Below are 144,179 nucleotides of genomic sequence, written 5' to 3' on the forward strand. Positions count from 1 at the left end.
TGAACCAGTTTAGTAGCCCTTCTCTGAACTCTCTCTAAAGTATCAATATCCTTCTGAAGATACGGTCTCCAGTACTGCGTACAATACTCCAAGTGAGGTCTCACCAGTGTTCTGTACAATGGCATGAGCACTTCCCTCTTTCTTCTGCTAATACCTCTCCCTATAAAACCAGGCATTCTGCTAGCATTTCCTGCTGCTCTATTACATTGTCTGCTTACCTTTAAGTCATCAGCAATAATCACCCCTAAATCCCTTTCCTCAGTTGTTGAGGTTAGGACTCTATCAAATATTTTGTACTCTGCCCTTGGGTTTTTACATCCAAGATGCATTATCTTGCACTTATCCACATTAAATGTCAGTTGCCACAACTCTGACTATTTTTCTAGTTTACCTAAATCATTTACCATTTGGCTTATCCCTCCTGGAACATCCACCCTGTTACATATCTTAGTATCATCAGCAAAAAGACGTACCTTACCATCAAGACCTTCAGCAATATCACTAATAAAAACATTAAAGAGAATGGGTCCGAGTACAGATCAATGTAGTTCCCCACGGGTGACAAGCCGATGCTTTGAATATACTCCGTTGACTACAACCCTCTGTTGCCTGTCACTCAGCCACTGCCTTACCCATTCAACAATATTGGAATCCAAACTTAAATATTGCAGTTTATTGATAAGACTTGTATGTGCAACAGCAGGGCCGGACTGGCCCACCGGGATACCGGGAAATTTCCCGGTGGGCCGCAGCACCTGGGGGCTGGAGAGAGACAGGGAGCCCTGCTCTTTATATTTTAAAGAGCCAGTAGCCAGTAACCTGTGTTTATTATACATTATCCCCCCATAGCCAGTAACCTGTGTTTATTATACATTATCCCTCCATAGCCAGTAACCTCTGTTTATTATACATTATTCCCCCATAGCCAGTAACCTGTGTTTATTATACATTATCCCTCCACAGCCAGTAACCTGTGTTTATTATACATTATCCCCCCATAGCCAGTAACCTGTGTTTATTATACATTATCCTCCCATAGCCAGTAACCTGTGTTTATTATACATTATCCTCCCATAGCCAGTAACCTGTGTTTATTATACATTATCCTCCCATAGCCAGTAACCTGTGTTTATTATACATTATCCCCCATAGCCAGTAACCTGTGTTTATTATACATTATCCTCCCCATAGCCAGTAACCTGTGTTTATTATACATTATCCCCCCATAGCCAGTAACCTGTGTTTATTATACATTATCCTCCCATAGCCAGTAACCTGTGTTTATTATACATTATCCCTCCATAGCCAGTAACCTGTGTTTATTATACATTATCCCCCCATAGCCAGTAACCTGTGTTTATTATACATTATCCCTCCCATAGCCAGTAACCTGTGTTTATTATCATAGGCGTGCGCAGCCTATTGCATTAGGGTGTGCACCCTAAAGCACAAACACACGCCGCATGTGTATGTGTGTGTATATATATATATATATATATATATGTATATATACACACACTGCTGTGTGTGTGTGCTGTTAGTGTGCTGTGTGCAAGGGTGCTGCTGTGTGTGTGTATGTGTGAGGGTGCTGTTAGTGTGATGTGTGTGTGAGGGTGCTGGTAGTGTGCTATGTGGGTGAGGGTGTTTGTGTGTGTGTGTTTGTGAGGGTGCTGTTTGGGTGTGAGGGTGTGTGTGTTTGTTAGGGTCCTGTTAGTGTGCTGTGTGTGTGTGAGGGTGCTGTTTGTGTGATGTGTGTGTGAGGGTGCTGTTTGTGTGATGTGTGTGTGATGGTGCTGTTTGTGTGATGTGTGTGTGATGGTGCTGTTTGTGTGATGTGTGTGGGTGTCGTGTATTTGTGAGGGTGCTGTTAGTGTGCTGTGTGTGAGGGTGTTGTGTGTTTGTGAGAGTGTGGTTAGTGTACTGTGTGTGTGAGCGGGCTGTGTGTGTGAGCGTGCTGTGTGTGGGTGCTGTATGTGTACTGTATGTGTGTGGGTGCTGTGTGTGTGCTGTTTGTGTGAGGGTGCTGTATTTCTGTAGGTGCTGTTTGTGTGTGGGTGCTGTATGTGTGTGTGTTCTGTATGTTTGGAGGGATTGTGGAGGTGGGGGCAGATTAGTAAATATCCCCCCTCCCTTCGTACCTTATGTAGGGAGGGGGGATCCTTGCTGCCATGTGCCATCCCTGGTGGTCCAGTGGAGAGTTAACTCTAGCCTGCGGGGCTAGAGTTAACTCTCGCGAGATCTGAGCGTTGCCATGGCAACGCTAAGATATCGCGAGAGGAACCTGGCGGAGCTGCTGTCTGGAGTTCCCCGGGTCCTCTCCTGCCTCCCTCCATGCTGCTGTGGGCCGGTGAGGTAGATCTTTGATCTCCCCGCCGGCCCATGGAGGCTTAGAGCAGAGCCGGCACTCAGATAGCGCCGGTTCTGTGTGAGCCGACAGGGGAGAATAAAGTCCTGGGGAATAAAGTGTGGGAACTCTCCCAAGATTCCCCCCACCAAAAAAAATAATATACACTCCAATGTGTGTGTGTGTGTATATGTATATATATATATGTGCACACACACACACTGACACGCATACTCAGACACACACACATTCAGACACACACACTCATACATTCACAGACAAACATACACACACATTCACATACACTGACACACTCATACATTCACAGACACCCATACATACATTCACAGACACACATATACACACACATTCATATACACACACACACTCACAGACACATACACTGACACACACTCATACATTCACAGACACACATATACACACACATTCATATACACACACACACATTCACAGACACATACACTGACACACACTCATACATTCACAGACACCCATACATACATTCACAGACACACATATACACACACATTCAGTCAGACACACACATACACACAAATTATCATTTTTTTATTAAAAAATGTCCACCCAGCCTCCCTACCTGGAGTGCTGGCGTGGACTTGTCCCTGGGGTCCAGTGGGTCGGGCGCCTGTCTTTATCTCAGCCGCGGCGAGGGAGCTGTGTGCTCTCTGCTCCCTCTCACCGCGCGGGCTGTCTGCTGTAACTGGGAGCCGGAATATGACGTCATATTCCGGCTCCCAGCATCAGCAAACAGCACGCGGCGAGAGGAAGCAGAGAGCACACAGCTCCCTCGCCGCGGCTGAGATAAAGACAGGCGCCCGACCGGGGGAGGAGGGGGGTTTGGGGTCCATCACCTCTTGCCCCCCCCCCCCATGACAGGGGGAGGAAGGGGGGCATTTGGGGGCGCTAAATGCCTGCAGGAACGGTGTTCCTGCTCATAAAAAGTGCAGGAACTCCGTTCCTGCAGGACTTAATCCATAGGCGTGCCGCGGGGATTAGGGTGTGCCCAGGCACACCCGGCACACCCCGTGCGCACGCCTATGTTTATTATACATTATCCTCTCATAGCCAGTAACCTGTGCTTATTATACATTATCCCCCCCATAGCCAGTAACCTGTGTTTATTATACATTATCCTCCCCATAGCCAGTAACCTGTGTTTACTATACATTATCCCCCCATAGCCAGTAACCTGTGTTTATTATACATTATCCCCCATAGTCATTTATCGTTGGACCTAGGCAGCATGATGTCTTAGGCCGGCCCAGAGAGTGAGTGAGTGAGTGAATAATATAATATATATGTTCAGAAACATATTAGTAATATATGTAAAGAGGGTGAAAAGGTATTAAAGAAAAATACACTTATTGCATCAAATTTACAAAGCCAAACTTTTAAAAGCTTTCCTCATTTCTTTCTCGGGATGAGGAATATATCGGTTGTAGACTGAGGATTTCCATCTGCCCAATCTTTTAATAATATGCACTGGAGTGTCAGTGTTGAAGGAGACCGAAGCTGCCCCTATTCTAAATGAAGGACCCGAGACATGGATACAACCCAATCTTAGGAGTAGTGTTCTAATGTAGAAGATGAATTTAGCCGTAGTCAGAGGGATTCAGTGAGAGTAGTGGTGAAATGTGTGTGGCATGACTGAGTGTGGGTAAGTAAGAGTCAAGTATTTTAACTGGGCACTAGTTCTAGGTGGGATAAAGTGGTATAGTGGATGGATGAGTAGTTTGGTTCGTTTTAGAGGTTTGTAGAGAAAGTATATAGTGATCATGATTTTTAGCGATATCCAATATTTTTAAGGTGGTCCCAGTGCCACCACTCATATCAGGTGTCACAATAGCTTGCATTTAAAAAAAAAAAAATACTTTTTTGACTAATATAATAGCAGTCAGTTTCCTTCACACGTGTGCGTTTCAGGGCCTGCCAGGGCACATTGTCACACCAGTGCAACTCATATCTGGTGTAACAGTAGTGTACATTTAAAAAAAAGGGGGGGGCTTGTTGTCACCTTTCGGGGACCCTTGGTGTTGTACGTAGCTGGGTGGAGGAAGAGACCTTCAATTACATCAGTGAGGACAAGGAACGGGACATGGCTAGCTTGGTATCCAACCTTGTGCAAATGGACTGTTTGCGGTTGTTTGCGGTGCGTTAAACGGGGAGTTTGGTCTGTCACTGTGAAGCGGGCGTAACCCTTACACTATCTGATCGATACAACATCATACCTGATGTTTTAAAGCACGTTATTCCAAACAATTTAGGAATGTTAGGTGATTTATGCCCTTTATGGATTAAAACCAGACTCTGCATCAACTATGTAATTTTCCATGGGAGTTTTGCCATGGATCCCCCTCCAGCATGCCACAGTCCAGGTGTTAGTCCCCTTGAAACAACTTTGCCATCACTATTGTGGCCAGAAAGAGTCCCTGTGGGTTTTAAAATTCGCCTGGCTATTGAAGTCTATGGTGGTTCGCTGGGTTCTCCCGTTCGCGAACATTTGCGGAAGTTTTATGGTCGCGGCATCACTACCTATAATATTTACACATATAGTAATATACATTTATATATGCATAATACTCAAATAAATGTCATTAATATATATATATATATATATATATATATATATATGTAATGAGCACGTATTGGCCCTGTCTTGTTTCTAGTTGCATACTCATGCACAATAACATATTCAAAGTGAAGAGCGCACCCATAGAACTTCAAAATTAACCAGATCACTTCATTTTTTTAGTTGTGCAACTGCAGACATTCAGCATTTCAGTACCATTACTAAAATGTCCTTAATAGGCCAAAGTAGTTGTACTGAAACATTGATTACATGCAAATGTACATCTACTTAAAGGACCACTATAGGCACCAAGACCACTTCAGCTTAATGAAGTGGTCTCGGTGCCAGGTCCAGCTAGGATTAACCCTTTTTTTTATATAAACATAGCAGTTTCAGAGAAACTGCTATGTTTATAAATGGGTTAATCCAGCCTCTAGTGGCTGTCTCATTGACAGCCGCTAGAGGGCTTCCGCGCTTCTCACTGTGATTTTCACAGTGTGAAGATGCCAGCATCCATAGCAAAGCATTGATAATGCTTTTCTATGAGACTGGCTGAATGCGCGCGCGGCTCTTGCCGCGCATGCGCATTCAGCCGAAGAGGAGGAGAGGAGGAGGAGAGCTCCCCGCCCGGTGCTGGAATAAGAGGTAAGTTTAACCCCTTCCTCTCCATCCAGCACGGTGGGAGGGGGACCCTGAGGGTGGTGGCACCCTCAGGGCACTATAGTGCAAGGAAAACGAGTATGTTTTCCTGGCACTATAGTGGTCCTTTAAAATAAAGGTGCTCTTTTGTTTATTTTTAAGTCCTATATGCGTTTATTCGTTGGAGTTTTCAATTTCAAGTTATTTTTTCACCCTCTATATCAGCACACTATGCTGGCGCGACGCATTATTGGGCTGGTATAGAATTTTTTTCCAGGGCTGATTTTAGTTCACAGTCCGGCCCTGTGCAACAGTGTCAAAAGCCTTACTGAAATCGAGGTAAGCAATGTCCACTGCACCACCCTGATCTATAATTTTAGTTACCCAATCAAAAAAATCAATAAGATTAGTTTGGCATGATCTCCCTGAAGTAAACCCATGTTGTCTCTGATCTTAAAATCAATGTGTTTTTAGATGTTCAACAATCCGATCCTTTAACATGGTTTCCATTACTTTCCCCACTACTGAAGTAAGGCTTACTGGCCTATAGTTGCCTGACTCCTCCCTACTACCATTCTTGTGAATGGGCACAACATTTACTAACTTCCAATCTTCTAGGACTACTTCTGTTAACAATGATTGGTTAAATAAATCTGTTAATGGGTTTGCTAGTACACCACTAAGCTATCTTGATAACTTTAGGTGTATTCCATCAGGTCCCATTGACTTATTTGTCTTTACATTTGACAGTTGAAATATAACCTCTTCCTCTGTAAACTCACATGTCACAAATGACTTATTTGTCCTTTTTCCTAACTGAGGCCCCTTTCCTTCATTTTCATCTGTAAATACTGAACAAAAATATTAATTGAGGCAGTCAGCTAGACCTTTATCCTCTTCTACATACCTTCCTTCTTTTGTTTTTAATCTAACTAATCCTTGCTTTACTTTCCTTTTCTCATTTATGTATCTAAAAATGTTTTGTCCCCTTTTTTTTTACTGACTGTGCTATTTTCTCTTCTGTGTGTGATTTGGAAGCTCTTATAACTTACCTAGCCTCTTTCTGGCTAATCTTATAGATCATTCTGTCTTCCTCACTCTGTTTGTTTGTTTTATATAATGCTAACTTTTAGTTTTTTACTATTTTGGCCACATCTGCAGAATACCACAGTGGTTTCTTGCATTTTTTGCTTTTACTGACAAGCCTAATGAAATTTTCTGTTGCCTTCAGCAGTGCAACTTTTAAATAATCCCATTTTTCTTGGACTCCATTTAAATTGCTCCAGTCTGATAATGACTCCTTTACACATATTCTAATTTTAGAAAAGTCTGTTTTTTTAAAGTCTAAAACTTTTGTTTTTGTGTGGTGTGATTCAGTCACTGTTCTTATATTTAACCACACTGACTGATGATCACTGGATCCTTAACTTTCACCTACAGTAATATCTGATTTGTTAACACTAAATCTAGTATGGTTTCTTTACGAGTTGGCTCCTCAACGACTTGTTTTAGAGACAACCCCAGTTGGAAGTTTAGAATATGTGTGCTCCTGGCACAAGCAGTTATTTTGGTTTTCCAATTCACATCAGGAAGATTAAAGTCACCCATGATGATAACGTTCCCCTTTATTGTCATTTTAGCTATTTCCTCTACTAGAAGATTATCTAGCTCTTCTATTTTTCCCGGGGTCCCATTCTTTCCACCAGCCCCTCTAGGTGTCTCATCTTCCCCCAGCCTCTCCATGTGTCTCATCTTCCCCCAGCCCCTCCATGTGTCTCATTCACCCCCAGCCACTTCATGTGTCTCTCCTCATCCCCTCAATGTGTCTCCCCATCCCCTCCATGCATCTTTCTTCCACCTCCCCAGTCCCTCCATGTGTCTTTCCCTCATCTACCATCCCCTCCATGTGCCTTCCTCCACCAGCCTCGCCATATATCTCTCCCCCAGCCCCTCTATATGTCTCACTCCCCAGCCCCTCCATGTGTCTCTCCCTATCTCCTCCATGTGTTACCCCCCCAGCCTCTCCATATGTCTCATTCTTCCCACCAGCCCCTCTAGGTGTCTCATCTTCCCCCAGCCCCTCCATGTGTTTCATCTTCCCCCAGCCCCTCCATGTGTCTCATTCCCCCCAGCCACTTTATGTGTGTCATCCCCCCATACCCCATGTGTCTCTCTCCCCAGCCCATCCATGTGTCTAACTTCCACATCCCCAGCCCCTCCACATGTCTCTCCTCATCCTCCCATGTGTGTCCCCAATCCCATCCATGCATCTTTTTCCCAACCTCCCCATCCCCTCCATGTGTCTTCCTCCCCCAGCCTCGCCATATCTCTCTTCTCCCAGACCCTCCATGTGTCTCTCCGTATCTCCTCCATGTGTTCCCCCCAGCCTCTCAATGTGTCTCATTCCCCCAGCCCATCCATATGTCTCATTCTTCCCCTTAGCCTCACCATGTGTCTAATTTTTTCCCACTAGTCCCTCCATGTTTCTCATTCTTACCAGCCACTCCATGTGTCAGATCCCCCGCCAGCCCCACTATGTGTCTCATTCCCCATCTTCCCATACCCTCTGCCTCCACCCCATGTGTCTGCCCCATCCCCTCCTTGTGTCTGCCTCCATCCCCTACATGTATCTCATCCCATCCTCTCCATGTGTCTCTCCCCCATCTCCCCATCCCCTCCATATGTCTCCCCCAGCCCCTCCATGTGTCTCTTCCCTATCCCCTCCATGTGTTTCTACACCAGCCTCTCTATGTGTCTCTTCCCCCCAACCTCTCCATGTGTCTCTTCCCCCCAACCTCTCCATGTGTCTTTCCCCCCAGTCTATCCATGTATCTTTCCCCCATCCCCTTCATGTGTCTCTCTCCCACCCTCCCCAAGCCCTCTATGTTTTTCTTCTATCTCATCCATGGGTCACCCCCATACCTGCATGTGTCTGCCCCAATTCCCTCCATGTGTCTCCTTCCACCCCTCCATGTGTCTCCCCCAATCCCCTCCATGTGTCTCCTTCCATCCCTCCATGTGTCTCCTCCATCCCCTCCATGTGTCTCCACATCCTCTCCACTTGTCTCCTCCCAGCCCCTCCATGTGTCTCTCCCCCATTCCCACCATGCATCTCTCTCCCACCTCCCCAGCCCCTCCATGTGTCTTTCTCCCTCCAGCCCATCCATGTGTCTCCTCCATCCTCTCCATGCGTCTTTCTCTCACCTCCCCACCCCCTCCATGGGTCTCCCTCCCCCAGCCTCTCCATGTTTCTCTCCCCCCAGCCTCTCCATGTGTCTCTTCCCCCCAGCCTCTCCATGTTTCTCTCCCCCAGCCCCTCCATTTGTTTCTCCCCCAGCACCCCTATGTGTCTCTCCCCCAGACCCTCAATCTGTGTCAGAACTGACCTGTCAGATTGTCTTCAGCTCCGATTCTTCCACTTCCGGGTATACGGAATCAGTCTCCGCCCTCTTATCTGACGCGGCTTTCTCACTCCATGTGGGATTTAGGAGGCAGAAAAAGGTAAGGGAGCTATAAATGTAATAGAGGCTGGGTCAACGTACATGGTAAGGAGTAATGATGTACATGTACACATGGTTCTGTTAGCAATGTTATAATGACATTGAGGCGGGGTTGTGCCGATAAGGGGGCGGAGTTGTGACAGAGATGGAGTTATGATAAAGTAATTTAATTTTGGAGCGTTCTTTAAAAATTTCATATACCTAGAGTTGGTATGAATTTTATTACATGACAGGAGGCTTCCTATTTTGCATAAACTTTCTTTACTTTATGCCTCCAGCAGCACAAGTCAATCAATCAAAAGAAACGTTTTAACCAATCAGAGTCCAGCACATCTAGTATATCAGTCCCTGACAGGCTCTCCATTTCCTCTTTCTTTGCTGCTCCAGCCAAGGCACAGGTCAGAGTATTGATTTCTTCTGCTAGATTCTACTATTTATTCATTTCACATTGCTATTATTCATAATTTTTATTTAAACAATATAGCTTTCATTAGTTTGTCTTTATTAAGTGTTAAAAACTTAATTTCAGTTTCTTAAATATAGTTGTTTTCTCTATATAATTTTATTCCCCTGCTTTCCCTTTCTGCCTCTCCCCTCCCTGTTTTTCCTTCATTTCCCTGCTGGCTGCACGATCGCGGGTAGCTGCCGCGATCTCGCTTAACATTAGGTGCAGGGATTACCTCTGGGGGGGGATTCGTGTGGGGAGGTGGGAGCGGGGAGATCCGATTTTTTCTGTAGTTTATGGCTGACGGACGCGATCGCGGCTAACACCGCGACCGCGGACCGCTCAGCATTTTGGCGCGAACGACGGCCATCTTGGATCCCGCGGAAGACCGCGAGATCCAAGTCGGCCATCTTTGTTACTGGCAAACCGTCAATTCAAACGGTCGGCCATTTCATTCACAAATCATTTAATCACATACTTTTGCTTACCTCATGTCGCTCTACATTTAAAGAGACAGGCAACTGGATATTTCTGAACTGCAAACTTACACAAGTTGATCTGTGGAAATACAATTGAAACAATACAATAATAAATATATTTAAAGAGACACACTCTGATTCGATCAGTAGAAGTGTACTCTCCAGAGGTGACCCCTCTTAGCGGGGTGACCCCCCGCAAGCACACTGATTATTGTAATTAAAGGGGTGACCCCCCTGCACTGGGTGACCCCCAGACGTGTGCTGACACTGCACCAAGCTGTAACAATTATTGGGGTGACCCCCCTATTCATAAGCTGCAGATATTAATACCGGCACCCTCCACATTATGACTCGGGTGACCCGTAAAAATCCTCCAGACAACGGAGGCGAATTCTACGATAATAGATTTCCATTGGGCTATCATTATTGGGACACGTCCTAGAACTTTATCATCGGACGACACAGGCTGAACGAACTTCACCTGTTAATTTATGACCGCTCATCCCGGTCTCACAGAGGGTGACCCCCTCACCAGCCCATGATTACAGCCAGCAGTGCAACACATACAGGACCGGTCTACGAACCGTTTGGGTCCATTTTTATACACTGGGGAACCCCAGTCGTAAGTGGAAGGCCGCAATATTCATTACCGTTTACTTTCCAGTATTTCGGTAACTGACCCTGTCCTATCTCCCACAGGCCGACCGTGGCATTATGAGTGAATCCTCTCAACCCACACAACCAGACATTCAGTCTATGATTAACTCTGCGGTAGCGGCCTCCATGGAGAAGGCTATAGCCAAATTATGGGCCCATAATTCAGGCGAGGATCCTTGTAACGGATCGCCTGGCACCCCGACTTGGTACCTCCGTTGAAGGATGCTCCTAGCGCTTCCTGAGGACTCCAAGAACTCTGGCAGACACCACAATCACCGTATCAGAGAAGCATATGAATCCTCTACAGCCTCTGAATGCTGTAGACAGTCGAATAGGAACCATACGAATAGGTTTGCACTCCTAGCAGTCAAACTGGAACAGCATACAATAAATCCTCCCCAATAATGAGACGACACTTCACTTTGAGGGTTAAACAGGAACTCTGAACTGGCTCATCCAGCCTGGCTTTTATTTCCATCTCACACATACAGGCCACACCCAGGGGGAGGCATAAAATGACCAATAGTATCACGGGTGCAACCCACACATCCCCTCCCCTTAGTGTGACACATAATCCAATTATGCATACAGTTTAAAATATACTTTTTACACAACTTCCATAACTTTAAAACCATACACCACATTCACACAAAATTACATATCCACAATCAATCCATTCAGGGGAACAACATATTAAAAAATGGCATTACTAAAATGGCATTACTAAAGTATCTTTTAAAACCCCTGTCAGCATGGCTAAATCTGGCTCACACAGGTTTTACAGAGGCCTATATCCTGGAGACAATGGGGGGAAGTAATCCAATTATCCAGGGCTAGAAGCAGACTCCATTAACCACATGGTTACAGAAAGACATAAAACACTTTAAAATACAGAAAGTTACTTTTTACCCATAACACACAGACATTTCACATATCCCCAGATAGCTGGGATCTGAGCGCACAAAACTACCGAATAGCGCGCAGATCCTATTCACACAGTACAATTGCCATGGAGCTAAAGTCTTTCCCATAGTCTTTCATTATATGAATAGGCTCCATGGTATAGCTATCTGGGTTAACACATTCACATAATTCTGGTCCATAGTCCAAAGGCAAGAGGCGGGCAAGCAGCCCCCTCCAAGGACACGTGGCGAGGTCGGTTTCGCCACAATCCTGATGCCAAAGACCTGGAACAGTCTACAGGGGATCTGGTCTCATCCAAGAGACATTGGAAAGGTAATGGCCCAGCCCCACGAAAATCGAAGGGCAAGGCTCCACTGAAAAGGAGTCGCCAGGCAGAACACCAAGACCCTTCTAACCTCCCACTATCATGGGAGGATTCACCGTCCGAGGAGGAAGACTGGTTGGACACACGCCAAGATGACCCTGGGTCGGACCCAGATGAAGACAGAGACACCCGTCATGGACTGAGGAAACCCCGCATTCGGGCAGACGGATCGGAAGACGGTGCGTTCCTGGATCCCCAGGCACGCCGATGTTTGATCCGCGCACAATACGCCACCCAAGGTCATCGGAGTGGGGTCTCCCGGACCTCCTGGCCCAACTCATTCATTTTTGGCTACGACAGCCAATGGAAAGAGAAGTACGCGCAAGACTAAAGGCCGAATGTCCGAGACCCATACTTCCGGACAAGATTGCTCATACCCCAGAATTTGACGCAACGGTAGTCTTGTTCATGTCACGAGCAGGCCGTGACCCACGCAAAGGCATCGAGAAGGGCCTCAAAGCGTCACAAGATAAGCTTTTAGACATGCTAGGCCCACTAGCAAAGATGTTATATTTGGCCGATGACGTCCTCACTGGGGGCAGTACTCTAGACGCCCATGCAATCCGGGAATGGGCTCAACGGGCAATCTGCATGTTGGGCAATCCCAACGCAGCCCTATGTACAGAGAGACGCAAGGCCGCCCTGCTCAAAATGGACTCCAAACTGCTGGAGCTGGGGAAAAAGGAGCTGCGCACCGCAAGCCAACGGCCAATTGTTTGGGGAACCTTTCATTGGCGAATTGAAGAAGCACGTGAACCTCTTCACCACTTTGAGCAAAGCTCAAACTTCGATCAAACAAGTTTTCCGTAAACCCACAATATTCAGGGGGGTTTTTGGCAGGGCTGGTCGCCAACGGGGCTGAGCAACCAGCCGCTTCTGGCCGACAGGCCCCAGAACTCAAACGTTGCAAGCTTTCTTCCCATCAAGACCACCGTTCACTAGAGGCACCTTCCATCCCAGAGGGGCACGCACCCGCGGCGGCGGACGCATTAACTCAGGTGAGCACTCAAACACTAATACATTGCCATTCTCACTTAACTGCTGGCAGACTGTCTCTCTTTTCACAGAATTGGGAAAAGGTTTCTTCAGACGCCTGGATCCTAAGAACGATCAGGGGCTACGAGATAGATTTTACGGACACTCCAAGCACGCCATCCACAACCAATAAGAACATCAGCGGAACACACCAAGCTCATAGACGAAGAGATTCGAGCCTTATTCCTCAAAGGAGCGGTCGAATTCGCTCCGGACGACGCGGGATTCATCAGCAATATGTTTGTTGTCCAGAAAAAGACGGGAGACTACCGACCCGTCATCAACCTACGAGACCTCAATGCATTCGTAGCCTACAGACACTTCCTCAGGGATCTACTACTGGATCACGACTGGTTCACCCGCTTGGATTTAAAAGACGCCTATCTGTCAGTCCCGATGGCCCAGTCCAGCCGGCCATTCCTTCATTTCCACTGCAGAGGTCGCACATGTCAATTCACATGTCTCCCGTTCGGACTCAGTTCCGCTCCTTGGTGCTTCACAAAACTACTCAAGCCGGCAGTGGCGCATTTACGGACATTGGGTACTCGGTGTCTAATTTACCTAGACGACATTCTGATATTCTGCGAGAGCGAATCCAGACTTCGATCTCAAACGAAATCTGTAGTGCACTTTCTGGAATCTTTAGGCTTCATAGTGAACAAAGAGAAGTCGTCACTCTCCCCGTCAAGAACTGTCCAATTTCTCGGATTCGAGATAGACTCAGTGTCATGCACACTGCGCCTTCCCAAGTCGAAGATCGCGAACATTCGGAAGGAGATACGACGTTTTCTACGAAGAGACACGGTCCCTCTGAGGCTCCTGGCCAGAATAGTAGGTCTGCTGTCATCCTCCATACAAGCGATCTTCCCGGGACCCCTGCACTACCGGGCCATGCAGAGGTTGAAAGCTCTTCATCTCAGACGGGGACACTCGTACGATCAGGAAATCGAATTGACTGCGGAGGTACGGACGGAACTCCGTTGGTGGCTCCTACACATGGAAGCTTGGAACGGCAGAGCCATCTTCAGTCCGAACCCGGATTTTGTTGTGGAATCGGACGCCAGCCTATGGGGTTGGGGAGCATCCACGGGGGGACCATGGTTGGAAGAAGAAAAACAACTTCACATCAACTGCCTGGAACTGATAGCCGGTTCCTTTGCTATCCGCAGCCTGGCCAAGAACATGTCCGATTGTTGCATACTTCTACGTATGGACAACATATCGGCGGTTCAGTACGTGAATCACCTGGGGGGAGCCAGGTCACGGGCCTTGACAGAGGCTACCAAGGACATATATCGTTTCTGTCTTCCACGCAATATAACGCTCAGAGCAGAGTATTTACCGGGTCTCAACAATCTCACAGCGGACTGGTTTTCACGTCACTGGCGAGACAACAGCGATTGGCGGCTGAATACAACGATCTTCGACATGGTGAGAACACTCAGGGGACCGCTCCATGTAGACCTTTTCGCATCACGCACGAATGCACAACTGACAAGGTATTACAGCTGGCTACCGGATCCACAGAGCGAGGCGGTAGACGCGTTCCTACAATGCTGGCCATCGGTAGGAGCTTACGCCTTCCCACCTTTTTCGATGCTGGCAAGGGTCCTACACAAAATACGGATGTCCAGAACATCGTTGATACTAGTAACACCACTGTGGAGAAGCCAAGCGTGGTTCCCGGACCTACTGGCATTATCACGGGACCATCCACTGGTACTACCAACCTTTCCAACGATTCTCACAAACCCGGGTGCGGAACCTCGTCCATTAATAATGCAGGACCGTCTAGAATTAGTAGTCTGGACTCTTTCAGGGGATCCTGGGCAGTCCCAGATCTATCGCAAACAACTAAAGACCTCCTATGGGACTCATGGGCACCGGGTACAAGACGAAGCTACATGGCAGCATGGAATGTATGGGACCGCTGGTGTTTGGGACAGTGTCTTGATCCCTTTACAGCACCTGTCTCAGCCATATTAAATTTCCTTTCACACCTTTTCTCCAACGGAAAATCATACCGATCTATTAATGTTACTCACTCCGCTATCTCAGCAGCGCACATCACTATCAATGGTACCCCAGTGGGACAAGACGCATTAGTGTGCAGGCTGTTACGGGGCATAAAATTAGCCAGACCACCAGCTCCGAAATATCAACGTCTATGGGATGTAGACGTGGTTATTCGCTTCATTAGGGACTGGCCTGATAACACGGCCCTGTCGCTCAGACAATTGACAGCCAAGCTCACTTTGTTGTTATGTTTAGTATCATTTCGTCGGGTTTCGGATGTTCGGGCATTCAACGTAGATGGGTTCTCTATAACCCCCGTCGGTGTTACGTTTTTGATTTCACGCAGGACAAAGACGGACTTCAAATCCTGTGTCCTACCCCTTTTTTCCGACTGTTCCTCGTCTTTGTGTCGTCGATAGACTGCTCAGATATGTTGAGGTCACGACGCCCCTGCGGGCTTCGGGATCCGGACAATTATTAATTTCATACACCAAATCTCACAAACCAGTTACTACAACTACATTAGCCAGATGGATAAGATGGTTACTATCGTTAGCAGGAATTGACATTAGTTTTGGGGCCCATTCGGTCAGGGGGGCAGCGGCATCTAGGGCCTTTTTGACGGGAGCCTCTTTGACCGATATTCTACGTACTGCAGATTGGACATGAGAAAATACCTTCAGGGTATTTTATTTTCGCCAATCATCGCACGCGTCCTTTGCGTTTTTACCACAGCGTTAAAAATGCAAAATAGGAAGCCTCCTGTCATGTAATAAAATTGTAGATTATGCTAACGTAGTGTACAGATAATCTTAATTTTAATAATGACAGGAGGCGAGTATTTTCCCTCCACTCTTTCTCCCGCCCTATTCTTTTGGGTGGTTGTTAGGGTGTCCACTGGTAAGTATTACTCGAGGGACACATACTGTAGAATGACGGTAAAAACGGAACCAAAGGACACTTCACATGATGATAGCTTACCGACACAACACTCTCAGATTATAATTGTATCACACGATAGACTCAGGTTACATTATTCAACAATAATATGTTTACAGTATTTCATGTAGACAGTTTAAAGAAGATGTGGTGTATGGACAACAGTTGTTTTCCACAACCTTTCACTTGTTTTCTATGTTTTTCAGCTTGACATCACATGGTAAAAGGGAAAATCGGTTGCACAGTTACCCTGCAAGTTATCAAGTTTTTATGGTTCAAGTTTCTTCAATACATCATTGGAAGTTTTCTCCGGGCATGGATACATCAAAGAAAGTGGAAATGGAGAGCCTGTCAGGGACTGATATACTAGATGTGCTGGACTCTGATTGGTTAAAACTTTTCTTTTGATTGATTGACTTGTGCTGCTGGAGGCATAAAGTAAAGAAAGTTTATGCAAAATACTCGCCTCCTGTCATTATTAAAATTAAGATTATCTGTACACTATGTTAGCATAATCTACAATTTTTATATAATGCTGCTGACACACTCAATGTGTTATACTAATAACACATAAAACAGAATCAAAAGGAAGAAAAATAGAAAAGAGTGGAGCAGTATAAAATAGACGTTTAGGTGATAAACCCCAAACCAAATGTTAATCATAAAGGTATTGCAGTAATACTCAATGTTCAGTAGATGGCTCCCAGTTAACACAGCTCAACAGCACATGTAAAGGGAATACATAAAAACACATAATTGTGCAGATAGTTTAAAACAAAACAAAAAAGGCTTTCAACACCATCACTACTGTAGATAAAGATTCCCATAGGAAGAGTAAGGAGATCAGGTATCTGTCATACAGTGATGGAACTCTGATATTGGCAAAGTATAAACAAATGTATTAAAAAAACTCTGTGTTTAAAAATCAACAAACAAGCTGTCTCTTACAAGAGAAAGTGGTGAGTAGGCTCGGCATACGCCGTTTCTCACTGCCCAGCTTTGTAAAATATGGAGGAGTTGGAGACACTGGTTCTGCATTGCTGTTGTGTCCGGAGTTTAATGGTCCGGCTTCAGTGCAGCCCAAGTGGTACAAGCGTGGTGCTTCCGGGTATCCGTAGTCTCTGCCCCCTTAATGACGTCAACGCATTTCTCCGGTCTGTCCGGCTTTCTCAGGACAAGATGGAGTTATGTCGGTAAAGGGTTTAGACACTGTTTGCGGGTGGGGGCAGGCACTAGCAGCTTGCGGTCCACCCTTCCCGCGCAGTTGTAACTGCTTGATCTGAAAGCAAATGCCCGCCTCCTGCTCACTTCCTCTCAGCAGAGAAGAAGGGGAGAGGTCGTGCTAAAGCACTGCAGCGCATGAATGGGTCCCTCATGCCCAAGTGCATGGGCCACCTGAAAGACCTTCACCCTTGTTCCCAACCCGTGAAGTGCGGCTGCACCGCCATCATTACAAGTTTATTTTCATGTACCCCCAGGAGGTACGTGAACCCCTGTTTTGGGTTATAAAATAGGCACAGTCTTGTGGAACCAATGAAAAATTCACACACACAAAATTCAGTGCACAAAAGAAATTCCTACAAATAAAACACAGGTTTCATCAACTTTATAGAATGTCAGTTTCTTGCACCCCAGTCCTCACTTGCAGCCTTTCATGCTACGTATTTCCAGTCGTTAAAGAAGATACAAAATAAAAGTCTCTCTTACCTGTCTACCATGGAGGGATTTATTTCCTTTACTACTGCTGATTATTTTTAGCTGAGCAGTAGGTTGGAGACAGTCTGAATTCCTGGCCTGGATTTTATTTCTCCCAGTTGTCTGTAAACTAAGGATTAGAGCGCCGGCCTGCTCTACTCTCGGAATGCTTCACCCCAGGGCCCCACATCCAACCATATTTTTTTATATGTTGCACACAACACATACTTCCCCTGGGGTTAAACATCAACTGCCTCTCTATAACATCTAAAGGAAATATAGACTCCATCACAGACAACTTCATGCACTTTATTACAGGACGTAGCAGAGTCTTCAAACCTGTTTGACTTTCTGTGCCCTAATGGTCCAAGCCAGCCAATATGGATGTGCATGGGCAAACATTTTTGTTTTGTTCAGTTCAAAAATTCGGATAAGTAAAAAAATTCGGCACTCCAGCAATTCGGCACTTCGGTTCGGTTGGCACTTCTGAAATTCAGGACTTCGGCAACTCGGTAGGGTTTGGGGTAGAGTTAAGGGTAGGGTTAGGAGTAGGGTTAGGTTCCCCCGACTGCCACCACAACCACTTACACATCTATAGCGCTACCCAGTGCCAAGAATTAGCTTATTGGTCTAGATTCCTGTCATCATTCTCATACTTTTGCCTCCCTCTCTTGTTTTGCCACTTTTCAGAAATTTGACGCACTTCGGCAGTTCCGAAATTCGGCACTTCAGTTCGGTTTGGCACTTCCGAAATTCGCCACTTCGGCAATTCGGTACTTCAACACTTCAGCAATTCAGTTTAGTTCGGCACTTCCGAAATTCCACACTTCGGCAATTCCAAAATTCAGCAATTTAGACATTCGGAAGCAGGAATATTGAAAGCCACGTAGAAGACATGCAACCTCCTGATACACAAGGATGGCGGTAACTACCTTAGGCTGAAAATGAGATAGAAAATGAAGGACCACATTGCATGGGATTATTGAAACCTGCCTGGTTAAGATGAAGGCTACCAGCAGACATGTCCAAGGTTTCACAATGAGGTCTGGCTGGAGCTTAGACCATCAAATGTAAATACCAAGTCATAGGCTTTAACGATGGATTGTTCTACAGAACATGTAAATGTGTACATTACAGACATGCTTGACAACAGAAAGGACATAGTACAAAAACGGGGTTTGCAACTTGTTAATGCAGAGACCATTATCTATACCAGACTGGAGGAATTGACCACATACATTTACTTGAACAGTGTGGGGGTTGTCCCAAGGGTCAGTCACACCAAGGATGCAGACATTTGTTTGCCAACCCAACTGTTTGTAACTAAAGTTGCCCATTCCATTTTCACACTCATTCTTCATGACTATCCTTTTCTTTTAATGCCCCGACCTCTAACCCACTAAATGCATGTAGGGAAATGTGCTCAGTGTTAATGAAAACACTGCTCCTCTTTACTCCTGGAAAAATGCAAGCTAATAATAACAAATGTAGCCATAATTAAGCTAATGTAGAGCTCACTGCCCTCTAAACTTTAAAACCTTTAAAACTTCCAGTGAGATAAAGGTCATGTATATTGGCTTGTCATAAGGTCACAGTTTATTTTCCCATCAGGTTATACATTATCTATGATGTTTACTTTCCTATGTTACCTACTTCCCCGCTGGAAAAAAAATGTACAGTAATAATAATAAAAAAAAAACGTAAACACCCACAATTACCTGCATTCTACGCACTTCTTATAAAGCTGCTAGGGAGAGAGCAGCCTCTATTACATAAAGCAGGCAACATGGTATCAGTCTGGAAATGGGTCTTGGCAAACCGAAATTACTTCATCATCTTCCTCACACCTTTGTTCCTTCTGCCCCTGCCATTGGTGGTGCCCTCTACGGTAAGTAGTCTCAAATGTGAAGCGAGAATTTGATCTTCCAATAAAAAAAGCAGTCTTTAACTAAAGCACTAAGTGGTCTCCAACCAGGAGATTGGAATATGTGAAGATAATTGATAATTATACAGGCACTGGTGTAAAAGCAATTTCACATATAGGTGTGTTTTTTATAAGTAAGCTACTTCATTTGTTTAAAAAATGTCAGACTTTTCTTTTTTATCTGACTGATGTTGTATTATTGGAAAAAAGAGGAATTGGAGGGCACACCGGAACATGCATTTCTAAGTAGCGATGCTGCCATAAAGACCAACATTTATCCAAAATACAAATTAGGGAGAACTGCACAAAAAAAATATATACAGTTTTACATTTTGCAAGACTACTTAAAATCAGTTTAGTTTCAATTACAGCATATGGCAATACTATGTTAAGCACAGCACTACGTCACAGTACCCCAATATTGGTGGGTCCTATACTAATTTTAACATGTGAAATAAACATTCTTACTGCAATACTTTCTGCCTAAACTAATTTTAACATAGTAAATGAACATGCTTACTGCAATAACTTCTGGCTAAACTGCTTCCAGAGACTCTCCACGATTTAAGATTTTCTGTGGTCAACTCCTAAGGGGCACCCATAGTGGATGTGTGGGGTGCTCAGCCCAAAAGGAATCTGGTCTGGATTCCAAATCTACACAGAAAAAAGGGGAATTGGGGCACATCTTATCAAAATTTCAAACTGCATTTTTAAATGCATTTAATAATTTTTCTTTTTGGTGCATTGGTCCTTAATTTGTATGATGTCGTATTATTAGGCATTTATCACCGTGACCTCTTGCCACTCATGCAAGTCTATAAAATGATGACTATCAGAGCAACTGTGCCCAGGAGGGAATGCACATATTTCTTCCTTTTATGTACAAAAATCATTTGCAAGCAAATAAAATGTGGTCTTTATACTTGCTGAGTCCTCCATACACTTATTTATTGAGAAAACGTTTTATTAAGAAAAAAAGACTTATTGCAGTGACTTATTATATTAGTCATATACATTAGACCAGGGGTCGTTAACCTGGTCCCTACCGCCTACTAATGGGCATTTCAGGATTTCAGGTGGGCAGTAACAGAATCCTCCCTCCATCCAGAGAGATAAACGCTCTATCCTTCTTTTGCGCGGGTGTGTGCCCGAACCCGCATGTGCCCCCGGAACATGCGTGTGTGCACACGTATGAACGCGTGAGCATGTACGAACGCGTGCACTCGTGAACGAGTGTAACACGCGGGTATTGAAAGGGGAGGAGTTGGAGTAGGTAGGCGGATACACGATAGCAAGCAGTGGAGTAATTGTAAAATAGGAGAAAGAAGGAGCAGAGTACTTGTAGAATAGGAGAAGGAGCAGAGTACTTGTAAAAAGGAGAAAAAAGGAGCAGAATACTTGTAGAATAGGAGAAAGAAGGAACAGAGTACTTGTAGAATAGGAGAAGGAGCAGAGTACTTGTAAAAAAGGAGAAAGCAGGAGCAGAGTACTTGTAAAAAAGGAGAAAGCAGGAGCAGAGTACTTGTAAAAAAGCAGAAAGAAGGAGCAGAGTACTTGTAAAAAAGGAGAAAGAAGGAGCAGAAAACTTGTAAAAAAGGAGAAAGAAGGAGCAGAAAACTTGTAAAAAAGGAGAAAGAAGGAGCAGAGAACTTGTAAAAAAGGAGAAAGAAGGAGCAGAGTACTTGTAAAAAAGGAGAAAGAAGGAGCAGATAACTTGTAAAAAGGAGAAAGAAGGAGCAGAGAACTTGTAAAAAAGGAGAAAGAAGGAGCAGAGTACTTGTAAAAAAGGAGAAAGAAGGAGCAGATAACTTGTAAAAAAGGAGAAAGAAGGAGCAGAGAACTTGTAAAAAAGGAGAAAGAAGGAGCAGAGTACTTGTAAAAAAGGAGAAAGAAGGAGCAGAGAACTTGTAAAAAAGGAGACAGATGGAGCAGAGTACTTGTAGAATAGGAGAAAGAAGGAGCAGAGTACTTGTAGAATAGGAGAAGGAGCAGAGTACTTGTAGAATAGGAGAAAGAAGGAGCAGAGAACTTGTAAAAAAGGAGAAAGAAGGAGCAGAGTACTTGTAGAATAGGAGAAAGAAGGAGCAGAGTACTTGTAGAATAGGAGAAGGAGCAGAGTACTTGTAGAATAGGAGAAAGAAGGAGCAGAGAACTTGTAAAAAAGGAGAAAGAAGGAGCAGAGAACTTGTAGAAAAGGAGAAAGAAGGAGCAGAGAATTTGTAAAAAGGGAGACAGACGGAGCAGAGTACTTGTAGAATAGGAGAAGGAGCAGAGTACTTGTAGAATAGGAGAAAGAAGGAGCAGAGTACTTGTAGAATAGGAGAAAGAAGGAGCAGAGTACTTGTAGAATAGGAGAAGGAGCAGAGTACTTGTAGAATAGGAGAAAGAAGGAGCAGAGAACTTGTAAAAAAGGAGAAAGAATGAGCAGAGAACTTGTAGAAAAGGAGAAAGAAGGAGCAGAGAACTTGTAAAAAAGGAGAAAGAAGGAGCAGAGAACTTGTAGAAAAGGAGACAGACGGAGCAGAGTACTTGTAGAATAGGAGAAGGAGCAGAGTACTTGTAGAATAGGAGAAAGAAGGAGCAGAGTACTTGTAGAATAGGAGAAGGAGCAGAGTACTTGTAGAATAGGAGAAAGAAGGAGCAGAGAACTTATAAAAAAGGAGAAAGAAGGAGCAGAGAACTTGTAGAAAAGGAGAAAGAAGGAGCAGAGAACTTGTAAAAAAGGAGAAAGAAGGAGCAGAGAACTTGTAGAAAAGGAGAAAGAAGGAGCAGAGAATTTGTAGAAAAGGAGACAGACGGAGCAGAGTACTTGTAGAATAGGAGAAGGAGCAGAGTACTTGTAGAATAGGAGAAAGAATGAGCAGAGTACTTGTAGAATAGGAGAAGGAGCAGAGTACTTGTAGAATAGGAGAAAGAAGGAGCAGAGAACTTGTAAAAAAGGAGAAAGAATGAGCAGAGAACTTGTAGAAAAGGAGAAAGAAGGAGCAGAGAACTTGTAAAAAAGGAGAAAGAAGGAGCAGAGAACTTGTAAAAAAGGAGACAGACGGAGCAGAGTACTTGTAGAATAGGAGAAGGAGCAGAGTACTTGTAGAATAGGAGAAAGAAGGAGCAGAGTACTTGTAGAATAGGAGAAGGAGCAGAGTACTTGTAGAATAGGAGAAAGAAGGAGCAGAGAACTTGTAAAAAAAGGAGAAAGAAGGAGCAGAGAACTTGTAGAAAAGGAGAAAGAAGGAGCAGAGAACTTGTAAAAAAGGAGAAAGAAGGAGCAGAGAACTTGTAGAAAAGGAGAAAGAAGGAGCAGAGAATTTGTAAAAAGGGAGACAGACGGAGCAGAGTACTTGTAGAATAGGAGAAGGAGCAGAGTACTTGTAGAATAGGAGAAAGAAGGAGCAGAGAACTTGTAGAATAGGAGAAGGAGCAGAGTACTTGTAGAATAGGAGAAAGAAGGAGCAGAGAACTTGTAAAAAAGGAGAAAGAATGAGCAGAGAACTTGTAGAAAAGGAGACAGACGGAGCAGAGTACTTGTAGAATAGGAGAAGGAGCAGAGTACTTGTAGAATAGGAGAAAGAAGGAGCAGAGAACTTGTAAAAAAGGAGACAGACGGAGCAGAGTACTTGTAGAATAGGAGAAGGAGTAGAGTACTTGTAGAATAGGAGAAAGAAGGAGCAGAGTACTTGTAGAATAGGAGAAGGAGTAGAGTACTTGTAAAAAAAGAGAAAGAAGGAGCAGAGTACTTGTAGAATAGAAGAAAGAACCTTATAAAGTTAAAAAAAACATTACAAACATGCATAAAGTAGAAATAAAAAGATAAATGTAAGTACATTTATTTTTTTTAAACACCCTCCTTTCTAAAATATATTCTGCACTTGCGCAAAAAAAAAGAAAATCGAAAAACTGGTGGGCAGTAAGGAAATTTTTCCATCAAGAAAGATGCATTAGTGGACTCTAGGTAGAAAAAGGTTGACTACCCCTGCTTTAGATAGATACCTGTTAAAGGTGTAATGTGATTATAGAAAGAGATTCTTTTTAGCTTGTGGATGTTTTCTATATGTTCTAACACAGAATGGAAAATATGTTACTGGAAGTGGATACATATACTACAAAAGTGTAATCAATGAATGATATAAACATTTTTGCATTTAAGTGTTTCCTAACTCTATCATTTAAACAGTGTTTGTTTTGGTCAGAGTACCTATTTTAGAGCAGAGTTCAGTTGATAACTTATCGTTATACTGTCCAAATAAGCGGTCAGGATTTAGTCACATTCCAGGATACGTACATATGTGTTAATGGGGGTCAAAATATCATTTTGATATGTTTTGATTTCTAATTGGGCATACATTAGTTCGGAAAAGTTGTTCTTTGTTCTACACAGTTTCATTTTAACCCCTTAAGGACCAAACTTCTGGAATAAAAGGGAATCATGACGTGTCAGGCACGTCATGTGTCCTTAAGGGGTTAAAGATCATTTCTCAACCTCAGAATAAGTTTGCTGTAAAACTGCTTGAAGATATAGGTTTGTTTTCTTAGTGTAAATCATGATGTAATCTGCATGCATGTTGTGGGGTCTATATGGTCTGATCATGTGCACAGCTGAGGTGTTGCAAGCCGAAAGAAGACAATATGATTTTGATAACGTTTGTTTAATCTGTGAGAATTGTGTTTATGAGCATTTCAAGATGAGTGGCACTTAACTCATAGCATACCTCCATCTATTTTAATTGATTAATGTAGGATGGATATTAACACAAAAATCAGTAGTCACCATAGTGATTTTTAACCCTTTTACTACAAGAATTGTGTATAGACGTTTATTATTTCATATGCTTTTTAAAATTAAATTTAGTCCCTGGTGGCAGGCGGCTAGCTGAGTTCCAAGGTGGGCAGCGAGGGAGTGCTGATTTGTGAGCTCTCTCTGCTCAGCTCCCTTATTCCGGCTCCCAGCATCACCCTGCGGCGCCCGAGGGAGCTGAGCAGAGAGAGCTCACAAATCAGTGCACAAACACATAATCACACAAACACATTCATACAGACACATACACACACTCATTAAGACACACATACTCAGCCATACAGGTGTACATACACACACTCATTCAGGCACACATACTCAGTCATACAGGTGTACATACACATTTTCATACAGGCAAACATACACAGTCATACAGTCAAGCAGTCATACAGACACGTACACATTGTTATGTTTTGACAAAGTTTGTACATTTCTTTTATTATTGCAGCTCTACTACACACTCATCTGTTGGCACATTGGAGCCACGAGTATCAGCTTGTATTAGTTCTACACATAGCTCATCATGACCCACTCTGGAGTGACATCATTCATCACTACAGAGTGAGCCGCCCAAAACTGTACGACTCTGTGTGGTAGATGGCAGGCTGGATGCCTTGTATTTCAAGGTATAAAGTGATGGGTCGGTGTATTGCAGGGGTCAGGCCCACGGGGCAATGGGTTGCCAACAACTACTTTAATATGTTCTGCCATTTCAGCCTTAATCACTGCTTTTATATTGTGTAACTATATACCTAAGGTTTAGAAATCAGTAATAGAGCAATCTGCAAAAAGGGAGATAATAACGTTACACTAAATAATACACATATGTATTTATTCACTGCACTAACCAATCTCTTAGAATAATGAACCTTTATGCAACATTGCAGGTAGTATGAACTTAAATCTGACTTACTCATAGACTTTATCACAGATGCCTCTAAAATAATAACAGCCCCTTAACAATCTGAACGTACAGTAAATTTTTTCCTATATTACAAGCCTATAGCTTGGACACTGTTGATCAAAATATTTTAAAAAGGAAGGTCAATAACTCAGATGCTGATGATCGTTTGCTGTCAAGAGGCTCATGTGAACTAGAATGGTCTCTCAACAATAGCCTCAAGGGTCAGAGGGGTAGCTTTTCCACCAAGTGTTTGTCAAGCTTTACGGAAAATCTAGAATAAGTGAAGACTACGTCAGTTCTAAAATCCTAACGGTTTGCCTTTGAAGAAAATATCTTAAATGTTGAGTGAGTGCATGTAAGGTCAGTGCCGAATAGACCTTAGGTGCAGAAAATGTTTGGTCTTTGTTAAATTAATGCAAAATTATTTTGTGCTGGTGATCGGTGAACTAATCGATTCCAAATTATTTAACCTTTAATGGAGATTTACCAGAGGTTTGGAATTAATTAGTTCTGGTGTGAATTAACAGGCATTTTGTTTGGACAAATAACAAGTAACACATTTATGCACAAGCCTTGTCTTGTCTTGTGCAAAGAACTCTTCTGCCAAGAGTAAAGTGTAACCTTTTTCTATAGCTATATTGGTTTTCAGCCTCAGACAGATGGACAAGTGTTCTGTAAATAATCACATCAGGTAAGGTGCTACTATGTTCAGGATTACTGAATATGACTTGCGCTATGGAGTTATATCTGTCATGTTCTGCTTTTCTCGTTTACATGTGTCAGTATGAGTAACAGTGGTCATGTTGGAACATCTTTTGCTGCTATTTTATCCTTGACAGAGCAGGATTAACAATTATGTGAACTTAGGCAGTTGCTTAGAGTCCAAGGGTTACACAGGGGCACTGGAACCATGATTTTGCTTGACCCCATTCACCTCTTTTATGTAAAGAATAAAGTTAGGGGGGGGGGCGCAAACCAGTAAACTGGCTTGGGTCCTGTTAGACTCTAATCCTTCTCTTGTACTTGATTTCATCTGCCAATTCGAATTCTAATGCACAATCCTAGCAGACCTCACCCCTTGTCTATTCAACTGAGATCTGTCAGCTGGTTTGACTCTGCATGGGATATCAAATATTAAAAAGAATGCGCAAATGAATTACACATAGTTATATTCTATGGGTATGCTATTGTCCCATATAAGATTTGTCCATGCCAGTGTACAGCCAATAATGAGGGAGACCATAAAACCTGACTATGACCTAAAATTGAATAGAACCCTTGTTGAAGAAATGTACACTGTTATTGGGATCTTCTGCATAGTGTTATGGATCCAAAGATTCTACTACTAAATTTGATGATACCTGTAGTAGCAGTCGGGGACTTTGGAGGCAAAAGTACAGTAATGGGTAGAATGTATACAGATAGGGAAAATAGAATTGTCTCACAAATTGGATCTTGGTGAATCTACTTTGAGTGAGTTCTGGTAACAAGATCTACAGCATCTGGGAGAGTTATTACCTTTTGTGATTATGCTCTTGTTGACACGAGGCCAGCTTCTAGTCCATATAGTTACATAATTACATAGTTACAAAGGCTGAAAAGAGACATGTGTCCATCAAGTTCAGCTTTTCTCTGATTTATTTTTGCTGTTGATCCAAAAGAAGGCAAACAAATCCAGTCCAAAGTACTTCCTATTAGTTAGAATTCATAAGAAAGAGTATTCAAATGGTTAGCTGAGTCAAACCAAAACAGCTTTGAGGAATACACCTCACAAGGGAGCTAGGACCATGCAAGGTTGTTCATGTAGTAGTGAGATGAGTTCATATGCTATTAGAGATGCTGGTGCATATGCGTGGCTTACCAAAGAATGCATGTTCAGATTAATGAGAGAGAGAGACAGAAGCCTCGTAAAATAGTGTTGATGATAGCACTATGCTAATATACATAGTAAACTTACTCAAAGTGGAATCTCTCAGGGTTATTCTGAGAACATTCTATCCTCCCTATTTGTAAATATACTACCCATGATTTGCAACATTTCCGCAACATGTACGCAGATGATAATGTAATCCTCATTAAGAAACTAAATGTATCACAGCATCAAACCTGGTGAGATAGCTCTGTGGGCTAATGCATCATCAGTAGAATCTGTTCAACCCTTGGGTCGCAGGTTGACTCGGCCCTTCATCCTTCCTGCGTACCATTAAATTTGGTAATAGTAATATCTCCTGGATGTTGGGGTAAGGTAACTTCCCCATGACGTACTTAAAAACCAGAGTAATCTGAATGTACCTTTCCTGGTTAAATACTTTATTATTATATGATTACAGAAGGAAATCTTCCCTTGCTGGCCATTGGATAAACAATGTATCTGCTTAAAGGACTGTAATGTCCATGGGCCCTGGCCGACTGGGGAAATTTATAGGAACTCCCCAGCTAACCTATGAAAGACCTATGTTATCTGAGATCTCCTTGACTCAATTGCTGATGGACCCTGGAGCAATACATGTATTGTATTTAAAATGTTCTACATGTTAACAGTTAACAAGGCAATGCTCTGTTTCTCTCTGACCAGAAGCCAGAAGAAGCCAGATAATTAGGGATTAGCATTATGCCCTCTCTTCACCAATGTTACCACCACAATATAGAATCGGTATTAAAGGAACAAGTTAAAGTTGGCACTGTAGGTTTTTGAAGGACTAGTGCTGTATTTAGAGTTACATGGCCTGGAGCGGAAATGTTTTATTGGCCTCTTCCAATTGCATGACTAAGATATCGGAGCCTTTTTAGGTTGTGCATGCAATGTAAAACCCAGCCTCCAGAACACTAAAGGTTAAGTGCTGTAAAGATATGAATTGATTAAACCAATTGATTTAAAAAAAAAAATCCTAACATTTATATTATAGCTGTTTAGTAGTGACCTGATCTGCCACTACATTAGCCAGGGATGTATTAAGAGCCCATTGGGCCTGATGCCGACAATTATGGTAGGCCTAATTACAGTTATACCACCCAAGTGTCATGTATCTGGTGGAGGTGGTGCTGGAGGGAAACTCACAGGGTATAACTATCAGAAAACACACACCCTATGCTAATCTCATGCTTTCATATTTCAAGTAAATCCATACCCTCTAACAGCAGTGTCCGGTAATGTGATGTGAATCACGTAACTAGGACTGCGCAAAGGGACAAACATACCGAAAAAGGGGGGGGTGTCTGGACAAAGAACTAGATGATCAGCCTGGCATGAATGCACTTCAGCCTGCCTATCAATCATGTAGGATGACCAACCAAGGACATACTATGCAGGCGGCATCCTGAGTTTGGCATAAATGAGTCTAATGATGCGCTAGCTCTACACTTTCTAAGGACTGTCCCCCAGTACTCGCTGGTCCACTCCTCTCCTAACCTTCTTAGTATGAGGCACAAGCTCCTGTTATAGAGTCTGGGACAGAGAAAAGCTGTATGTAGTGAGTGTAGAAGAAAGGGAACATGCCACAGTGTTAGAGAGACTGAAGCAGCAAAAGCATTTGCATAGTGTGCAAAGTGAGCTTTACCTTAACTAATTTCATTGTCAGCCAGTCCACCCCTACATCCCTCTTAAGTTTCCATAGTTAAGCAAGAGCATGTAAAGAGTAGTGACATTTTTTTTTAACATTTTATTTATTGATTTTTCATTTTTTTATTTTTATTAATGGCCTATTCCATAGGCATGGGCCTGGAGCTGTAGCTCCATCAGCCCCTATGTTAACCTGGCCCTGCCAATAACCCTATCCTAACCTGGCCCTGAGAAGGACTTACAGTTAGCTGGTGTTAAGGCTTAAATGAGTTTATGTCTTAGCATATGTTAGGGGATATTTACTTTCTATGTATTGAGTATCAGGGAGGTACAAACCACTGCACCTTGAAGTCAGGTGGCCTGTAACCCTAAATTTCTTATTAGCCTAAGCCTGCTACCCCTTAGTTTTTCCAACCCTCAATATCCTTAAACCTAAGCACCTCTAAGCATTGCCTTTAAATCTACCTAAACATCTCAACCCTAAATGGCTATTTCAACCCTAAATTCTCTCAACCGTATCACTATCTTTAGGACATTATTTATGGCAATGCATTTTAACAAAATAAAGATCATACAATAGTATCACAATTGCATTACCCTATTTCTGAGGGACGTTTCAATCAAGGCATTTAAAAGGCAATGTTTTACATGTATACGGCTATAAATATGACTATGTGTGGGTCTTAAAACATTGCTCTTGAAATGACTGTTCTATTCTTACTGACAGGAAGCAAACTGTGGATTTATAATCATTATCATGGCATTATATTGGTGTTTTGAAGCTCTCCCCTTGGCTGTTACTGCTCTCCTACCAGTTGTTCTTTTCCCTATGATGGGCATCATGGATTCCACTGAGGTAAGTTCACTCATCCAAAGTCTGTTGTCTTTCTCTTTGAATTTCTCTTGACATTTTAGACATTTACTTCATTCTTGCCATCTAGGCCAAAAAAAATTGATCCTGTTTTTTCTTGCCTTACCCATGCAGCCAAAGATTCCCTGGACTTTTCCCATGAGGGATTAAAAACTCGGTGAACGCCTAAAATATGCAAACCAGGTGCTGGGCCACCCCATGGCCTTGTCACATATTAGTGTATTCATATTGGCTGGAGAGAAACAGAAAAATAATCACTGAATAATAAAGCATTTTCTACCTGGGGTCTGTCCTCATCAGGGCTAGCATCAGATATTGTGTGACCCATTACCCCTTATTATGCACTGTCAAACAATGACAGAGACACACATTCACATTCAAGCAGATATACTTTACTAGACACACACTTCCCCCAAAAAATATAATGTACACACTCAGATACAGAATACATGCACAAAGGATACACACTAAAATATACACTCAGATACACACACACAAACACAGATGCACATTGTCACACATTTTGCCATTTAGATACACAGTCACATATACAAACACAGATACATACTGGAGTATGGCTGGAGTAGTTCGTTGATGTCTGTCTCCACTGGATCCAGTTGGAGCTGATTCTGGTCTCCCTCATATAGCTCTGGTAGAAAATTATTCAAATCCCTTCTTCCCAGCTCAGTGTGGCAATACAAAGGGTAGAGTTAACCAAGGCACTTGGTTAATCCAAGCCTATGCAGCTGCTTAATGCGTGGTCTGGTTTGGAGAGGTATTTCTATCACACAACAATAAAGGGAACCATTTGGGTCTTAGTGCTCAACAAAGCCCCTGAACACAGTATACAACAAACAAAACAGGCTGTGCCTAATCACAGAAAAATGCTGTATTTACGTATAAAATGTTGTGAGAGTCTGAATGACACATTCCAGAATTTTGAGTAGTCACCAAATTGACCTTGCTTCACATAGAGCTGGATCTTTTTTCTGTGGGTACCTGTAAAAACAAACGAAGAAAAGAACCGATGGTGCAATATTTCTCAGTAGTAAAGACGTGTAAATTTCCCACTCACATGGTATGGAGCTTCAAACAATTATACTACTGCATGCTATTGTGTCTTGAGCTTGTTTGAAGCTCCATACCATGTTAGTGGGAGATTTTAGGGGACTATCACTCAAAATACTTATTTTCATCTTGATTCCATTTGGGTTAAGCCCTTCCTACTCCATTCGTCTAATTTTGCTCCAGGGCTAGATTTGCATCTAACCCTGCAGCCTTTTCTTCCAATTAGTGGGAGATTTACACGTAATTGCTGTGTGTCTTCAGCTACTGAGAAATATTGAACGATCAGTTATTTTCTTTGCTTTTTTTCAACATGTATCCATGGTTTAAAGATCAAACTCTGTAAGAAGCAAGGTCATTTGGTGACTACTCAAAATTCTGAACTGTGTCCTTTGTACTCTTTCATAAAACAGTATTTTTCTGCTATTAGGAGTAACCTGTTCTGGTTTGTATTTTGTTTTTCTTGTGGAGTACTGAGGGAGTTCCCCTTGTTCAGTGTTTGCTGCTCTAGGGAATCTGCTGTTTGGTCTATTAGTGCATGTCAATCTTATGTATATTGCCCTGAACACAGTATGGCTAGCTTAGTACATACCAATTATTTCAATGAGTCTCCAGTCCATGGTCCATGGTCGAGGGCGTCACCTGGCTCATGAAGAACAAGGTTAGCCCTGTAGAATGAATGAATATTGCTTCTTAAAGGACCACTATTGGCACCCAGACCACTTCAGCTTAATTAAGTGGTCTGGGTGCCAGGTCCATCTAGGTTTAACCCTTTTTGCTGTAAACATAGCCGTTTCAGAGAAACTGCTATGTTTATAATAGGGTTAATCCAGCCTCTAGTGGCTGTCTCATTGACAGCCGCTAGAGGCGCTTCTCACTGTGATTTTCACAGTGAGAAGATGCCAGCGTCCATAGGAAAGCATTGAGACTGGCTGAATGCGCTCGCGGCTCTTGCTGCGCATCCGCATTCAACCGATGACGGAAGAAGAGGGAGGAGAGTCCCGGCGCCGAGGGAGCCCGGCACTGGAAAAGAGGAAAGTGATTAACCCCTTCCTCCCCCTTCAGCGCCACGGGAGGGGGACCCTGAGGGTGGGGGCACCCTCAGGGCACTATAGTGCCAGGAAAACGAGTTTGTTTTCCTGGCACTATAGTGGTCCTTTAAGGGACTTCCTGCTTTATTAATGTCCCTTCATAATATGTCAGGACAGTCAGGGTATTTAGAGACTTTTCATATTCTTTAAAACAAAGGTGTCAGAACAAATAGCTTGAAAGAGGCATTTACTGTGGTTTTCCAATAGACTAATCTCTTTTCATTATTTGGAAATTAAACAGTGCTTTAAACACAGCTTTATTCCAATTATATATTGAGTCATTTATGTATAAGTTGATTAATTCTCATACATATCTCATCTTGCTCTCTTATAGGAGAATAATTATTTATTGCAAACACAGCTGCACATAATGAATTATCTCTAGCTACTTCTATACCAGTTAAAATTGGCCTTATACAGAGGCATTTCTCATTTATCATGTGTTTCATCACAGGTATGACCTTTAACCAGACAAACAAACAGAGGAGTTTATACTGTGGTACAGGGAAAAGGACGGAGTTATAGCCCATAGGTTAATTGGACTACAACACCAAAAAAAAAAAAAAAAATTCCCACACACACAATCCCTCAAGAAAGATTTAAAACTTAACTTTACTTTGATTAGCAAAACCCAAAAAACAGAGATTACAATAATCACTTTAAAAAATCTAGTTTCGAGTAAATTAATATTTAAAAACAACCTACAGCTATTGCTTTGGGAATGAGTAGAACCAGCAAAAGAAATACAGTCTATTTAAATCAAAAGCGATAGAATGACGGAGAAAAATAATGAATATAAAATGTATTCAGCCACTGCCAAGTCAGTGGCAACAAAGCATAATACCAAATAGATATTATGTTAAAAGAGCACTATAGTGCCAGGAAAACAAACTCGTTTTCCTGGCACTATACGGTTACTAGGTCCCCCCCTCCCTCAGGATCTCCCTCCCGCTGGGCTGAAGGGGTAAGCCACTTACCATAAGCTCCCTCGGCGCTGGTGATCTCTCCTCCCCCTGCCGACGTTAGCTCCGAATGCGCATGCACGGCCAGAGCCGTGCACGCATTCAAACCGCCCATAGGAAAGCATTACGCAATGCTTTCCAATGGACGTCAGCGTGTCCTTATTGCTATTTTCAGAAGCAACCTCTAGTGGCAGTCAGGGAGACAGCCACTAGAGGCTAGATTAACCCTCAATGTAAACAGCTGCAGGGTTAAAATTAGGGGGACCTGGCACCCAGACCACTTCCGCTGAAGTGGTCTGGGTGCCTATAGTGGTCCCTTAATGCCATAATGCTGGCAAAGCATCAAGGGAGATGTAGAGAAACGGTGTTAAACTACAAATTAATGCAAAGAGCCATAGAGAGGAACCAACACCGAAAAGGGTTCCAAAAATAAGGAAATGCAGAAAAGTATACTGATTATAAAGTATAGATTTCTGATTGAAATGAAAGAAAGCAAATAAATCTGGCTCTTTATCTAAGCTTAGCTGGTGGACATTCCACTGACAGTCTGATTTCAGAATTTTGTAAGCCGAAAAATACCAGTATGATAGATTGAAAAGGTAATTAAAGTGCTAACATCAAAACTTACCAGATAAATAAAAGCAATGATTTTAAGAAAGTAAAACATAGAGTGAATTAAAACTGTATCGCTTTATGGTAATCTTTCCAATGGCATTTAACCAGCTACCAGAAACACATGCACTTATCAAGATTGGAAACAGAATGCAGCTGTCTTATTAGTAATAATAGTGTATTTAATCACATAATTTCTCACCCTGCAAGCTGCAGAGATAACTTTTTTGGATTGAATGTCCACTTTATTTTATGAAGCTCAATAAAAAATTTACAAAATTCACATGACTGAGAATGATACCTACTGCAAGATTTTAGAAAGTGTCAGTATCTGCAGGCCAGAGGAAATCATAGAAACTAAATGTAATCAGGATTTTGGGTGATCTGTGATTAGTCTTAATTCCTAAATCTGAATCTCCATATGACTGAATCACCACAGATGAGTAATAAAAAAAAAAAATAGGTTCAGTCGAACCCAATTTCATCTAGCTGGCATTTCAGTTTGGACAAATTTCCCATGCAATTATTTCTCGAAAAATTATTGTACTGCAATTACAAAAAAAATCATCTCCATTCCTTCCCCCTTTTTCTTGCACCACGGATGGAACTCACAGAATAAACAAAATTACTCATCTGAATCTCCATATGACTGAATCACCACAGATGAGTAAGTAATTGTGTTTATTCTGTGAGTTCCACCGTGATAGATTTAAGCAGGTTTATTGAACACCGCAAAGTTTCGACCTGTACCCACATCTTTATCAAGCTTGATAAAGACCTGGGTACAGGTCGAAACATTGAGGTGTTTAATAAACCTGCTTAAATCTGTCACAGTGAGTGCTTGAGATTTTTTTTATTTTATACCTGCTCTTATGGGTTATGCTTTCCCATGCTCAGTTAGCACCCAGTGACGTTTATGATTGAGTGCAATCCTTTTTTTTTTTTTTTTTTTTTTTTTTAATGTACCAGACAGACACAAAAACAGTAGGGAAGCTTTGAGACCTTGGAAACTTACACATTCTTCTTCTTTATATTTCAGGTGTGCAGTCAATACCTGAAAGACACCAACATGCTGTTTGTTGGGGGGCTCCTGGTTGCAATAGCAGTTGAAAAATGGAATTTACACAAGCGTATAGCCCTGAGGGTGCTTCTGATCGTTGGAGTCAAACCTGCTTTGTGAGTTTTAGCAGTCAGATGTTTTCCGATCTTTTCTCATGCCAGGTTAGATAACGTCAACAGCTTTGTGAGGACAGAATGCAAATATTTTTTTAGTTTTATTTTGAGATCTTTATCGCCCCATTCTATGTTGCATAAGGGACCCTAAGTAGTTATGCAGAGTGCCATCTATCCACCTTACAATATATTTAAGTTGTATCACTAATATTATTACAACAAATGTGGCCAACTAAGAGTAGGATCCATTGGTCCTTGTGACATTGATGATGTTGCAAAATGCTTAGAATGGTGGAATCTCACCAGTTCTAGAGTTGAGAACAATAAAGTCAGTTCATGGGGGCGGGGCCTAACCATCATGGCGACCAGACGTGCATTCCAAGAGCTCCCGCTCAAAATAGACAAAATAAGCAATATAAGGCTGCATCCAAAAAGACTAACAGAGGTACTGCTTAATCGATATCACCTCACAACAGAGGGCATGCAGTGGGACGATGTGAGACCTGCTCGAAACCCGCAGACACCGGGACAGACAGTGCGGCCTAGCACACAACGGGCGGGGGAGGCGGCCGGAGGCGGCCGCTTTCCCGACCAGGAGGCACTCTGACACGCACAAAGCGAGCAAGCCCCGTCACCCCCCCCTTTGGACCGGTGGGGGAGATCCCGGTCCACCAAGCGGAGGCTACCCCAGGCAGGGTGAAGCACTACAGACTGCCTCGGGGGTAAAGCGGGAGTGCAAAGCTTCAACCAAGATGGCCGACGCTGCGGAGGCAGAGCGCCCCACTGAGGCTGCATACGACCTCCAAGCCAAGCTGAACCAGCACTTTGAAAGGTTCTGGAGACAGCTGGAACGCAGGCTACATCGACAAGCCCCACTACACAAAGCTAACCCTCCAGGGCAGAAACAGCAACTACACAGTCGACCAAAGGCTCCACACCCTGCGGGCCGACTGGCTCCACGAAGAAGGAAGGGGCTTCTGGGGACGCCTGGGGTCCAACAGCGGCAAAGAACGCGGTCTATGCACCGACCACACCAGCCACCGGGTTACCCACACACGTGGCCCAAACAAGCCATTCCAAGCGAGCTACATGGAAAGACCTGCCAGCAACCTCCCGGATCTCTATACACACGGAGACGCATCCTTGGGCACAGCCTGCAACCCACGATACTCACCACACAACGACGACGCCACCAACACACAGCAGGGCCCCGATACTCCGTACAGACTTTGGGAGGCAAACTGACCAGCGAGGCAAAAGTGCGGGACTATGCTGGAGACTGGGTCTGGTGGGGTTGCATTGAGGTGACCCAGTCCCTTGTCAAACCTCTGGACAGGCTACGCAGACCAGTAGGCATAGGGTAATCACCCCCCTCCATGTAGGCCTTACTCTTATTAGACCACCTAGCGGCCTAGCCCGCACAGAGTAACTGCCCCAGCACCCCTTCTCAACAATTAAATGACCCTCTAAAATGTGCATCTAAATTAGACTCTCAGAGGTTTAACCACAGTAATGTTATTTTGCTTTTTTGTACTCTTGTTCTTTTGTAGCTTAATGTGCATATTCTGACTAGGCATACCTCATGCATCTAATCGATATGACCCAACTAATGTACGACTTAACGTAAACCGACATACTCAACACCAGCATGTGAACCATTTAAAACTGAAAAATGCTTAGTCTAACTTGTTTATCTTAGTGACCACTTGCTTTAGTTAAATTACCTTATTGTTGACAACACCAACTTTTCTAAAGTAATCGCAAGAGCCTGCATGTCATTTTATACATTAATAGCACTAGCCTGCCTAAGTAATTAGCGTTGAATCTTCTTATGTTATTTCTTCTAACTAAAAATGTGCATGACTATTGATGACCATTTGCTTTAGTTAACTTACCTTACCGTTGACAACACCAACTTTTCTAAAGTAATCGCAAGAGACCTAGCCTGCATGTCATTTTATGCATTTATAGCACTAGCCTGCCTACGTAATCAGCGTTGAATCTTATGTTATTTCTTCTAACTAAAAATGTGCATGATTATTGATGACCACAACCTGTAAAGCAATTGTTTATAACTATACTCTGATGTCGCTATTGTGGCGCACCAGCGCTTACTGTTCTCCTTATGCACAACTAAAATAAAGAATTTAAAAAAAAAACAATAAAGTCAGTTCAGACTTGCTTGATGGTGTAAAATAGCTTGTTAAGGGACCAATTAATTTGTTGGTGCTTTCAGCTGTAAAAAAACTACACATACGATGCACCCAATGGTTTACAAACCAGATTATTTTTTGTTTTTCAGGTGGCCCCCATGCTTCTTAACTATTTTGCTTCCTCCACTCTTACCCATTCAGAAGTTTTTTACTGCTTTATCATTCTTGTAATTTTCCTCTTTATCTCCACCGTCTCCTAAATGATGCCCAATTCATACCCACTCTGTATACACAGGGCCAGATTAAGAGCCTGGTGCTGACCATTATGATTGGGCCTAATTACAGAAACTTATCGACCAAAAACACTAAAACAGTCATACCTCCAAAGAGTCAAGTATCTGATGGAGTTGGTGTTGGAGGGAAACTCAAAGGATGCAGCTTTAAGAAAACACATACTCTATGCTAATATCTATATCTAATTAATGCTTTCATCTTCTCATGTAAATCCATACCCCATAACACCAGTGTCCATGGGCGGGGTAAAAGGGTGCACCACTGACACGAATCACGTGACCAGAACTGCCAAAAGGGGCGAACATGCCCAAAAAGGGGGCATGTCTGTCCAAAGAATTGGAAGGCCAGCCTGGCATCAGTGTCCCTATGTATCACAGTGTCCGAATGTCGCCCAGTCCCCTAGTCTCCCAGTGTCTGTGTCCCCATTTCTCCCAGTGTCCCCATGTCTCAGTGTGTCCCGTGTCACTGGGATACTAGGGGACACTGAGAGACATGGGGACACTGAGAGACCCGGGGACACTGAGAGACATGGGGGCACTGGGAGACATGGGGGCACTTGTGAATACAGACATGGGGACACTGGGAGACATGAGGACACAGACATTTGGGGACACTGGAAAAAATGAGGAGACAGACATTTGGGGACACAGACATGGGGACACAGACACTAGGGACACTGGCTGGGAGGCATGGGGACACAGACACTTGGGGACACTGAGAGACATGGGGCACTTGGGGACATAGACATGGGGACACTGGGAGGCATGGGGACATTGAGACATTTGGGGACACTAAGGACACAGAGACATGGGGACACAGACACTGGGAGACATGGGGACACTGAGGCACTAGGGACACTGGCTGGGAGGCATAGGGACACTGGGTGACATGGGGACACAGACACTAGCTGGGAGTCATGGGGACACAGAGACATGGGGACATTGAGAGACATGGGGACACAGAGACATGGATGGGGACACAGAGACATGGGGACACAGAGACAAGGGGACACTGGGAGACATGGGGCACTTGTGGACATAGACATGGGGACACAGATATTTGCGGACACTGGGAGACATGGGGACACTAAGGACACAGAGACATGGGGACACAGACACTGGGAGACATGGGAACACTGAGACACTAGGGACACTGGCGGGGAAACATAGGGACACAGAGACATGGGGACACTGGCTGGGAGTCATGGGGACACTGGCTGGGAGTCATGGGGACATTGGGAGACATGGGGACATAGAGACACGGGGACACAGAGACATGGGGACACAGATACTGGGAGACTAGGGGACACTGGGAGCCATGGTGACACAGACATTTGGGGAAACTAAAACACTAGGGACACTGAAAGACATAGGGACACAGACACTAGGGACACTGGCTGGGAGGTATGGGGACACAGACACTTGGGGACACTGGGAGACATGGGGCACTTGTGGACATAGACATGGGGACACTGAGACATTTGGGGACACTGGGAGACATGGGGACACTAAGGACACAGACACTGAGACACTGGGGACACAGACACTGAGACACTGGCTGGGAGACATAGGGACACTGGGAGACATGGGGACACTGAGACACTGGCTGGGAGTCATGGGGACACTGAGAGACATGGGGACACTGAGAGACATGTGTCCACATGTCTCCCTGCTGCCTTTCCCCCCATCCTTCACATACCTGAGCTGTAGTCTGTCTCTGAAGACTGGGAGCTGCTGTCTGGACTCTCTGTGCTGTGTAGCTGCTCCCCCGTGGATCAGTGAGTAGAGAGAGGCAGGGAGATGCTGTAACTTTCTATCCCTGCCTCTCTCCACACACAGTGACCCCTACTGGCCGGTGCTGGTATTGCAGAGTAATCTCCGTTTATAAGGAGAAAAATATTTGCATTTGTATTGCTGGTATTACTTCAGTACCGTCATGGCCAGTCAGCCTCCAATACCAGCTGTGCCTTAAAATATCAATCACATGGTAAACCTAAGAGTAGTCTGTAAAAAACAAAATGTAAAAAAAAAAATTTTTTTTTTTTTTTACAATGGGCCTATTCCATGGGCCTGGGCCTGGAGCTGCAGCTCCATCAGCCCCTATGTTAATCCGGCCCTGTGTATACAATTCATGTACACATTCAACACACTAAAGCGCATGTCACGTTTAAACACATATAACATATATCTCACATAGGTCACACACATCCCACACATAATATGCCATCTGGTAGAGAATGATTATCCACAGCTATCAACAAAGTGATAACAGACATGCATGCAATGTTGCTTTAGTGACAATGAATAAACCCCATATGCTTCATTCAGTCTCCTGGTCAAAGATCAAGGCAAGGCTGGGCTACTGCTGGATGTTTGACTGTTATGTCTGACAGGGAATGAACGAACAAGGTTACTGTGTTTGAAGAGTGCCCAAGGAATCGAGAAAAAAAGTATCCTCTCTGTCAGCAATAAGTCAGCAAATTGAATTAGTTAATACGTGTTAGATCACTTAGATGTAGTAATCTAGTGATCACTTGCAGGAGGACTGTAATTTTCTTATTATTTTCTATTTAGTTACTGCAGGTAACATTTAGGGATGATTTAGATATTGATGTAATCAGGGGACATAGCCAAAAGCATGTTTTTCATTTTCACTAGTGTGTGTGTATTTTCTTTTTTTAGTTTAAATTTATGTATGTATGTCAGTATAATGAAAGTCACAGAAAAATTGCAAAGTGTGCACACCAAATGCATAAAAGAAAAACATAATCAGTAATTTGACCGAAGTTCATAATTAAGTGGACACATAAAATGTATAAAATACTCCAAGGGAAATGGTATGAAAATAATGTGCCACAAAGGTTATTTGAGTTATGGGGCTTCAACAAAATTAATTTTTATTTGCTAAAAATGGATATTTCCCTAATTTGGCTATATTTCATTCCAAAAATTATCAAGTCCTATTGCTATACTCCAAACATTATAATTTTTGGTTTTGTTTATTTCATTTACTGTAGCGTTAAAATCCAATCACATATTTTTTTTTGTGATAAAGTAAATGTAACCAGATAGTTTCACAGACATAAATTGTGATACATTGTTCAATTAAAAGTATTAAAATGTCCCTAGATAAATATCCTATTTTTTGGAGCAGTTTAGGATTTGGTAAGATATTTATTGTATATATTTTTTACTTTTTTTATATTAATTATATTAGTTAATGTTGTTTATATGTAATAACGAGTATATGTTATAGATATAAAAATATTTAGTTTAATTCTGGATCATGGTGTCATTTGTAATGTTGTGATAATCAATAAAAAGATGAAATTAAAAGCACACACTTACAACTTCTCATAAGTCACAATCCTGTTTCCTTTCCTTATAGCTTGATTTTGGGATTTATGATAGTAACAGCCTTCTTGTCTATGTGGATCAGTAACACTGCCACAACTGCCATGATGATCCCTATATCCCAGGCGGTGCTAGATCAGCTTCATAACTCAGAGGAGAAGCTAGAAGATAATTATTTGGAGAATCTTGGCGACACCTTAAAGAAGTCCATGGATGACTTTACTGAAATTGTGGAAGATGACATGAAAAATCAGCCATATGACATTCAACTGGAGAATTCCTCAGAAATGAAAGGGAAGGGCTCTTTAGATCCAGCATTTGTCAATCACGAGAAGGAAAGTGAATTTTCAACAGGTAAATTATTTCTTAAGAAACTCTCTGCATGGGCTACCACTTCCATTGTGAATGTTTGCTGCCCCTACTCTGCTACCATGGTTGTTAGGTTTGGTAGGTGGACATGAATAGAACAAGGAGATTTCCTTATTTTTTCCACCACCTGGAATTACCAAGTCCTAGAAAACGCTATGGCACCTTGACCTCTTAGAACTTCTGAAACCAAAAAGTAAGTAGTGGAGAGGAATAATCCTATGATCGTATCTTTCCAGGGACGATGATAAATAATACATGAGCAAGGGTACAGCATCTACCAAGGGAGTTAAATCCCATTAGAAACTCCAACCTCACTACAGAACTCTTAACTAACTAAAGATGACCATACAATGTATATAAGTCATTGGCTTTGTATATATGTACATTATTTATACATGACTGCAGTCAAATTGAATACAAAAGTCATGTGACTAGTGCTAAAAGATACATGAGTGCTTAAAGGAATGCTCAAATCACGGTGACTATTAAAGCCATATGTAGTGGTTATGGTTCCAAGAGTGCCCAGGTGTCTTGTTAGCATAATCTGTCAAACTGTTTTAGCAGATGTCAGGTTTATTCAATACAGGAAATCATTTAACTCATTCACTGACTGAGATCACTCAGGTGATGCGCTCGGCCAATGAACAAATGTCAATATCGGCATCCATCCTCTCCTGCTTAGGAAGGCCAGAAGCAGCGTGGGTGCCACAAGGGACCCAGGTATACATCACACCATGCAAATATGGTTTGACAGAACATGGTGGCATGGCACAAGGGAACCTCTGGCATCATAACCACTACAGCCATAGTGGTTATGATACTATGAGAGTTATTTTATTATCTCTCTCTTTCTTCTGAAAGTTTCCATAATCCACATGCCAAGTTCTTTATTTGAAATAATTTTAAATGAGCATCTATTAATTATCAGATTGTCTGCTGATTGGACATGAGAAGCAGGTTATATATTACAAGACTTCTAAGGACAATTGCATATATTCTCTATCTACATAAGGATTGCGGAGAATGTTTGTTATGTTTAACTAGCAGACCAGATGTGTAAAGACTGTGTTCCACCATCTTGGTTACACGCTAAGATCATGCTACAATCAGCAATGTATCTCCTAACTCCTTTAAGCAGCATAACTACTGCAGGAATGTTTATAAAAAAAACTGGAGTTCTTTCCAGCAGTCAGAATTAAGAATTAAGAGTTAATTATATCCAACCTATATGGTGGTGATGTGAGAGAGCCTATCTAACCTGCCTGTTACACTATCAGCCAATAACTCAGCCCAAGTTGGACAAAAGTGACATTGATAATGTGGAAGTGTCACTATGATTTCCTTGGAGTCCAGGAAGATCCCTGGTTTATTGTGTGTCACTTTAAATGAATCTTTCCTATAATTCAATTATTAACTATGTTTTTCATGTCATTCTCCTTCATAATCTGCATAACCTGTTGAAATAAATATTATTATTTTATTACCGGTAATTATTTATCATTACTTATATATATTTATAACTAGAATCTCAAGACACATATTCATAGATATATGTAAATGTAAGTTTTAATACAGCCATACATTCTGAACATTATTTAACATTCTATAAACAAACGTGAAGATCTTGTTTATATTGACATTTTGTGCTCTGTAACGTGTGTTTGCAGATGCTGGCCCCACCATGATTGCATTAGATAATGGTAAACCAAGTGACACCAAACAACAGAACAGGCAACAAAAGCACTTAAATCTCTGCAAGGGCATGAGTCTTTCTGTGTGTTATTCTGCCAGTATCGGAGGCGTTGCTACTCTCACGGGTACCCCACCAAACCTTGTATTGAAAGGACAAATAGAAGAGTAGGTATTAGGATGGTTCGAACTTGACACAAGTGTGTATTCTAAAATGGGATGCTTAATTATATTAACTAGTTTGGGTTGGGCAGGATTCAAAATTTGCATGCTAGCCCTGCCCCAATGTTTTTGCAAAAAAAAATAAGAAATAAACAAAAATGGTCAGTCTAAGCATTAAAACTCTCAAGTCTAATGAAGTGGTTTTGGTTGATAAATGCTGCCTCTGTAGCCTCACTGCTAAATTATCTGCTGTTTTGGTATTAACCCCATTTATTTCTGCATTACTAGCTACACCTCTCCTGTGACTCACACAGATTTCCTACACACATTCTATGTTCATTTGTAATCTATCTTTCATTCAATGAGTTCACAAAGTGTGCTTTCTTTCCTGCTCTGTTAATTGACTAGCAAATAGCACTGCCAGTAGCCTCCTGTGTTAGGCTATATAAAGGTATCAGAGCTTCATAGGAACAAACAAGAATCAAAGAAGCACATTTCTACTCTAGCTTAATGTGAACATTGTATTTTGTATATATACATTGATCAGCCACAACATTAAAACCACTGACAGGTGAAGTGAATACAATGGATTATATTGTTATGATGGCACCTATCAAGGAGTGGGATTTATTAGGCAGCAAGTGAACAGCCAGTTCTTGACTTTCATGTGTTGGAAGCATGAACAGTAGCCAAGCAAAAATATCTAAATGACCTTGACAAGGGTCAAATGGTGATGGCTAAATGACTGGGTCAGACCATCTCTAAAATGGCAAATCATGTGGGGTGTTCCTGGTAGCCTTGGACATTAAGGTCATGGGTGCCCCAGGTTCATTGATGCATGTCAGGAGGAAAGGCAATCCTGTATGGTTCGAGCACACAGAAGAGCTTCTGTAGCTCAAATGGCTGACAACTTAATGCTGGCCATGATAGAAATGTGTTAGAACGCACATGTATTGTAGATTGCCCATGATGATCCCTGTCCACCTCCAAAAACAACTTCAATGGGGATATGAGCATCAGAACTAGGCCATTGAGAAACGTCCTGATGAATAATGTTTTCTTTTACACCAGGTAGATGGTGGGGTGTGTGCGTAGTTTTCATGGGCAAGAGATGGCATCTGGATGCACTATGGAAGAAGGCAGGCCAGAAAAGGCAGTGTTTTGCTCTCGGCAGTGTTATGCTTCGAAAGTTTGAGTCCTGGCATTCATGGGGATGTTACTTTGAATAATACCACCTACCTAGAGAAGTTGCAGACCAAGTAAACCTCTTCATGTTCCCTGGTAGCAGGGGCGTTTTTCAGCATGTACCCTGTCACACTGCAAAAATTGTTCAGGAATCATTTGAGGAACATGACAAAGAGTTCCATGGAGGCTCCACCTCGGAACTTGCAGGAATTAAAGTATCTGCTGCTAATGTCTTGGTGCCAGATACCACAGGACACTCTCAGAGATCTTGTGGAGTCCATATCTCAATGCATCAGAGCTATTTTGGCAGCACTAGGGGTATGATATTAGACAAGTAGTTTTAATATTGTGGCTGATCAGTGTATATCCTGCAAAATATCCAATATTTACTTATGAACTAATGTTATACATGTTATATATGTTTGTTTTACTAATACCTACATTCATGTATGCATATATTTTCCATAGCTTCTTATATGCTTCCTATGTCCAAAATACTTTTCTGTGAGAAGCATTTGAATGGACATTGTCCACCATGAACAGGGAAGTTAATCCTGGGCAAATATGAGGTGGATCAGCTTAGCTGTAGAATTTGCAGAAGAGGAAGAATTCTAGGGAATTATATAAGTGTTTGAAAATCTAATACCGTATATACTCGAGTATAAGCCGACCCGAATATAAGCCGAGGCCCCTAATTTTATCCCAAAAAACTGGGAAAACTTATTGACTCGAGTATAAGACTAGGGTGGGAAATGCAGCAGCTACTGGTAAATTTCTAAATAAAATTAGATCCTAAAAAAAATATATTAATTGAATATTTATTTACAGTGTGTGTATAATGAATGCAGTGTGTGCGTATGTGTGTGTGTGTATGAGTGCAGCGTGTGTGTATGAGTGCAGTGTGTGTATGAGTGCAGTGTGTGTGTGCATGAATGCAGTGTGTGTGTGCATGAATGCAGTGTGTGTGTGCATGAATGCAGTGTGTGAATGCAGTGTGTGCAGGGCCGGTGCAAGGATATTTGCCGCCGTAGGCAAAACATTTTTTGCCGCCCCCTCCCCCCCCCATATGTCCTGACTTCCCCTCCTCCTCCCTCAGTGGTCCTTACCTCCCCACCCCCGTGTTCCTTCACTCCCCCCCCAGTGGTCCTGACTCACCCCTCCCCTAGTGGTCCTTACCCTCCCCTCCCCTAGTGGTCCTTACTTCCCCCTCCCCTCCCATAGTGGTCCTTATCCCACCCCCTCCCTCTCATAGTGGTCCTTATCCCCCTTCTCCCTCCCATAGTGTTCCTTATCCCCCCCCATCCCTCCCATAGTGGTCCATATACCCCCCCCCCCCTCCCTCCCATAATGGTCCTTATACCCCCCCTCCCTCCCATAGTGGTCCTTATCCCACCCCCTCCCATAGTGGTCCTTATCCCACCCCCTCCCATAGTGGTCCTTATACCCCCCCTCCTTCCCATAGTGGTCCTTATACCCCCCTCCCTCCAATAGTGGTCCTTATCCCCCTCCCTCCCATAGTGGTCCTTATCCCCCCCTCCCTCCCATAGTGGTCCTTATACCCCCCTCCCTCCCATAGTGGTCCTTATCCCCCCCCTCCCTCCCATAGTGGTCCTTATCCCCCCCCCTCCCTCCCATAGTGGTCCTTACCCCCCCCCCTCCCATAGTGGTCCTTACCCCCCCCCCCTCCCTCCCATAGTGATCCTTATACCCCCCCTCCCTCCCATAGCGGTCCTTATACCCCCCTCCCTCCCATAGTGGTCCTTAACCCACCCCCTCCCTCCCATAGTGGTCCTTATACCCCCCCCCCCCCTCCCATAGTGGTCCTTATACCCCCTTTTTTTTTATTATTAATTTTTTTTTATTATTTTATTTATATTTTTTTTTTTTCGTCCCCCCTCCCTGCTTGATATATGGCAGGGAGGGGGGCTCTCCTTCCCTGGTGGTCCAGCATTGGTAGTTCAGTGGGGGGGAGAGGGGGGCTGGCAGAGCTGTACTTACCTTTCCTGCAGCTCCTGTCAGCTCTCTCCTCCTCCGCGCGGTCTGTGCAGCTCCCTCTGTCAGCTCCCAGTGTAAGTCTCGCGAGAGCCGCGGCTCTCGCGAGACTTACACTGGGAGCTGACCGAGGTGCTGAACGGACGGCGCGGAGGAGGAGAGAGCTGACAGGAGCTGCAGGAAAGGTAAGTACAGCTCTGCCAGCCCCCCTCTCCCCCCAGTCTGTATTATGGCAATGCAAATTGCCATAATACAGACTCTGACTCGAGTATAAGCCGAGTTGGGGTTTTTCAGCCCAAAAAATGGGCTGAAAAACTCGGCTTATACTCGAGTATATACGGTATATTCATATTTTTCTTATTTTAACTTCCCTGTTAAACAAATGCATTTGTACCTAGTCATTCTCTTCAAATCCAAAAACAAAAACACTTGCAGTCATATTTAAAAAAAAAAAAATATTTGGAATTAGTTGATTTTTTTTGTAATATAATATGTTATTGTGAATTGTATTGAATAAATGAGATCACTATTAGTGTAATTAGTAATATACAAAAAAATATATCTTTGCTTTAGTTATGAAACGTGTTTTCTAGGGTGTTCCCAGGGAACGATAACGCAATCAATTTTGCTTCTTGGTTTGGATTCGCCTTTCCAGCAACAGTTGTGTTACTTGCCTTAACGTGGATCTGGCTTCAGATTATGTTTCTTGGAATTAAGTAAGTAGTTGATCAAAGAGGTCCGGGTCTAGAGTGTCATAGAGGCTAAAGGAGCTGAAGCTTTTTTTTTTTTTTTTTTACTACTCTTCACATGCCCTTGCTTTGTGCAGAGGGAAGTAATTATGGGAATTTACGTGGCATGTAGAGAAACAAAACATGTGTGGATGGGCTGTCTTTAAAATAGTCCAGCATTAAAAGCAATATAATAATACACTAACATTTTCAATAGCAGGGAATTATTAAATGGCTTTATATATCCAACTGACCAAGACAAGACTGTCAGTTCAATGGAAGTATAATGTACATAGTAAAGTATAGATACTTTACTATTTGTTTTCTAGGCATCACCTAGTAATGTGTGATTAATATTTATAATTATCAGTCAAGTTATATTGGGATAGTTTCTGTGAATCATAATTCAGGTGTTCAGTACATGATTGTGATTTTGATCAAATATGTTAACGATATGCAGCTGCATTGATAAATTACCAACTTTTGGTGACGAACACGGGTGTAGGAAATCAACAAATAATGATGTGGGCAGAGTATGGGTAAAAAATAAACAAGTAAAATAAAGACAACTGCAATTACTGACCCAAAAATATGTTTTGCAAATATCGGACTTTGTTTGAATAGACAAAGGCAGAGGCAGAGTGAGATATAACTCATTTAGTCTTTTACACAAAACAAAACACAAAGTAGTGGTAGTACTAATTGAAGCAAATTCCTAATGTGCCTGAGGGTAGTGATTCTCAATCCAGACTTTTAGGTACCCCACCAGTCCAGGATAAGACATTTGCTCAAATTTGTTCCAAAGGGGACACTGACCAAGCCTAGATCATGGATGTACGTTGAAAGCTGGCACAATGGAAATATAACAGTTCACATTAGGTCTCCACACATTTATGGTGCCATCGAATTACAAAAAAATCTAATTACGTTATTCAATGTTATGCAAGACAGTTTAATTAATATTATTAGTATTTGTGATATAATAATTCCATTCTCACAATAATAAATGCTTTATGTATTTTTCCAAGCTTTAAACAAAATTTTGGTTGTGGTGGGACACCAGAACAAAAGGAAAAAGAGAGAAGAGCTTATGGGGTGATTTCCTCGGAATACCGAAATTTGGGCTTTATGAGCTTTGCGGAGGTCTGCGTTCTGGTTCTCTTTGTTTTGTTAGTGATTCTGTGGTTCACAATGGATCCAGGTTTTATGCCTGGCTGGGCAACAATCAGTTTTAACAAGGGCGGAAAAGGGTGAGTATTGAAACAAAATAAAAGAGACCTACCGTACTTTTCCATGTATAAGACTATGTTATTTTAAAAAAAATTTTTTTGTCTAAAATGGGGGTTGTCTTATACACAAAATGTCACTGTAGGGGTTAAAAAAAAACACACACTTATGCAAGAGGCCTAAGTTAATATGGCGATTGCCGCATTTCAGTGTGCACGGCCCACACACATAACGGGCCTTCCTTCCACCGATCCACTTCTGAATGCTGTGGCAAGGAGAAAGAGGTCCCTATATGCATGGGAGCTGCAGCAGACATCAGCACCAACGGAGCTCCAGAGACATGCCACATCATAAAAGGAGCAGCCATATTAAGGTTTGCAATGGCATCCTCTCTTTCAAGGTATTTGTTGATCGCTCTGTCTTAGCGAGTAGAGAATGATCAGATTGCAAGCATTTGGGTAAATATATGGTAAACACAGGGCCTTCTTAACAGCATTATAGGCCCTCGTTCAAAGCAGTGCACAGGGGCTCTGCCTCACACAACCACTCAGAGGAATAACAATGCAAATTATCGATAAAATGTCTTTGCAGAGAATTGCTTTATAATTGGCTTGAAGTCAATGGTCTTCAGGATGCTAGAACTTTATTATAGTTTTATGGCTTCAAAATATCGTTGATTGTTGATTATGTTTTGCTTAGGTACAATTAGTGTGTGTACAATGATTTTGTCAAGGTCAAGACATGTACTTGCACCATTATGATCGCATGTACAGATAACAGGTGATACTACAGTGATTAGTCCACCTTAACATTTAAGGGTTTGAAGGTTTTGAATAAACTCATGGAATAATGTACTGAAAAGATGGCAAGCCTGTGGGGCACTGGGGGCCCCGGGCAACTGCCCAATGTGCCCATGCGTTACTACGGCTCTGTGTAAACAGATCATGGTTGACAGACACTGCTTATAATATGTGCTTAAATGGGTGACACAGACATACTCATACAGGCATAAAACAATATCTATTTACCAGGGTTCAACCAAGCCAACATAATACTAGTAGGATTACAAAAATGAATATATTAGGCCAAATAACAGTAATGATGAATTAGATAAAACATTAGGGTAAATGGGCCAGTGATACATCTCTCCTTAATCAAGCATGCTTTGCCCTTCTCTATAGCTGCGTTATAGTAAATACTCAACTTCTATCCTGTTATTGACATTGCATTATAGCAATCACCATTAGCTTATATTTTTTATAGACATTATATTCATGTATTCATTCTGACTTCTCTTCCTATTATCCAGTTTTGTTACAGATACAACAGTTGCTATGTTCATTTCTCTTACAATGTTTTTCTTTCCATCGGAGATGCCCTCATTGAAGCGTCAGGACACAGGACAGTTAGGTAAATATATAGTTTATGTCGTGTTAGACTATATGAATTATTTGTGTTAAGACATGAAGATTATGTCTAGATCAGTGGTTCTCAAAGCAGTCCTCAAGACCCACCAACAGTCCAGGTTTTGTTAGTATCTCCATTGGAATAAAACAGGGAAATACAAAAATCTTGGACTGTTGATGGGCCATGAGGACTGGTTTGAGAACCACTGGTCTAGATAAAGTTGTGAAAGTGTTCTGGACTAACCAAAGTTTATTTTGCAATATTCTGCCAGGATAGAAAAAAATTGGGATTGTGTATATCTAAGTTTGCCCCGACAGTAAAAATCACTAATGGGGTTATTCACCAAAGTGAAAATTGAAAGTGAATTAAAAATTTAAGGTCAAAGTAGCCAAACTGGGAAATTTATCTCAGTCATCAATGCTTTCAGCTTGGCAAATTGCTACAAACAGTCTATCTATTCCCTTTCATGCAAAGTGTGAGGATGTCCAGTGTCAGTTAGCAGACTAAAAGTCCAATATCCACCTGGAAGTGCCTCTAGTGGCTATCTGGTAGACAGCCACTAGAGGCGGAGTTAACCCTCCAAGGTAATTATTACAGTTACTGCACCCAGTTACTGCATGAAACACTGCACCCAGGCCACTTCAATGAGCTGAAGTGGTCTGGGTGCCTATAGTGTGCCTTTAAGGAATAGGTCCATAAGTTTGCCATGTTGGAAAATGTCAAGTTTCTTTTAGGCCAAATTTATACACAGTTACATACAGTACAGCCATAAATGTATACACAGAATATACAGATTTTCCTAATATATATTTTTTTTTATTAGTGTGCAATCATAAGTAGATCCCAGTCTATCCTCAGCAATGTATTTGAAAACCAAATGTCAGAGACAGCTCATAAACAATTATAGCACTTAACAATATGCATATATCATATACTTTTAAATCATTTACTATGATATATACTTTACAAGGTAGGTATCTGTAAAAGAAAACAAATATATTTTATGTTATTATACCTGCGCCAAGAGCATGGTGTTCACATGTAAAGGTTAAACTTCATGGCTCAGCAATCTGTTCATCTCTGGTATTTATTGCGCAACAGATATAATCTTTAACACATAAAAAGATAGGAAATCAGAGCCAATAGTTTTTTTACTCTGGAGCATTTTATTACCTGCTCTCTAGCTTACATTCAGCACGTTATAATTATTGCTTGTAATCGTAGGATTATAACAACTAAATAATGCTTTCTGGTCATTTACACAGCACAGCTGGGACTAAACAACTGGGAATCTTCAGGAAGGAATTCAAGTATCGGATGCTGAAAGTGTGATTTAACACATATTCTATTTAAAGTTTACATGTTTATACCACTAAGACCAGTGGTGCCCAAAAGGTAGATCCACAGATATTTTCAAACTACAGCTTCCATGATGCTTTGTCATGCTAAAGCATTCTAAAGGCATGCAGAGCATAATGGAAGGTGCAGTTCTACAACATCTGAGGATGTTTGGTCAATCCAAGCACCATAAGCACTTAGGACCATTACAAAATGATTAATGCTTGGAGCTCCTTGAGTCTGTTATAGATGAAAGTGAGATATAGCAGCAACTGGAAGATTTCCTATATTATAAAGGCATGTGCCATATAATAACATATCTTCCAGCTGAAAGGACAGTTTATACCCACCATTCATGCCCCAGCATTGCCAGCATTCATTCTGTGCAAAGTTTTGGGGTTCTGAACCAGGGTGCAAAAAAGTGAGATTTATTGACATTTTCCACCACTTGATTCTGTGCAATGTCATCTGTTTGAAGGGGAAGCAGATCTTTGTTGTTATAATATTCCTGCCTTGCAGGAATTTATATTTCTTACAGAGTCCTCTCTGGTTCATAAGTAATGACTTCAGTAGATTTTCATATTTGGCAGCAAAGCCCTTTGTTCATTTGGTCCTGATACTCTGTGATGGACAAATAGCTGGATGAAGCCATAATTCCGTCTTGAACTAACTCGAGGACAGTGGAGAGTTTAATAATGCTTTCTTTGCCATGCTTCCAATCCCAGTTGTACATGGTGAGAATACACTGCTTCTAGAATGAAGACACATTTCCATACTGAACTGAAAATAGCTAACGTATCCTGTTCAATGTAGACGTTACTGCACTGTTTGTATCATTGAGGGAATCATCTCCTACATAGTGTAGATCCAAAGCCTTTTGCAGATTCATCACTTTATGAAACTATGTTCATGTCCCGAGCTATAATACTTTATAATACTTATCCTTAAAGTGTGTAAAACATGTTCCATAATCTTTGGATGATTCAATTACAATGCTGTAATTTGAGAGTTCAAGTCCATTAAAGCATAAACCCATAAAATGATCACCACTAAAGCATCTGTCCAGAAAGAATGTATTCAAATATTAACAATCTTGCAAACACATTGTGTCAAAACTCTATTCTGTTTTCCTGATGATTCATGTAGGGAGGGATTTTGTAAAAGTTCATGTTATGCATTCAAATTCCATTTGTATTCATTTATAGGGGAGAAGGCCAGTATAAAAGTCCCCCCTCCTCTACTAGACTGGGCCACCATTAACCAGAAGATGCCTTGGAGCATTATCATCCTGCTGGGTGGAGGGTTTGCTTTGGCCAAAGGGAGTGAGGTAAGTCAATGAGCTACATGTATCTGAGTCCTTTAAGAAATAAGGCTTATTGTGAGACATGAAATATTAGCAACACTTATTACACTTATCAACCACAAATGCCAAAATAACATCAGGCTCCACAGCCTACCAGAGGCTGAAGACTTCCCGATCCAATTCCACCTCCACCTCATCTTCGACAACCTGCGATCCCTTAGAGATTGTAAGGGCACACTGTGTCCTCCACCCGAAATGTCTAACTTATGGTCCACCTTGGGACATAATTTATTATCAGGTCCACTATGGGCTAACAGGAGATATTCTCTGCAAAGCCAGCGTTCATCCAGTTTTGGGAATCCGTAATCCAGCTACTCCCAGATGTATCCCCTGCAATCTTGGACTAGTTAAGGGCCATGTAGCTCCTAACACAGGTGTTGCTTGGCCAACGAATAAGGTGCTGGTGGTAGATGCCGATAGGTCTTTACCCCTCAGGTCGTAAATTGATCTGTTCCCATGCAAACGTTGTAGCACTAAGCCATAGTCTATAGCTCCTGGTAATTAATATGAGATGGCCAGACCCCCCGGACTTCTATGTCTGGGACCAGATCCCGAAGCAGAGCTACTGGAGGAGCACGATGACTGCTTTTCATCACCTATGGTCCTTATTATACAAAGAGACTTGCTCCCCACTGACAAAATCATTACATTGCATGGAGATAACTCTGACACAAATCTGAGCCTCATCCCTCCACCATAGGACTACCTACACCTACCAAACTTGCCTCTGACACAGCCTGCAACACACCACCAGCAAGTTCCAGAAGCACACCAGACCAGCGGGCTCACTGGTGCTGAAACCAGGTTATGACTGTGAACTTTTGTCACGCTATCTCTTGCTATGTGATACTAACTACCTGAGAGATGAATCCACAGCCTGCAATGAGGCACAGGTTGCCATTAACACTGTTTACACAGACACGCATCTCATGCAACATTAATCAATCCCATCATATATGACAGAACAAGATGTGTAAAAGCAGACTAGTCACCCCAACTGAGAGGGATAGTCCCCCCTTCCACCCTTTTTCCTCATCCAACCCATTTTCTCCCACACATCTTTCTACTCTCCTACTGGCCATTTTATCCCCTTCTCCCCTCATTATCTCACCCCCTCTTGCCCCCTCCCTCCCACTTTACCCTCTCTCTCACACCCCTCTTTCCCCTTTTACAATCTGCCAAACCTCACAATGCATGATCTGCCTGATGCCACGTCTGTGGCCCTTGGCAAACCCTACCCTTTAATATGGTTCCAGGCTGCTTAAGTCACATGTGCCAGGGTTGCAGCTAGTCCCCAGCATACAAGTGCCAATATTTCTGCAGGTACAGTGTTTCAAGCAGAAATGCTGCACATACAGACAGACTACTACCAACATGAACAATTAAAATCAATGAAGTGGTCATGATGGTTGGAGTAACCATTTAACAAGCAAGTCACAGCGTTCAAAGCAGGATGCACTCATGGTTCCATGTCTTTCAGGTATCAGGATTGTCATTATGGATTGGGGAGAAACTGACACCATTGCAAAACCTGCCTCCAGCAGCTACAGCCTTCATATTGTGTCTGCTGGTTGCTGCATTCACTGAATTTACCAGCAATGTAGCCACTACTACTTTGTTTTTGCCCATCCTGGCTTCAATGGTAAGACCTCTGATAATAGGATATAGCGTTGCATGCAAGAAAATACATTGGCTTAGCATATATCATTTATTTTATAGCTTGGGGCCAACTATGGGAAACACAGAACAGAATTGTGTTATGCACACTTTCTGTGCTATGCTCCCAGAGCTTTAAGTCCTCAACTCAGATTTAATACTTCCAGGTTAACAAATGTATCAATAAAATGCGTTTTTAATTGCCCTACTGGCTGCTAAGAATACCTTCTCTCACTGATTTGTTTCTGTGTTAGTCATATTTGTCCAATTGTTTAGCTGATTTATAGCCTGTGTTTCAAGGATTTAGGCATTTCTTGTAGTGTTTGGATAAGCTTATCATGTATGATAACCAAAGTCTCTGATAACTGAGAAATAAATGTTTGGGTAGAGGCTGCAGAAATTATGGTTGTGATCAGTTCCCAAGCAACTATGAAACCCCTGAACAGCTCAGCTCCCCCTTAGTCCCTAATGGTGAAAATATCTCTCTAAAAACTACAAAGGTAGCCATCAGGAGTCATAATTAAAACCATGATCTACAGAATATCTTACAAGTTGTCTCACACATGCAAAATAAGACACCATATAGAGAAAGGGTGCCCCAAAGGTAGATCCCCAGATGTTGTAGAACTACAACTCCCATGGTGCTTTGCATGCCTTTAGAATGCCTTTAGAATGACAAAGCATCATGAAAGCTGTAGTTTTAAAACACCTGGGGATCTATATCTTGGGCACCCCTGATATAAAGCTTTTCGACATCGAGAAGTTGCCTTTTACTGTCTGTGATTTTGAATGTCAGTGGAGAGGAAAAGGGTAAAATGAAGCAGATGGAAACAGTTTGAATTTTTGAATTTTTTACTACATTTTACCCCAAATTGGTTCCTTTATTAGAGAAAGTAGTTGTCTTATAATATAGTTTGATTGCATTGAAATTCAGAAATTCTAACAGGGTTAATTTTTCATGAAGATTCTATGTTTATTAAAATAAAGTCAAAAGCGATATCAAAGTTTTATATTCCAGGAATTTCTCATGCATTGTCAACAGATAAAGGATGATATAATCACTCTAGTTTAGTTTTTCACTAAAGTGAGGATTGCCAAGAACTGAAAGTGAATGCAAACTGAATTTTAAAATTTAGGACAAAAATAACTGAACTACAAAGATTCTCAAAATCTAGTTAAATCTAGTGGTTCCACAGCCTCGTTACAGCAAACTGTTTTGTAATCTGGGTACCACCGGCACCAGGCTCATCATCTTTTTTTGTAGGCAGATTTCCAACATCCAGCCGCTACAGAGTTGCAGAAGTCGAATGCCAATCCTGGCACACATAGATTGGCTGAGAGTGTCGGCTGACCACTATCAGTCAATCAATGAGCGTCTGTGCATCAACATCTGCCAAGAATTAAGATTAGCCAGCCTAGGGGTCTTGTTCGAGGCTGGCTGATGTCTCCTCTGTGACGCAGCCGATAATGAAGTTACACCTACAGCAGCAGAAGGGTTAATCTCGGTATGTGCAATATAGACTCCATACACCATTACTACTTCAAATCACAGAATTGGTTACAAAGTTGTACTAAGTACAAAAAAAAAATGTAAGGAAGAAAAAATAATTCCATCAAACCTTATATATAACTCTTTAGAAAATGGTCTGATGTATTGGTTCCGTCTGATTATCTTTTCTTTTCCTCAGGCTAAAGTAATCAAAATCAATCCATTGTACATCATGATCCCATGCACTCTTTCTTCCTCTTTGGCCTTCATGCTACCAGTGGCCACACCACCCAATGCCATAGCCTTCTCATATGGACAACTCAGGGTTAGTGACATGGTAAGTAAGCATCACTTCTATCACGTGTTAATTATTCTGCTCAGCTGGATTCTAATCAGGAAAATTATCTAATGTGCCCACCAGTCATAAAAAGATACTTTATGTCACTCTTTTTGTTGCAGTTATTGGGGTATTATATTCACTGAACTGGTCTCTAATTCTGTATGATGACTCTAATGACTCTTTCTAACATCACGTGCTCCTTCTAATATAGCCCTGTTTCAGTGTCACTCAAACAATACTCAATATTTAAAACTTTTCATTTAGATTATGGTACTTTCTGTATTACCTGGACAGACTACATTACTGTTCACTAAACCTCACTGGGCTACATTACATTAATACATTACATTGGGACAGGATAATATTTTATTTGGTTCATGTAGTCTTAAAGTGGGTAAAAATTATTGATAATTAATATACTTTTCAAAAATCTAGAGCTTGCTTCCCTCGGGTATTACATATACAAATTACTATTATTAGTATTATGAAATGTATTGTATATAAATCACCGTAATCTAGCATTTCTTCATTCATTTTTGCTTTCTCATAGGCAAAAGCTGGACTTCTTCTGAACATCCTTGGTGTGCTGACCATCACACTGGCCATCAACAGTTGGGGCTATTATATATTTAACTTGGGAACCTTCCCTTCGTGGGCAAATATCACAGAACACTCTTAATGCACATTCTATGGGAATAGAAAAATATTAGTATAAATTACCGGTACATTACATTAGAGGCTAAAGGAAACTGAAATGTAGATATATGACTTCATTGCCATATGAACTTTATCTTCCCCGACAGTGCATGTGTTATTTCTCCATCCTAACAGTGAACACAAGGTCTAAGACCAGATTAAACTTGCTTACTATCACTACAGATCTCATATTCATTGAACTAGAAGGGATTAGACTTTAATGGTCTATTGGAGAACTGGTGCATGAATTACACCCATGTTAATGCTACAAGTTGAAATAATAAATATAGGTGCAATGTAAATGGCTCATGAATAGTTGATGGAGCATGCAAGGTGATAGCAGTGGATGCAAAGGGCAAAATTACCTACATTATCAAAGAATGGCCAGAAACTGAGTGATCAGGTCACCAGGGATACTATCAAGCATTGTATCTTCTCTAAAAAAGCTTTATATAGATTTATTTACTCTTGCATACAGTTTTTATTTTCTGTACAGAGGAGTTGGGCACGTTAGATATGCATATATTTAGTTTGATATCTAAGCCCAATTTCCACCCGATCTCCTAAGCCTAATCTGCCATCAAGGGATTGGAAGAAGGAGAACTTGTTTATATGACCCAATGTTGTTTCTAGGGTTGGCAACCTTCTGCACTCCAAATATTGTGGACTACATCTCCCCTGATCCTATGCTAACATTATGGTTGTAAGAGTATTATGGGAGATGTAGTCCACAACATCTGGAGTGCCAAAGGTTGTCTACCCCTGTTCTAGAGGAACCTACTCCCACAGCACATTTGCTGTGATGTCCCCTAATACTTGGACATCAAAACATCTCCATTAGGTTCCCCACTGTGTCCAAATCTCTCTATAGAAGTGAGGGTTACCATTAGCACAAATAGGTTTTTAAAGCATATGATTCTCAGACAACTTAGAATGTGTATGATTCAGGAGAATGGCACTTAGAAAAGCACAGAAAAAATCAATTATCATTACGAACATCTAGGCCTCAACAAGCATTGGAAACTGTATTCCTTGGAAAATATAACAAAGATACTGCTCAGGCTCTCTTTATATATATATATATATATATTAGGAAAAGGCCCATGCAGGGTCGAAACGTCGATCAGGACAATGTATATTTAATCTTCAATAAACAAGAAACATTTTGAAAAAAAGTTGTGAGTGCACCTACTTTTTTGTGAATATATTTGTACGCTGAGATTGCACCAAGGCAAGATTTCTAACAAGCATCAGTAAAGGGGTGAATGCCAAGGATATATAATATATATATATATATACACATACCTTTTCTGGATATTCCTTGCACTCAGACTGTAGATTAATGAAAGTGCCAGGTGCATTCAGCGGTGGTAAACAAATGTAGAAATCACTGTAGATTAAAGTTGTTGTTCTAGTGAAGTCACCTGAAACAAAAACTTACATTAAGGTCATTAATTGATTAAACATGATTATATATCTTATTTTATAATTTGTGAATGATTTAGTCAGCAGCAAACATGGATATATCCTGCCGCTGCTGCTGGGAAGGGAATATATTTCCCACCGTATACACAGGTTTTACTTACTGATTGCTCAATTTCTAGCCTTTAACATTTTTAACACTTGCATATCTCTCAGCTATGTCTGATCCAAGGAGGCAGTCCCTGCTTAGGACACCTGTCCAACCTCAGAGTAGTGTGTGTTTAAAGGAGCACTTTAGGAGGGTTCCTTTCAAAATGTAAATTAATGCTTCTTTAGAAGCATGAAAAAATGAATAAAGCTCATTCCAGCATGCCCTCTGCCTGCTGTGAAATCATCAAAATGATGAACTCCGGTCCAATCCGGTACTTCTCATAGAGAAACTTTGGAGGCCTAGGGCGCACAAACCACATAGCCATACTCAGCCAGTTGGATGCTTCTCATAGAGAAGAATTATTCCAATGCTTCTTATTGAGAAGCATTAAGATTATTCAGAGTTACCCTGCTGTGAATGATGATGTGGAACATGCAGAAACAATCAAAAGACTTAATGAGGAAATATCTCAAAACAGCTTGAAAAACCTGAAGATCTCTTGTCTGCAGCCTTTGCAAGCCTTCCCCTTCTAACCTCGCTCAGACTTTCTGTGGCTGTCCAAAGCAGCTCAATGAGAATTCTTTGCAAGGCAGGTGTTCTGGGCAATTGCTGCCTCTTGAGTTTAGTGCAAATAAGCTATCTAAACCAGGAAGTATCAGGACCTGCTGTCTGCTTGAAAAGCCAGCGGGTGGGTGTAAGCAGTATACGTTATAAAAGTGTCAATTTCTTTTGAAATCTTTTAGTTGCTCCAATGGCCATTGGAGGGATGCCCGCCTGCCAACGTCAAGGCAGACCCCCCTAAGCGGGTCCTAACACTGACCCTTCAGCCTGCTTCCTTGAGCTTCTGGCAAAGATATCTCTAATGAGACAGAAAGGGGTATTTTTTATATACACCCCTTTACTTATTAACCCTTAATAGGGAACACATGGGATGGGTAGCAGCATTGTAACCAGGCTGTGTGATACAAAGTAAATACAAATACAAAAAGAGAAGTCCTGCGCTTAAGCAGCAAGGACTACAACACACATCAGCCCCAATATATAGTAAAAACCAAAGAAAAGAAAATGTTACTTGCGCTTTCTCCTTAATCCCTATGTATATTTAGACAAATGGAGGTAATTTAGTTGCTCCAATGGCCATTGGAGGGATGCCCGCCTGCCAACGTCAAGGCAGACCCCCCTAAGCGGGTCCTAACACTGACCCTTCAGCCTGCTTCCTTGAGCTTCTGGCAAAGATATCTCTAATGAGACAGAAAGGGGTATTTTTTATATACACCCCTTTACTTATTAACCCTTAATAGGGAACACATGGGATGGGTAGCAGCATTGTAACCAGGCTGTGTGATACAAAGTAAATACAAATACAAAAAGAGAAGTCCTGTGCTTAAGCAGCAAGGACTACAACACACATCAGCCCCAATATATAGTAAAAACCAAAGAAAAGAAAATGTTACTTGCGCTTTCTCCTTAATCCCTATGTATATTTAGACAAATGGAGGTCATTTAGTTGCTCCAATGGCCATTGGAGGGATGCCCGCCTGCCAACGTCAAGGCAGACCCCCCTAAGCGGGTCCTAACACTGACCCTTCAGTCTGCTTCCTTGAGCTTCTGGCAAAGATATCTCTAATGAGACAGAAAGGGGTATTTTTTATATACACCCCTTTACTTATTAACCCTTAATAGGGAACACATGGGATGGGTAGCAGCATTGTAACCAGGCTGTGTGATACAAAGTAAATACAAATACAAAAAGAGAAGTCCTGCGCTTAAGCAGCAAGGACTACAACACACATCAGCCCCAATATATAGTAAAAACCAAAGAAAAGAAAATGTTACTTGCGCTTTCTCCTTAATCCCTATGTATATTTAGACAAATGGAGGTCATTTAGTTGCTCCAATGGCCATTGGAGGGATGCCCGCCTGCCAACGTCAAGGCAGACCCCCCTAAGCGGGTCCTAACACTGACCCTTCAGCCTGCTTCCTTGAGCTTCTGGCAAAGATATCTCTAATGAGACAGAAAGGGGTATTTTTTATATACACCCCTTTACTTATTAACCCGCTTATTAGGACCCGCTTAGGGGGGTCTGCCTTGACGTTGGCAGGCGGGCATCCCTCCAATGGCCATTGGAGCAACTAAATGACCTCCATTTGTCTAAATATACATAGGGATTAAGGAGAAAGCGCAAGTAACATTTTCTTTTCTTTGGTTTTTACTATATATTGGGGCTGATGTGTGTTGTAGTCCTTGCTGCTTAAGCGCAGGACTTCTCTTTTTGTATTTGTATTTACTTTGTATCACACAGCCTGGTTACAATGCTGCTACCCATCCCATGTGTTCCCTATTAAGGGTTAATAAGTAAAGGGGTGTATATAAAAATACCCCTTTCTGTCTCATTAGAGATATCTTTGCCAGAAGCTCAAGGAAGCAGGCTGAAGGGTCAGTGTTAGGACCCGCTTAGGGGGGTCTGCCTTGACGTTGGCAGGCGGGCATCCCTCCAATGGCCATTGGAGCAACTAAATGACCTCCATTTGTCTAAATATACATAGGGATTAAGGAGAAAGCGCAAGTAACATTTTCTTTTCTTTGGTTTTTACTATATATTGGGGCTGATGTGTGTTGTAGTCCTTGCTGCTTAAGCGCAGGACTTCTCTTTTTGTATTTCTTTTGAAATCTGCACTATTTCCAAAACAAACAAAGGGGGGGGGACACACTTTTACACATAAAGCTTTTCAGCAAGCTAAAGTTGTTTAGGGGTCTGAAGTGTTCCTTAACAGGAAATAGGGTCTGGAATAGTGGTGCAAATCTTCTCCCATCTTGTTTCCAGTTATCTCTTAATAAAAGTTAGACACGTTTTGTTGTTGTTCTCTATTAAATATTGTGCTAGTGTGTGCATGACAGAGCCACTTTACAGCAACAGAGTCCCTCGTTCCATATCCAAACTTTAAGACAACTTAAGGCAGTAGCCTAGCGCTCAGGAGATGAACTTCTGCCCTGGACATCATGAAATATACTTGTCCAAAGTTGAACCAATTCACTATATACTCAGAGTGATGGGAAAGGGCACAATCTTATAACCAGCATCAGACTGAAAATCATCTAGACATATGTTAGAATCAGTGCAGAAATTATAATTATCACATAAAATTGGTACACAGGTCATAGTGGTCCATGTTAAATAAACTCCATAACGCAAACGCCAGTAAAGTAATCTGTGACTAATATGCTAGTTTTTACCATTCATCCAACGACTCCTAGGTAGTGGCCAATATATTCAGCAGGGGGAGCTGTTTGATCAAAATGAAGGTGTTTGAACTGAATTGTTCCAATAAGAAAGTTAAGCTAATCAACTTATGTTAATTGTAGTAGACAGACAGACATTGAAAGACATAGTCTGATTTAATTGGTACCTGTTATTTCGTAATATGTAATGGGTCTTAATTGAGTTTCTGAGCATTAAGGTCCATGATATTCACTTAGCATTAAAATATGCAAAATGCATTTACAATTCATCATGTGGATGTGGTTCTGATTGAAATTATATTAAATGTACTTGTCCATGCAAGACTAGACCTGTTCCAACTAACAAGCAAATACTTTTTTTTTTTTTTTTTTTAAACAGAGCTATTCATTGAGTCCAGTGTATAACATTATATGTGGCTGAAATTGGCTAAATAATGATTGCACCAACATAACAAAGTTCACAAATGCTCAGCTCGCAAATAGTAGTCCCGTTTAACCTCGCATGCACAGCACAGCGCTAGGCACACTGCTGACACTTGGGGAATAGATCACATGACTACAGAATAGTAAAGAGATTTTTTTTGCTGCAAATGATCAAATAATAAGAAATGATAAGAAATAATAAAAAGTTCCTTTGTGACAGGGTTTTCATATGCATTCTGCAAGTATTTTTCATATTTCATCATTTTTCAGAATTAAAACATCTTAGGTGATGTACGTTTCATACTGTGTGGCATTTATTAGATTGCTCTAAATATTTTGCATAACAGTTAATTTACGAAAAGGTCACCATATTTAGAGTGGTGGAAAAATGAAAACTGACATAGAACACCTGCGGTGGTGCTGTGGTTAGGCCTCTGCCCTATAAAATGGTAAATTAAGCTGAAACTTACGTGAAATCCATTACAGTTGAAGCTGCCAGCACTGTTTGGCATTCCCCCTGTCTGACTTCCCTGGAGCTGTCTAGATGTCCAATCAAATGCTTCTTATAGAGCAGCGTTTCCCAATTGTTGTTCCGCGGAACCCTGGCGGGCGGCGAGGGAGCAGTGAGCAGTGATCTCCCTGCTGAGCTCCCTCGCGCGCACAGCAGTGATCCTGAGCCGGAATATGACGTCACTCCGGCATCACTAAGAGGCACGTGAGGGAGCTGAGCAGGGAGATCACTGCTCCCGCGCCGCCTGCACGCCAGCCACTCAGCAGCCCCACTGGACCCCAGGGACTCCATGCCAGCCACCCAGCAGCCCCACTGAACCACAGGGACTCCATGCCAGCACTCCTAAAGTTTGGGGGGCTGGGTGGAGTAAAATGTAAAAAAAATTATAATAATTGTATGTGTGTCTGTTAGTTAGTTTGTATATGTTTGTGTGTCTGTCAAAGAGTATATGTGTGTTTGTCAGTGAGAGTGAATGTGTAGTTGTCAGTGTGTGTGTGAGAGTGTATGTATTTGTCAGTGAGACTGTGTCTGTTCTTTTCAGCGAGAGTGTATGTGTGTCTGTCAAACAGTATGTGTGTCTGAGTGTGTCAGTGTGTGTATCTGTGTGTCAAGGTTTGTGTATGTGTCAGTGTGTGTATGTGTGTGTGTGCTTATGTGCCAGTGTGTATCAGTGTGTTTCTATGTGCCTGTGTGTGTGTGTGTGTGTCAGATACATATACACACACAGATACACACTGGCACATAGAAACACAGATATACACACCTTGACACACAACGGCATATACAAACACAGATACACACACTTTGAAACATATACACACACCTTGACACACAGATACATACACACACAGATGCACAATGTGTGTCAATATCTGTGTGCCACTATCTGCCAGTGTGTGTGTATCTATGTGTCAGATTCATACACACTGGCACATACAAACGTAGATACACACACCTTGATACACAGACACATACAAACACAGAAACACACACCTTGACACACCCATAGATACATACATACACACACACACGCACACACAGATACACACTGTGTGTCAAGATGCACATACAAGCACATATATACACACCTTGACACACACCGGCACATACAAAAAAAACGGCACCATTTTTTTGGGGGGTGGGAGAGGGGGTTTCCACGATGTTGATACACTATGTCAAAGGGTTCTTCCATGGGAAAAATTCATTGGGAACCCCTGTTATAAAAACTAGAGACTCCACATACAGCCTTCTACCAACATGATCATCCAAGTTTGCACTTTCAACTGTTTAGTAGATAACTACCTAATTTGGTATCCTTTTATATGACAATGGGGATACCAAATTAGTGAACTGTCTACTAAACAGTTTAAATAGCGATATGAAGAAAAGCCATTTTATTAAGTTTGCTCTTTCATCTACTTAGTAGATAACTCCCTAATGTGCTATCCTTATTTGGGATTAACATATCTAACAATACCAAGTCCACCCAGATTCCCTATCTTTACTGGTCTTTTCCCAAAAGAGTGCCAGTGAGCGTGCATCCACATTACTCCATTGTACCTGGTCCTCCGTGGCTCTCTTTGTTCCTCCTCGCCTGCAGTGTGCTACCTGACCCCATGCCTTGCGAGCTCTTATGGCTCAGACTCATAGCCTCTGATTGGTCAATTCCCTAGCACACATTGAAAGGGGAAGGCTTGCAAACGCTGCAGTCAGATGTTCTGCAGCTTTTGCAAGCTTTTTTAAAAAAATATACCACCAATAAAAACATGCAGCAAAAAAAAAAATACATGTTTTCATTGGGAGTATATCTACTAAATAGAGATTACTTTTAAAGGATTTTTTTGATTTAAGTGTTCCTTTAACATTCACATACACATGCACTCTCTCATCATTCTTTTTTTTTTTAGCAGCTTTCCTTTTAACTCTATTTCCTTTTTAAACCAAGAGGCCTTTTACTTGCTTTCCATTGTTATCCTTGCAATTTTCTACAATGTAATTTTACTTCAGAATCTGCTTAAAAAAACAAAACCTAGCCTTATCTTTCCATGTAAACCAATTTCCCTGTCTTTTTAAACAGTTCTTTTTCCTAACCTTTTTTTTTTAGCACAGTATTTGCATAGTGATTTTTTTTTATCATGTCTTTTAATTTTTAATCCTGTTTTTTTCCTAGCTGTCTTCTAACCCTTTCTCAGCTTTCGCTGTCGTCCTTCTTTCCCAGCCATTTTGTTTAACACTATATATCCGTATCTGGTTTTATTCTGCTTTATCGCTTTCTTTCATGTTTTACATCTTCCTTGAACCTGTTGAACTATCCCTATCGTCTACCTTCTTTTTTTAACCCTGGGTTAAAGCACTCAAGCTATATATACACTGTCATTCCCACCTCCTGTTTAACCCTGCCTTTATACTGATTTATTTTGCAACTGTGTTTTATTTTCCACAATGTTTTCTTTTCCTGACTTACCTAGACTCTTTCATAGTTATTATAATGCATCACACAGCTGAAATAGTGGAAATAACAGGTTAGCATGGGTGCCACAACGGTAGATCCCCAGATGTTGAAGAATTACAACTCCCACGATGCTTTGCATGCCTTTAGAACAGGCTTCCCCAAACTCCGGCCCTCCAGATGTTGCTGAATTACAACCCCCATGATTCTTAGCCTATCTAGATGTTGCAGTTCAGCAACATCTGGAGGGCCGGCGTTTGGGGAAGCCTGCTTTAGAATGCCAAAGCATCATGGAAGCGGTAGTTTTAAAACATCTTGGGTTCTACCTTTTAGGCACCCCAGCTTTACAGCATACAGTATTTGACTCCTTTATTTGTTAGCAAATTCCAGAAGTAGATTCTGAAGCACTTTTTGGTAACAAATAATACGCATCAGATTTGCTCCTCTGACGCTAGGGATAGGTTGTAACTATTGATCATGATAAGGAATGATTTTGATAATTGAGTATATAATCATTTTTTTTTTTCTATGAATCAAATTATAAGTGTGAAATGTAAATTACACAATGGTGAGACAAAACAACGGTGTTTTATTAATTGTTCGCTGGAAGAAAAATATTACACATGAGAGCAATTTGTTTCTTTTGAAAAGACAACACTAATTAAGCTGTTAACGCAAGCTCGGCATATGGACAAGTAAAATAAGTACGTCCAAGGATCGTGGTGTACTTATATCTAGAACAACATGATTACAATTACAGTAATTAATGTGATATGTATTCAGTCTTCAAAATGCTTATCAAGAGCACAGTATATAGGCAAAGGTAAGGTAAATAACTTTATGGGTTCATTTGGTCCTGATTTTGTATACAACTAGTGCTTTGCCATTATTCTGGATCCTATATTGTGTAAAGATTCGGATGTGAAAAGCACTGATTTTAAATCAGTCACCAAATACAGTTGCAAGAAAAAGTATGTGAACCCTTTGGAATGATATGGATTTCTGCACAAATTGGTCATAAAATGTGATCTGATCATCATCTAAGTCACAACAATAGACAATCACAGTCTGCTTAAACTAATAACACACAAAGAATGAAATGTTGCCATATTTTTATTAAACACACCATGTAAACATTCACAGTGCAGGTGGAAAAGGTATGTGAACCCCTAGACTAATGACATCTCCAAGAGCTAATTGGAGTGAGATGTCAGTCAACTGGAGTCCAATCTATGAGATGAGATTGGAGGTGTTGGTTACAGCTGCCCTGCCCTATAAAAAAACACACACCAGTTCTGGGTTTGCTTTTGTCAGGATCGGGATAGGGATCCAACACGCAAAGTACAAAAAGGACAGGGTACGTATACCGGACCTTAGAATGGCCGGACTAACGTACGGAGAGTAAAGAGAATGGTCAGAAACAAGCCGAGGTCGAGGGAATGAGAGGACAGGTGAGCGAGGAACAAGCCGGGTCAAGGATACCAGAGGGAAACAGAGTAAGTCAAACTAGCCGGGTCGGAACCAAAGGAATAACTGAAATCGCCAGAGCACTGTGTGACTAGACAGGCTAGAACCACGACATGGCAATGAGTGAATGGGAGAAACAGGTTTAAATACCCTGGTTACAGTGAGTATACCCGCCTCCGACGAGTCCTGAGTGGCTTCCAGTCACTTGAGTGACAGATCGGTCCGGACTGACGTCATGACGTCGGGCAGCGTGCGTGACGTCATAAAATGAGACGGATCCCTCGCGGCCGGCGTGAGAGTGTCTAGGGGAGCCGCGAGGGATGGAGGAAGCCGACCTGCTGGAGGAGTAAACTACTAAGTCTCTACCTCTTTCGGAGGTAGAGGCTTCAGGTACCCTGACAGTACCCCCCCTCTCAGATACGCCCACCGGGCGGAAGGAACCGGGACGAGACGGAAAGCGTGAGTGAAACGCCCTGCGAAGGCGAGGAGCATGAACATCCTCTTGTGGTACCCAACTTCTCTCCTCAGGACCATATCCCTTCCAGTCGACCAAATATTGTACTCTCCCCCGAGAGATACGAGAATCAATGATGGAGTTAACCTCATACTCCTCCTGACCCTCCACCTGAACAGAGCGAGGAGGGGCGATCGTGGAGGAGAATCTGTTACAGACTAGGGGTTTCAACAATGAAACGTGAAAGGAGTTAGGGATGCGTAAGGCTGCTGGGAGAGCTAGACGATACGCCACTGGGTTAATTCGAGTCAAGATCCTGTAAGGACCAATATATCGAGCATGGGCGTAGGAACCCAAAAAAATCTGGGGGGGATAGCATTTTTACTCGCCGAGTATATTCTTATTCCGTAAACTAGGAGTTGTTTATCCCATTGTACAGCGCTACGGAATTTGCAGTCGCTATATAAATGATTAAATAATAACAACATTAAAGGGTCACCACAGGGAAGGGGTTTTACTTACCCGGATACAGCGCCGGGATCCTCCTGATTAGAACCACCCCTACCCTTCCCATGAATATTAGAACCACCCCTACCCCTTCCATGCACAAAAGAACTCCACCTACCCCTTCCACGCACATTAACTCCCTACCCCTTCCATGCATATTAGTACCCCCCTAACCCCTTCCATGCATATTAGAACCCACTCTACCTCTTCCATTCATATTAGTACTCCCCTAACCCCTTCCAATAATTTTTCTACCTACCCCCTCCTCCCATCCATATTAGTAGCCCCCCTAAACCCTTCCAATTATTTTTCTACCTACCCCTCTCCCCTATCCTTATTAGTAGCCCCCCTAACCCTTTCCAATTATTTTTCTGCCATGTTAACTAACGCCAGTGCTGGAGTGCCTACATTAAAAGGCCTGCAGGGACAGGCTATAGACACCAGAACCACTACACTAAGCTGCAGTGCTTCTGGGGACTATAGTGTTTCTTTAATGTGAGGTAAATTAGAGATTAGTGCAACGAATAATATGCTAGATTGCCTACTTACAACCAGATGAGGATGATGATGGGCTCTAGCTGCAGTCTGGCTCCACTGGTCTGGTGTAGAACAGGCTCTCTGGAGGCTGTTTGTAACTGTGGTCACAAAAATCAATGTTCTGTGAGAACGGGAAGCAGCTCCATTTTTTGGGGGTCCTTTACACAGCTCAAGGTCTGGATCCCAGGGTCCACCTTCATGTTCCACCAATGAGTTTGTTCACAGGGGGTGGAGTGTGTAGGGGATGTCCTGATATGTGTGTAAGGAATGCATTGTGTGAATCTGTGTTTGTATGTGTAAGGGCTGCAAGGTGTGATTCTGTGTATGTACGGGATGCAGTGTGTGCGTCTGTAAGGGGTGCATTGAGTGTATGTACGGGGTGCATTGAGTGTGTAAGGTTGCATGATTGTGTGAGTGTGTGTGTGTGTGTGCACGGGGTGCATTGAGTGTGTGTAAGGATGAATTGTGTGTTTCTGTGTGTGTAAGGGTGGTATGATTGTGTGATTGTGTGTGTGTGTGTGTGTGTGGTGGATGTCAATCTCTCTCCCTCCCTTGTCACTCTTTCTCCCCCCCTCCCTCCCTGCTTCTTTCTCCACCCCCCCTCCCTCCCTGCTTCTTTCTCCCCCCCCTCCCTGCTTCTTTCTCCCCCCCTCCCTCCCTGCTTCTTTCTCCCCCCCTCCCTCCCTGCTTCCTTCTCCCCCCCTCCCTCCCTGCTTCCTTCTCCCCCCCCTCCCTCCCTGCTTCCTTCTCCCCCCCCTCCCTCCCTGCTTCCTTCTCCCCCCTCCCTCCCTGCTTCCTTCTCCCTCCCTGCTTCCTTCTCCCCCCCCTCCCTCCCTGCTTCCTTCTCCCCCCCCTCCCTGCTTCTTTCTCCCCCCCCTCCCTCCCTGCTTCTTTCTCCCCCCCTCCCTCCCTGCTTCTTTCTCCCCCCCTCCCTCCCTGCTTCTTTCTCCCCCCCCTCCCTGCTTCTTTCTCCCCCCCTCCCTGCTTCTTTCTCCCCCCCCTCCCTGCTTCTTTCTCCCCCCCTCCCTGCTTCTTTCTCCCCCCCCTCCCTGCTTCTTTCTCCCCCCCTCCCTGCTTCTTTCTCCCCCCCCTCCCTGCTTCTTTCTCCCCCCCTCCCTGCTTCTTTCTCCCCCCCCTCCCTGCTTCTTTCTCCCCCCCCTGGTTCTTTCTCCCCCCCCCTGCTTCTTTCTCCCCCCCTGCTTCTTTCTCCCCCCCCCTCCCTGCTTCTTTCCCCCCCTCCCTGCTTCTTTCTCCCCCCCTCCCTGCTTCTTCCCCCCCCCTCCCTGTTTCTTTATTTCCCCACCCTCCCTCCCTGTTTCTTTATTTCCCCTCCCTCCCTGTTTCTTTATTCCCCCCCCTTCCCCCCCTGTTTCTTTATTTCCCCTTCCTCCCTCCCTCCCTGTTTCTTTATTTCCCCTCCCTCCCTGTTTCTTTATTCCCCCCCTCCCTCCCTGTTTCTTTATTCCCCCCCCCCCCTGTTTCTTTATTCCCCCCCCCTCCCCTCCCCGTTTCTTTATTCCCCCCCCCTCCCCTCCCTGTTTCTTTATTTCCCCTTCCTCCCTCCCTCCCTGTTTCTTTATTTCCCCTCCCTCCCTGTTTCTTTATTCCCCCCCCCTCCCTCTTCCCCCCTTCCTGTTTCTTTCTCTCCCTCCCCTACCTATGATGTAGCGTGGCCGAGCGCTGTATAGTCCGCCGGTACAGGGAGCTTTTGTTTCCTGTACCCGGCGGACTAACAGGAAGTGCACACTCAGTGTGCACTTCCTGTTAGTCCGGCCGGGTACAGGAGACAGATGCTCCCTGTACCGGCGGACTATACAGCGCTCGGCTACGCTACAGTGAAGGAGTGACAGGAGGGAGCGCTGAGCGCTTCCCTCCTGTCAGCTCCTCTCTTCATGCTGCGCCCGGGTGGTGCGCTCTCATGGACGCACCAGCCCGGGCAAAGCTGCAGCCGCCTGAGGCTCTCTGCAGAGCGCTCGGGCGGCTGCAGCATCAGGGGGGGGGCGGCGGAGCTGGGGGGGATTTCCCCATACCTGTCCCCCCCGCATGATTTGCTGGGGGGGATGCGTCCCCCCCATCCCCCCCGGTTCCTACGCCCATGATATCGAGGAGCGAATTTCATGGAAGGAACTTTAAGCCGAATATTCCTAGTGCTTAACCATACTCTATCGCCTGGAACGAAAATCGGAGCCACCCTTCTACGTTTATCGGCGTGTTTCTTAACCAGCATAGAATTGTGTAGAAGAATTTGTCGAGTCTGATCCCACAACTTCCTCAAATTGGCAACATGTACATCAACCGACGGTACACCTTGGGAAGGAGAAACCGAGGGAAGAATAGATGGATGAAAGCCATAGTTCATGAAGAAGGGGCTTGAATGAGTAGAGTCACAAACAAGATTGTTGTGCGCAAACTCCGCCCAAGGAATCAAACTGACCCAATCGTCCTGGTGTTCGGAAACAAAACAACGTAGATATTGCTCAATCTTTTGGTTAGTACGTTCAGCAGCTCCGTTAGACTGGGGATGATAGGCAGAAGAGAAATTTAATTTAATACCTAGTTGAGAACAAAAGGATCTCCAAAAACGGGAAACAAATTGGGACCCTCTGTCAGATACGATTTGGGAAGGTATCCCATGTAAGCGAAAAATCTCCCTCGCGAATATCTCTGCCAACTCTGGGGAGGATGGAAGTTTAGGCAAGGGAATGAAGTGGGCCATCTTGGTGAATCTGTCAACCACGGTGAGGATAACAGTCTGTTTTTTAGAGATAGGTAGATCGACAATAAAGTCCATGGCCAAACAAGACCATGGTTTCTCTGGTACCTCTAAGGGATGCAGGAATCCACTTGGGAGCGTATGAGGTTGTTTGGTCTTAGTACACACTTCACACGCAGCGATGAAATCTTTAGTATCTTTACGTAAAGCAGGCCACCAGAAGTCTTTAGAAATCAACGCATACGTCTTGCGGATACCAGGATGTCCCGCCATCTTGCTGTTATGGAAACATTGCAACAGCTCCAGTTGAAGAGTAGGAGGAACGAAATGTCGACCCTCAGGAGTTTGTTTAGGTGCTAGATGTTGCAGCTTAATGATCTCGGCCAGTAACGGGGAATGAATCCTGAGATTCGTATTAGCAACAATCTTGCATTTAGGAACTATAGAAGAAAGAATCGGTTCAGATACAGTGAAAGGTTCATATTGTCGAGACAAAGCATCGGCCTTAGAGTTCTTAGAGCCAGGTCTGTAAGTAAGCACATAATTGAAATGAGTCAGGAATAAGGACCAACGAGCTTGCCTAGAGGACAAACGCTTAGCCTCCCCAATATAGGACAAGTTCTTGTGGTCCGTCAAAATAGTAACCGGATGTAAGGTGCCCTCCAATAGATGTCTCCACTCTTTCAAGGCTTTAATGACTGCTAACAATTCCCTGTCTCCGATGTCATACCTGCTTTCAGGCCCAGAAAGTTTCTTGGAAAAAAAAACACAAGGATGTAACGGTTTATCCACCCCCAACCTTTGTGTGAGAACGGCACCTACTCCTGTCTCAGAGGCATCGACCTCAAGTAGGAACGGCAAGGACGTATCAGGATGGACTAATATTGGAGCAGAAGCAAAAAGTTCTTTGAGATTTTTGAAAGCAACGAGAGCTTCAGTAGACCAAGTCTTGGTAATAGGTGCAATAATAGAAGAGTAACCCTTAATGAAGCGCCTATAATAATTGGAGAACCCAATAAACCTCTGGATAGCCTTGAGTCCCTTAGGCAATGGCCAATCTAGAATAGACTGGAGTTTGTCAGGATCCATCTTAAAGCCTTCCCCAGAAATCACGTGTAACCGCTTGCGGTTCCCTTATTTACCTCTATAATGTCTTAAAGCATAGAACTTAGCAGGGCTAACCATACAGATATCTTAGCCATAATGTTATATAGTTAGTAAGAGATCCTCTATTTAACATATGTAAATAATTGAGAATACAATATAAAATAAGGATTGTCTTGGAAGCAATAGTTTTGTCTTTTAGATATTTATTATATAAAAATATAAATATAGACATATAACATCCATTATAGCAGAGTTTATAAGATGAAATTAAATGCTTGCAAATATCATTAATAGGTTAACATACCCTTCTGAACATGTCATCATGTCAGCCTCTCAGTCATTTTAAGATGGAGCAGCGTCTGTCTCCAAGTCTCTCCTCTGTTTCCTAACATTTTAAAAGTACACCTATTTATACCTTAAGTGTCGTCATTTTAGAGTCACCATAGTTCAAATATGAAAAAGTCCATAACTAAAAGCAAGTGCACACGTCATGGGAAACTCCCGGACCTGGGGAACTTCCATCAAGTTCAAGAGACAAGATGGCTTCCCAAAGTCTGAATAGCTTATCTGTTGTTTATACTAAGACGTAAGTGCACAGTCGTGGGAGATTCCCGGATTTGGGGAAGTTCCATTAACTTGGGGTTACCACAGTATATTGTGTACTGAAAGAGTCTTAGTATAGCCTTGAAGCTTGTTTATGCATTATTATTGTAATTCGTCTGGGGCAAAATGGCGCAAACATGTAATGACCTGGGGTTATTGCTTAAAGAAACATCTATGAAAAACAATATGTTCCATTTCTAACACCTTGTCAGTTTGCAATATCTCTTAAAGACAAAGTACACAGTTTAAGAAATACAACATTTCATTCTAAAACTTGTAATATTTGCATTTGCCCATAACACCCTCTCCATTAAACTGTGGGCATTGTAGACCATTTCTTCCTTAAATTAGTGAACCAAAGTTCTCCAACAGTCTAGGTTTTTTTTGTGCTCCCAGCATCTTTGATCATTGTTGTAACAGTAAAACATCCGTAGTGTGATCTTTGCCTGTAAAGGTGGTTGATTAAAATGAGCAAAGCTTTTGTCTAGGAAAGAATTGAAAAGAACACCAAGTTCCAGAGTAAGATATTCTTGGATGGATCCGGATACGAATTGTAATCCAAAGTTAAAAGTAGTAATTGTATTTGTAATCCAAAGTCTGTAAAGGCCTGTAGAAGTTTACATTCCTTAGATATATTGCTGGAGGTTGTGTTTGTAGAATACCCGGGTATTTGTTGTAGAGTATAGGTTGTAGAGTCCAGCTTTCCAAATATTTGGCTAGAATTGGTTGCAGATTTTGAATCAGCATTATCTGTTATCACTGTGGTGATGGTGTTGGTATTTGTCTTTGTCTTTTGTTTTTTTATTTTGTTTTTTTCATGAAACATTTTTACACCGTTTATGATGTGTATAGATTGGATACTCTCCAATATTCTTTTACGGAATAAATTAATTTACAGCATTTCCAAGACATTGTCTTAAGTGACATGGATCCCATTATAGTAAATGTTATGTTGATACAGCAATCGAAGTGGATTCTCAAGAATGCCTCTTTTTGCTGGATTGGAATCTTTGTAACATCTCAGTGATAGACATCTCAATGACATTAGGTGCTGTTGTGCTAAAAATGTTAACAGGTAAAATCTGTGGAAAAATCTTTACATTTGTTGTTATACTTTGTATAATAATGATAGATGAAATAGTAACATAGTTAATCTTTATAGTGTTTTGTTTTAAAGATAAACCATTGTATATGATTTAGAGATATAAGGATAATATGAAACAGTATTTACCGCCTTTGTTCACAATGGTATGTAAAATTACATTCTCTTTAAATGATAAAAATACTCTTTTATTCAAACTGTCTCAATATATTTAGAATAGTTGATAATTGGAAATATGACATTATTCATCTTTCTTTGTCCTGTTAGGGAGAAGACAACTTATTCCCTAAGTTACGGTTTTTTAATATAATAACTACAGTTATTAGTGGCTTAAAATACCAGAAACACCCAAATATTGAATTTTATTTTTATTTTTTACCAAGATCTGACAGCCATTGTGGAAAGTTACGTTCGTGACATTGGATGCTTAACAATGTGAATCTTAATTGTTTAAGTATATTTTTCAGTGCAGTGCTCTCTTATGATATTAAGATCCACAATTTCAGCATTGTATGCTAATTACAATGTACCTGTCACCAGAACTTAAAGTGCATTGTACAAGTTCACATTAAAATCATCTCTAATGATGATCTCTCTGAGTCTGGGCTGCAAATAGCTCAATAGATTCTTGATATTTCAAGACTTGTGCCATGACAAAGTATTGTGTCTTCTCTTACGTATAAGAGGTTACCTAGGTATTTATTATTTTTTATTTAACGCTTCCAAGTACAAGTCCCTTCGTGGTCGCCAACTGTAACCGCTTGCGGTTCCCTTATTTACCTCTATAATGTCTTAAAGCATAGAACTTAGCAGGGCTAACCATACAGATATCTTAGCCATAATGTTATATAGTTAGTAAGAGATCCTCTATTTAACATATGTAAATAATTGAGAATACAATATAAAATAAGGATTGTCTTGGAAGCAATAGTTTTGTCTTTTAGATATTTATTATATAAAAATATAAATATAGACATATAACATCCATTATAGCAGAGTTTATAAGATGAAATTAAATGCTTGCAAATATCATTAATAGGTTAACATACCCTTCTGAACATGTCATCATGTCAGCCTCTCAGTCATTTTAAGATGGAGCAGCGTCTGTCTCCAAGTCTCTCCTCTGTTTCCTAACATTTTAAAAGTACACCTATTTATACCTTAAGTGTCGTCATTTTAGAGTCACCATAGTTCAAATATGAAAAAGTCCATAACTAAAAGCAAGTGCACACGTCATGGGAAACTCCCGGACCTGGGGAACTTCCATCAAGTTCAAGAGACAAGATGGCTTCCCAAAGTCTGAATAGCTTATCTGTTGTTTATACTAAGACGTAAGTGCACAGTCGTGGGAGATTCCCGGATTTGGGGAAGTTCCATTAACTTGGGGTTACCACAGTATATTGTGTACTGAAAGAGTCTTAGTATAGCCTTGAAGCTTGTTTATGCATTATTATTGTAATTCGTCTGGGGCAAAATGGCGCAAACATGTAATGACCTGGGGTTATTGCTTAAAGAAACATCTATGAAAAACAATATGTTCCATTTCTAACACCTTGTCAGTTTGCAATATCTCTTAAAGACAAAGTACACAGTTTAAGAAATACAACATTTCATTCTAAAACTTGTAATATTTGCATTTGCCCATAACACACGTATCCAAGAAAATCTATCTGGGTCTGGTCAAAGCTGCATTTCTCCAATTTGCAGTATAAGCCGTGTTGTAGAAGTTTGTGTAATACCTTTCTGACTTGTCTATGGTGGGTCTCAATCTCTCTAGAGTGTATGAGAATGTCATCCAGGTATACAATAACACAATCCTGTTGAAATTCCCTAAGAACTTCGTTAATCAGATCCTGGAATACTGCCGGTGCGTTACAAAGGCCAAAAGGCATGACCGTGTACTCATAATGCCCGTAGCGGGTATTAAACGCAGTCTTCCACTCGTGACCTTGTTGAATTCTCACCAAGTTATATGCCCCTCTGAGGTCCAACTTGGTGAAAATCTTAGAACCTTTTAGCCGATCAAAGAGCTCGGTAATCAAGGGGATCGGATAGGCATTCCTAATGGTTATTTTATTCAAACCTCGGTAATCAATACATGGTCTGAGTGAGCCATCCTTCTTTTTAACAAAAAAAAATCCAGCCCCGGCGGGAGAAGAGGATCTCCTAATGAATCCCTTGTCTAAATTCTCCTGAATATACTCCTCTAAAACAGAATTCTCTTTAATGGATAGAGGATATACATTAACCCTGGGGGGCATGGTGCCGGGCAAAAGATTAATTTTACAATCAAAGGTCCTGTGTGGGGGTAGTGTATCAGCGTTCTTCTTATCGAACACTGCTTTTAAGTCTATGTACAGAGGAGGTATCTGTCTCCCTGTAGACTGGGTAGAACTATCTGGTGTGTTAATCATAGCCAATGGAGACACCCTGCGTAAACACCTCTCCTGACAACCCTGGCCCCATGAGATTATCTCCCCTAATTCCCAATCGATAATAGGGTTATGTCTCTTTAACCATGGGTAGCCCAGGACTATGGGAACAGAAGGAGATGAAATGAGCATAAGTGATAAGTTCTCCTCGTGTAAGATACCAATAGTTAAGTTAATGGGTATAGTCTCACGAGAGATAACAGGCTCAAGTAAAGGTCTACCATCTATGGCCTCAACGGCCAAGGGTGTATCCCTTAACTGGGATGGGATAGTGTGTTTAGTAGCAAAGACTTGGTCGATAAAATTCTCAGCAGCTCCGGAATCTATCAAGGCCATGGTCTTTAGCATTCCCTTCTCCCACGTTAAAGAAATTGGTAGCAGAAGCCTGTGATCTTTATAATTATGCGTAGAGGACAAAATAGAAACACCCAAGGCCTGTCCTCTAGAGAAACTCAGGTGCGGGCGTTTCCCGAGCGAGTAGGACAATTCAGACGCAAATGACCTCTGGCTCCACAATACATACATAAACCCTCCCTTCTCCTGTACTGCCTCTCCTCTTCAGAGAGGCGAGTATTGCCTATCTGCATAGGTTCAGGATACAGTGAGGTATTGGAATCAGGACTTTGAAATGTAGGGGCTAATTTAAAGGCAGGTCTGAAGTTCCTCTCTCTAGTGTTCTGTCTCTCTCTTAAACGCTCATCAATACGAGAAATGAACGAAATTAAGTCCTCTAAATTCTCAGGAAGCTCCCTAGTAGCAACCTCATCAAGGATAATATCTGATAGCCCGTTCAAAAATACATCTATATAAGCCTGCTCATTCCACTTGACTTCTGCCGCCAGAGACCTGAACTCTAGTGCATAATCCACAAGTGTTCGGTTCTCCTGTCTCAGGCGCAACAGTAATCTGGCTGCATTAACCTTCCTACCAGGAGGGTCAAAAGTTCTTCTAAATGCAGCTACAAAGGCATTATAATTATATACCAATGGGTTCTCATTCTCCCATAGTGGGTTGGCCCATCTCAGAGCTTTCTCAATGAGTAGGGTGATAATAAATCCAACTTTCGCCCTATCTGTGGGATAGGAGCGAGGTTGTAGTTCGAAGTGGATACTAATCTGGTTCAAAAAACCACGACACTTCTCCGGTGAACCACCATAACGTACAGGTGGGGTAATATGGGAAGAGGCACCTACAGTGGCTACCTCTAGACCAGAACTTACAGGAGAGATGGAAGTAGTACGGATCTCCTCAGGTGGGTTATTGGCACGAGATAATAGCGCCTGTAGTGCTAGTGCCATCTGGTCCATTCTGTGTTCCATGGTGTCAAACCTGGAATCAGAGGGACCAACCTGACTGTTTGTACCTGCAGGATCCATTGGCCCTGTCGTAATGTCAGGATCGGGACAGGGATCCAACACGCAAAGTACAAACAGGACAGGGTACGTATACCGGACCTTAGAATGGCCGGACTAACATACGGAGAGTAAAGAGAATGGTCAGAAACAAGCCGAGGTCGAGGGAACGAGAGGACAGGTGAGCGAGGAACAAGCCGGGTCAAGGATACCAGAGGGAAACAGAGTAAGTCAAACTAGCCGGGTCGGAACCAAAGGAATAACTGAAATCGCCAGAGCACTGTGTGACTAGACAGGCTAGAACCACGACAGGGCAATGAGTGAATGGGAGAAACAGGTTTAAATACCCTGGTTACAGTGAGTATACCCGCCTCCGACGAGTCCTGAGTGGCTTCCAGTCACTTGAGTGACAGATCGGTCCGGACTGACGTCATGACGTCGGGCAGCGTGCGTGACGTCATAAAATGAGACGGATCCCTCGCAGCCGGCGTGAGAGTGTCTAGGGGAGCCGCGAGGGATGGAGGAAGCCGACCTGCTGGAGGAGTAAACTACTAAGTCTCTACCTCTTTCGGAGGTAGAGGCTTCAGGTACCCTGACAGCTTTTCACAATAAGCATTGCCTGATGTGAATGATGTCTCGCACAAAAGAGCTCTCAGAAGACCTACGATTAAGAATTGTTGACTTGCATAAAGCTGGAAAGGGTTATAAAAGTATATCCAAAAGCCTTGCTGTTCATCAGTCCACGGTAAGACAAATTGTCTATAAATGGAGAAAGTTCAGCACTGCTGCTACTCTCCCTAGGAGTGGCCGTCATGTAAAGATGACTACAAGAGCACAGCGCAGACTGCTCAATGAGGTGAAGAAGAATCCTAGAGTGTCAGCTAAAGACTTACAAAAAGTCACTGGCAAATGCTAGCGAATGTTAGCAAATCTACAATACGTAAAACACTAAACAAGAATGGATTTCATGGGAGGATACCACAGAGGAAGCCACTGCTGTCCAAACAAAACATTGCTGCACGTTTACAGTTTGCACAAGAGCACCTGGATGTTCCACAGCACTACTGGCAAAATATTCTGTGGACAGATGAAACCAAAGTTGAGTTGTTTGGAAGAAACACACAACATGTGTGGCGAAAAAGAGGCACAGCACACCAACATCAAAACCTCGTCCCAACTGTGAAGTATGGTGGTGGGGGCATCATGGTTTGGGGCTGCTTTGCTGCGTCAGGGCCTGGACGGATTGCTATCACTGAAGGAAAAATGAATTCCCAAGTTTATCAAGACATTTTGCAGGAGAACTTAAGGCCATCTGTCTACTAGCTGAAGCTCAACAGAAGATGGGTGTTGCAACAGGACAATGACCCAAAGCATAGAAGTAAATCAACAACAGAATGGCTTAAACAGAAGAAAATACGCCTTCTGAAGTGGTCCAGTCAGAGTCCTGACCTCAACCCGATTGAGATGCTGTGGCATGACCTCAAGAAAGCGATTCACACCAGACATCCCAAGAATATTGCTGAACTGAAACAGTTCTGTAAAGAGGAATGGTCAAGAATTACTCCTGACCGTTGTGCACACAGATTCACTACAGACAAGCTCACTGACACACACATGCTCACTACAGACAAGCTCACTGACACACATATGGTCACTACAGACAATCTCACAATCACACACATGCTTACTACAGACAAGCTCACTGTACACACATGCTCACCACACCCATGCTCCTTACAGACAAGCTCACTAACACGCACACACACATATGATCCCTACAGACAAGCTCCCTGACACACATACAAGCTCACTCACTAGCAGGCACACACACACAAACTCACTAGCAGGCACGCACACACAGAGGCTCCCTCACTAGCAGATGCGCGCGCACACACACACACACACACACAGAAGCTCGCTCGCTCTCTCACTAGCAGATGCACACACACAAAGACATCCACACACACAGAGGCAGACAGTCACTGACACCGAGGCAGACATCCACACACACAGAGACAGGCAGATAGCCACACACACACAGGCAGACAGTCACACACATACACACACACGCAGACAGTCACACACACACAGTCACACACACAGGCAGACAGTCACACACACACACACAGGCAGACAGTCACACACAGACAGTCACACACACAGTCACACACACAGGCAGACAGTCTCACACACACATACACAGGCAGACCGTCACACACATACACACACACACGCAGACAGTCACACACACAGTCGCACACATAGAGGCAGACAGACACACACATACATATATATAAACACACACACAGTCACACACACAGACAGTCACACTCACACACACACAGTCACACACACAGACAGTCACACACTCACAGGAAGTCACACACACTGATCTGCTTCTTACCTCCACATCCCTTGGAGCTCCTGGAGGCTGGTTGTTGGGAAAGCAGGGACTCCTTCCTGCTTCCCATTTCGCAGTTACCAGGGCCCCCGCCGCACTCTAAGCTCCGCCCCTGCCGCACGATAGGCCCCGCCCTCGCCGGACGCTAGCTCTGCCCCCGCCGCAATGTGTGAGTTGTGCCGGCCACCTGGCTCCCCCTGCTCCCATGGGGTCCTGTGCGGCCGCACAGCTCACACATGGCCGGCCGGGATCACAGGAGCCTGATCACTGATTAGGGCTGTCAGCCCAGCCCCAGGTGCCGCGGCCCACTGGGAAATTTCCCGGTATCCCGGTGGGCCAGTCCGGCCCTGGTGGAGGCTCAAGATGTTGAAAAAAAAAATAATTTATAACAGTGTAAAAATGGGGGTAAATCTAACTTTATTTATGTTCTTAAGTGTGCTAAAGGCAACTCTTCTGGGAGTATTTAGTCATCCATGGATCCCATATTCCATTACTTATGCAATCAGATTTTCCATATTATAAATAAACCATATTTTGTAGGGATGTGCATGGGCAAAAAATTTGGTTCGGTTCGGAAATTCGGGTAAGAAAAAAAAAATTGTCTGCTTCGGCAATTCGGACCAATGGCATTCGATTCGGTTCGGCTCGGCAATTCCGAAATTCATGATTTCGTCATTTTGCCACTTCAGCAATTTGGCACTTCGCCAATTTGGAGCATTGTCAATTTGGAACTTCGGTATTTCAGACCCTAACCCTAACCCCTAAAACCTAACCACTTAACCCTAACTCCTAACACTAAACCTTAACCCTAAACCCTACCCCTAACGCACCTGTAACTTTGACTTTACTTCTAGTGTTAGGGTTAGATTAAGAATTGAGAAAGGCTAAATTAGTTCCTCACACTAATTTTAAGCATGGCAGTGCCGGAGAACAGCGTGCCAGTGGAGAATTTAGATTATGCAATAAACATTTTATTTATTTCCTTGTGACTAAATTTCTTGCCTAGCTTTCTTTCCCATAATGCCTGGTGACTATATAGATTTGCATTGGTTTTTGGCTTGAGAAAAAGATAAGGCCCTTGCTGTGTGAAGTATGTGAAAAAAGTCTTCTGTAACACGTTAATCTATGTGACGGGTCTGCAAAAGAGGACTGACATGTTAATAGGTGTTCAACTCTAAATCCAATATATCATTAATCATAACATTTTCTCGGAGCTTGGTATGTAATCTCTCAATAATATTTTTCTCACAGTAAAACGACTCCAGCCTGTCCACTTAAAGAATTGGATTTTTTAAAATCTTATCTAACTTTCACCAAGGACAATGCAGAGGGTGAATTTCCATATAGCACTGAGACAATTTCAACAAAACACAGATGTGAAGGAAGTTTAGTGGCACGTATAAATGGCAGCTAATAAGAGACTGTAATTTGCTTGATATAAATAACAGGATTACATGCAAAACATGAAGTTTCAACAATAACAGTAGCGGTTATAGTAAAGGGGATCTAAGGCATTAGGAGGGGTTAGGGACGTGTTCTGACATAAGAGCTAAGGTTTCAAACAAAGGGAGGTAAAAAGAGAAAAAAGGATATGAATGGAGAGAGGTGAACAGTGGGTAGAATGGGGAAAGAAGGAATGATTCAATTATTCAGATGCAGGGAAATGAGTAGTCAAAAGGGACAATGCTCAAGTAGGGTGGGATGAATCAAGAGAGGGTTACATGATTCTATGTGAACATATACATAAAAATAAAAAAGAACGGAGGGTGCAAGGTGTATAGGAGGGAAATAAAGGGGAATTTATGCAATCTACGTGCTTCAAAATTACTGCATTTGGTAATAGGGAACTGTCACTTTTGGGAATTTACATAATTGAAAAACACATTAGAAATCTAGTTTTTTTTAATACTTTAGAATTTAGTAATAGTCAGGTGCACAAAATACATGTAACAATGCAAGGTGTACATTTCAGTAACAACGTTAATAACTCTGGGACAGTTAAACAGTCTAATATCCTCTTATTAGGTCATTATATTTCCGCAGTTCAAGTTGACAAGACTAATCACTTGTTTTATATATATATATATATAACGAACTTTAAACTATACCATAAGCCTAGTAAACGTGGTTCTCCTAAATTGTGGTGTCACTTATAACGTCTTATGTAGCCCTTCGTCAGTATATTACCCCAGCTGGGATACCGTCACCCGTCCTGTATAGGAGGACTACGGTCCGGTCTAGTGCTTCATTGCTTGCTTGCTTTAATGCGGGTTGCTTCTTGCCCAGTCTATTACAGGGGTAATAAAAGAATAGTATAGAAGAGTAGTACAGAGTGAGTGAGAGGAAGTAAGCTATAGAAGAAAAGATGTACAGGTCGGTGAGGCGCGGCGGTAGGGGTTTTAGCGGTGTCTCTAGGTCGGTAGAGTGTGGTGTCTTTCACTGGGGCGTTATTTGGGTTTATTCTGGTAATCCTTTCTGAGGATTCGCTTCCCTTTTATTTTCGGGGTGAAAATCAATTTTAACAGTTTAACAACTTACCTCGTAATCCAGTTTAGACAAGGAAAACCCAGAGCAAATACTGCACACGTATCAGACTGATCCTTCTAAGGGGAGTTTAGATCCGAAATGCTGGCAAGTTCCCTCTGCACGAGAGATACAGTAGCCCTGGCTGCTCTTTTTGGCCTTCTTTGGGCCTCGTTTTATGAGGCAATTGCTCAGAGCACCTGCCTTGCAATGACTTCTCATTGAGCTGCATTGGGAAGTCTGTGATTGGACAGCCACAGAAAGTCTGGGCGGGGTTAGAAGAGGAGGGCTTGCAAAGGCTTCAGACAAGAGATCTGCAGCTTTTGCAATCTGTTTTTAGGTATACCCCCAATTAAAAAATGCATAATTAAATACATGTATGTTGCATTAAATCTATATCTACTAAACAGTGATTTTTTATTAATTTATATATTGATTTTTAAGAGTAGAGTGTCCTTTAATTTGACTCTTCCAAACATAAAAGGGTCTTTATTGCTCAGAGGAGCACCTCCTAGATTTCCCTTCAGCAATATGATATCTACATTTCTACATTTGCAGCACAGTACGTATAATTTGCTATCAGTATGTGAGTTTCTTAAATGACAATGAGCTTTTTCAATTTGTGAAAACTTTTTGGTTCTATTAAATGTGTTGGAAATATCCAGGTAGCTGGTACTTGCTCCCTTAAGGAAATTGAATTGTAACATTTACGTTTTTTCAGAGCTTTTCTATTTATGAGCCACGCCTGTCTAGTAAATTCAGACACACAGGTCATTACAGCAATTATACTACAATCTTCACCAAATAAAGAAAAGTAATAGAATCCATTAACAATTTACTCCCTGTCAGGACTAAAGGCGAGCTTAAAATGGATGAAAATGGATTTGCCTTTGCAATCATTCTTTGGAATACGTATGTAACGCTTTATAGGGAAATTAAAGAGACATGAGAGATATCTGGGAATGTTGATGCATGTTAAAGTCAGATAACTTATATGGGATACAATACATCCTCAAAATGTTCATGCTTTTTCACAACGCACCAAATGTGCCACCTCATTGCCTATTCCTGCCTTTCCAAAATGACCACAAAAGGCAACAAGAATCTGTATCCTTAAATCTGCTGGGGTATTTAAAGGGATACTCCAGACCCCTTAAAGCACTTCAAATTGTTGAAGTGCTTTATGTGTGAATGGTGTGTCCTTTCTTTTTTTCGATTTCACAAAAAGTGCAGGTTTCAATAGAAACTGGCACTTTTAGAAATTAACCTGGTTACACCCCCTTGCTGTCAATCAGACAACTGGTCCTGTCACTTCCTGGATTGATTAACTCACTGGACCTAAACTCGAAAGGCAGAAAATTACTCAGAGCACCTGCCTTGCAAAAACTTCTCATTGAGCTGCATTTGGAAGTCTGTTGGGCAGCCAATGATAAAATGAATAATTACAGGCATGCATGGTTTCATCGGGGCATATCTACTAAACAGTGATTTGTATATGGATTTTGGCAGTGGAGTGTCACTTTAACATATCCCCTCTATATTCAACACTATTGTCTATTTTGATATTAAATAGTAAGCATGTATTAAGTCACTACTTCAGGGAGTATTAGCAGTGGAAAGTTATTTTGGTTTTCAATATTACCAATATGTCTCACTCACATATTTATTTTTGAGACATTATCTATGTGAAAAAGGAGGTGCTGGGGTAAATTCCAAAAAATGTTGTGTTCTTTTAATCATGGAAATAAATAGGTATTTACCCAGGGTGTTCACTATATCAGGACGTCATTAATAAAGTATGTTGTCAAAAGTGGAAACCCAGGAACAAACATTTTGAAAGAAGGGGAAAAATTAAAAAATAAATTTTGGTTAAGGAATTACCCCAATAGCTTCTAAATGATACACACAGCACATATTCAACAAAGTCTAATCACAGGCTAAATATTACATCTTAAAAGACCAAAAAGAACCCTTAGAAGGCCAACTAAAGCATACTGATAGCACTTAAATATTAGTAAATTAGATATAGATGTTGATCTACAGACACAAAATGTGAAATTTAACTTAACATTAGTTCTGAACTCAGCTACATTCAGCAAAGTGTGAATTGTTATTCAAAGATAATTCATATTTAATTTCATATTTTAGCCAATAAAAGTCAAACTAAAACACAGCTTACTTGGGTCATTTTGTCCAATTTGTTTATTATTGTATTAAATTTATAATGATTGTGTTATATGTGTTATAAAATTATATATATATTGCAAGCTTTTGGAACACTAAGGACCCCAATTAAGTGACTTTGGTGTCCTGAAAGCTTGCCAAATATTCCTATTTCATTGGAAGTTTTGTCATTGTATTCTACCTTAAATTTGAAATTCTCTTTGAATTCCCAAATCACACTTTAATACATTTAATAAACTGGCTGACACATAGGAGTGTATCTACTAAACACTGTATTGCCAAATTTCGACTAAAGAATCCTTCAGCTCAGCTATAATCACAGTATGCCTAGTTTAGCCTAGGTTTTGCAATTCAGTTTTCAAATCACTACAATTCTGAATTTGTTGTATAAACCTCGTGATAAGCAAAATGCAAAAGTGAATAGGCATAAGACAGTGTAGGGTGTAAGACATTTTAGAAAAGAATCACAGTCACTAATGGAAAAATCACAGTCCAAAAAATAGATTAACGTATATTATATATTCATATATTCCAGTATATGTTAAACATCCTTCAGTGGGCACTGACTTAAATCACAGCCTTACATTTGTGCAGCTGCCGTATCTTGTGCACTGGAGCTATCATTAGACTATACAATCTAATTACATGGTCTTTATAGTGATTTATGAGAATTCACTGGACCTGGTGGAATCATGTGATGTTCACATTTTATAATCATCCAGATTTTGTATTGAAATCTTTCTCCTATACCAGTCCATCTGCATATATAACAAATGTACATGGATTACGTTTTTTTTTGCCAAATAGTCTTATCAGAATCCCAGAAACTCTTTGAAATGTATTTACTAAACATCGAATTGTACAAGACTGAAAACAATTCAAAAACAGAAAAAAATGTTCAGCTGACATATTCCGAATTAGGACAGTTGAAGTTAAAGTTTTATAAAAACCCTCAGTATTTCTTAGATTGGATTACGCCTCAATGGCATTGGATGGTCAAGTCGTATTAACCATTTTTTATGGCTTCTCCAGGGACCTCTAATGATGGAATATTGTGCTGATTATGTCAGTTGTTCATTTAACTTATTATTATTGTTATTTATAAAGCGCCAACAAGTTTTGTAGCGCTGTACAATGGGTGGACTAACAGACAAGTATTTGTAACCAGACGAGCTGGGCACACAGGAACGGCGGGGTTGAGGGCCTGCTAAAGGAGCTTACATTCTAGAGGGAATGGGGTAATGTGACACAAAAGGTCACATTTAGGTAGGGTAGGGTAGAAAAGGTAGGGTAGAATAGTAGGTTGCTAAGATTGTGTTCATTGAGGGCTTAGTGTTTTGTTTGGATGACAGTTTCAGGAGAGGAATCAGGGTGCGGGGAGGGAAAGCTGTTCACAGTTTAATTGATATCCTTTCCTAAAGAAGTAATATATAAGTTTATAATCGTGTGCATCATTTTTGAAGGCGATGTCAGTTATACATGCTAGTCTACATTGCCAAATATTTTCAGCAGTTTGTGTTTTTTAAACCATGTAATATGAAAAAGGAGCTATGAAGCCAGAGGCCATATGATAAGTTGGATCAAAATGTGTTGACCTAACCCCTTGATTGCCAGAGGGTTTAGAAATGCATTCCTGATTCTTCTTATCCTCAAGGTATCAATGTAGAGAGAGCAATTGATGTAATAAAAAGTGAGCAAGTAGTATGGATAAAGAGATTAAACTTCAATGGGCCCTGCTCCTATCAAATATGTTTTAAACACTTTATTTATATTGATGTAACCAAATCACATGCATATTGCATAAAAGATTCCAAATAAAATCACATCAAATTCCATCTATACAGTCTATGATACAGAATAAATTCCACCCAGATTAACAAATGTAATAAAACAAAAAAGTAACACAACAAACTGGGGAGCCCCTCATCTTCCATTACACACCGCAAGACACATATTCTACCCATGAAGACCACAATGTTTCATAAGAATAGAGTTTCTCAGACAATGGTTGTTAGCTCTTCCACTAGGAAGGTGTCTCTCAGTTGATTAAAAAAAAAGCAAAGGTGGAGTGTCCACATTATGTCATATTTCTGCTCGTGTTTGTCTAGCCACCAGTAGAAATGTGCTAATTAGGTTGTTTTCCAAGGTAGTAAAGATGTCCAGTAGTTAAAACAAATGGAAGGTCCAACAACAAAGGTCTACTGTTCTTTGCAGCACTGTAAGTAACATACTTTGGTCCAAAACGTTTCCCAAAACCTCCCCAAGCACAGCTATGTGGGTGATTTGCTCATATGATTTAATTGTATTTGAATAGTGTTCCATATCAACAGGAATGAACATTGTAACATCGCTCCTGCAGCTCTACAGAAACTACAACCATGTACTCTGCCTCACAAATGTTCTACCACTCATAGACTATTAAATTGTGTCCCAGCTTACACTCTAAGACTGCTCTTCAAGTCCACCCAGTGTATAACAGCAACAGGGACATCCCAGGTTTGGATCTATGCCAGTCTTGTTGCAATACAACGTATCAATAGATAAGATAGACAGTGCCCCTGTAATTTAGGACAACAAGTCTCTGGTTGTGCCTTATAAAAGAGTTGTTTGTGGAAGGATCTCAAAGTAGAATAGGAGACCTAATCACACATTTTTCCTCCTGTCTGAATTATTGCTGGCAAAATAGCTGAACTGAAAATCGGTATTTCACCTATCACGTATAATAGGGCCTAGATGGAATAGTCAAGTTATGGTAAGATCGAGAGGCAATGGAATATGTATTACTGGAAGAAGTCATCTACACTTTTGCCCATTTAATGTAAAATTCATGCTTTCTGCTTTCTTATATGTTTTGTATGAAATTCAGTTACATTGTGAAAATGTTTTAAATCAATAAAGATTGAATGCTTGCAAATTGCAATAAGTTCCTGTAGAAGAAAATCAAAAGCGATATTTCAGAGCATATTTACTCGTGCTGTATGGCAAAAGAACCCTACATCGTGTGCAAAGCCGTACATAGCTGTAAGATTAAACAAGACTTTTTGTTGACCAGACTTCCAGGTCTTAACGTTAATTCCTGGATACTAGATGGTGACTTTAAGGCAGAGAAGGAGTAGGACCTCACAGGGTACTAGGCAGGTTACCAGTTTGGGTACCTCCTTCACTCTAGTGTAGAGATGGTGAAGTCTGTCCTTCATAAATAGTATCCTCATGGAGCCAGATCCCCTCTCTATCTCCGGGCCCAAGGCTTGTGGTTAGTATGACTATGCTATAGTAGATAAACATGTAGTCATGCACTGTGGTGGATTATTAAAGGATCAAAAAGGGCTTCTGAGAAAGAGCCAAGGCTAGTGTTCCATTGTGGTGACATGGTGCCATCAAGGAGTGTATGGAAGCTGAAGTAAGACGCAGAAAACACTATTATGGTACAGAAACGTCCGTTGGAGAGGATGAGAAAGAAAGAAACAGATGTAAGGGTTGAAAAGACAAGATTTTGGGGAGACAGGAAATAGAGAAGAAAAAAATTGATAATTGCTTAATTAAAGAAACCTTAAGAGAAGGACTCACAACAATGGCACAGATTAATGATATAAAGAGACCGGAGAAGATGGTACAGAATGAATAATGGATCTTTGCCTATGGTGGCAGAAGTCCTTGCAAGCCCCGTTAGCATTGCTTTTAGATGTGGAGACTAGGAGACCAGTGCAGAGGATGAATGGATTTGCTAATCCTCTAGCTTATACCCAAACCCTACCTACTGGATGGTTATCTGCAGATTTTACCTTGAAAGCCCTATGTCTGCCAAGTGAGTGCATTCCTTACGTATGGGGCTGACATGGTTAAAGAGAAAGTCAAATCTAAAAGGAAAGGTTATAGGCTGATAACTTTGGATTTACAGCGGGTTTCGCCTTTACTCAGCTCTTTCAAGATTGTTTCTTATTAGTTATTTCTTTCATCATAACTATTAATAAGCTGTCACCACCCCGTACTTCAATCATAGATGTTCATAGACTTTCATATATTCACCCTAATAAATTCCGGTGATTATTTAGTACAGCAGTGACAGCACGTATTGTCATCCTAACTGTCTAACAATGAGTGTCTTGACTCTGGAGCATGCAAAACATGACAAGTATAATTAACTATTTCAGAGACAACTTCATGACATACATGGTATAGGGTCTGTAAACATATTAGAGGGTCCTCCCATCAAAGGCTCATATTATTTACATTCTAATTCAGTAACACATAAACACTTTTTATAAAGAAGTGTATAGAAAACAAATACATTACTAATTATTTTTGTAGTGCTGGGAGTCAGTGACACGGACTTATACACAAAATAACATTTAGTTTAAATAAATAAATGAATGCATACAGTTGCTTTACCAAGAGCATTAAATGGTTATTCCAGGCATCATGACCACTTCAGTGATTTGCAAGCCAAGCATGTTCAAGCTTGTTCTTCAGTTGTTTGCTGGTTTACATTTGTTTTCCTTATTATGAAGAGGGGTGGGGGTAGGTTTACACTTAGGACAGATTCTAGAAGACGTCTTTGAGCTTGCAGCATGTAGCAGGAATGTTGCTGAAACATTTTACTTAAAGGAACACTCCAGGCACCAAAACAACTTCTTCTAAATTAAGTTGTTTTAGTGCCATGAGGCCTTCTTTTCTCAAGGAGTTAAACCATTCTCGAATGGTTTAACCCCTAAGTTGCCTCCAGCGCTGGTCTCCACTCCTCCCCTTGCGGCATCCAGCTTCAGAATTTTCACTTAGAGGAAGAGTGGAGTGTCGCCGGGAGGTGGCGCCGTTGATTGGTTGAGAGCGGTCAGCTGATGCTCTCAGCCAATCAGTGACTCCCTATTCACTAAAATGGTACATTTCTTTGCAAGGGGAGGACTGGAGACCAGCGCTGGAGGCAACTTAGGGGTTAATGAAAAAGATAGCTTTCATTAGCTACGGAAGTAGTTCTGCAGAACAAATTTGAGTTATTGAGGCAAGGATGGCATCATAGGGTAGAGACAGGACCGGTGCTAGGATTTTTAGTTACACAGGCGAAGATGCCTTTTGGTGCCCCCCCACCCTCGTTTAAAATAAGGTTCATACAAACACAGAAATAATTATACAGAGACATACAGACACAGACAGAGACATACATGCATACAGAGACATGCAGGCATATAAAGACATACATACAGAGGCATAACATCATACAGACACATACATACATACATAGACATACAGAAACATACATACAGAGACATCCAGGCATACAGACACATACACGCATACAGAGACATACCGTCATACAGACACATACATATATACAGGTATACAGAGACATACAGGCATACAGACACATACGTACAAAGACATACAGGCATACAGACACATAGATTTGTACATACAGAGACATACAGGCATACGGACACATACATTTGTACATACAGAGACATACAGGCATACAGAAACATACAGACAAAGACATACAGGCATACAGAGACCTACATACATACATACAGAGACATACATACATACATACATACAGAGACATACATACATACATACATACATACAGAGACATACACAATTACATACTTACATCAGTTCAATCTTGTCCCCTGGATGCATGCTGTCTGGCTCCTTGGAGTCCTGTCCTGCAGCCCAGCCCCATCACTGGGCGCCAGCCGCGCTGTGTGGTACACAGGGAGCAGGGATATGATGTCATTCATATCCTCGCCCCCTCCACACAGCCTGCGGCAGACACCAGGGTAGGTGTAGTGGCGTACACATGACCCATGGGGCCCCAGTGCGCAAATTGATCCGTGCCCCCCCCCCACCCCACGCTTACTCTGCGCGGGCCGAGGCCGCAACACATGGCGGCGGTCACCTGGTCGCAGGGGTTGCAGGGCTGTGACCCCTGCGACCGCGGTATGTACGCCAGTGCATGCAGATGCACACACACTTAAAGGACCACTACAGACACCCAGATCACATCAGCTCAATGAAGTGGTCTGGGTGTCAGGTCCCTCTAGTTTTAACCCTGCAGCTGAAAACATAGCAGTTTCAGAGAAACTGCTATGTTTCACCGAGGGTTAATCCAGCCTCTAGTGGATGTCTCACTGACAATGCGTGCGCGGCAAGAGCATTCGGAGCTGAGAGGCGGAGGGATCCCCAGCGCCAAGGGAGTCCGGCGCTAGAGAAAGGTAAGTGCTGAAGACACACACACACTCTCACGAACAGATGCATACACACCAGCTAACAGACACACATTTACTGACAGACACACTCAGCGACAGACATACATACACACTCACTTACAAAACATACACTCTCACTGACAAACACACACTCACTAACAGACATCAAACAGACTCACTAATACACACACAAACACACTCAGTAAGAGACACACAGTAACACACTCACTGACACTCACTAGCAGACACACTCACAGACACACTCACCGACACTAGCAGACACACTCACCGACACTAGCAGACACACTCACCGACACTAGCAGACACACTCACCGACACTAGCAGACACACTCGCTGACACTAGCAGACACACTCACTGACACTCACTAGCACTCACTAGCAGACACTCACTAGCACTCACTAGCAGACACACTCACTGACACTAGCAGACACACACACTGACACTCACTAGCAGACACACTCACTGACACTCACTAGCAGACACACTCACTGACACTCACTAGCATTCACTAGCAGACACACTCACTGACACTCACTAGTAGACACACTCACTGACACTCACTAGCAGACACACTCACTAGTAGACACACTCACTGACACTCACTAGCAGACACTAACACTCACACTTTTCTTTTCTGTCATGTTGTTTCTTTGCTATTTAATGCAAAATAAATCCATGTTCAGTATATACATAAATCCAACTCACAGTACCTAAATAAATTACATTTTATATACATTAGAAAAAAAAACACTCACACTAACACGTTTGTTTTTTTAATTTAATCCCCCAGCCTCCTTACCTTGTTGGAGTGCTGAAGGGATTCCCTGGGGTCCAGTGGTGCTGCTGGGCTCCTGGGCGGGCGGGTGGGCGGGTAGGCAGGCTGGCAGGCGGGCACACGCGCGAGGGAGCACTCTCCCATGTGTGCTTCCTCTTCAGCTCCCTCGCGCGCCGCATACTGATACCGGAGCCGGAAGATGACGTCATCTTCCGGCGCCGGCATCCCTATGCGGTGCGCGAGGGAGCTGAAGAGGAAGCACACATGGGAGAGTGCTCCCTCGCGCGCCCGCAGAATCGGGCGCTCGGCCACGCTACAATAGGTCGTCGGTTGGAGGGGAGCGCAGTGCGCTTCCCTCCTTCCGGTCAGCCTGATTTTGCGCCCCCAGGGCCGGTGCGCCCTAAGGCGGCCGCCTGGGCCGCCTTACGGTAGCGCCGGCCCTGGGTAGAGATACTGCTGTGGTAAAGGTTCCGTCCAGGTGCAGTGGTCTGCAGGTGTAATTTAATGCTGTATCCACTGAGCTGCGGACATGGTGTTGTTAGAACGCAGGTAAGTATAGTTAAAACTATAACTAATTTATTACGTCTGACAAGATCACTTTAAAAGAAAATGGAGCATCACAAAAGACAAGTTAACACAAGTAATATATGATGTAACTGATATTTTAGATATTTATTATTCCAACATTTGCTTTATTATTTAAATACTTAGCGTAATAGGTAGGAACTGTTGGAAAAGAACTCAAGATGTAGGAACTGTTGCAGTGGGACATTTATAATGAAGAATATCTCTCTAGCAGAAGAGTCCTTTCAGAAGAGTCATGCCATTTAAAGGACACTGTAGTCGCCTGAACCATTACAACTAATGTCGTAGTTCTGGTGTCTATAGCCTATCCCAGTGGGGTTTTTAATGTAAACACTGCCTTTTTAGAGAACAGACAGTGTTTACGTTGCTGCCTAGGAATACCTCTAGTGGCAGTCATTCAAACAGCCTGTGATTGTGCAACACTGGCATTCAACCTCTCCACGCTCTGCCTGGAGGCGCTGAGTGTTCCTCACAGAGATGTATTCATTCAATGCATCTCTATGAGGAAATGCTGATTGGCTAAGCGCAGCATTTCGCCACGCTTGCAGTGGCGGAACTAACGGGGTTGCAGAGGTAGAAGGGGTCGCAGCTGCTCAGGGTCACATCGGGGGGCCCGTGCTCTTAAGGCCACCCGATGGCAAAGTATTTCCTGGGGGCCCAGTCAGGGCTTAAACAGCGCGACCGGGCCCCCTGTGATGATGTCAGAGCTGGGAGGAAGTGACTGCCCCGGTCACTTACTCCCAGCAACCACCGAGCTGCAAGGGAAAATGAAGACAAGGGAGTAAGAGTGGGAACTTTTACTCCTATCAGCCAGAGGCAGCCACTGGACACCAGGAAAGTCACCCTCCTGCACCTGAAAGGTAGGAAAAAGGAGGGTGACTAAAACATTTTGCATGCATGTGTGTTTGTGCATCTGTATCTATCTGTATGTATGTATGTATGTATGTATGTGTCTCTGTATGTGAGTGTGTGTCTCTGTATGTATGTGTGTATGTATGTGAGTGTCTCTATATGTGTGTGTGTGTGTGTCTGTATGTATGTGTTTATGTATGTGTGCGTCTCTGTATGTGTGTGGGTGTGTGTGTGTCTTTGTGTGTGTGTGTGTGTGTGTGTGTGTGTGTGTGTGTGTGTGTATATATATATGTGTGTGTGTCTGTCTGTGTGTCTGTTTGTGTATGTATGTATCTGTGTCTATCTATGTGTCTGTGTATCTGTTGGGCTGTATGTGTATCTGTATGTCTGCGTATCTGTATGTCAGTGTGCGCCTTATGTATATGTATGTGTGTCACTGTTTGTATATGTATGCATGTCATTCTGTGTATCTGAATGTTTGTCCTTAAGTGTTTGTGTATCTGCATGTGTGTCTATATATGTATTTGTTTGTATGTGTGTCTGTGTATTTATGTCAGTGTTTGTATCTGTTACAGTGTCATTCTGTGTATCTCAATGTGTGTCATTCTGTGTGTCTGTGTATCTGCATGTTTGTCTTTGTGTGTATGTATGTTTCTGTGTGTCTGTGTATTAGTTTGTGTGTCTGTGTATTTGCATGTGTGTCAGTGTGTGTATCTGTGCATGTGTATCTTTATGTGTCTGTGTATCAGCATGTGTGTCTGTGCATGTAGCTGTATGTGTTATTTGGTGTGTATCTGCATCCATGTCAGTGTGTGTTTGTCTGTTTATCTGCATGTGTTTCAGTTTATGCACCTGTGTGTCTGTGTAACTGTCTCCACACCCACCACACAAACTGTCACCCCCCTTCACCCTGCCACACTCACAATGTCTCCCCAAATCCTGTCACTTACCCATGCCATTCTCACCTCCCCTCGCTCTGCCATATTCTTCCTATTACATTCACCTTCTCTAGCACTGTCACACTCACCCCCCAATCCTGTCACACTCATTCTCCATCAGTCCATCACACTCACCCCATTTCACTCTGTCACACTCACCCTATCACATTAACCCTCTAATTCACCCTGATTGGCGTGAATGAGACACATGGAAGGCTTGGGGTGCGTGAATGTGACATATGGAGGGGCTGGGGAGGAGCGAGACGTATGGGGTAGGCCCCAGGGCAATTTTCGCACCGGGGCCCTGTGGTTTCTAGTTACACCTCTGCTTGCATGCACAATATCCTCAAAACTTACGATCTCAGCCATGGAGACCATTGCAGCATGGTGAAAAAGGCGAGTTTAAACACAGTTTTAGTGAGATCAGAGGGCCACTGACCTAAATAGTTAGTTTAATATATGTTTGTGTTCCTGACTCTATAGTGTTTGTTCACATTTTAAAGAAATTCTAGAAGGAAACTACAGAATTCCATTATAGTAAAGTATCCAATAAACAGAGTTCATTGCTTATTTTATGACTGTAAGGTTAACTTATAAGGTGGTTAGTACTGCTATAGTTCGCTAGAAGGTTAAAGTAAACCTCATGTTAAAGAGTTGTTTTTCCTTTATATTTAATGTAAAGCATTGGGTTGAGTTTTATTTGTTCATATTTTTATTTTGTAGTTCTCACAGCATAGTGAGTTGGCAGTTCATCCCTATGGCAAACCTTCCATAAAATGCCAGTAGAAGGAAACAATTGTGTTTGTAAAATTACTGTGGGGAGCTACATATGGTTTTCAATGTTCTAGTTTTTAAAAAAAAATTAGTGCCCCCCACAGTTAATATTTTAGACCCTCATCCACGGATCATGGGTAGCCTGTCCTCCTTATTTATAATTCTGAGCTCTCACGTGCTGTCTATGGCTGTAGACTTAGGGGAGGACACAGGCATAGCCTCCTCGTTCTCTACTGTTGTCCATGGGTGCGTGTCCGAGAAGTACAATATCACTATTTCTGCCCAGTCGTTAGTATTAGTAACGATGAGCAAAATCTCAATGCCCAATATACAGGAATACAATGGGGGGTGAGGGAAAGATGGGAAACAGGGTGAGACTTTAACTGCATTCCTTATCAGATGAAAAGAGTGTACGCCAGCTTTGTGACCCTTTGTTTTAGGACCAGTCCTTATAGCAGAGACATCCTGTCTAACAGTCACAGTCCTAATTGGTGCAGTGGTCTTCTTTCTTGAAAATCCCACAAAGGATCAAGGTCCTTACACTGGAACATTGGCCCCAAGGATGATTACCAAGGGTTCTTTTTTATTTTTCATATAAGTATGATAATTAAGCAAAATAAATCATCTACATGATTCAAAGAAAAATAATTTGTGTTGTACTTTGTTAGATCAAAGACATGTGTATCCTAAATCCAGTAGTTTGTAGATTTAGCATACATAAAAAAAAAAACCTGTTGTGTAGCTTATACTGTTCCAAGATTTGTCCTTGTTCCACTAATGTGCCTCAGTATGGTGCTTTATTATAGAGGTGAGGTAAGAGCCTGGCACAAGAATTTAGTTCCCAATGAAATTCCTTCATAGACCTTGTTTACCTGGAGCAAAGGATTGACATCACATGTTGAGGATTAAATTTTGACATGCCAGCCCTTGTCTATCTCATCATGGGTGTGTGTTTATTTCCCATGATATCTACACTATCCTTATCGGGGATTACTTAAAACATCAGTGCTAATATACTGAAATCAGGACACTTTGTATCACAGGTATGCTATATGCTTGTCCAGAAGTTCCAGATTTAATGCAAGTAGATTTACTTACTCAACTATCACGGTTATTTACCATAGTGCAAATTCTTGAAAATTCAGATATTATGGTCACTTCAATGAGATGGAACAGCTATGGTGCCTTAATGTCTAGACAGGGACCCTCACTGGGATATATCTTGCTATACTTATAAATAATGACAGAAAAGTATATACAAACAAACACACACACATATTCACCTATGCCTACACATATTTGTCACTTAATTGAGGAGGAAATGTAGGGAGTGACATTAGTAGAGACACTGGAATTCTCCTCTGCAAACAATTGAATTGATTTTAATTACAAGCACTAATTAATGAGTGTTAATCATTATGCCCACATCTTCCGCACCTCATTATATTAGTCTCATCATTAACTCAACTGTCCTGATTCCATTTAATTTTACTCCCGTAACTTGCATCATTGGACTGTATGTTGACAGTTTGATGTAAAACTGTGGGTGCATTTCAGGATGCAGTATATAGCGGCAACACATTTCACAGAGTTTGTAGTTAATGCTGATTGTTGCAAATGTTTTATATTTTGATTTATAGGCTGTAAATAAACAGATTAAAAGTAACCGAATTTGAAGATTATTTCAAAAAATGAAATGCCTACTATAGTCACCTAGACCACTTCATCTCAGTGAAGTGACCTGCGTGCAGTGACCCTGCCTGTTTAACCCTGCAATGCGAAACACTGCAGTTTTTGAGAAAGTGCAATGTTTACAATGCAGGTTTAAGTCCACCTCTTGGGGCTGTCAGTATGACAGGCACTAGAGGTATTTCCACTGCACCAACCAAGTGAAACTCGCTCACATTACATGGGTCACATTACATGGGTGCCCCGTAGGAAAGCATTGTTTTAATGCTTTCCTATGGGAAAGTATGAATGTGCATGTGGCACTCGCTGCGCATGCACATTAGGTTTCCAATGCCTAATGTTTCCAATGCCCATGAAGAGCATTGGATTGGACATCAGTGGAGAAGGCCATGCCTCCTCAGTGACATGCAGTGGCAGAACTATTGTAGAGAAGGCCCTGGTGCAAGAATTTTTTTTGGCCCCCCCTATTGCAAGAGTGGACAAAAGGTAGATCCCCATCTCCCACAAGGCCTTGCCAGCTGGGGATCTACGATTTAGCCATCCTTGCAAGGCTGTATTTAGCTCTGAATAGTGCTTGTTTGTTTGAATGTAAGCATGTTTTTTTTTTTTTTTTTTGTAAATATCTTTTTATTTGGAATTGCACATAAAGCATAGTTAACTTTGTGGACACGCAGGTCCCGGTATTAGAGTATCTATAGCATATATTCCGGGGTTACACAAGACCCCTTCCGACTTGTCAGGATTCAACATTATTGGACTCGCAGGTCCAGTTATTAAAGAATATGAAACACATATATTGAGGTTATACCCTACCCCTATCGACTGTTCCCATTTCAGCATTGGTGGACTCGTAGGTCCCTTTGTTTTGTTTAAGCATAGGGTAAGGCGTATCCCCGGCTTCCCATTACGTTTGCTGTGATCATGTTATTAGCAGACTCGGGGCTTCCAGGGATTTACAGCCGGGCTCTCCTGTTCTACGGGTGGGTGCCCCTCTCTTTGTGATGTGGAGGAGAGGGGGTATGGGGGGGGGATTTCTGCTTGTCGGGATCAGTTGATGACTAAGGTAAACTCGGGTTGTCGTCCCTATCTCACGTCTTCAGTCATCCACCATTCTCCGTTGTCACTCTGCGGTGTGGGCTCAGTTTAGCTCGTCGGTGTATCTATCCCCCCTGTACTAATTTGGTACGAAGCACCTCTCTGCTCCCAGTAGTCGTCCTCCGTCTAAAATGCCTAGTTTGTCTTGCTTACTCCTATCTGTCTATGCAGTCATATCTATTCCTCTTATATGTTCTGCGTGTGCGCCCTCGCTCGCCGGTTCCCGGGGGGGGTCAATTATGTTGGGGGGGGGGTTCGTGTCTCTGGTTGTGTGTCAGTAGTCTCGACCGTGTTTGTGACGTTTAGCGTATCAAGTCTTGGAAGTCCGGTTTTCCAGTCGTCAGAATCCAGTGAGTCCAGATCGTCTGGTATGTCTGTGATTTCCCCTCTGCCCCTCAAGCGTTCTGAGTTCCTCCATGCGTTGGAACCAGGTTGCCATCGGGGGAGCATGTTGTTTTTTCCAGAATACTGGAATAAGACTTTTAGCCACATTGAGGATTCTGACCGTGAGGGATTTCTTATATACAGATGCTTTGGATTTGGTGTGGTGGAGGAGGAATGCTGCAGGGTCCTTCGGTGGTGGGGTATCTGTGAATCTCTGAATGATTTTGTGTATGTGTTCCCAGTATGATTGGATAATTGGGCATTCCCACCATATGTGGAGGTAGGTCACTGTGTGACTTGTGCACCTCCAGCATGTGTCGTCTGTTGTGGGGTCGTATGTGTGCGTTTGGAGCGGGGTGCGATACCATAGACTCAATATTTTGTATGCCGTCTCCTGTGTCCCGCTTGACGGAGCGCAGTGAAGTGTGAGTGTGCACATCTTGTCCCATTGGGCTGGTGTGAAAGTGGTGTTAAGCGCCACTTCCCATTTACCCATGAAACTTGGGGGTGGTCTTCTCCTCAGTTGCATAAGCATACCATAGAGAATGGAGATGCCCTTCGCCAGGGGGTCGGGGTCCATGCAGATACCCTCGAATTCCGTCAATGGTCTGGTGGCGTTGTGTGTGTGGAGTAGTGTTTGCGTGAACATGTGTAGTTGGCGGTACCTAAACTGTAGCATGAATGAGTTATGTATGGTCCCTGTCATTGCCTCAAGGGTTTTAAGTTGGCCCCTGGTGGTCGCGTGGTGGAGTCTTGGGGTCTCTTGTCTCAGGAGCCTGGTTAATGCTTTCGGTTCTTTCCCCGGAGGGAAGGTCTCATTGTGGGTCAGTGGAAGTAGTGGGGATGGCGTGGTGGTGAGTGTCAGTGGTGTGGCTAGTCTGTGCCATATCTGCATCGTGGCTTTGATAAGGGGGTGTGGAGCCGCCAGTCGTCTGCCCTGTTGTTGGTCTAGCCAGGGGAGGACCGAGATAGGTTTGCCTATCTGCACCATCTCGATTTCTTTCCAGGGTTTGGGCACTCCTGGTTTGGTCCATTCTACTACCCGTTGAATATGCGAGGCATAGTAGTATCTTTTAAAGTCAGGGAAGGCTAGCCCACCCTTCTCTTTCGGTAGTGTGAGCGTATCATGCTTTATCCTTGCCTTTAGTTTGTGCCAAGCGAATCTAAGGGCCATAGACCTGAGGGAGGTAAAGAAGGCCTCCGGTATGACGCATGGGACCGCTTGGAACAGGTACAACACCCGTGGCAGGATATTCATCTTGAGTACCCCTACTCTCCCGAACCACGAGAGCCGCACCTGCTCCCAGTCCCGAAGGTCTTTTCGGAAGGTGTCAAGTAGCGGTTGGAAATTGGCTGCATAGAGCTGGGAGAGATCTCTCGTGATTTTTGCCCCTAAGTATCGCAGGGAGGCGTCTGACCACTGGAACGGGAATTCCCGTTTCAGGGTTGTGGCTGTACGCGATGGAATTGAAATATTGAGAATTGTGGATTTAGAGAAGTTTATCTTGAAATTCGACAGTACTCCGTACGCGTCGAATTCCTGCAGTATTGTTGGCATTGTGGTTTCTGGTTTGGTGACAAAAAATAGTAAGTCATCAGCATAAGCTGCCACTAAGTGCCGCTTCCTCCCTATTACTAGTCCTGGGATAAGTGGGTTGTTTCGGATTGAGGTCAGGAATGGTTCCAGGGCTAGTATGAACAGGAGGGGTGAGAGGGGGCAGCCCTGTCTAGTCCCGTTCGTTATCGGGAAGGGGTCAGTGAAGGCTCCGTTTACGCACACGCGCGCCGTTGGTGTGGAGTAGATGGCTCTGATCCAGGACATCATAAATGGACCCATCCCCAACTGCTCTAGCACTTGGAACATAAAATCCCACGATATTCTGTCGAAGGCCTTCTCTGCATCTGTTGAGAGCAGAAGAAGGCCTGTGTTGCTGATTGTTGCAGCATGGATTAGGGCAAGTGTCCTAGTCGTATTGTCCCTCGCTTCCCGATGTGGGGTGAAGCCCACCTGATCTCCATGGATCAGGTCCGGGAGGTAGGCCTGTAGTCTCTGCGATAGTATCTTGGTAAAGAGTTTAAGATCGCAGTTGAGCAGGGATATAGGCCGGTAGCTGACGCATGATTCAGGGTCCTTCCCCTCCTTAGGGATTAAACTGATGTTCGCCGCTAGGGACTGCGGTGGGATTTGGGCCCCGTCACGGATCGCGTTGAGGGCTGCCAGGAGGCGCGGGAGAAGGAGTTCCGAGAAAGATTTATAGTACCTAATCGGGAGTCCATCCGGACCCGGGCTTTTGCCCTGTTTGGTTTGTTTAAGGGCCCTTGTTAGTTCTTGTAATGTGATTGGTTCGTCTAGTTCCGAGCTTGCCTCTTGTGTTAGGCTAGTGCCTATGCGTGATTGAAGGTGGTGTGTTATGCGGGCTTTCTTCTCTGCTAGTTCCCTTTCTGTCTGGTGTGATTCTAGTGAGTATAAGTCTGCGTAATAGGTCCGTATGGTGTCGACCATGTCTCGTGGCATGCTCTGGAGTTGACCCTGATTGTTCCTGATTTTGGGAATGTATGCTGTCGTCCTCTTTTTGGCAATCATGCGGGCGAGGAGGGCTCCGCATTTGTTGGCGTTGGTGTGGAAAAACGCTTTAGAGTGAATGTACGCTCTATGGTAGTTGGCGTTGAGGAGGTAGGAAAGTTCCCTGCGTAGGGCCGTTAGTTGCGCCCCGTCTGTCGGGAGGTGAGACTGCTTGTGTATGTCCTCTAGCTTACGTATGTCATTCAGTAGAGTGGTGAGTCTAGCGGTTTTTGCTCGTTTGAGGGCAGCTCCTTTCGCTATAAAATGTCCCCTTATCACGCATTTGTGGGCTTCCCACAGGCAGAAGGGAGTGGTGTCAGGTGTGTCGTTCTCCGTGAAGTATTGTGTCAGTCGTGTTTTAGTTTCTGTCTGGGCTACTGGGTCGTTTAGAAGGGAGTCGTTTAGCCTCCAGTTATTGCATGTGGGCCTGAATAGCGGGGATGTCAGTGTCAGTTGAACTGGGGCATGATCAGACCAGGTAGCCGTGCCTATAGTGGATCGTCGGATTTCTGTCAGATAGTAGTGTGGCATTAGAAAGTAGTCTATTCTTGAGTACGTTCCATTAGGGGTCGAGTAAAAACTGTAGTCACGGTCGCCTGGATGGGTCGCTCTCCAGCAGTCTACTAATCGGTGAACGTGTAGGGTTTTGTCAATGTCCTTCAGTATGTGTCGGGGTATTGAGGAAGTGCCTGTTGACGTGTCCAGATTTGGGTTCAGGGCTACATTCAAGTCTCCCCCTATGACCAGACAACCCGTAGCGAATTTTGTTATAGCTCTGGTCGCGGAGCTTAAGAAACGGTGTTGGCGTCTGTTAGGGGCGTAGAGGCATGCGAACGTGTAGGGTTGGTCCGCTACCATTCCCTTAACACAAATGTAGCGCCCTTGTGTGTTACTGAGGATGTCGGTGAGGTCGAAATGTAGGGATTTGTGTATCAGAATCGCTGTGCCTTTAGTTTTCCCTTCCGGGTTGTTACTGAGGAAGCATTGGGTATATCTATGGTCTGTGAGTTTAGGGGCTTGACCCTCCTTAAAGTGTGTCTCCTGGATTAGGACTACATGTGCCCTTTGACTGTGGAAGTGTCGGAGCGCTGTGGAACGTTTTTCTGGTACATTCAGACCTTTTGCATTAATGGATAGGAGGTTAATCTCCGCTCTCTTGTGTGTTGTGTGTGAGTGTGGGTGTGAGGTCATGTTGTCTCTGGGTTGTCTGCTTGTGGGGAGGGGTGGGTAGGTGTGGTTAGTATTGGGAGGGTGTGGGTGGCGGGAAGGGTTGCGCTACCAGCGTTAGCCTTCAGCGGCCCCTCCCCCCCCAGGGCCCCCGGAGCGAGAGTCACGCACTCGAAAAAGTAACCAATTTGAACCGTTAACAATTAACTGTGTGTCTAACTATATAACCTAATAAGGTAAAGGTGTGGGCTAGGTGGGAATCGACTCGGCCGTACCAGTCGGTCCAGTCGGGTCCCCCTGCCGTAAACTGTACACCCCCGTCCGGTGGGAGCGGGACCTGTCCCTTCCTCGTCCCCAAAGGTCGATCCCTGTCTAGGGGTCGGGAATCTGGGTGGTATTAAAGTGTGTCCTTCCAGAGGACAGTATGTAGGAGAACTCTGCCTGTCCTAAGTCCTCCTTCCTCGCCCATCTAGGAGATTGTCTTGCCAGCCTTGGTAGTCAGTATCGTGTGGGAGACCCCTCCCTCGGGTGTCCCGTTACTGCTAGGGTATCTAGCCTGGCTTGCGTTGCCAGAGTGGTTTAGGTAGCCTACGTATTTTGATTGCCCCTCGTCGCCCATCCCCATTCTGGCCCAGGGGTCTGGTAACCATGCGGTATGGTCTTGTGACTCGGGTGGAGTTCCCCCCGGTGGTATTTCTTGTGTGGGACTCTTAGTTTGCTTTTTCCTTCCCGCCTCCAGAGGGAGGCTTGTACCTCTCAGGAGTATACCGGGGGGGGGGAAAGGGCAGGGATGCGGGGCCGGGTAGCTCGTGTTATGGTGGTGGCCTCTTCGCTGGCCTCTCCGGTCTACTAATTCAGGGGGGGGGGGGGGGGACCACCTCTCCCTCCTACTCCCACCCTCTAGACCCCCCTCCCCAAGCAGCCTTGGTGCCCCATTGATCAGTCCAGGCCCCGGTAGTCCCATTTCAAAAAGAGTCCCCAACATAGATCAAGTCCCTTACGTGTTCCTCTGCACCCCTCCCCCAGAAACACAGCGAGGGCCTAAAAAGCAATGTCCCTGTGTAAAGTCTGTGTGTTTGTGTGGCTTAGGGCCCAATTGGTTGCGAGTATAGTTACGTGTTCCGCCGGCCCCTCTTCGTCTCCATGGTCGCTTGACGTGGCTAGCGGGTCGCCCCGGCCGGTCTCACAGTTTCTGTCCGAGTCCTCTGCCGGCGCTGTGGTTGTGGCTGTTCCCATTGTGGTAGCGGAGGGCCGTTATAGTAGTCCAGTGGGTCCGGCCAGTTCATCTGTAGCGGGGGCAAATGGAGTTCATCTGTGAGGTCTTTCAGGTCTTGTGCTGTACGGATCTGTCTAGGGCCGCCTGTAGTACTGGCAATAAGGCCTGTCGGGAATGTCCATCTGTACCTTATGTTCTGGTTAGCCAGAGCTCTGGTCAGTGGTTTCAGAGCTCTGCGGTATCCCAAGGTGGCAGGGCAAAGGTCTGGAAACAGTTGAAGCTGGTGTCCGTTGTGTGTAATTTCTCTTTTGTTGCGGGCCTCGTGCAGGATTTCTTCTTTCAGCGCAAAGACCTCCAGGCAGCAAATCACATCCCTTGGCGGGGCCTCCGGCGGGCCTCTGGGTCTAAGCGCCCTGTGTGCCCTGACAAAAGTTATGGGGGTCTCTTCGGGGCGGTCTAGCAGGCCATTAAATATGGTCGTGAGCAGGCCCGTCAACTGCGTGGGGGTTTCGTCCCCTTCTTGTAGCCCCCTTATCCGGATGTTGTTTCTGCGGCCCCTATTGTCCAGGTCCTCTATATGTCGTGCCATGGCCTGCATTTGGGTCATTTGGATAGCTTGAGTCTTTGTCTGGGAAGTTTGTGCTTCTGTCAATTTATCATGGTCTGCCTCTATTTGGGCCATGCGGTCTGCAATACCTTGTATGTCCGCCCTCATTAGTTGAAGGTCTGCCCTGATGGATGCCTGTAGGGCCGTGTTGGCGGTTGCCAGGTCTGCCCGGGTGGGTAGCTCTTTCAGGAGGCTTAGCCAGTCCGGTGGTGGGGCTGCCATGTGGTCTCCTCTATCTGGAGATTGCGAGGTGGGAGTAGAGGCTTCAGACTGCGTGTAGGCCTCAGAGGCCGCCCGGGAAGTCGGGTCCGGTGTCGCGGCCAGAAACTGCCGCATAGAGGCATGCATCTGTGTTTGGCGTGTCCCCGAGGGTCTGGGGGTACTCCCTGCTTTAGAGTGTTTCCCCATTACGGGGTGAGGCGGCGGATTGTAAGCTGTTTTGTAAGCATGTTTTGTATGGACCATGTGTAAGTGAATGTAGGGGGTGTGTTTTTTTTGTATTGTTGCTATTAGAATGCTGCCATGCTTTTCTGTGTAGTGTTGGTCTATGAATGCAGGGGTGTATTTATGTATAATGTTGTTTTTTTTTTTTAAATTCTTTATTTTTGCAGTGCATGTTTTAGTTAACAAGTTCACAGTGACATTTTCAAGTGAAAAAGGGATACAATACAGTAAGGTTGAGATCAAGTTGTCGTGAAATGTCATTAGTACAGCACTTTTTTTTTTTTATAACATGAAATAACAATAATGGACATTCAAATTATATACAAGCCTATCGGCAAGCAAAATATTCAAACTGAACATGTTCCTTCCTAGCGGGAGTTGTGTATCTAGCTGTAGGTGCTTGTGGGTCATATGAGTGGGTGGTAGTTGAGGGTCCAGATTGAGGTGTACATAAGCGTGATTTGCATTGTAATCTAGATTATGTGAGTGGCAGGGTGTTAGTGAGTAGCGTATCGGTTTGCTGTGTGATTGTGCGCCGTGTAGAGTTCTGCTGGGGTTTATGTGCCTGTGTAGTGTCGGTCGTGGGGGTGCCCCCTGTGCTGGTGCAGTGCGTGGAGCGTAGTTAGTAGAGAAACCTGCGTTCAGGGGAGGTTTGCGAATGCTTATGAGCCGGAGTAACATTTGCCTTGTTTGAGAATGGTATTGCTGCTCAGACCTTTTCGTACGGTATGCTTGTCAGGGCAGGGTGGGTGCGTTATCAGGATGGGCAAAGTATCTTAGAGCAAGCTATTGTCAAATGCGAGGTATGCATGATGTGTAGTACCCCTTATGTGGAGCTCTGTATATCGCTGCTCTGCTTGTTAAACATGGTTTGTGTCCAAATGTCAGTCCCATAGGCTAAGAGGGGTGCCAGAGGCCATCCCCAACTATGTTTATAGATACCAACGTGTTCCTGTCAGGTGGGCAGAGGGCGTGCATGGCAGAAGCACAACATGTGTTAAGAGTGTGGTATGGTCCTGATTCTGAATATGGAGCCCTCAATTGACCCACGTCATAGTGCAATGTATGCCCTGTGAGGCCTCCTGCTTAGGCACAGGCGGACTATCCTGGCTGGGGCGCGTGTAAAGGGTTGTCTTCACTGGTTAGTCGGACATAGTGCAAAGCATTCATAGTGTGCAGAAAGATTTTCACTGTATATCAAAACTTAACATATTAACTCTGTAAAACAAAGTAGTTAGGTCACTGCGTGTGGGTTGAGACAAAGAAAATAAAACTTAGCAATAATAGAACATATACAATTTCGGAGTCACATATGCTGGGGTAGGTACACGTTTGGCATGCCTATTATAGGTGGAGAGCACGCTGTATGTACTTAGGGCGGACAATATCTGGATAGACTCTATAGTATGCTTTTTATCTGACTATTACATCGATATACTAATAAGGGAGAGATAGTCCATGGAGGGATAGCTCTCTAGATCCGAAGGATCGGGCTATGTTGTCAGGTCCCGTGGGTAGGATATTTGAGAGCCGACCATAGCATTGCGGGTTAGGTGATGTCATCTGGTGAGCATAGGGAGTAAGCCATTGTGGCCTGGTACATGCTGTCCAGTTAGCCTTGGTAATTAGAGTCCTGTGCGGGGGCAACTGACTAAGCCGCCAGTGTGTTTCAGGGAGAGTCAGTCATCCCGGAAAGGATGGTTGCCACGTAGACTGGCCGTATTGGTGAGCGCGGGTCGCTGCAGTCCAGGGTTGCAAACAATGTGTGGGCTACCTTTCAGGTTAAATGTCTCGGCAGGGATCGTCGGGGTAACTTAAATGCAGTGTCCATGGGGTGTATAGTTCCTGGGGTGCCGTCTTCAGGTGGTGACCGCCGCGTAGGATTCCGGGGTTAAACCTCTCGGAACAAAGGGGTTGATATTGGCCGGGTCCCAGGCCTGTGCTGGGGTGGTTGGGTGGAGAGGTCGTTCCCGGATGAGCAAGATCTGTGGTATGCCCAGTGTCCGCAGGAGGTCAGGGGCTTCCTCTATGCCATGCACCAAATGAGATGCCGTACCTTTCTGCACACTGAGAGCTCTGGAGTTCCGCCAGCGGTATGACACTCCGTGCTGTTGGAGCAGTGTGGTGAGCGGCTGAAGTGTCCTGCGCCAGGCCAGGGTGCTGCCGGACAGGTCAGCGAAAAAGGTCAGACCCCTGTTTTCAAACTGCAGAGGGGTCTTACCTCGGAGGGCCGAGAGAATCGTCGCTTTTTCTTTGACACTTCGGAAAGTGATTACAGTGTCTCTCGTAGCCGTTGGTGGAGCCTTGGGAGGTTTCTGGGTTCGAAATAGGTCAGCCGGGGTGATGGTCCTGGCTTGGTCGTTTGGCAATATGGCGGCTATCATACGCCGTACCACCTGCGGTAGGTCGGTCTCGGGTATCTCGTCTGGAAGCCCTCTGACCTTTAGATTCTGCCTTCTCCTGCTGTCTTCTTGGGCAGCATAACGGCGTTCATGTATCTGGTTCTGTTTTTGTAGGTCCAGTACTACCTGTTGCAGGGTCGTTAGGTCCTGCTGGTGCCCCTGAGACGTTGTCTCTAAAGTGTTAATGCGGCCTGTCAGGCCCTGCAATTCTCCCCTAAGGGCTGTTACATCTGCTAGAATATTTTTCTGTAGGTCAGCCAATAGTGCCTTCATGACCCCTGTGGTTACCAACTCCCCGTCGGAACCCGCTGGTTTGGCCCTTCTTGTGATGGCAGGAGTTGTTATGTATTCGTCCTCAGCGTCTCCCGACAAGTCATCCGAGAAATCGGAACAGCCGCCGTGGAGGGCCGCCATGTTAGGCTCCAACGTGCCTCGTGCTTGCCTCCACACATCGCCGATCGTCCGCTCAGAGGTATGTTTGTCTGGTCCCGGTTTTTTATTTTTTTTTCCCCATAGTGCTGTGCTGTAGGGGGATCTCTGTCGTCGTTGTTTGGGGGTCCGTGGGTAGTTTTTGGGGGATTTTTAGTCTATTTGTCGTCGTTTGAGGCGAGGAGCTCAAGGTTTCTGCGACCGTTGTCCTCGGCAGTTCAGCCACGCCCCCCATAATGTTGTTGTTTTAATACATAGATGTGTTTGTATATAGCAGGATATGCAGGAATGTGTTTGGATGTAGTGTTGATGTTTCAATGAAGGGATGTATTTGTGTGTAGTGTTAGTGACATGATGAGATGTATGCACATGTACACATACAAACACATATGCACACACTGACACACATGCAGATAAACACATACAGATATATACACACAGATACACACTGACACACAGATAGATACACAGATACACACTGAGACACACGCAGATACACAGACACACTGAGACACACACTGACTCACATGCAGATACACAGACACATAGGTGCACACATGCAGATACACAGACACACAGATACAAACACTGACATTTATGCAGATAGAACTACTGACACACGTGCAGATGCACAGACACACAGATACACACACGCAGATACACATATACACACACGGAAACACATACACATACAAACACTGATACACATACAGGTACACTGACTAGTGATGTCCCGAACGGTTCGCTGGCGAATAGTTCCTGTCGAACATAGCATGTTCGCGTCCGCCACCGCGGGCGAACACATGCGATGTTCGGTCCACCCCCTATTCTTTATCATTGAGTAAACGTTGACCCTGTACCTCACAGTCAGCAGACACATTCCAGCCAATCAGCAGCACACCCTCCCTAGCAGACCCACCCACCTACTGGACAGCATCCATTTTAGATTAATTCGGAAGCTGCAACCATTTTATTTAATTTTTTCAATTTTTTATTTTTTATTTTTTATTTCTTTCAGTGCATATAAATGTTACAAGCAGATACTCCCCCCAGACACTCTGTATTACTGCAGATACTCCCCCCAGACACTCTGTTACTGCACATACTCCCTCCAGACACTCTGTGTTATTGCAGATACTCCCTCCAGACACTCTGTGTTAATGCAGATACTCTCTCCAGACACTCTGTGTTACTGCAGATACTCCCCCCGAGACACTCTGTGTTACTGCACATACTCCCTCCAGACACTCTGTGTTACTGCAGATACTCCCTCCAGACACTCTGTGTTACTGCAGATACTCCCTCCAGCCACTCTGTGTTACTGCAGATACTCCCCCCAGACACTCTGTGTTACTGCAGATACTCCCCTCAGACACCGTGTGTTACTGCAGATACTCCCTCCAGACACTCTATGTTACAGCAGATACTCCCTCCAGACACTCTGTGTTAATGCACATACTCCCTCCAGACACCCTGTGTTACTGCAGATACTCCCTCCAGACACTTTGTGTTACTGCAGATACTCCCCCCCGACACTCTGTGTTACTGCAGATACTCCCTCCAGACACCCTGTGTTACTGCAGATAATCTCTCCAGACACCCTGTGTTACTGCAGATACTCCCCCCAGACACCCTGTGTTACTGCAGATACTCCCCCAGACACTCTGTGTTACTGCAGATACTCCCTCCAGACACCCTGTGTTACTGCAGATACTCCCCACAGACACCCTGTGTTACTGCAGATACTCCCCCCAGACACTCTGTGTTGCTGCAGATACTCCCTCCAGACACTCTGTATTACTGCAGATACTCCCTCCAGACACTCTGTGTTACTGCAGATACTCCCCCCAGACAGTGACACAGAGCAGAATAGGGACTGTTCCCCCTACATAGGGTCACTTGGCAGATATGGATTGACACCTATCCTAAGGATCCCTGATACACACTGACACAGAGCAGAATAGGGACTGTTCCTCCTACATAGGGTCACTTGGCAGATATGGATTGACACCTATCCTAAGGATCCCTGATACACACTGACACAGAGCAGAATAGGGACTGTTCCCCCTACATAGGGTCACTTGGCAGATATGGATTGACACCTATCCTAAGGATCCCTGATACACACTGACACAGAGCAGAATGGGGACTGTTCCCCCTACATAGGGTCACTTGGCAGATATGGATTGACACCTATCCTAAAGATCCCTGATACACACTGACACAGAGCAGAATAGGGACTGTTCCCCCTACATAGGGTCACTTGGCAGATATGGATTGACACCTATCCTAAGGATCCCAGATACACACTGACACAGAGCAGAATAGGGACTGTTCCTCCTACACAGGGTCACTTGGCAGATATGGATTGACACCTATCATAAGGATCCCTGATACACACTGACACAGAGCAGAATAGGGACTGTTCCCCCTACATAGGGTCACTTGGCAGATATGGATTGACACCTATCCTAAGGATCCCTGATACACACTGACACAGAGCAGAATAGGGACTGTTCCCCCTACATAGGGTCACTTGGCAGATATGGATTGACACCTATCCTAAGGATCCCAGATACACACTGACACAGAGCAGAATAGGGACTGTTCCTCCTACATAGGGACACTTGGCAGATATGGATTGACACCTATCCTAAGGATCCCTGATACACACTGACACAGAGCAGAATAGGGACTGTTCCCCCTACATATGGTCACTTGGCAGATATGGATTGACACCTATCCTAAGGATCCCTGACACACTGACACAGAGCAGAATAGGGACTGTTCCCCCTGCATAGGGTCACTTGGCAGATATGGATTGACACCTATCCTAAGGATCCCTGATACACACTGACACAGAGCAGAATAGGGACTGTTCCCCCTACATAGGGTCACTTGGCAGATATGGATTGACACCTATCCTAAGGATCCCTTATACACACTGACACAGAGCAGAATAGGGACTGTTCCTCCTACATAGGGTCACTTGGCAGATATGGATTGACACCTATCCTAAGGATCCCTGATACACACTGACACAGAGCAGAATAGGGACTGTTCCCCCTACATAGGGTCACTTGGCATATATGGATTGACACCTATCCTAAAGATCCCTGATACACACTGACACAGAGCAGAATAGGGACTGTTCCCCCTACATAGGGTCACTTGGCAGATATGGATTGACACCTATCCTAAGGATCCCAGATACACACTGACACAGAGCAGAATAGGGACTGTTCCTCCTACACAGGGTCACTTGGCAGATATGGATTGACACCTATCATAAAGATCCCTGATACACACTGACACAGAGCAGAATAGGGACTGTTCCCCTTACATAGGGTCACTTGGCAGATATGGATTGACACCTATCCTAAGGATCCCTGATACACACTGACACAGAGCAGAATAGGGACTGTTCCCCCTACATAGGGTCACTTGGCAGATATGGATTGACACCTATCCTAAGGATCCCAGATACACACTGACACAGAGCAGAATAGGGACTGTTCCTCCTACATAGGGTCACTTGGCAGATATGGATTGACACCTATCCTAAGGATCCCTGATACACACTGACACAGAGCAGAATAGGGGCTGTTCCCCCTACATATGGTCACTTGGCAGATATGGATTGACACCTATCCTAAGGATCCCTGATACACACTGACACAGAGCAGAATAGGGACTGTTCCCCCTGCATAGGGTCACTTGGCAGATATGGATTGACACCTATCCTAAGGATCCCTGATACACACTGACACAGAGCAGAATAGGGACTGTTCCCCCTACATAGGGTGACTTGGCAGATATGGATTGACACATGTCCTAAGGATCCCTGATACACACTGACACAGAGCAGAATTGGGACTGTTCCCCCTACATAGGGTCACTTGGCAGATATGGATTGACACCTATCCTAAAGATCCCTGATACACACTGACACAGCGCAGAATAGGGACTGTTCCCACTACATAGGGTCACTTGGCAGATATGGATTGACACCTATCCTAAGGATCCCTGATACACACTGACACAGAGCAGAATAGGGACTGTTCCTCCTACACAGGGTCACTTGGCAGATATGGATTGACACCTATCATAAGGATCCCTGATACACACTGACACAGAGCAGAATAGGGACTGTTCCCCTTACATAGGGTCACTTGGCAGATATGGATTGACACCTATCCTAAGGATCCCTGATACACACTGACACAGAGCAGAATAGGGACTGTTCCCCCTACATAGGGTCACTTGGCAGATATGGATTGACACCTATCCTAAGGATCCCAGATACACACTGACACAGAGCAGAATAGGGACTGTTCCTCCTACATAGGGTCACTTGGCAGATATGGATTGACACCTATCCTAAGGATCCCTGATACACACTGACACAGAGCAGAATAGGGACTGTTCCCCCTGCATAGGGTCACTTGGCAGATATGGATTGACACCTATCCTAAGGATCACTGATACACACTGACACAGAGCAGAATAGGGACTGTTCCCCCTACATAGGGTCACTTGGCAGATATGGATTGACACCTATCCTAAGGATCCCAGATACACACTGACACAGAGCAGAATAGGGACTGTTCCTCCTACATAGGGTCACTTGGCAGATATGGATTGACACCTATCCTAAGGATCCCTGATACACACTGACACAGAGCAGAATAGGGACTGTTCCCCCTGCATAGGGTCACTTGGCAGATATGGATTGACACCTATCCTAAGGATCCCTGATACACACTGACACAGAGCAGAATAGGGACTGTTCCCCCTGCATAGGGTCACTTGGCAGATATGGATTGACACCTGTCCTCAGGGACCCTGATACACACTGGGGGGGGGGGCTACTGTCCTCCCCCCGCCCCCAACCCCTGCGTGGTGGGTGGGGGCCATAAAAATAATGAGGGGGTGACCTACTGTCCTCCCCCCCGGCCCCCACCACTGCGTGGTGGGTGGGGGCCATAAATCACAATGGGGGGAGGACCTACTGTCCTCCCCCCGCCCCCACCCCTGCGCGGTGGGTGGGGGCCATAAAAATAATGAGGGGGGACCTACTGTCCTCCCCCCCGGCCCCCACCCCTGCGCAGTGGGTGGGGGCCATAAATAACAATGTGGGGAGGACGTACTGTCCTCCCCCCGCCCCCACCCCTGCGCGGTGGGTGGGGGCCCTAAAAATAATGAGGGGGGGACCTACTGTTCTTCTCCCCCGGCCCCCACCCCAGCGCGGTGGGTGGGGGCCATAAATCACAAGTAGGTCCCCCCCTCATTATTTTTATGACCCCCACCCACCACGCAGGTGTGGGGGCAGGGGGAGGACAGTAGGTCCCCCCCCCATTGTGATTTAAGGCCCCCACCCACCACGCAGGTGTGGGGGCGGGGGGAGGACAGTAGGTCCCCCCCCCATTGTGATTTATGGCCCCCACCGCACAGGGGTGGGGGCGGGGGGAGGACAGTAGGTCCTCCCCCCGCCCCCACCCCTGCGCGGTGGGTGGGGGCCATAAATCACAATGGGGGGGGACCTACTGTCCTCCCCCCGCCCCCACACCTGCGTGGTGGGTGGGGGCCATAAAAATAATGAGGGGGGGGACCTACTGTCCTCCCTCCTGGCCCCCACCCCTGAGCGGTGGATGGGGGGCCCTAAAAAAACAATAAGGGGGGACCTACTGTCCCCCCCGAGTCCCCACCCCTTAGTGGTGGGTGGGTCCCTAAATAAAAATCCCCCCCCCCCAATCAAAGGTGACTAGGGGTCCCCAAGCCCCTAGTCACCCACATTACCACCCCCAAAAAAGTTACCCCTTACCTACCCCCCTCACCCTAAAAAATAGTGAAGGGGGGATAAAATAACTAACATGTAAAGAAAAATTCAACTTACTATTTGACGTCTTCTTTTTTCTAAAATCTTCTTTTTTCAGCCCCAAAAAAGGCCAAATAAAAAGCCATAAGAACCGACGCAATAAAAAAAAAATAAGTAAAAAAAAAACGAGCGCAAAAAAAATAATCCATCTTCACCCATGGAGGGCTCCACGCAGACTGAGCTCTGCACGGCGGGGGGAGGCTTATAAAGAGCTTTTTTCCTTCTCCTCTGTCTCTCCCACACCTCAGTGTTTATCTGGGAGGAAGTGACTTGCTCTCACTTACTCCCAGAGCTGCCATTATTATAGAGACGCAGCACATGACTGGGCCCCTGTGGAAATAATGCCATTGCGTGGCCCTAACTACATGGGCCACCCGATGGGCCACCCGATGTGGTTGCCCTGGTGCAGCTACCTCGGTTGCACTGGCAGTAGTTCCACTGCTGGTGACACCACTGGAGGCAAGGAGGGAGGAAGGTTTTACCACAAATGGGGGAGAACTATAGCATTAGGAAAACAGATATGTATTCCTAACACTATAGTGTTCCTTTAAGAAGCAATGTTTTTTGGCAGGGTTGCTATATTCCTATTTCAATAAGAATACTAAAAGAAATGCATATTGTAGGGCTGCATTAATATACATTAGACCCCCCCAAAAAAACTAAACTACGCATTCTGCAAGTATCCCTGAATAATCCAGCAACATAGTTACTTCTATAATGTAAATGTGCTTTTTCAAATATGCATTGGTGTTACTATATAAAAAAAATTACACGCCATCTATACAATGTCCTCGGAAAATTTCTAGCAAATGTATAAATGCAAGTTACAAAATGTTAAATTTTATAGAAATCTTTACCACTATGCCAGAAACATGGGGGTAAAGGCTTCAAATATGTAGCCTCCGGGTAACTGCACAAACAGCTGTAGTGACCCTAACTTGACACAGCATTATTCAAGGAATTATTAGATGTGACTTGCGTCATTTGGAGTTGGGGAGGCTGGAGGCTATTCCTAGCCGAAGGTAAAATTGTTATGCACATGCTTTGCACAGGACAGGTGCACGTTATCCAGTGACTGAGAGAGAAATTTGAACTGTCGAGAAAAAGAAAGAATACTCTCATAGAATTTAATATATGTTACTTGGTAGAGGCCCCAAATGACATTCCCATCAGATGAAATAATACCAGGATTGGAGAATAGAATTGATTAGAATAGATGCTGTCGATTGCACACACATAGTGCTGTAAGCAACAAACAAACCCTTTAGTTGATTACTTTCCAATTTAACGCAGATTTAACATTTATAAACATATGTCAAAGCAATGGAAGAACTAACGTTGAGAGGGCCATTGTGCAAGAATTCTTTTTGCCCGATCCCATTGCACACAACTCCCACAATGCCAGTTGGGGATCTACCATTTGCCCATCCATACAGGGTTGTATTTAACAATGAGAAGTGTTTGTGTGTTTGAATGTAAGCATGTTTTTGTATGGAGTATATTTGTGAGAATGTAGAGGTGTATTTGAGTATAGTGTTGGCATTTAAATGCAGTTCTGTGTTTTTATGTATTGTTGCCATTTGAAAGCAGTAACTTCTGTTGTGTTTGTTTTGCTTGATGCGTGTGTAGTGTTTGTTTTGGAATGTAGGGATGTGATTATATGTTATGTTGATGTTTTAATAGAGAAGTGTGTTTGTATGTAGTGTTGACATTTAACCCCTTAAGGACGAGGGGACGTGCTATGCCGCCCTAGGGACCTGGCTCCAATCCCACGCAGGCGATCGTGGTATGAGGACTAGCATACATACATAAAAAGGTGGAGCTCCTAAGTAGTCAATGCAGCAAATATTCTGAAAAATAAAATAATGCAGCAAAATAGTGTAACACAGTACATAAAAGTTCTAATATAAAAATATAATGGTATCACTCAAAAGCCTGGAGTCATACCGTCATATGACTCAGGTGGTATGCGCCTCTGGACCATTCAAGGTTGTCCAAACCCCTTCTGTGTAAGGTGCTTTCTTTAAAGTGCTGTGATTCTTCCTTCAAAGTGCTTTGGGTTCTCTCTTTCCCTTTTTGGCCGGTCTCAAAAGATAGGTACACCAGGTCCAGGGTAGTGAATCCAAAAAAATGCTTTATTCATTTAAAAATCGAAGAATATAAAATAAATAAATAAATCTGTACCAGATAAGTACTTGGATAGACTAAATAGTCAATAGTAAATGTCCAAAACGCGTTTCGCCTTGTTAAAAGGCTTCCTCAGTTGGCTGTTCTGTCTTTTCTTCTCCCTTCTTCCTGTTTTTAAATCGCCCGCTTCTAATTGCTGGTCGTTGTGCTTCCGCTTCCGGTTTTGCGTTCCGTGGAACGCACGTGCGTTCCACCATGCGTCCTCACTTTTTTAGCCATTGCTTTGGTGGAACGCAACGTGCGTCACACTTCCGCTTCCGGTTCTGCAGTCCGTGGAGCGCACGGTCGTTCCAACGTGCGTTCCCACTATCTCATTAATCACAGTTTCTAGGCATTAGTGCATGCAATCAAATTTGTATATAAATGATACTATCCTTCATATTGGGAATGAACCTTATAGGTTCAGCAAATTCTAAAGTTATTTTTATAATGTTGGGGCTATCCCTAATTTATGTACTTTTATATTAGTGTGTCTTTCAAGAATAGCTTTATTTATGCTCATATAGATTTCCACTATTATAATTGTATTTAAATCCATATCTATTTTGATTATAGTGATTATAAATATGAAAGATAATATCTAAAGAGACCTTATAAATAAAAGGCAATATTGATGTATAAAAAACGTAAAGATAAAATGAGGTAATAATTCAGAATCAGTATAAAAATAATTGATTAAAATATACCGTATTAATTCACAAAATGACATAATTCAAAATCATTATTCAGCCCATATGGAGTCATAGTGTTAAAATTGTAAATTAATTTCATCTCCTCCCTTCCAATTTTTTTAATATAGTCGCCACCTCTCCAATCCTTTTTCACTGTTTTAATCGCAATAAAAGTTAACCCTTCAGGGTTAAGGTTGTGGACTTTCTTAAAATGATTCGAGACACTATGTGTCTCTATTCCATTTCTTATATTTCTTATATGTTCTGCCACTCTTGTATTTAAATTACGGATTGTTCGACCTACATATAAAAGGTTGCATGGGCATTTTAAAACGTATATTACCCCCTTTGAATGGCAGGTTAAATGGTCTTTTATTTGAAACTTTTGATTTATAATGGGCTCCACATCTATTATATGGCGTTTTTTACTTTTGGTATTTCTGCATGCCAGGCACTGCCCACATCCATAAAAACCATTACTCATGTTAAAAAAAGTTTTATTGGTTGGTGTTATGTCTTTATTACAACTGTGTACCAGCGTGTTTTTTAAATTCTTCGCTCCTCTATATATTATTTTAGGTCTGTCTGGTAGAATGTTCTTAAGGACAGGATCATCTTTCAAGATGTGCCAGTATCTGTTTATAATTTTATTTATTTTCCTATTATTTCCATTAAAACTGCATATAAATGGAGTGTTGTGACCACCCCATTTTGGGTTCTTCTTTTTATCTTTATAAATTAAAGTGCTTTCTCGTGGAATCTTAAGGACATCTTCTAAAGCTGCTTGAAGTTTTGCTTCTTCATACCCCTTTTGTACAAACTGGTTTTTAATTTTGTTCGCTTGTGTTATATAATCCTGGTCTTCTGTGCAATTGCGTCTAATTCGCAAGAATTGGCCCTTTGGGGCATTCATTAGCCAAGGTGCGTGATGGCAGCTTTCCTTACCAATATATCCATTAGCATCGACCTCTTTGAAGTGGTTTCTTGTTACGATCCGTGAGTCCATTATGTTGATTTCTGAATCTAAAAAATTAGAGCCCAGGGAGTCCCCCTCCGTCCTCATTGGCCCCCCTGGCCATGTGATAGCGAGGTCCTTGCGATGACCTCGCGATCACATGGACGGCATAGTCGTCCAAGGCAGTGCCAGCAGGGGGAGTGCCTGTAATGACCCTGCTGCCTGAAAAAAAAAAATAAACGTTAAAACAGTGTAAAAATAAATAATATATACTTAGATCATATATTTATGATACAGCGGCAGCCTAGCCCACCAAGGGGAGATGATAAGCCCCACACCGATGCAGATGGGACCGTGGTCTCTGTGCCCAAACCATAGGGGGTAGGGACGGTCGGTCCTGTCCCCCAGCAGCAGGGTTGTTTATCCAAAAGGGAAACAGCCTGTATTCCCCTCCAGCAGCAACACCAGGTCCAGAGGGAGGAGCCTACTATCCCTTCTTCTCAGTTGGGCTCCAACCAGGCTACTCCCGTGGTAGCGCTGGCACCAGGGCAGAGTACTGCTGGTCTCTGCCCACTCAGCAACCGACCGATCCGGAGGGCTAGTACCCCCCAGATCCGTGGTGGAGCCCCTGGACATGGACAAGCTACCCACTACCCCAGGTGCAGTAACCTTTCATTGTTGGTGGGCTGCACTACTGAATATGTTTTGTGGGTGGGTTGCTGAACTAACCAAGGCACTGACCAACAGGAGGCCAGATACCTTGTTAGTCTTTTTGGGAAAGGGGAGAAATGTAGCGAAACCAACCTCGCCACTGAGCATTGGAGAAGCCTGTTTGCCCGCCTCCTGCCTGCTGTCTATGGCCCCTGGGAGATTTGGCCCTTTAAATACAGTATTTGGGCATATTGTATTTTATTATGCTGCTGCTGGCCCTTTAAGAACCATCTGGGGACATACTGTGACTTTTGGGAACAATGCCCCTTTAAGACGGTGTACCCAGTGTCCCCAGACTTATTTGGGACAATGCCCCTTTAAGACTTTGTCCCCAGTGTCCCCAGACTGTTAATATACTGTGTTCATGGCTTTCTCCAACTTGGTTCAGTAAATGGGGCTTACTGAACCTGGTACCACACAGGCAGGCCACCCAGAAGTGGAAGTGTGCAGGCAATTTACCTCCCAGGCTGGGAGCCTGCTGTAGGAAAATTGCCGACTGCTGGGGGGCCGCAGTTCGTGCAAACGAACACGTGGCGGCGGCCATCTTTAATTCAGCTGAAGTTTTACCTTCTCCAGACTCAATGCATTCGACACTTCGAACGCCGTTCGACAGTTCATTCGACAGTTCATTCAATAGTTCGACAATTCGAATGGTTGTCGCTCGTCTGTTTGTACTGACTTTAACATGGGAAATACACCGACCGCACAGCCTGATTCTATGGAACTCTTTTGGGCATGAAAATGTGCTTGCGTCGGTCAAATAAGACTTTCCCATAACTTTTTAACCCCTGAACCGATTGCCCTGATTTTTGAGTATGTGTATGTTTCAAGCATGCTGATTCTGAAAATGTATGTTTTATGTGAATGGCATGTATAATTGGGAAGTTATTAATATTTTGTAAAAACTTTATTTCTCTGCCTGTGATAACTATATTAACCATTGTGTTCAGTGATCATATCACAGGAAGAGGGGAGGATTTTGTGTGGGAGTGTCTGTGTGTATTGTACGGATTGATTGGTTGTATTTCAAAACCCTGTGGGCAGTAATATGTTTGTGGATTGTGAATAAAAGAGGCTGTATGTGCCAGTACAGTCAGTTCTGCTTGACCCTCAAACGAAGTGTCATCTCGTCATTGGGGGAATTATATTGTATGCTGATTGCCAGGAGTGTAAGCTTATTGTATGCTTTTCCTGTTCAGTGGTTTACAGCATTCATATGTTTGAGAGCATTCGTATGCCTCTCCGGTTCGGTGATTGTGGTGTCTGCTAGAGTGCTTGGAGCCCTCAGGAAGCGCTAGGAGCATCCTTCAACAGAGGTACCCAGTCGGGTTGCCCGTTGATCCGTTACAATGTGTAATTTCATCTAACTGTATTTTAAAATTAATATATATATATATTGATATCAAAATACACTTAGAACTAAATAATATATATATATATATATATACATAAGTATATACGTATATATCACTATATATATACCTATACATAAATAAAAATAATTTTAAAAAATTCTATACATATATATATATATATATATATATATATATATACACACGTGCATATATATATAATAATTCTACGTATATATTTATGTAATAATTTTACATAATTAGGTCATTTTATTAATTACAATTTGCAGGACCTTCCTGACAACCCAGGCCGAAAGTCCAGGGAATTTAATTTTCTAGCACTATATTTAACCCTGTAACTTTCCAAGACACCATAAAATCTGTACATGGGGGGGTACTGTTTTACTTGGAAGACTTTGCTGAACACAAATATTAGTGTTTCAAAACAGTAAAATGTATTACAACGATGATATCATCAGGGAAAGTTAAATTGTTTGCATTTTTCACACACAAATGGCACTTACATGGGCGATATAATTGTTGTGATACGTTTTACTGTTTTGAAACACAACAATATTTCAACAATATTGCAAATGGCATGCCATCATGGGGGTAATTCTTATTCCTGGGCTACCATACAGTCTCAAAGGCAACATAACCAATCTGGCAAATTTCAATGTGAAAAAACAGAAAAATGTAACATCCTATATCAGCTTTTCAGGGCCTCTTCTGTTCCACGCCTGCACTAGAGCTACACCCCCAATCTCAACCAGCTGACCCCGCCAAAAGGGAGAGTTCGGAAAAAGGCAACTTCACCTCCCAGTGCTCACAACCAAGTGATATTAACTCTTCAAATACCCAAAAGCAAATGACTGAGAGAGATTGTTTGTGTGCATATGCCTGCTAGTGTGTTAGTCTGTAGTAAGTGAGCTTGTATGTGTATGTATCAGTGAGCTTGTCTGTAGTCAACTTGTGTGTGCCAGTGAGCTTGTCTGTTGTGAGCATATGTGTGTCAGTGAGCTTGTCTGAAGTGAACATGTGTGTGTTAGTGAGCTTATCTGTAGTGAGCATGTATGTGTCAGTGAGCTTGTCTGAAGTGAACACTTGTATGTCTGTGAGCTTGTCTGTAGTGATCATGTGTGTGTCAATTAGCTAGTCTGAAGTGAACATGTGTGTGTGTTTTTCAATGAGCTTGTCGTGAGTTTGCATTTGTGTGTCAGTGAGCTTGTCTGTAGTGTGTGTCAGTGAGCATGTGTGTATGTCAGTAATCTTGTCTTTAGTGAGTGTGTGTGTGTGTTAGTGAGCCAGACTGTAAAGAGCATGTGTGTGTGTGTCAGTGTGCATGTGCTAGTGAGCTTGTCTGTAGTGAGTTTGAGTGTGTGTATCAGTGAGCCAGTCTGTAGTGAGCATGTCTGCATGTCAGTGAGCATGTGTTAGTGAACTTGTCTGTATTGGGCATGTGTGTGTGTCAGTGAGTTTGTCTGTAGTGAGCATGTGTGTGTTAGAAAGTTTGTCTGCAGTGAACTTTTTTGTGTGTCAGCATTAATTTAGTGATCTTATTTGTGTCAGTGAGCTTGCCTGTAGTGAGCTTGTGTTTGTGACAGGGAGCTTGTCTGTAGTGAGAATGCATGTGTGTATGCCAGAGAGTTTGCCTGTAGTAAGCTTGTGTGTCAGATAGTTTGTTTGTACGCAGTTTGTGTGTGTGTGTCAGTAAGCTTGTCTGTGTCTATCAGTGATCGTATGTGTGTCAGTGAGATTGTCTGTCTGTGAGCCTGTGTATCAGTGAGCTTGTTTGCTTGTGTCAGTGAGATTATCTTTGCATGCATGCATATTTTTACCCTGAGAGGACTGATATTTTAAATTAAAAATTAAGCATACCTAAAATAAATGTTTATACATATTTACATATACACACTGTGACAAAATGACTTAGAGGGCTGGCATACCTTTTTTTCCTAGGGCAGCTTTGTATTCCCAGTCCAGGCCCTGTATATAGACACAAATATAGAAACACTGACATACATACAGATACACAGACACAAATACAAACACTGACATACATACAGATACACATATACACACAAATGCAGATACACAGCCACAGAAAGAAACACTGGCACACATACAGATACACAAACTGAGATACACATAAAGACACACATGCTATTTAAAAATAAAAATAAAAATTCCCCCAGTTTTCTACCTTTTGATGCACAAGGGTGACTTCCCTGTGCTCCACCTGGATCTGCTGGCTGAGGCTTTTGGGAGCAAGGGGCAGGGGAATAGTGGACAAAGGACTAGAAGCTCTGGTGATTTTGTAGAGACCGGTAATCAACATCTGCTGTTGAATATCCATGATTCTCTAACAATCTTTATTTTATTTTATATTAATAATTGTAAGTACAATAAACCTACAGAAACCATAGGTCTTATGCATACTGATACTTATAACCGACACACAGAAGCACTATAATATATACTATGAAAAGAGAAGTCCCAAGTGTGAAATCAAATTCACACTGTTGCCAGAAAATGTGTCACAGTGGTAAAATGGGCATAACTCAGTACATATATGAAGAAAAGCTGAATGAGGTTAGGGTTCCCCTTACAAGGGTGGAAAGCCCTTACCCCACTTAAATTACCTCCAATTAAAATATCATTATTGGTAATGAATTTTATTAAGAAAGCCAACACACAAAATTAAAAAAGGAACACACAAAAAAGGGTGAAATGTGCTACCAAAAGTGAAATAACCAAAAAGTTTGGTTAAGCATATTAAAAAGGAATGTCATTAAAGAGGATCTCCGTAGGAGTATCAAATGTAGTTAGATATATCAAATATTCATCTTAGAATAGACATTGTTGTTGTAAGTGTCTCGGTTATTCAAATTATGCAATGTATCTAATGGTCATTTATCTCAATATATAGAATGGGGATACACATGTCTGTAGAGACAAGGTAGACATTTGACAATTAGAAATGACATTCAATAGATAGACCTATTGGAAAAAAGAAATGAAGTATACACTTAAACCAATCACTAACAAGTATTAGATATATAGAGTAAGTACTTTTGAGAAATTAGAAGTTGTACTAAATGGACATCTTCTTCGTATCAGTGTTAAATCCAAAAATTAGACATAAGAGTGCCTGTATGCTAAACAAAGGATATATCAGCTAGGAGGGGGGGGGAAACGAACAGCACAGCAAACAGATAAGGGGAAAAAGCTTAACACTTCCAGTCTGTCTGTCTGGCTGCTATTCCCAGCTTGCTGCTTCGAGGCAGTCCTGGGAGTCTGGGTTTGGCAGATGCCAGGAGAGCGTTACCTGTCTGACTGCATTGTGCCAACTGTTAAGTCTGGTAGAAAAGGGATAATGGCATGGGGCTCTTTTTCATGGGTTGGGCTAGGCCCCTTAATTCCAGTGAAGGGAAATTTTAATGCTTCAGCATGCCAAGTTTTGGACAATGTATGCTTCCAACTTTGTGGGAAGGCCCTTTTCTATTCCAGCATGAGCTGTGTCCTACTGCACAAAGCAAGGTCCATAAAGACATGGTTGGATGAGTTTGGTGTAGAAGAACTTGACTGGCCCACACAGAGCCCTGACCTCAACCCGACTGAACAGAGACCTGACCTCGACCCGACTGAACAGAGCCCTGACCTCGACCTCACTGCTAGCTAGGCCTTCTCGTCCAACATCAGTGCATTACCTCACAAATGCTCTACTGAATGAATTGTCAACAATCCCAACAGAAACATGCCCAAATCGTGTGGAAAATCTTCCCAGAAGAGTGGAAGCTGATATACCTGCAAATGGGTAACCAACTACAAATTAATGATTTAGAATGCAATGTCATAAAATTCCCCATTGGTGCAATGGTCAAGTGTCCCAATGTTTTTGTTCATATGCTGTTTTATTCAAATAATTTGAGCAATTTTGTAAAATTAGTTGTTATGTAACTAATTTTAAGCTGCAGATCAATCTGAATCAAACAGATTTTAGGGTAACGTTTTGTTTAGTTTTTTTTACTTATGGTCAGCTTTGCCATAAATATATAAACTATTTGAAAAAATAATTTTAAATATCCCTAATTCAAATTAGCATTTTTTATTTGGAGTTAGGGAATATCTATATTAATCCCAAATGGGGAATTGAGCAACCTAATATTTTGAATATGAGTTAGAAAAACAAGTGATTTTTGCTTGAAGCCAGAGGCTGTAATATATTCCTGATTTTCCCAGGCCTGAAAACATTTAAGATTTAAGTGACTTAATTGCCTGGGAGTTGCCTTTTCTACATTAATCTATTTTTTTTCTCCACCTTCACCTCTGGCATTGAATAATATATGGTGAGAAATAGAGAAATATACCATAGACCAACGTAATCAATACTTTTGGTCCACTGGGTGATACTTAAAATCTCTCATAATCAAAGTCCGTTGGTCCTTATTCCTGATAGCTACGCATCATGTTTGACATCACAAAATAAACTGTTACCCAGCAAAAGGAATTCTTAACAATTGCTACAATTACCTCAGCAGAATTCCAAGAATCTCAGGTTGTGTCTGTCATATTTCTAATTTAATTAGCTCACAGAACATATAAAGATGAAGGAAGGAAGGATAAAACATCAGGCACGAGAGGGCATGTTTTACTGGGAGTTCGTGCATGACGAGGCTCAATAAGACATATTTAATCATTAAGTGACATCACCCAAGAAATAGTCATTCTGGTCTGGAAAACTGTTCGGAACTCTATGAGAAGTTCTTGATCATTTATTTTGTGAAATCAAAAAAGGGGGGGGGGAGACAGGTCTTTTAATGGAGATTACCCACTTTGGATGAAATGTGAAAGCTTCAATTAAAATGTTCATTCGTTTGACTTTACCGTAGAGCAAGACAAGTAACTGGCAGCCAGTCTGGGTGTGTACTCAGGATTCAAGGCAATTTTATTACAAAGGTGGAGCTCTGGGCAAGGCCCATCTTACAAATGGATAGAGGTGCAGCAACTTACTCCATTGTCTGTCTTTCCTGTTTAACCTCATTTCTGCCAGAGGGATTTGCAGTCGTTCTAAATATTTCTGCAGAGCTACACAAGTTCTGCCAACATCCCAAGAGTTAAGTGTTTAGAAAGTGAACTGTCTCGACACATTACACATCTTCTGGGTGTGGTCCCCTAAGCTTATTTTTTTACCTTTAAATATGCCACCAAAATATTTTACAACAATGGTTTCCAAACTATAAAATCCATAAGGAGACACTAAAAAGCAAAGGGTGGGTGTCCAAAATATTTGTTTTCGAAATCAGAGAGTGCATTTAATCAATTCTCCTTGTTTAGCCATGAAACTTTGTATTTATTCAAAAGATATAAATGCAAATGTATGTATCAACAATTATTTGAGTTTAAGGCCTCAAACTAGAGAAACAGCACTTTACTATGTTATAGCGGCTGTGAATTTTTTTGTTGAGCAGAATTATTGTAAGACTTTATATGGTAAGGGTCTAGTGCCAAATAGAACCATCAAACATCAGCATAGTACTGATAATTGCAAGGACATGCGCACGGTTGCTCTTTTAATGGGATTCAAACTACCAGATGACTTGCGCAGTAAACTAATCGAGCTAGTACTTAATTTCATTGTTTTGAACTGTAGTACACATTGTAAAAAAAAAACCTTACAGATAACTGAGGAAGACATGGAGGATAATTTCATATTAAAGTAAAAATAAGAAACATCACTAATTAGAGAAACTAGTTTTATAACATTTAACTTTCAGGAACACAGAGTAGAGAAGTAAAAAGGTTAATTTTATCATTGGTACTACATGTTTACTGAGACCATACACCTGCTATTACATAGCATATTTGGCAAAAATCAATATTTTTTTACATGCATTAACCTGCAACAGTATTGACTAAATAGCAGATTGCGGATTTTATAATTTCCTTAGGAGCAATTTCTCTCCAGTTGAATTTTTTTTTGTTATTTTCCATTATGGTAAAATTACAAGATTTACTAAATATAATTTTGGGCTTGCACTTGAGAAAACAGAAAATATTTACTATTGTCCTCTAGTAAACCTAAATATAATTGTAGATTCTTGAAGTGGAAAAGGTACGTTTACTCATTAAAACTTTCTTTAGTAACAAAACCTTTACATTTTTGTAAACCCCTCTAAGCGCAAATTTAATTTGTAGTGTTATTTGATGTTTATTTTTTTTATTTATAAACATGGAAGTTAATGGCCTGTGATAATATTAGCCCATCATGTAATTAAGAATTTCCAAACGTTCTCAGTCCAATGATAGATTTCACACCCTGTTCTGTACTTTACATTAAAGACTAATTTTACTACCAGAGCTCTGAATGATATCTCCCGGCACATTCTCAGACAGGCCTGTCACAGCAACCTGCTTGCTTTGTCACCAAGTGCTGTATACTGCAAGTAATTGAAACGCACTCATTGATCTCACATGGCTTGTTGTACCATACCCAATAGGTCCCCAAACCCATTAATCCAAGAAGAAAAACTCACAGGCACTCCAATTTTCAAGCCGCAGGCAGATTTATTGTGACAGAATGCAACGCAACGTTTCGACCGGAAAGGTATTTTTCCGGTCGAAACGTTGCATTGCATTCTGTCACAACAAATCTGCCTGCAGCTTGAAAATTGGAGTGCCTGTGAGTTTTTCTTCTTGGATTACTGTTCTGGGATTGCTGGTCCTGCTCTGGAGCACCCTTGGCCGTTGGGATTGAGTGCGGTTCTCACCATTTACTCTGCCCAAACCCATTAATGACATCTGCCATCGTGGGAAAGAAATCCTACAATTACATATATGTGCATACTCGGGACTTCATTCTATCCATCCCTTTATACTGTCCATGTAACACAGCAAACCCTGATAATATATAATGTATATCTGTGCAAAACAGGGGAAGGTTAGCAAAAAAGTTCACCCATTACATCACTGTTAATAACCAGGAATGCCATTCTGAGAGCACAAACCTATAGTCTTAACGCTATAGAGCCCTATTTGCAGATGTGGTATAGGTCACCACCAGCACCACCCTTTCAAATCCTAAAAAAAAAAAGTTTTTTACTTACCTTTTTGTCAGCGTTAAGTCTCCCTTGGTGATGCCAATAGCTGCGTCTCTTGGAACATCATCCTGCTCTCGAGAAAATCCAATGCTCCTCATAGACTAAAGATGGATTTAATCCTACAATGTTTTACGCTGCAGGGTTAAAACTTAAGGACTACTGCACCCAGACTACATCATTGATATTAAGTGGTCTGGGAGACGTTTGGAGGAGGAGAAGTAAAAATTCTACATATATTTATTAAATATTATGTTGCATGGTTTGAATGTGACATGAAGCACTTCTCAGAACATTTACATAGTCTTATATGAGTTGATGCAGTAAGAGTTGAAATTTATGTATTTTCAAGGTAAATGTGGTCGATAGGCAGGGGTGTATTTACCCCGAGGCAAACAAGGCATTTGCCTTGGGCGGCACTTTCTGGGGGGTGGCAAAAAAATCCCCCCAGGCTGGCAGCGGTGGCACTTTCCGGGCGGGCAGCGAGGGAGCACTAATCCTCCTGTTCAGCTCCCTCGCTCGCACCGCAGTGATGCTGGAGCCGGAATATGACATCCTTCCGGCTCCGGCATCACTATACGGTGTGCGAGGGAGCTGAACAGGAGGATTACTGCTCCCTCGCCAACGGCAGTCATCGGCCAGCCAGCCGGCAGCCCAGCAGCCCCACTGGACCCCAGGGAAAGTGATAATCCACCCCAGCATTCCCAAAGGTAAGGAGGCTGGGGGGATTGAATTTAAAAAAATGTGTGTGTGTTAATGTGTGTGCGTCTGTTAGTGAGTGTGTGTCTGTTAATGAGTGTGTGTGTGTGTGTGTCTGTGAGTGAGTGTGTGGGTCTGTTAGTGAGTGTGTGTCTGTTAGTGTGTGTGTGTGTGTGTGTGTGTGTCTGTTAGTGAGTGTGTGTGCCTGTTAGTGAGTGTGTGTTCCTGTTAGGGAGTGTGTTACTATGTGTGTGTCTGTTAGTTTGTGTGTGTCTGTAAGTTTGTGTGTGTCTGTTAGTGAGAGTGTATGCGTGTCTGTTAGTGAGTGTGTATGTCTGTTAGCTAGTGTATGTGTGTCTGTCAGTGAATGTGTGTGTCTGACACTGAGTGTATATGTGTATTTAGAAGGCGGGGCAAGGGCGGTGGGGGTGCCTGAGTTTTGTCATGCCTAGGGCAGCACAAAACCGGGCTACACCACTGTCGATAGGAGAATATTAACCTCTATGCACACAGAATACATCCTTCATATTTACCATATCCCGTTCCCCTTGCAGTGAGAGTGTTCTTGATATTTACAATCTCATATTGCTGCATATCTTAGGACATTTCCTAACACTATTTTTGCACTTTGCATCATGTACCAGTGAAACACATCAGCATAAGAGTAGAGCAAGTTTTTCTTGTTGTTTCCTAGACAAATGCCAATTCTGGGTGCCCTAAAGGATTTTTAAATGTAAAATATAGAACATGTGATGAGCAGTGTTGTGACATGTGCTTGGGAGGGATGTGCTGTTTATACAATGATAGTGATGGCTTACAGAATGGAGGGTATATTTGTCAGAACAAAGCATACATTTCATGATTTTCCAGATGGATTCTCTCTGTCTAATCAGTTCTGAATACAGTTTAATCAGTCATAACATCCGTGAATTAATATTGTGCCTTTTTTCTAAACGTTTCTGTATGTAAGTTTAGTGTTATTTTATAAGTGTGTGCCATGCTTTATCCTGTCTTTTTACCCATGCATAAAAGGACGTTTTATTTTGCCTCAAAATAGTAAAATACTCTGTACATCACATTGACAATATGGAGGAAAAATACAAGAGACTATATGGATTCGTTGGTTCAAATTCAAGGGATATAAGTGATTTCTTGCTACAGAGGATGAGGGCTAAAATGGCACTACACCCTGATGCTCCTGCAACCTCGCAACACAATAGATGACATCTTTGAGACTCAACGTTTCTATACTTTTGCTAAAAGAGAAATACTGGAGCTACTAAAGAGCTTTCGCTCCCTTTTAACATATACATTGGTGTGGCACAGAAGAAAGTATCCACCACTCAATTGCAATATTTCAAGATCTTTCATCTACCACCTTAATGGATGAAGAGTCTTGCGGTCTATCACGCAATTACTTATGGAGAAACAAGTTAACTATCGTTGGAACTACCCGTTCGCGCTAGCAGTTACACAGCAAGGGAAGACATTTAGTATTTCTATTTCGGCAGACATAACGGGGTAGAATCAAGGCAACTGAAGTAAGTAGAATCAAGGAGACTTGAGCATTATGAAAAAGCAAAATGCCATGAGCTTCCAAATTTATCTATGATAATAGGAGCCTTAGACAATGTTAAGCAATGGAAAAATCCCAAATCCAAAGGCATCACTGAGCCAATCATTAACAAGGAGCTCCCGCATTTCATCAGAAAAATTACTGCGCTCATGTTGGTTAATGGACTTAATTTTCATGCAATCTTTAGACTTCTAAAATCTTATAGGGCACTAACAGCCCCACCTAAATATGTCTTGCTTTGTTTACAATTTCACAGAAAATGGAAACTAAACCATGATGACACTCCAACTTATCTATGTCAAATCATTGTAGATTTCACATTTAAAATAAAAACAATCCTTCAAAAAGAATATTCAAATTTCTCCTACCATTGGGAACAATTTTGGACACTGGTAGCAAATAAAGATAGTATTAAAAACAATAATACGGTCACATTGGCCTCCAATGCTCATTATTGTTTGTAGGTCTATCCTTGCCACTGGGACCATCTCCAGGAATTTCTTCCACTAGTTGGGATGTGTCCACTATTGCCACTATTGGTTTCAACTGACTAGTTCAGTGGTAGGCAACCTTCGGCACTCCAGATGTTGTGGACAACATCTCCCATAATGCTCATACAGCCATACTGCTGGCAAAGCATCATGTGATATGTAGTCCACACCATCTGGAGTGCCAAATGTTGTCTAACCCTGGACTAGTTTTACTAATGTGTGACCGTATTTAACTCAGTAGTTTTCTCTTTCCCACACCATCATCATCATTGAACACTTATCAGTAGGCTCCCATGTTATCTGTTGGTGCACTGGTGTTTCTCTCAGTTTGCTGGTTTTCACAACTCTTAGTGGTGCCTTCCTTGAATCAATAAATCAAGTCATTGTTAGAACCCCGTCTAACCTAACTGCACAATGTAACTACTAATTACTTACGTAAGACATGTTCTCCATTGTAATGTTTATATCCTTGAGATTAATGTGTTTTGTTTTGGGCTTCCATCCAAAAACTGTTTGTTTGTTTTTTAAAGATTTTATTGTACTCCACTATTTGTTATTCTACCCAATAAAATATACATTTTAATTTTATTTGTAAATGAGAAATAAAAGATGTTCTCCTTGATCCTTGTTTTACCAGGGCTTCATTTGGTTTTCTTTTGATCTCAGAGCTGAAATAAAAGAGAGAAGTATCCATTAAAGGGGAGCGAGGTGTTTAGCAATGTCATTCTTAGTTCATCAGAAATCTCTTTATCATATTTTAATATTTTTAAGGAATGGCAAGTTTCCAAGGACAACTGTCCTATATATATAAAAGATAAAAAAGATAAATAGCTTGGCACTCTCCTTACTTGTGATCCAGTAAAACCGCCTGGGTGCAAATGGTGAAGCGTTCAGTATATACAATCAATGAAGAATCCAAGATGCACTCTCAGGACTTGTGAAAAGCAGTGTTTCGTTTTATTTTAAATCATATGCAAACAGATGAACCAACGTTTCGACCTCTGCAGGTCTTTTTCAAGGTTACTGTGTCTGAGTAAATAGTGAGTTTATATAAGACAAAAAAAGGTGTGCTTACCAATCATTAGCGTTGTGTTCCCCTCCACCGAAACCCGGAAGTGAATTAGGTCCGCCTCCCTGACGTCATTACGTCACGACGTCCGGCGGAATTGAGAGATGGTTGCTGTGGCAACGGTTTGTACACTCTTACAGTGCCGGTTTCTGTGATAAACAGAGAATGAACGGTGATAGTGAAAGAGAACCAGCAAGAAGGAAGATAAGGTCAGATGATGCTAAATATATAGCTGTGTGAACATAATAGGAGTCTAAAGGCCACTAGCAGTGAACAAAAGTGAAAAAAAAGGAGTGAAAGAAGAAAAGTGAATACGTGATGTGTATCAATTCCAACCTGATATAGTGGCTAATGGACCCAACCATGCACATATAGGAGAAAAATTAATATATAAATATAGGTCCTACTTTGTCTAGAGGTATTAACTCTTAAAGGAAAAAGATCATTTTCATCTGTGACAATAATTATTCTATTACTCAGAATAAACTAAATGAATAAAATGCAAAAAATAAAATACAAAAATAAGGCTAAGTCCAGTACAATAAAGAACCACCTGCTGACCAACAGAAATAATTCTATAATGTGTTTAAATGTCTAAACATGTGGAAACAAGCTACTAGCTCCATCATATGGCTCCGAACAGAATAACAATAAAAGTAAAAATGTGCAAAAAATGCACAAAAAGTGCAGAAAGACTGCGTAAAAGACCTGCTCTAAGCAAAAAATGCGTATCCCTCAGATGGTATTTAAAGAAACATAGAATAGGTGACATGTTCATTAAGTCCTTTGGGAGCTGCAGTATTTAACGAGTGGATCCAGTGTGCTTCGCGCTGTAGTAAAATCTTGGATCTGTCGCCTCCTCGACGCAACGGTGGAACATGGTCGATGGCGATAAACCTGAGCGTAGGTAAACGATGTTGTAAGGCTAAGAAATGTTTTGCGACTGGTTTCTCGGTGTGTTGGTCACGAAAAGCTGTGGTAATTCCTGAACGATGTCCTCTGATTCTATCTCGGACAGTTAAATCTGTTTTCCCCACGTAAGATAGCCCGCATGGGCACGTGATCATATAGATGACATGGTCTGTGGTGCAGGTAATATAGTGCTGAATGGGGATCCGTTTGCCCGTGTGGGGATGGGCAAAAGAAGTGCCTGAAACCATATGACTGCATGTTACACATCCAGTGCACTTATAGCATCCTTTCTTCTTTATAAATTTTTCTTGTTGGTAACAATGTACCGGGTCATTGCGGACTAATATGTCCCTCAAATTCCTATTGCGCTTGTAACTAATAATAGGTAGATGTTGAAAAATAGGTGACAGCTGTTTGTCTGCTTGTAATATGTCCCAATGTTTGTATATTGTATCCTTGATTTGCGACGTGTTCGTATGAAAGGTAAGTGGAAGGAACAGACGGTCTGTATGAGAGTCATTAGATTTAGGTTCCATTTTTTGAATACGTTCCTTTGCTTTTAATTCCGCAAGGGCCAGGGTTTGTGGTGAATAACCTCTGGCTAAAAATCTCTGTTTCATCTGTTGTAGTTGTGTATCCATATTTTGAGGATCACTATTGTACCGTAGTACTCGAATATATTGAGAGATTGGTAATGACTCTATAAGATGTTTAGGATGAAAGCTTGTTGCTAAAAGTAATGTGTTTCTGTCTGTTTCCTTCCGATATAAGGTGTATCCAATACCTTTCTCACTTTTAAATAAACATACGTCCAAAAATTGAATAGTGCTGCTGTCAGCAGTGCAGGTTAACTTGATGGGAGTCGGTAGATTATTAATATCGGTAACCATAGTGGTTAACTCTTCTTCAGTGCCTTTCCATATTAGTAGAATATCGTCCACAAATCTGCAGTATTTCAGTATATTGATTTGATATTTCGAAAGGATATGTTGTCGTTCAAACCATGCCATGAATATGTTAGCGTATGATGGCGCCATGGCCGCTCCCATAGCAGTCCCGAAAGTTTGGACATAAAAGGTGTTTTCAAATTTAAAGTAATTGCACGTAAGTACCAGCGTTAACCATTCCAATAGATATTCAATCGGTGGTCCTTCATAGGCCTTGGTGTTCAGGAGAGTTTCACGTACAGCTTGTATCCCTTCAGTTATTGGTATAACCGTATATAAATTTGTACAAACCGTTGCCACAGCAACCATCTCTCAATTCCGCCGGACGTCGTGACGTAATGACGTCAGGGAGGCGGACCTAATTCACTTCCGGGTTTCGGTGGAGGGGAACACAACGCTAATGATTGGTAAGCACACCTTTTTTTGTCTTATATAAACTCACTATTTACTCAGACACAGTAACCTTGAAAAAGACCTGCAGAGGTCGAAACGTTGGTTCATCTGTTTGCATATGATTTAAAATAAAACGAAACACTGCTTTTCACAAGTCCTGAGAGTGCATCTTGGATTCTTCATTGATTGTATATATATATATATATATATATATATATATATATATATATATATATGTGCTTTTTTAAAGCTTGCATGTATTATAGCTTCTGTGTACTTTCTGGCTCATTTTCCTGATTTCAGTCATTGCATGTCACAATTGTGCTACCAAGTCATAGACCATGTATGACTCCGTATGAGAGGTAGAGACCAAAAGGGATTACTGAAACAGAGGAAAGCTTATTGGATTCACACATTAGATGCCTTATGGCCCAAGGGACTTAAAATTAAATTTGTGTTGGATTGTGTTGCATGGATTTTAGGCGCCCTAGGCAAAAAAATCATTTGCTGCCGCCCCCGTGTAGTGACATCACAATGTCCTACCCATATGATCTGCCAATGTCACAACATCACATATGCTAAATCCCTGAGGGACTGCTTCTACAGCAGTCTGACCATCTGGCCAGTATTAACGCTCTTTGCTGGATCTGCCTGGGCAGCTCATTTTCCCAGACTCCAGTAAAGCCGCCACCCATTTTATTAGGGTTTGCACCAGGAAATTCTTCCCCAATGTTATTTTTTATTGTTATGTAATGTGAATATTTTTTAAAATGTTGAGTGGATGTGTGGTGTGTGTGTGTTGTCTACGGTGGCTGAAAGTATTGTAGTTATGTATGAAGTGTATGTTGTGGCTTTCTGTGCGTGATGTATAAGGCTGTGTAATGTGTGTATAGCTGTCAGTGTCCGCGTGTGGGTAGCTGTGAGCAGTATGTGTGGCAGTGTGAAAAGCTGTGAGTGATACGTTTGGCCCCTGTGAGGGCTTTGTGTGGCAATGTGTGATGTGTGGGAAATGTATGTAGAAAGTAGTGGAATTTTAATTTAGTACAAGATGAGAAGATAGATTCAACTTAGCTCTCCCTCTGCCCAATATAGCTGGGGGGTGCGGAAGTTTAGGTGCTGTAGTGAGGGCAGAGGCGGCTCTAGACTTTATGAGGCCTTAGGCGAAACGTAAACATGAGGCCCCACTAACAAAAAAGTGTCACATATACACATTGATGCACTGTCTACCTGTGTATGTGCCTGAGAGTGTGTCTGACAGAGAGTATCATTGTGTGTGTGAATGTATGTCTCTGTGAGCATGTTTGCGTTTTTGTCTGAGACCCTGTGTATGGGGTAGCTGCTTGAAGTGTGTTGTGTGTATGGGGGGGTGATGGTGAGAGACGGGTGATGGCGAAAGGGGGGTAATGTGAGAGGCGGGTGATGGTGAAAGGGGGGTGATGGTGAGAGGGAGCGGGGGGATGATGGTGAGAGGGAGCGGGGGGTGTGATGGTGAGAGGGAGCGGGGGGTGTGATGGTGAGAGGGAGCGGGGGGTGTGATGGTGAGAGGGAGCGGGGGGTGTGATGGTGAGAGGGAGCGGGGGGTTGATGGTGAGAGGGAGCGGGGGGTTGATGGTGAGAGGGAGCGGGGGGTTGATGGTGAGAGGGAGCGGGGGGTTGATGGTGAGAGGGAGCGGGGGGTTGATGGTGAGAGGGAGCGGGGGGTGATGGTAATGTGACAGGGAGCGGGGGGTGATGGTAATGTGAGAGTGAGGGGGGGTAATGTAAAAGTGAGGGGGTAATGTAAGAGTGAGGGGGTAATGTGAGAGTGAAGGGGGGTAATGTGAGAGTGAAGGGGGGTAATGTGAGAGTGAAGGGGGGTAATGTGAGAGTGAGGGGGTAATGTGAGAGTGAGGGGGGTAATGTGAGAGTGAGGGGGGTAATGTGAGAGTGAGGGGGGTAATGTGAGAGTGAGAGGGGGTAATGTGAGAGTGAGGGTAATGTGAGAGTGAGGGGGCATAATGTGTGAGTGAGGGGGCATAATGTGAGAGTGAGGGGGCATAATGTGAGAGTGAGGGGGCATAATGTGAGAGTGGGTGGGTAATGTGAGAGTGGGTGGGTAATGTGAGAGTGGGGGGGCTAATGTGAGAGTGGGGGGGGCTAATGTGAGAGTGGGGGGGGCTAATGAGAGAGTGAGGGGGGTAATGTGAGAGTGAGGGGGGTAATGTGAGAGTGAGGGGGGTAATGTGAGAGTGAGGGGGGTAATGTGAGAGTGAGGGGGGTAATGTGAGAGTGAGGGGGTAATGTGAGAGTGAGAGGGGGTAATGTGAGAGTGAGAGGGGGTAATGTGAGAGTGAGAGGGGGTAATGTGAGAGTGAGAGGGGGTAATGTGAGAAGGAGGGGGTGATGGTGAGTGGGGTGAGGCTGAGGGTGGTGACGGAGGGTTATGCTGAGGGTGGTGGGGGTGAGGCTGAGGGTGGTGAGGGGGGTGATGCTGAGGGTGGTGGGGGGAGTGATGCTGAGGGTGGTGGTGATGAGGAGGGTGGTGGGGGATGGTGGTGATGATGAGGGTGGTGGGGGATGGTGGTGATGATGAGGGTGGTGGGGGATGGTGGTGAGGCTGAGGGTGGTGGGGGATGAAGCCGAGGGTGGTGGGGGGTGAGGCTGAGGGTGGTGGGGGGTAAAGCTGAGGGTGGTGGGGGGTAAAGCTGAGGGTGGTGGGGGGTAAAGCTGAGGGTGGTGGGGGGTGATGGTGGTAGGGGGTGAGGCTGAGGGTGGTGATGGTTGTGGGGGGTGAGGCTGAGGGTGGTGGGGGGTGATGGTGAGGGTGGGGAGGGGTGATGCTGAGGGTGCTGGGGGGTGATGGTGAGAGTGGTGGGGGGTGATGGTGAGGGTGGGGAGGGGTGATGGTGGGGGGTGAGGCTGAGGGTGGTGGGGGGTGATGGTGGTGGGTGGTGAGGGTGGTGTGTGATGGTGGTGGGGGTGAGGCTGAGGGTGGTGTGGGTGATGGTGAGAGTGGTGGGGGGTGATGGTGAGAGTGGTGAGGCTGAGGGTGGGGGGGTGAGGCTGAGGGTGGTGGGGGTGAGGCTGAGGGTGGTGGGGGTGAGGCTGAGGGTGGTGGGGGTGAGGCTGAGGGTGGTGGGGGGTGATGGTGGTGGGGGGTGAGGCTGAGGGTGGTGGGGATGATGGTGAGAGTGGTGGGGGGTGATGGTGAGGGGGTGAGGCTGAGGGTGGGGGTGAGGCTGAGGGTGGTGGGGGTGAGGCTGAGGGTGGTGGGGGTGATGGTGGTGGGGGGTGAGGCTGAGGGTGGTGGGGGGTGATGGAGAGGGTGGGGAGGGGTGATGGTGGTGGGGGGTGAGGCTGAGGGTGCTGGGGGGTGATGGTGAGAGTGGTGGGGGGTGATGGTGAGGGTGGGGAGGGGTGATGGTGGGGGGTGAGGCTGAGGATGGTGGGGGTGAGGCTGAGGGTGGTGGGGGTGAGGCTGAGGGTGGTGGGGGGTGATGGTGAGAGTGGTGGGGGGTGATGGTGGGGGGGTGAGGCTGAGGGGGTGAAGCTGAGGGTGGTGGGGGTGAGGCTGAGGGTGGTGGGGGTGATGGTGGTGGGGGGTGAGGCTGAGGGTGGTGGGGGGTGATGGTGAGGGTGGGGAGGGGTGATGGTGGTGGGGGGTGAGGCTGAGGGTGCTGGGGGGTGCTGGTGAGAGTGGTGGGGGGTGATGGTGAGGGTGGGGAGGGGTGATGGTGGGGGGTGAGGCTGAGGATGGTGGGGGTGAGGCTGAGGGTGGTGGGGGTGAGGCTGAGGGTGGTGGGGGGTGATGGTGAGAGTGGTGGGGGGTGATGGTGGGGGGGTGAGGCTGAGGGTGGGTGAAGCTGAGGGTGGTGGGGGTGAGGCTGAGGGTGGTGATGGTGGTGGGGGGTGAGGCTGAGGGTGGTGGGGGGTGATGCTGTGGGTGAGGCTGAGTGTGGTGGGGGTGATGGGGAGGGAGAGCCTACCTTTCCCTGGTGGTCCAGTGGGTTCCCTGGTGGTCCGGTGGCCACTGCTTCCGGTCTGCAGCTCCGCATAGCTGCAGACCATGTAATCTCGCGAGATTTCAGAGCGTTGCCGTGGTAACCCGCGGCAACGCTCTGATTGGCCAATTCTCGCGAGTCACATGGTCTGCAGCTCTGCACACTGCGGAGCTGCAGACCAGTGTCTGCGATGGTGGCCGGGCAGCCAGGAGGGGCCTCGCACCCGGCGGCATACCGGGCAAGCCGCCGGGCCCCCTCCTGGTGTCAGGTCCTCGGTCAGTGACCGAGGACCTGACACACTCTGCTCACAGGTGGTTTAGGCGGCCGCGAGGCCCCCGCCAGCGCGAGGCCTTAGGCGGCCGCCTAAACCGCCTAATTAGAGAGCCGCCTCTGAGTGAGGGTTTAACCCCTTAAGGACACATGACATGTGTGACATGTCATGATTCCTTTTTATTCCAGAAGTTTAGTCCTTAAGGGGTTAATGGCAGCAGTCAGGGTAAGGGCTGTAATGATGGATAGGGGCAGTAGGGGGATAGGGGCTGCAGTGGGGGATAGGGGCTACAGTGGGGGGATATGGGGTGTAGTGGGGAGTTAGAGGAATAAATAAGGCGTTAGAAGTAGTAGTGGAGAGTTAAGGGCTGAAGTGACGGGTTAGGGGCTAAAGTGGTAGGTTAGGACCTGTAGTGGGGGGTCAGAGGCAGTGATAGGGGGCAGGGGCAGTAGTAAGAGGTCAGGACCCGTAGTGGGGGGTTAGGACCTTCAGTGGGCGATTAGGGTCAGTAATAGGGGGTTAGGACCTGCGATGGGTGGCTAGGGGCAATAGTAGGGGGTTAGGACTTCATGTGTTCCATACAATTAAAAGAAGAGATATTCCGCAAAGCAAGACAACTTTGTGAACTATACTTTGAGGGCCACTCAATTACAATATTTCAAGATATTTAATCTACCACCTTAATGGCCGAAGAGTCTTGCGGCCTATCACGCAATTACTTATGGAGAAACAAGTTAACTATAGTTGGAACTACTCGTTCGCGCTAGCATTTACACAGCAAGGGAAGACATTTAGTATTTCTATTTTGGAGGACTGGACTGGGATATCTGACTGCCCTACGTTATAACGTCTACAAAAACCCAGATGGCAAAGGAATTAGAAGAATAGAATAAATCAGCTATTGACTTCAGGAATTGAAAAGCCCCCTAATCCAGGAGATAAAACTTCCTGAGAATTTAGATATTAATGGGGGAATATTTGTAATTAGATGTAATTATATATATTATTTACCGTATATACTTGAGAATAAGCCGAGTTTTTCAGCACATTTTTTATGCTGAAAAAGCCCCCCTCAGCTTATACCTGAGTCATGTGGCAGTGTGTGTATCTAAATGTGTGGATGTGCCAGTGTGTGTGTTTGTGTGTGTGTGTATGTGCCAGTGTGTCTGTGTGTCAAGGTGTGTGCATGTGGTAGTGTGTGTGTGTGCCTTTGTGTCTGTGCGTGTATGTGTCATTATGTGTATCTCTGTGTGAGTGTGTGTGTTTATCTGTGTATGTATGTTGCAGTGTCTGTACATATATCCCCGCAATCAAATACCAACACAACATGCAAACAGTTCCTTGCAACACAAACATTACATACAAAACACCCCTGAATACAAACTCCAAAATTATATACAAACACCCAGACACGTCCATCACTCAAACACCAACACTACATACAAATGTACACCCACATTTAAAACAACAAAACACCAAAAAATGGCAATCTACAACACAGAAATAATAGAGATGGACATAGCGCAATATTGTCACAGAGAATAGAAATAAGTAATATAGAGGATTGCACTCACAAACATAGTTTGATTGAAGGCATATCACATATAATGGTGTGAAAACTTCAGGACTGGTTGGACATCAATTTCATGCATAGGAAAAAGAGAAATAATAGTGCAGAGTATCCAAGTAAACCCACATTTAAAAGCCACGACTACATCGAAACACACCACTGCATTCAAATGCAAACATTACATATAAACATACCCCTGTATCAAAATGCTTATATTGTATATAAACAGCAACTCTACACACAAAAGCACACCTGCTCCTGAGTACTACAACCTGTTTACTATCTGTAGAAATCAGTGTAAAGAAAACATTACACTTTGCTAATTAAAAGGTTAGTGCTACGGCGCAAACATATTTTAGGGGGTTTCACAATGTTGATACACTATGTCAAAGGGATCCACAGAAAAAAATTAATTGATAACGCCTGTTCTAGTGCATTAAACTTATCTAACTGGTCAGAACAAAATAAGAAGAAATTTCAAATGACAAATTTTGCTCTCTTTGGTTGGTACATCTTTGCAGATAAGCATTTCTGTTTTGTAGTGTTGTGAAATTGATTGAACTTCAGAAAACGGAACTTAGTAAATATAGTTGCAAGATATTGCACATACCTTACTGTTGAATCATAAGGTACTTATTAAAGGTGCCATACTCCAAAGCGGTTACCTTTCGCCTGTAGACACAATGCTTATAGATTATCAACAATGTAAAATTGCGATTGACCAGGGACTTTCTAACATGGAAACTACCTCAAAATTAAGATTAATGTACTCTGATCAATGCATTCATATTTGTGGTCACAAAATGATTGAGACACTCTTATAATTTTGGGAGCATGAAGGCATATATATCTAGTAGGATTATTCATAAAACTTCAAATGGCCCGTATCGGGAGGCACAAAACCATCTGGTGCTGTATGTGGCACTCAGAATACAAAATTTGAAAATTATTCATGCTATTTAACATGTCGGGATTTTGCAGACAAGGCAGACAATGAGCCTTAATACGGTATGGATTACCAAATGTTGCCAGTCGACTGAAATCCAGCCTCAGATTGTTAAGTCCAGGGCCCGGTGCATCAAATTTAAAAACATGCTGCAATAAAATTAATTCATCTTAACCCATGGAGGACTTTCTCACACTATGTTAGCTATTGCAAAACATGGGAACATTTCCCACACTTTGCAATATGAGTGAGAGCATTCAGATCGGTTGGCTAGTAAGTCAACAAATTAGAATGCCCTGGTGGCCAAGGCTCAAAATCCAGTGGGCAAATTGTTTAGATTTTTCTCAATCTGAGCGTGTAATTTGAAGCCTGCGGGGTTGGATTTGCATTCGGTCTGAATTTCAGCTGTCTGGCAGCGTTCGGTCTGGCTGAAATCTGGAGCAATTTCATGCTTCTTCGGCGCCTGAATTACAAAATCTAAATTGCAATGTCTGTATTTCACAATCCAAATGGCCCCATAAGAAGCTGGATGGTTTTGCTCTATTCAGACTTCAGTGAATTACCTTGACAATGTATTCAGCCCTTAGTGTGATCGTGTGAAAGTAAAAGAGTTGCATGCCTCACTTGCCTACTATCAGTGCCCTCTTGCATTGATTTCAGGGTAAAGCAGAACAAGAAAGAAAGGGGGATATAAGGTCACAGGGACAGATCTGAATTTACAACTGAGAGACACAAGATAAATGGACAGAATTTGAATTGAGGAGGAGAGATTAAATGAATGGGGATATATAATATAGGAAATCCCATATATATATATTTGTTTGTGGACAACCAGTGTGTAGAAATGTTGTGCTTTTATTGCCGATATTCTACATCTACACTATATAATTGCTTTAAGGCTGTACTCAGCCTAGGTTTATCTGAGGTCTTGTTTACACAGAGCTCTCGCTTTAGGAGGTTTATCACAATGAATTTCTCTTGTTAATGTGATCTTTACTTTTAAATTGATTGTTATCAAATCATTGTGTTCCATGCTGCAGCAGTTAATTTTGTTCATGGTGTGGAACACTGTTATACAGGATCTTTGTATGTCTACATCTCTAGGCGCCATCCTCTAGATTTTTTCAAGTCACTTAATGTGGGGCTGATGTTGATGGGGTAACGTTCCCATAGCCTGTCACCACCACTGCCCATGAGGGGCACATGTCCCATCCATGGTCCAAAGTTAGACTCTTCTGATGCGCATGGTTGAGGGTTGACCAGTCCCTGATCACCTTTCATTCAGGTGTGGAACTACCGGCGGTTCAGTAACAGTACAATAAACACGCCTCTGCATTCAACCAATAGAAGATAAAAAAGGAATTAACACACTTCCTAACCTTACTAGATAAGAAAATATATCATAGTTATTAAATAAATCAATTAAAATACACAAAGTGAAAATAATAAGCAAACGCATAAATATAATAATAAAATATTGTTGTCATCTGTCAGGGAATCCCAAAATTAATCTTTCCCAAGGCATCCTGATATAAATAGAAGTGTGACTGTAGGTAGACAGTAGAAATATACATAATAAAATATATACTGTTTGGCTAGGTAATAAAACGATTAACAGATAGAACAAAGTATTTGCATAGTAGTGATGTGCTGATATTGTAAAGATAGGATGTTTACGTTAAATCTAAATTATCAGTATAAATTCACAGTTAGTAAAATAAATATATAAAAAGAATAATGTATTACTAATAGACAGAAAGCCTAAAGATAATTAGGAAAAGAAATTAAGTGAGTATCAGACTAAAATATTAGCAAAATTGTAAATTAACTCCCTCAAACTCAACCCCATACAAATCAGAGCGTAAACATAGAAAATATAATAATATGGGGGGCGGAGTCTAGCTGTGGAGCTGAATAGACGTTCTAGGCAAGAGCTCCTAGGCCTGATAAGGCAAATGGGGACCTAATCAAGGGTCACCCTCTCGAATTGGACCCAAATCGACAGACCCTTGCTAAGTGCACAACGGAGCACCGGGGGATACCCCACACGAGCGTCTCAGACACCGGATAGCCCGAACGGAGGCCTGGGGCCTGCACCACGCCGAGCTGCAGAGAGACGGCCGCTCTCCCAGCTCTCAAAGCCCTTACGCGACTGCAGCACGCAGCTACTCTCCCCCCCCCCCCTTGGACCGGTGGGGGTCATCCCGGTCCACTACGGTGAGAAACCTCGCCCAGCTTCAGACCCAGGGGGGCATACGCGGACAGCACAGTGCCACACTACTTACCTAAGATGGCGGCTGCCTGCTGGGAAACAGCACAAGCGACACACGCTGACGCACCACTGATATGCGACGGCCTAATGGCCCGAATCGACCAGCACTTTGCAGACCTGTGGAGGAGATTGCAGGAGACGCTGAAAGCCGGGGTCAGAATGACAGCGGCACCACAGCTGCCTACCTCTCCCCATGACAGCATCACCCTCACGGCTCAGAGACCGGGCCTGACCAGGCTCCGTCGGTTCCAGCGGAGACTGAGAACCTGGGGACGCCATACACGCCTGACACAGAGGTGCGGTGCAAACCCACCCACCCGGCTGAACAGCAGCGACAACGAGACCAAAGGGTGGCAAAAAGTAGCCCTCAGCGGGAAATACCTTAAATCCAGCAAACACATCAAGGAAACAAGCAGACATACCGTGACAACACAGTCAAAGCCAGAAAGCACCCAGCACGAGCCACATAAGACGACATACAAGAGGGCACCAAGGGTGCCTAGCACTGGGACTCTCACAAGGCTAGAGGTACCGGGAGAAACCCCCTTATGCTACATAACTACTGCTGCACTTGATGGCCTGCCACTATGCCTCCCAGGGCAAGACTTGGCAAGGACTGTGACTGGCATAGGCTGATCTGGGCTCTCAAATTCGTGGCCTTCAAACCTGATTACCCTATGCTGTATAGATGTCAGGAAGTGATGCCCTGAACTAATAATATATTGTTTTGCTATGTAGATCTCGCAGATTACCTCCTGTCTTATTCTGCGGTGACCGTTATGTTTTAAACTTGGATTGCTAGCTTGCTTATGTGCTTCACGAGACACTAATAGATAATGTTTAACCTTCGCCATGTCTATCTCATCTCCTCCTCCTAACTTGCAAATGCATGTATTTAGACATGAAGATATAGCCTGGCAGGAGTGAAAGGTTTACTCTCATATGCATCAGTGTGACCATAGCCCATGCTCTGTGCATACACTTACTACTTGTTTTATCCCTTTGCCCTCTATCTAAAGCTACTGTTCCATCCTGTTAACTGAGTTACAAAATTAATCTTGTTGGAATGTGACCCTAGTGGTAACCAACTTATGGCTTAATTAGCTCTTGACACAGCAAAATAATAACTCGTCTAAAAAGTTAAGCGGTACCACTCTGTTATGCTATGCAAATGCTTACACAAAGTAAAGCTATCCTGTTTATATCCTTTTATATAAAAATGTGCTTGATCTACCTTATACCTTTATGTTCAACTGTTAGTAATCTGCTAGAGGAATGCCTTTGGGGTACCTCATATGCAAATGTTATACGCATACGCACTATAAAAATAAAGAATTAAAAAAATATATATAATAATATATGTAAATCTAATAAAAAATGAACTCCTAACATGTCCCAAAGGTGACAAGAGCATCCCAGTCAGACCAAAGTAGTGGCACAATGGGCTGGTAGAAGTTTTATAACAATTTACAAGGCTAAGAAAACCATGTGATGAATATAAGACGTTTGAGTCGGAATGTAAACAGGATATAATGTAGCAAACTACACTGCAGAGGTAGCTAAAACCTTATCGAATTTAACTGCAATAATGTTAGCAGTATGTGTCTACTGGTGCACTAAACACCTATATCAGGTGATGAAGGATAAAACTTTGTTAATGAGTAAGTAATTGCCTGGATCCGTATCCGTGTTAAAAACTAGAATGTAGCATTAGATATTATGACAATTGCAATATGTGCTCTACAGGTCCATGGTTTAAACATCTAGGCTGAACTAAATATATAGAAATGGAATTTCATCAGTGCTAATAATTAATCCTTTTCATCAACAATCCCCAAGGTACAACTGGTAATGCCATTTTGTATACGGAGGGACAAGGAAACCAGGGAGATCTGTCTCCACTGTCATCTAGATTAAAAGTTGAAAACTGCTTCAAAAACACACTGTGTTATTTAGGCAACAAGCCCCAAAGATGTCCATGTGGACCCCTAGAGGGACTCAAATTACTAGGTATTAAAGCCACTTCAAACCATTTAGCTGTGCCAACAATAAGTGATAAAAACACTTCTAATAAATGTTAATTAACACATGAAAAAACACGGGTGTCAGTCTCAGAACACTAGCTCTATTTACCCTGGCACTGCAGAGTTACCTGTTAGCACCTTACAGAACCAGGTGACTCTAATCCAGAGAGCAACATCAACTGTGTCCTCTTGTTGTTCCATATACTTATTCCAATCTCATTTGATACGTGTGCTTTTAGATCTTTAGTGTATTTTATAGTTTTTTTTTATGTATTTTTTTAATGTAATAAAAGTTTTTTGTTTTTTTTATTACTTACACTTTTCTTCGTATAGTCCTCTGGTGCCTTACAGTAGTAGTCCCAGGGTTCTGTTCCATTTGTTCATATTTCTATTTTGGGTTACCCCATTTTTGGGATATAAGTTTGGTGACCTTGTCTAATGGTGGTTGCCGACCATCACCAACGGTTTGGGCTGACTGATCACCTCCACAATTCTTTCTATACGTTCATATATAAATGAAGAAGGTCGAGCATAAATATTTACAACTGTCTATAAATTCATAGCCTTATTTCTGTGCCTTCGAGGACACATATCTGTCACAAAAAGGAAGTTAAATATGGTACTCTATCTTCTGATTTGTTCTTAAAGCAGCCAATCAATTACAGTTACCTTTGTGTGGGAGGAGTTTGCAAGGCATCATACAAGCATATCTTTTGTACAACTTATATTAAAGGTGTGTAGAATGGTTCCACCCTTGGGGGAGGAGTCGGAAACAATTATCTCACTGAATCTATTAGATTGAAGGAGCTGTGGAAATAGCAATGTACAAAAAAAAACACTTTCCGAATATGAAAAATAAATAACCAAATGTCGCCAAAAGAGGATTGAATAATCGGAGAACATGTGAATACTCCTAAACTATTGGAGTTTTAGTACTTCTCCAGGTTTAAGCACGTGAAGGCACCCATAGGTACATGTTAAACTATTTTAGACATAAATATTTTCCGCATATGATTAGTGATGTACCAAACTGTCCGCCGGCGAACAGTTCCCGGCGAACTTAGCGTGTTCGCGTTCGCCGCCGCGGGCGAACACATGGGCGGTTCGATCCGCCCCCTATTCGTCATCATTGGGCAAACTTTGACCCTGTGCCTCTCGGTCAGCAGACACATTCCAGCCAATCAGCAGCACTCCCTCCCTTCACACCCTCCAACCTCCCTCCCAGCATCCATTTTCGATTCATTCTGAAGCTGCATGCTTAGTGAGAGGAGGGAAAGTTTAGCTGCTGCTGATTAGATAGGGAAATTGATAGCTAGGCTAGGGTATTCAGTGTCCACTACAATCCTGAAGGACTCATCTGATCTCTGCTGTAAGGACAGCACCCCAAAAAGCCCTTTTTAGGGCTATAACATCAGGCTGCTTTTTTTTTTTTTTTTTTCCTGTGTAATGTAATTGCAGGTGCCTGCCTGCCAGCTTCTGTGTGAGGTTCACATTGGATACTGTGCCTACTTGCCCAGTGCCACCACTCATATCTGTTTTAACAATTGGTTAAGCTTTAGATTTAAAATAAATAATTTGTTTTCACTGTAATAGAAGAGCAGTTGCCTGCCTGCCAGCTTCTGTGTCAGGTTGGATGCCTTGCCCATTTGCACAGTCAGTGCCACCACTCATATCTGTTTTAACAATTGGTTAAGCTTTAGATTTTAAATAAATAATTTGTTTTCACTGTAATAGAAGAGCAGTTGCCTGCCTGCCAGCTTCTGTGTCAGGTTGGATGCCTTGCCCATTTGCACAGTCAGTGCCACCACTCATATCTGTTTTAACAATAGCTTAAGCTTTGGATTTTAAAGAAATCATTTTTTTTCACTGTAATAGAAGAGCAGTTGCCTGCCTGCCAGCTTCTGTGTCAGGTTGGATGCCTTGCCCATTTGCACAGTCAGTGCCACCACTCATATCTGTTTTAACAATAGCTTAAGCTTTAGATTTTAAAGAAATCATTTTTTTTCACTGTAATAGAAGAGCAGTTGCCTGCCTGCCAGCTTCTGTGTCAGGTTGGATGCCTTGCCCATTTGCACAGTCAGTGCCACCACTCATATCTGTTTTGACAATAGCTTAAGCTTTAGATTTTAAAGAAATATTTTTTTTCACTGTAATAGAAGAGCAGTTGCCTGCCTGCCAGCTTCTGTGTCAGGTTGGATGCCTTGCCCATTTGCACAGTCAGTGCCACCACTCATATCTGTTTTAACAATAGCTTAAGCTTTAGATTTTAAAGAAATAATTTTTTTTCACTGTAATAGAAGATCAGTTAGTTGTCTGCAAGCGTCTGGGTGTCAGGCCTACTTCAGCGTGTGCTCTGCAGACCTGTGCCAGCGTGCTTTGACAGTTGCCAATCATATCTGGTGTCTCTTTAGCGTG

The 144,179-nt window shown here is 43.1% G+C and overlaps 1 protein-coding gene across 2 annotated transcripts; it reads left to right on the forward strand.

The window, feature by feature from the left end:
* The first annotated feature begins 19,376 nt into the window (after window positions 1-19,376).
* Window positions 19,377-56,344, forward strand: LOC134604306 (solute carrier family 13 member 2-like). Of its 2 annotated transcripts, XM_063449946.1 has the most exons (12): window positions 19,377-19,536; window positions 29,555-29,683; window positions 34,468-34,604; window positions 40,436-40,755; window positions 42,438-42,627; window positions 46,392-46,514; window positions 47,555-47,776; window positions 49,063-49,163; window positions 51,704-51,825; window positions 53,342-53,503; window positions 55,206-55,343; window positions 55,897-56,344. In XM_063449946.1, exons 1-12 carry the CDS (start codon window positions 19,435-19,437, stop codon window positions 56,023-56,025), a joined length of 1,875 nt encoding a protein of 624 aa, XP_063306016.1. In that variant the 5' UTR covers window positions 19,377-19,434; the 3' UTR covers window positions 56,026-56,344. The 2 variants fall into 2 exon arrangements, with proteins under 2 accessions (XP_063306016.1, XP_063306017.1); XM_063449947.1 differs by lacking the exons at window positions 55,206-55,343; window positions 55,897-56,344 and adding an exon at window positions 54,782-55,101.
* The last annotated feature ends 87,835 nt before the right edge of the window (window positions 56,345-144,179 follow it).

This window comes from Pelobates fuscus, chromosome 1, assembly GCF_036172605.1.
Source record: "Pelobates fuscus isolate aPelFus1 chromosome 1, aPelFus1.pri, whole genome shotgun sequence".
NCBI lineage: Eukaryota > Metazoa > Chordata > Amphibia > Anura > Pelobatidae > Pelobates > Pelobates fuscus.

What these genes read in the sequence shown, in the direction of transcription:
- LOC134604306 (XM_063449946.1), top strand. Translation starts at nt 19,435, where the DNA reads ATGGTATCAGTCTGGAAATGGGTCTTGGCAAACCGAAATTACTTCATC. An exon ending in CATTGGTGGTGCCCTCTACG is followed by an intron (nt 19,537 to 29,554) that starts GTAAGTAGTCTC and finishes TCTTACTGACAG; the next exon opens with GAAGCAAACTGTGGATTTAT. An exon ending in TTGAAAGGACAAATAGAAGA is followed by an intron (nt 42,628 to 46,391) that starts GTAGGTATTAGG and finishes CGTGTTTTCTAG; the next exon opens with GGTGTTCCCAGGGAACGATA.